The sequence below is a fragment of the Eriocheir sinensis genome, chromosome 41, assembly GCF_024679095.1.
Source record: "Eriocheir sinensis breed Jianghai 21 chromosome 41, ASM2467909v1, whole genome shotgun sequence".
NCBI classification, from domain to species: domain Eukaryota; kingdom Metazoa; phylum Arthropoda; class Malacostraca; order Decapoda; family Varunidae; genus Eriocheir; species Eriocheir sinensis.
Genome location: NC_066549.1, coordinates 8,015,517 through 8,159,695, shown reverse-complemented (window position 1 = coordinate 8,159,695; position 144,179 = coordinate 8,015,517). Strand labels below are relative to the sequence as shown.

Genomic DNA, 144,179 nt, shown 5'->3' with positions numbered 1-144,179 from the left:
CAAGGGCACAAAATAAGGAAACAAATGTGAAAAAAAAGCCCGCTACTCACTGCTCCTAAAAAGAGTTAGAGGAGTGGCCGAAAGATAGGTCAATTTCGGGAGGAGAGGTGTCCTGATACCCTCCCCTCTACATTGCTTCAGCACCCTTGAGGAAAAGCAGCTTTTCATCAGAGGCTGCCTGTGTGTCGAGCTCCAAGGCAACTCTCAGCCACATACTATCAGCAACATATACCTCCCCGACCCGACCCCCGTGCCACCCACCCCACCCACAGCCCACCATCCCTCCTACTGCAGGCTGGGGAACGCGAATACATTACTGAATGTTTACTCCATTAAGATTTTTTTCTCTCTCACTCGCTATCTATCTATCTATCAATCTATCTATCCATCTATCTATCTATCTATCTTTCTCACTTTCCAGGCTTTGCGCACTCCCTTTCACGGCCTAGCGTTCGGCCCATGAACCGGCCCGAAGCGGCACGCAGGTTGCTTGGCTAACTTTTACCGCATTATTAATTCTGGCAGCGGCTGCAGCAAGGTGGCGACCCCCAGCGTGTTTGCCTTCCTCCTTCCCTCTCTCTGGACCTGCGCTGCGGGGAGTTACGAGGCTATGCTCCCGTCTGATGCAAGCCACCTGTACTTGTTTGGCCGTTCATCAGTCTGTTTGCTTGTTTCTGGAGCTGGGTGTTAAGAGCGACTAGTCTGAATCTGCCTATTTGTTAACAGGGGTGTGTGTGTGTGTGTGTGTGTGTGTGTGTGTGTGTGTGTGTGTGTGTGTGTGTGTGTGTGTGTGTTTTCTTTCTACATGTTTGCATTCTTACAAGATTGAGTCAAGCTTGTATATATCCCGCCTACTACCACATCATACTAGATATTTTTCCTTCAACTTATGAGTATATAATTTACAAACACGATTCCATTGGGTAAGATGTGTGGGTAGGTGGTTGAAGTGTGTGTGTGTGTGTGTGTGTGTGTGTGTGCGGGGTCGCGTGGGTGGGCAGGTGGGTGGGTGGGTGAGCCGCTCGGTAAGGGAAGAGCGTCGTATCTCAAAACTCCGCGAGGCAAGTCAGACCGATCCACCTTCCTTCACTACTCTCTCGACCCTCCCTTTGCGCCACGGGACTTTCCATTCATCAGGAGCTTTAAACAACTAATGGACAGTAGAGAGCTTGTCGTCAGAGTCTGTTGGTATGGAAACGTTGGGGATGGGCGGTGCATGACGGGTTGAGGCGAGGTGAAGCGGCGTTCATGCATAGGTGTGTAAATAACCCCGTGTTCTTAAACCTATCGACGGCTCAGTTCACCCGTCTCACAAGCCTCTCGTGGAAACTGCTGGGATTCTCATAGACCGTTTCGTGATCCTAGTGATAGTTTGACACGACCTTTTTTTTAACAACAAAGGAGACAGCTCAAGGACACAAAAAAAGGACACAATAATAAAAAAAAAAAAAAAAGCCCGCTACTCGCTGCTCCTAAAAAGAATCCAAAGAGGAGGCCGAAAGAGAGGTCAATGCATCCTGAACGAGAAAATCACTCATGAGAACCCAGTTAATCATCTCTGTGGCCTTGGGAAAGAGTCGTAATGGAAGCCTGACACGTTTAAATGGACCATAGAGTGAATAGCTTCCTGCATAGACTAAGTAAATACAATAGCGATGAGGGAAGACTGGTAGGGTCGCATTGTAAGACATTTCGGCGCCCAAGAACACATATTTGACAAGGCTTTCGTTGGAGTTGTGGGCATTTCCAAGAGTAGTTGTATGACCCTGGTGGTAGTTTGACCCTTCTTCTGTATCATGAACCTGAAGAAACAATCATTAGAACCCGACTAACCCCCTCTTTGCCCTTTACAAATAGCTGGTATGAGAAGCGAAAGTCTTATAATACCAGCCGAAGTGTGTTTGCCCTATAAGGTTTCACGCACGAAATTGACCCCTCTTTCGGCCACCTCTTTGGATTCTTTTTTAGGAGCAGCGAGTAGCGGGCTTTTTTTTATTGTTTCCTTTTTTTTGTGCCCTTGAGCTGTCTCCTTTGCTGTAAAAAAAAATAGAACTCACATCAGGAAAGAAATCTACCTTGGAAAATTGAAATAGTAAAAGGTTAATAGACAAAAATTAATAGAGGGGAAAGACTGGTAGTTTTACGCACGTTAGGAAAGAAAAATACCCTTGAAAATTTAAATAGTAAAAAAGTATGATAGCAAAAAAGAGAAAATAAAAAGTTAGATTACGATATTCTACAGACAATATTTATTTTTCTACAGGTCTTAATATCCCATGGTGTAGTTTTTTTTTCTGATATGCGTACCAGGTGGGTGAAATTTTGCGTACCTACAAATTGGCGCGCATACCTGAGCTGCATAATTGGATGTTACAAAAGTGGCATATCTAGGCATGATGACAGGTGTGTGTGTGTGTGTGTGTGTGTGTGTGTGTGTGTGTGTGTGTGTGTGTGTGTGTGTGTGTGTGTGTGTGTGTGTTGGGCAAAACCTGTATATAGTGTAATCAACAGAATGAGGTAGGGTAGGCATTAATAAGGGATTGGAGAGGAGGGAAAGGAGGGAGGAGGAGGTTGTTACGACGGGTATTTGAGAGCAGTGGGAGGGTTTGATTCTGTTCGCAGAGATAGACTTTGCAATGGTCTTTTCTATTTTTTCTTATTTTTCTTTCCTTCTTTTCCTTCCTTTCTTCCATTTTCCATATTAGTTATTTTTTCAGATTTTCCCTTCTTTTTTCTCTCTTCCCATCCTTCCATTTTTCTTTCTCCTTCCTTATTTTCTTATAGTTCCCCTTCCTTGTCCCTTCCTTTCCTTCCATTTTCCTTATTACTTCCTTATTTTCCTTATTTTCCCTTCCTTCTCTCCCTTCCCTTCCTTCCATTTTTCTTTCTCCTTCCTTATTTTCTTATAGTTCCCCTTCCTTGTCCTTTCCTTTCCTTCCATTTTCCTTATTACTTCCTTATTTTCCTTATTTTCCCTTCCTTCTCTCCCTTCCCTTCCTTCCATTTTTCTTACTCCTTCCTTGTTTTTTTTTATTTCCCCTTCCTTGTCCTTTCCTTTCCTTCCATTTTCCGTATTACTTCCTTATTTTTTTCAGATTTTCCCTTCTTTTTTCTCCCTTCCCTTCTTTCCATTTTTCTTTCTCCTTCCTTGTTTTTTTTATTTCCCCTTCCTTGTCCCTTCCTTTCCTTCCATTTTCCTTATTACTTCCTTATTTTCCTTATTTTCCCTTCCTTCTCTCCCTTCCCTTCTTTCCATTTTTCTTTCTCCTTATTTTTTTTATATTTCCCCTTCCTTCTCCCTTCCTTTCCTCCCATTTTCCTTATTTTCCCTCCCTCCTGTCCCTTCCCTTCCTTCCACTTTCCTTATTCCATTCTTATCTTTCATATCTTCCATTCTTCTGTGTTGCATTGCCTCTTAATATTTCCTTTCTCATTCTCTTCATAATTCGTATATTACATCGCTTTCACTTCTTTAATATTTCCTTTCCGTATAATACTTTTGCTCACCAGTTTTCTTGGTCTCTAAAACTTATCACACCTGTTTCTTAAGTCTGGGTAAAGTGGGCATCGTGATAACAATGACGAGACGTTCTTTGTTTTAATTCCATAGGTGTGTGAAGCTACGGTAAATGGGAGGGATTAGGGCAGGTGTTACAGGCGGCAGGTGTGAGGCAGCCGGGCAGGTGAGAGGTGAGTGAGGCTGGGGCGTGTGGGAGTGACCCCGCGCGACAGAAAAAAATAAAATGAAGGGAGAAAGAAAAAGTAGACTTGGGCAATCTCTCTGCTTTGCCTTCCGATGTGATAGTAAGAGAGAGAGAGAGAGATAGAAGGAAGAAAGAAAAAGTAGGCTTGGGTAATCTTGCTGTTTTGTCTCTCGATATGATAATGAGAGAAAGAAAAGGAAGAGAGTAAAAGTAGACTTGGGTAATTCCTCTGCTTTGCCTTTAGTTGTGATAGTGAAAGAGAAGAAGAAGAAGAAGAAGAAGAAGAAGAAGAAGAAGAAGAAGAAATAGAAGGCAGACTTGGGTAATCTCTCTGCTTTGTCTCTCGCTGTGATAGTGTAAGAGAAGAAGAGAAAGAAGGTAAGATTCGATGCCGGGTAGAGAGTGTGCTACAGACGGTGTCGCTGCACTAGAGATGGAGTGCTAGAAAGGGTTGAGAATGTACTAGTATATGGGGAGCAAACACGAGAGAGGAAGAAGGGAGGGGAAGGATGATTGATAGATAGGTAAACATAGGTTGATAGATAGTTGGTAGATGGTAGATGAGGAAGCAGATATAGGTAGACGGCAAAAAAAAGATGTAAGATATAAAAAAAATAGAGAGAAATATACAGTTAGAGATACAGAAATACGTAGATAGACAGAATGATAGATGATGATAATGATGATGATGAGGAGGAGGAGGAGAACGAGGACGAGGAAGAGGACGAGGACGAGGACGATTTAAGAAGAATCTGACATTTATTTACATTATAAGACATCTCACATTAATCAGAATATGCTGAAATTTTACACCAATTATCTCATTATTTTCTTCCAGTCTTGGTCCGAGGATATTGAATTACAAACCTCTGCGTCCTCAAAAAATCAAACAGGGATATACGCAGAGATCAACATCGCCGTCACTCGTGCAAATTATGAAGAGTGCAGGTCCAGCACCCACATTTGATAAGGCATTCGTAGAGGTTGTGGGTATTTCTATAGGTAGTTTTATGCGCCTTTTAATTGTCTGACAAGGCTTCTGCACCGTGAATGCGAAAAAAAAACACGCATGAGATCCCGCCTAATCTTCACTGTGGCTTTTGGAAGTATTTGTTAGGAGAACCGAACGCGTCTGAGAAAACGAGCCTTTGCAAGAACAGAGCCTTGAAGGACAACATTTTTATTTTTATTTTTTTATTTTTTATTACAGCAGAGGAGTCACTTTAAGGGCATAACAAAAAAGGAAACAAATGTGAAAACAAATCCCGCTACTCACTGCTCCTAAAAAGAGTTAGAGGAGTGGGCGAAAGATAGGTCAATTTCGGGAGGGTTACTTGTACTTAGACTTAAACGGCACCATTAAAGGCCATCGTCTCCTGTTTTACTCAGGTTTCTTTTTAACAGGAAAGGATGAAGCCCAAGAGCAAGAATAAAGAGGTAACAAAAAAAGACCGCTGACCATTTGTGTGCATTTACCCTCAACACCTAGAGTCGTTTAATTTTGTAAAGCAATTTTAAACAGCGGAACTTTACCAAGCCCTTATGAAAATTCAGAATAACAGGGTTTTGGTTAAGTTTCAAAATAGGAATAGGTCATCAAAAATTAAAAGTCTAAAGGTTTGACACGCAGGATCTCTCGTTTCGGATTCCGTGTTGTGAATATCTTATTAGGGAGCGACTTTCAAGGCAACTTACATATTCATGTCATCAGTTACAGTCTCAGGTCAAACACTGCCATTGGACTAATAGATCTGTCATTACCTGGTGGTTTCGTAACTTTATTTTTAACTGGCCCTCTTTCAACCGGTGAAAAAACTATAGCATTCCAAAGGGACATATGAAAAATAGGTATGTGAGAAAAGTTGTAGAGTTTCGTTTAGTCGGCGCAACATCTGTGGTCATGTGCCGGAGAGGGACAGAAGAGGAAGGAATTATAGGAGAAGAGAACAGATCCCAGGACACGGGACACAACCCCCGATTAATACCTGGTACCCATTCACTGCTGGGTGGACAGGGGCGTAGGGTATAGGGATGTGAGAAGAATGTGCATTTCTCTTTTCCTTTTCTTAAGTAATTTAGGATAACATCTGGTCTTGGCGCGCTCTCAAAACTTCATTGGTAGTTAGTTATTTCAAAGTTGCTCCGGACGGACGGGGTTTTCAATAATAAAAATGTTCTCGTTATTGTTGATGGTAGCAGCAGCCAAAAAGGAGAGAGACAGAGAGAAAAAAAAAATGGAGGGAGGGAAGTAAAAGGGAACCAAGTCTATATACGGCCGAAGAAGGGAAGGAAAACAGGGAAGGCTTCGGCCCCTAAACCAGAGGATATTGATGGTATCGGTTTCAAGTTACCTTTTACAACCCGCAATAAAAAGAAGAACCAATTACCCGCGTCCGATATACTGAGCAACGGTGCGCAAATAAAATGGCTTGAAATAATAACTGGGCGAGACACACACCGCAAATTATTACGGTAGATCATTCAAGGCAAAGGAAAGGAAGGAAGGAAGGAAGGAAGGAAGGAAGGAAGAAAGAAAGAAAGAAAGAAAGAAAGAAAGAAAGAAAGAAAGAAATGAAGGAAGGAAGAAAGAAATGAAGGAAGGAAGAAAGAAAGAAAGAAAGAAAGAAAGGAAGAAAGAGAAACAAGAAAGGAAGAAAGGAGAAAAAGAAAGAAAGAAAGAACGAGCGAAAGATAGAAAGAAGGAAGAAAGGAAGGAGGGAGGTAAGGAGGGAAGGAAGGAGGTAAGGAGGGATGGAAGGAAGGAAGAAATAAGGGAAGGAAAGAATAAAAGAAAGAAAAAAAGAATGAAAGGAAGAAAGGAAAGAAAAGAGAAGGAAAAAGAAAGAAAGAAAATAAACAGAGAAAGGTAGATAGTAAAAAAGGAAAATAAAAGAAAGAGAGAGAGAGAGAGAGAGAGAGAGAGAGAGAGAGAGAGAGAGAGAGAGAGAGAGAGAGAGAGAGAGAGAGAGAGAGAGAGAGAGAGAGAGAGAGAGAGCAATGCGTGCAATTCATACCTTAGATCTATAACGAGGGGCCTGCCACCGACTTCACGACCTGCTATTACCACGTTAGCGATCAGTTGATGAGGAGGAAAGGAGGAAGGGAAGGTCGGGGGGAAGGGGGGAAGAGGGGAAGGGACAGGAGGTTTTTTTTATATATACCCTTTTGTTCATCTCTTAAAACTATTTGCTCTAACCTTTTCTCTTCTCCTTCTCCTCCTTCTATGCCTCCGTGCTTTTCTCCTTCTCCTCGTTTTTTATATATACCCTAGCTTGTTCCTCTCTTTAAACTATTTGCTCTAACCTTTTCTCTTCTCCTTCTCCTCCTTCTATGCCTCCGTGCTTTTCTCCTTCTCCTCCTTTTTTATATATACCCTAGCTTGTTCCTCTCTTTAAACTATTTGCTCTAACCTTTTCTCTTCTCCTTCTCCTTCTCCTACTCCTCCGTCCTTTTCTCCTTCTCCTCCTTTTTTATATATAGCCTTTTGTTCCTCTCTTAAACTAATTGCTCTAACCTTTTCTCCTCTCCTTCTCCTCCTCCTACTCCTCCGCCCTTTTCTCCTTCTCCTCTCCTTCTCCTCCTCTTTCTGTCTTCGTTCTATCATTTATCCTAATTTCTTCAGTATACCTTGTTCATTTTTTTTACTTTTATATCTCTAGTCCTCCTCCTCCTTCTCCTCCTCCTTTTCCGGCTCCTTCCCATAACAGTTTCATACTTTTTTCTTTTCTTTTCCGTTTTTTTTTACCAAAACATGTGTCTTTCTTTAGTTTTTCCTCCTCCTCCTCCTTCTCCTCCTCCTCCTCCATTTCCATACCTGATTCTCTCTTTTCCCTCGTTCTTCACCAAACCATGTCTTTTTTTTATTTTTTCCCCTCCTCCTCCTCCTCCTCCTCCTCCTCCTACTACTACTACTACTACTACTACTACCATTTCCATACCTCGTTCTCTCTTTTTCCTCGTTCTTCACCAAACCATGTCCCTATTTCACTTTTTCCCCTCCTCCTCCTCCTCCTCCTCCTCGGCGGGATCGGGCTAACAACAGACGGGCGAGCGGCGGGTTCTCAAGGAAGGAAGTCTTTACGTGTTTTATCTCATCGTGTTCGTGAGCCTCCCCGCCGCCAACCGACCGTATGGGAGAGTACTATTACCTGCTGCCGTCCCCTCCCCCGCCCCGCCCCCGACCCCGCCCAGACCTCCCCTCACCCTCCCTCCCTAGGCCACGCTTTATACTTGGCCAGGAATTTGTGGGACATCGAAGAGTCTGGTGGACGAACGGACTACACGACGCTTCTTCCCCCATGCCGGCGCCGCTAAAGTATTTCCCTCTGACTACACACACACACACACACACACACACACACACACACACAGGTAGGCAGATGAATAGATAGGTACAGACAGATGGAAATAAATAAATACAATGATTCGTTTCTTGACTACACATTGTAATTTATCTATTTAAAGGTTACAGATGCGAGTAGCAATACATTAACTGTGAGATTATCTAATGATGCAGATATTAACAAGAGCCTTGGTCCATAAAAAAAAATTAGTATATAAATTAGAGTTCACTGGAATAAAGGAAATAACTACAACACTGAGAATATACGAACACACACACACACACACACACACACACACACACACACACACACACACACACACACACACACACACACCTGTCCCTTTTGTTCTAACCTGCTGCCTCCACGCTATACAAAAGTTCATTAAGCTAAATTGTCTCTCTCTCTCTCTCTCTCTCTCTCTCTTCAGACTCCCTTTTTTACATTATTTTTGCCCCTATAGCTATCTGACCTCATGATGGTAGTCTCCGTTGTCTCGTAGCGGCGGCAAAGTTCCCACGCACTCACCCTCCTAACCCTTCCCTTCCATCCCTCCCTCCTTCTCCCGTCCTTCTTGCCTCCACTCGTAAAGGATCGTCCGCCCGCTCGCTCCCTCTCACCTCCTCCCTTGCAATTATCTTATCAACCCGTCTTTATCTGGCCGCGCATCTCCGCCGGCTGACACCCCCGCCCCTTCCATTGTGTGCACTGAAGACACACCAATCAGGCTACTTTATGTACGCTGGGACGCCACTGTATAGCCCTATGGATTAGTGACTAGTGATTTGATGTATCCGATTTATTTACCGATCAGGATATGAAATGGATACGTGTGGAGAGATACGGTTGGTTAGCTCCGTAAATCAAGGCAAGACTATATATTTTTTTTAATCAAAGTCGAGGAGCGAGATGAAATAAACACTTGAGAGGGAAAGAATGACAAGGATAAGTGTGTGTGTGTGTGTGTGTGTGTGTGTGTGTGTGTACTATAGTAGGTATATATTAACGATACCTTATATGAACGAAAAAGATTATAGGTATATGAACAACATCGAGTGAAAGGCAACAGGGATCATAGTTATTAATATGATAAACGCGAACGGCAATTAAAGCACTAAATCATGAACGCGTACACCAACACGCTGCAGGGGCCGAGGGAGAGGGAGGGAGGAGGAGAAAGAGAGAGGCAGATGGAGGTATACACAACACAACACAACCAGCGTACCCGAGACGAATCATCCAAAACAAAACACCAAGATGGAAACAAATGGTGTGGTAATGAGTCTGACGAACACATGCCCAGACAACACGCATTAATACCCGTCCTTTTAGCCACTCAAGTAAACTCTAATTCACTTGCTATATTTATTTAATGGACCATGGCTGTTGCATAATACTTTTGCATCATTAAGTAATACCACTGTTAATTTACTACTACTCGTATGTGTAGTCAAGAAACGAATCAGTGTATATCGATTTATCTTCATCTGTCTGCATCTACCTATCGTGCGTGTCAACAAACTATATAGCAGCTGCGGCAGAGAGGCATCACCATAATTATTAATATCGATGCAAACAAACAACACAGTGACCAACCGCCCCGGCACAAGCACCCTGGCCTTGGGGACGCGTGCCCTCTAGAAGAAGAAGCCCCCTACACCCCCCCCCCCCCACTCTCCCTCCTTCAAGCAGTATGTAAACAAAACTAGAGGAACAATATTGCTTTAAAGTGGCTGTGTCCTAATGTGCACACAAACAAACATACATACATACTCTCTCTCTCTCTCTCTCTCTCTCTCTCTCTCTCTCTCTCTCTCTCTCGCTGGGTGCTGTTTTGCCTCACGATATGACAGCCAGCATGAAAGCAGCGTCTGTCTGTTTAAAAATTGCAAGGTTTCGTAAAAAGGCTCCTCCACTGACGCCTGGGTTAAAGGATGTGATGCGTCCTTCGCTTCCTCGCTGTGCTGCCGCGATGTGCAGTTGTTCGTGTGGCAAGATTGATCAGGTCCGTATTCCTTAACATTTCGGGGCTTACACACTCACACTTGATAAGGCTTCCGTAGAGATTGTATGTAGGTACTTCCGTGTGTACTTTTGTGTATAGGGATAGACCGGATATTTTAACAAGGCTTCTACACCGTGAACTTATGAGAACCCGACTAATCTCTTTGTAGCCTTTGGAAATAGTTGATGTGAGAGCCGAAAGTGTCTGAGAATACGGGGCTATCTCCATCTCATTGGCCCTTGAGCCTGCCTGAGGTGCGGTGTTTATGTGCACAAGTAAATGAATTCATCCATCCTTCACTCTGTCTGTGGTGGCGCGCCTCCCCTGTGTTTGTTTGAGGCGGACGATAGTGCAGACAAAAGAATCCCCGCCAAACAGGACGCCATCAAAGGCTTTACTTCTCACCATCTCCATCCTCGTGTCTGACTCATTACAATCTCTGTCTCCCCACAATGGCGCATCCCTCGCTGTCGTTTACTGTTAGCACTATTGACAAAGGCCTATTGTTGTGCTTACAGAGCCTCAAACAGGTCCACTGCATGTAAGCTTTTTATTATCTCATTTTTATTCTCGCCTAGACTTTTTAAATATAGTGCTAGTCGCTGAGGTTATCTATGAAGTGTGAGGAAGGTTGCCGTCGTGTGGTTCTTTTCGTCTTACCATGATGTGAAAACTCCTCAGCGACGGCGCCTCGTTTACCATCTGATCTATAAAGGACGATTTCTTTCAACGCATTATCGCATTCTTTGGTGAAAAAACATAAAACGATATTTTTCTTTCTTTTTATATCAAGGGACGCGGCTCAAGGGCAACAAAAAGAGTACAAAAAAAAAAAAAGACCGCTACTCGCCGCTCCCACAAAAGTAATAAGTAAAGAGTAGCCAAAAGAGAGGTCAATTTCGGGTGGACAAATTTAAGTCAAACTCCTATAATCTTCAAACTAGAATCGAACAGAACAGAAATTAACTTTGCAATGGCCAAGCTGTCTCTCATTTTCTTTCGTTTCTTGTAATCCACGAAACTTCCCAGAGACTTCTTGCTTTTCGCTCCGTACTTATTATGATGATATTCAAATCCATTTATTACCGAGAAAACAAAAATAACTGCCAAGAGTGACATACGCAAGAATGCCGAGCCACCCACCATGTCACCAGCCAAGAGGGTCACGCACTTGTAAGCTCACCCGAGTATTGTAGTCTCGACAGCACTTGGTCTTGTCCTGCTAAAGTACCCCAATTCGACAAACTGCTGGGGGCTACACAAGAAGTTAAGCTGGAAGGTGCACGTCAGTGCTGTCAACAAAGCAACAGTTTACTATTTATTCATCTTATATATATATAACGATGACTAAAAATACTTGAGATTCCTCAGCCAAAACGGAGTGTATTCAAGACTCATTCTGGGCTACCCGTCCCATGCTCCCAGGCGTCTAACCTCCCTCCCCCTCACACACACACCGATCCTCCCGTGCCTGTTCTGTGACTCATGAAACTGTACCGCGGCGGCTTCGAGAGGGTTCAGCAGGGCACGCCACTTTCATATTCTAGTAAACTTTTCGTTCTGGTTGTTTCCACGCATTTCACAATCACCAGGATCATTGCCTTCATCATTACCACCAAGAATAGTCTCCACATCCCCTACACTAGCGACGCAACATCGCACAGAGAATAAAAAGTAAATGAATGCAGACTACACAGACACTAAACTCACGCGTCTTGCTTATTCTACTCCGCCCGAAAACACACACACACACACACACACACACAGCAGTTGTGTGATCATTTACAATTTCAGAAGATGATCTTTGTCTCAACCTGCTTACGTACAAGTAAGTATATCAGTGCCATGAATAAAACAATTTTTCGATAAACAAACAAATTAGTAATAAAGAAAAAAAGAATATATAATTATAATTATAAACGTACATATATATATATATATATATATATATATATATATATATATATATATATATATATATATATATATATATATATATATATATATTCGAACAAAACGAGCAAAAAGCAAAGGCACGAAACAAGAAAAGTTATGAAAAAAAGTGAGGAGGCAAGAGAAATGCAGAAATCTTATACGCGTGTCCCCGCCGTGGCTTGAGGGGGTCGGACACGGCGGCTTGTGGCGACACGCCGCGCGGGGGTGGCGGAGGGATTGCGGCGGGCGGGAGGAAGTGGCACGGACGAAAAAAAAAAATAGCAAGAAGGGAAGGGAAAGAGAAAAATTCAGAAGAGTTTGAGAGATGAGAGAAAGCCTTTGGCACGCACCAGGTGAAAAAGGAATAGAGAGAATTATGTTACGTGCATTGCAGGTGACGGTGAGAGAGAGAGAGAGAGAGAGAGAGAGAGAGAGAGAGAGAGAGAGAGAGAGAGAGAGAGAGAGAGAGAGAATAAGAAAAAGTAATGAGAACACTGTACACGCTTCCCACCCACCTCACTCCTAATTAAGCGTGAGTGATGTTGCTCCCGGCCCACCCACACAGGGGAAAGGGGACCCGTAGACGGCGGAACGGGCGGCAGGTGGGTGGATGGGTGGCCGGAGAGGTATACGTACGAGGTGCATGTGGTAACTATGACTGCATTTATGCATTCGAGGAGAGGTTTCTGGTCCTCTGTAATTAGAAGAGTAACTTAGTATTATCAGGACTCGACTTTAAGGTCCATAATATTAAATGTATATGTCTCCCTTTCCCATTATTTTCCATGGTCACAGAGAAATTTTTTTTGGAAAGTTTCGTTTAGTCGGCGCAACATCTGTGGTCATATGCCGGAGGGAGACAGAAGGGGAAGGAATTATAGGAGAAGGAAACAGATCCCAGGAGACGGGACACAACCCCCGATTAATACCTGGTACCCATTCACTACTGGGTGGACAGGGGCGTAGGGTATCGGAAAAGCCGCCCAAATTTTTCCACTCCGCCCGGGAATCGAACCCGGGTCTCTCGGTTGTGAGCTGAGTGTGTGCACCACGAAGCCCCCATGGTCCCAGAGAAGATTAACCTGATTTTCATAGGTGAGTCTTCCCGTTCACGCTGCAGAGGTCGGGTAAAACTATCACTAGATCCAAGAAAGTCCATGAAAATCCAAGTAAAACTTCTACCATATTATTTACGCGTCTAGGTCTTCCATTACATCTATTTTCCATGGTCCCAGAGAAGATTAACCTGATTTTCATAGGTGATTCTTCCCGTTCAAGGTGCAGAGGTCGGGTAAAACCATCACTAGATCCACGAGAGTCCATGAAAATCCCAGTAAAACTACCACCATATTAAACGTATAGGTCTTCCATTACATCTATTTTCCAAGGGCCCAGAGAAGATTAACCTGATTTTCAAAGGTGATTCTTCCCGTTCAAGGTGCAGAGATCGGGTAAAACTATCACTAGATCCACGAGAGTCCATGAAAATCCCAGTAAAACTACCACCATATTAAACGTATAGGTCTTCCATTACATCTATTTTCCAAGGCCCCAGAGAAGATTAACCTGATTTTCATAGGTGATTCTTCCCGTTCAAGGTGCAGAGGTCGGGTAAAACTATCACTAGATCCACGAGAGTCCATGAAAATCCCAGTAAAACTACCACCATATTAAACGTATAGGTCTTCCATTACATCTATTTTCCAAGGGCCCAGAGAAGATTAACCTGATTTTCAAAGGTGATTCTTCCCGTTCAAGGTGCAGAGGTCGGGTAAAACTATCACTAGATCCACGAGAGTCCATGAAAATCCCAGTAAAACTACCACCATATTAAACGTATAGGTCTTCCATTACATCTATTTTCCAAGGCCCCAGAGAAGATTAACCTGATTTTCTTGAGTGATTCTTCCCGTTCAAGGTGCAGAGGTCGGGTAAAACCATCACTAGATCCACGAGAGTCCATGAAAATCCCAGTAAAACCTATACCATATTATTTAACCGTATAGGTCTTCCATTACATCTATTTTCCAAGGCCCCAGAGAAGATTAACCTGATTTTCTTGAGTGATTCTTCCCGTTCAAGGTGCAGAGGTCGGGTAAAACCATCACTAGATCCACGGAAGTCCATAAAAATCCCAGTAAAACTTCCACCATATCATTAAACGTATAGGTCTTCCATTACATCTATTTTCCAAGGCCCCAGAGAAGATTAACCTGATTTTCATAGGTGATTCTTCCCGTTCAAGGTGCAGAGGTCGGGTAAAACCATCACTAGATCCACGAGAGTCCATGAAAATCCCAGTAAAACCTATACCATATTATTTAACCGTATAGGTCTTCCATTGCATCTATTTTCCAAGTCCTCAGAGAAGATTAACCTGATTTTCATGATTGATTCTTCCCGTTCAAGGTGCAGAGGTCGGGTAAAACCATCACTAGATCCACGAGAGTCCATGAAAATCCCAGTAAAACCTATACCATATTATTTAACCGTATAGGTCTTCCATTACATCTATTTTCCAAGGCCCCAGAGAAGATTAACCTGATTTTCATAGGTGATTCTTCCCGTTCAAGGTGCAGAGGTCAGGTAAAACCATCACTAGATCCACGAAACTCCAATCAACTTCTACGAGAGGCTTGTCAAATAGATTAACTGACGTGTCGCTAAGTTCATGACTGCGGACTTTAAACCTCTCCAGCCCACCACGTCAGGTTTGGGGTTACTGTTTGTCCTGGGCAGGGTTACAGCAGCACTTAAAAGCCTTGTCTGGCTCGTAATGAAAGTGTGAACGCGGCACCATTAACTAACTACCTCTGCTTGTCACTCACTCGGCGGCCTTGTAGGGAACGCTGTGCTGCTGCCTCATACAAGCTGCTGATGGACGCCGCCACGACACACGACGCCATTAGGAAAGGAAGAGTATGATGATATTAATTAAAGTAAGTAACAGTAACAATATGAAGAAAGAGAAAATGAAGAGAAAGAAGAAAAAAAGAAGAAAAAGGAGGAGGAGGAGAAAGGAGGAAGGAGCAGGAGGAGAAGGAAGAGGAGGAGAAGGAAAAAAGGGCAAGAAAAAGGACAAAAAGAAGAAGAAAAGATGAAGATTAAGAAGACGAAGAGGAAAAATATGAACGAGAACAAGAACAGAAACCAAAAACGACAATACGGACGACGACAACAACAACAACAGCAACAACAAAACCACCACCACCACCACCAACAACAACAACAACAAAACCACCACCACCACCAACAACAACAACAATAACAACAGAAACCAAAAAACGAACAACAACAACGACAACCAGAGAAAAGGACTAAAAGAATCCATTGCCAAAGCCTCATGCACGCAGCACTCCCTAAGGTGGTGTCGACGCTCTCTCTCCCTCTCCCTTCTGTGCATCATACTGGCAGCCCTCGAACCCTTTATCAACGCTTGTCAGGCGGGCGTTGGGTCCCAGGAAATCGGGGCGAGGCGTAAAACAGAAATACTACAGCTGTGTGAAGGAGAAAAAAAAGGCAATGGTGAAATGTACCGAGGCAAATATACACACACACACACACACACATGCTAGAAGGGCTGTGTGTGTGTGTGTGTGTGTGTGTGTGTGTGTGTGTGTGTGTGTGTGTGTGTATTTGCCTCGGTACATTTCACCATTGCCTTTTTTTCTCCTTCACACAGCAGTAGTATTTGTTTTACGCCTCGCCCCGAAGAAGAAGAAGAAGAAGGAGAAGAAAAGAAGAAGAAAAAAAAGAATAAAAGAAAAGAAGTAGGAGAAGAAGAAGAAAAAGAAGAAGAAGAAGAAGGAAAAGAAGAAGAAGAAGAAGAAGAAGAAGAAGAAGAAGAAGAAGAAGAAGAAGAAGAAGAAGAAGAAGAAGAAGAAGAAGAAGAAGAAGAAGAAGAAGAAGAAGAAAGAGAGAGAGAGAGAGAGAGAGAGAGAGAGAGAGAGAGAGAGAGAGAGAGAGAGAGAGAGAGAGAGAACGCAAGACTTGTGTATTTATTTTTGTCAATCTATTTATACACATGTGTGTGTGGGGGGGAGGGGAGAAATAGAACTAGTCAGGAAAAAATACCTATAACATCCATGGCGTTTCATGACACGTGAAAACTTTTATCTCCCCCCCCCGCATAAATGAGTCTTAGGATGTAAGTGCACTAAGAATATTTCAAAAGTTGCAGGTCTTAACTGAGTTTATTTGTATCAGTAACACTGCGCTGTAAACGCGGCCATTGCACTCACCTCCACGGACTTGTCAGAGACTCATTAGCAGACCCAGCTTATCGTTACCTATTGTTCGCCGCACTTGATATATCACCACTCGAAAGTAGGTACTTGAATTTTTTTCAAGTAAACTTATCAAGCATAAGGGTAGACTATTGTGATACTGTAAGTACCTATAAAGTGGTGCTCAAGTACCCAGTGAATGCAACATAAGTCACGTACAATAATGAGGACGAAACTTACAGACAACCTATTGCGAGTGTTTGTAAGGTATCGGTGAGGGCAACCAGGAAGTGGTATATGCATTACTTTACAGATCACTCAAAGAAACGCGAGCTAGAAATAAAACTGTTGTCATTGAAGACTTCAAAACGTGTGCAATATTTTTGTTCACACTTCCTCTGTATAGTCACGCAAATAATAATACACATGAAGGTTTCAGACTTAATCATATCGGTAATTTAGAAGTCTGTCCACTGAAATGGTGAACATAGAATCCAAGGTTCTAGTCCCGACGACAGCCGTCTTGCGTTCAAGACCTGCTGACGGTTGTCTATTTCAACCGTCGCCGAGGAGCGGAAGCTTGCCAATTGAGTATCCATAAACTTTAACTTAATTACTATAGTGAACAATCGGATAACTGGGTATAACATACGTCCCCCAAAAGTGGCGTTTGTACAAATATCTGTCGGCGCCGCCAGAGAGAGGGACTGGCCACCGCCACAATCAGATATAGCTAAGAGCGTGGCCTTCAAGGCTTGGCCGTCCTCAGTCTCCAGGCCAAGCAGCCAACCTCTCTCAATCCTGCGGCAGCATCCTCCAGCTAAGCGTTCTTTTGTTTTTGTTTGTTTTTAAATACCTGCTGCTTCACGCCATGCTATTACATACTATTTCGTATTATTTAGGCAACGTTGCTTAGCAAGAGAAATGTAATTAAGACATCAGATTGCATAAGAAAATGATCAAGTTTGGTACATCAATTAGAGTCAAGTTTATTAAACCTACATAACTACACTAAATTAATTGGATTGCATTTCATGATATAGTATAATTAAAACTACAAGCCATGGAAGAATCTTTAAGCTAACGAAGTATATTTAGGACAATATGGTAGATTGTTTATTTTGATTTTCACTGTTAGTAATATAATATTCGTTTGTTTGTTCCCTCATTATAGCATTTGGTCAAAATCAACATGAATAAAAATACCCAATATATTTTTTCTTCTCTTTGCAGATCACAGAGATAACTGCGGGCACTGGCCGTCGACCCTGTCGTGGGGCGGACGAACAGAGATATATTCAGTTCATTGTAAATGACACAAAGCAACGTCCCATTGTTTAAGAACGTCATGCAAATGATGACAAATGACAAGAGGGAGGCACACAACTCTTGTAGCACAGTCAAGAGGCCCAAAACAGGGTGGTGAGGACATACTTTAAACAAACCAAATATATATGCAGTAAGAAATTTTTGAAGAACACCAAACCCAACTTAATTTAGGCTCATGCACGGCGCTACCCTTGAAGTCATCTGGGCCCCGGGGAATGCAAGAGCTCATTATCGTGTTTATCAAGACGGAAAGATAGTGTTTGCGCAGCCAGACAACAGCGGACGGGAATACAACCCTACTTAACGGGATTACTTGCTTGTGCGGCCCCTCCTGTGCGACCCTGCCCCCCGTATGACTTTTCAACATCATCAGCATTACCTTGACGCTTGTCTTAAAAAGTGACCACCGTCTCCTCTAATTACGCCTCGCTCTACGTATCCTCTTGATTCCCAAAGAGCCAGAAATTATACGCGAAGGTACAAAGAGAGAGAGAGAGAGAGAGAGAGAGAGAGAGAGAGAGAGAGAGAGAGAGAGAGAGAGAGAGAGAGAGAGAGAGAGAGAGAAACACAAACACACACACACACACACACACACACACACACACACACACACACACACACAGTCAAAGAAGGAAAGGCAGACACCATTAATTAAGACCAAAAAGGTGAGTGAACGTAATTACCCCGAGTCACCTTGGGGCATTAGGGGAAGAGGGAGGAGGAGGAGGAGGAGGAGGAGGAGGAGGAGGAGGAGGAGGAGGAGGAGGAGGAGGAGGAGGAGGAGGAGGAGGTGGAGGAGATAGAAGAACAACAACAACAACAACAACAATAGCAACAACAACAAAATAAGTATAAAAGAAATGGAAAGTGAGACGAGATTAGAAACAAACAAAAAACATGGAAAACAGGTAGGGGAGGGAGAAACTGAAACCTATATAATATAAATAGAATATGTTTAGGAAAGATACACACACACACACACACACACACACACACCATAAAAGGAAAGAAAAGACAAAAAGAATGGAGGTGAAAGGGTGTATTTGTCAAGCAAAGGGACAGGAGGGAAGAAAAAGCGTTCGGAGGGGGAGAATAGGAAGAGTGATGAGAGGGCAAGGAGGAGGAAGGGAGAGAAAGCGCGGCACTCACCCTCTCCACCCTCCACACCTCTAATTGACCCCCATCTCCCTCCCCTCACCTTTAATTACCTGCTTCCCTTCTCCTGTAATTTAAACCCTTCCCTCATCAAGGCCATCGGGCCATCTCGACACTGGTCACTCGGGCACCATGACGACCCCGAAGGTACACCCAGCACGCAGCTACTCTCTCTCTCTCTCTCTCTCTCTCTCTCCACCGCTATATTGCCTCCACCCCCTAACCCCCGCCCCATCCCCGTTCCAAGCAGCAGCGGCCCTCCACCGACGTCACGAGGGAACAATCAGTGGAATAATTATCGATGCACATCCATAGTCTCTCTTCCTTCGTGCTTCCCAGAGTCAGGATTATCGGTAGAGTCGACAGGCAATTTTATTTCAGAATGTATACAAACGGTAGATTATTTAATAATGTTGGGCTAACCAAGGGATTATGCCACAGTGCTGCGGCGAGCTCAGGGAATTTGAAGAAAAATAAGTAGCTATACTTGTTGATTACTTATACTTCGTTGATGTTCGATTCCTTTTCCTGTGCTGTCACTGAACTTGCCACCTTTTGAAGCATCTCTGATTTCAAAGCCGCCTCCAATTTTGTGTCCTCACCGCCCATAAGTTTTCTACCGAGTTCAACTCAGGAGTTTTCACTTGTCAAGCTAGTTATGAACAGGGCCGTAATTTCTAGGGGGGCTAGGGGGCTATAGCCCCCATAATATTTTCTATGTCGGCCTCAAAATGTCCCTAAAACTGCAGTTTTTCTAAAAAATTCACCCTACCAGCGCATGCTCGCTTCGCTCGCCTCCCTCCCCCCAAAATTATGAACCTATGATGCCCTCCAGCAGCTCCCCTAAAAAAATCTTCCAAAATTACGGGCCAGATGAGAATCACCCTCAGTCCCTAAATCATTGGTCTTCCGTCTTCAACAGTGTGACGAGAAGTTTAATTCTTCATGAAATGGTCACGCTCGAACTTCTAATACGAATCAGGTAAATTATCAAAAGGAACTAAAAAAAATTTTTTTATTTATTAGGTACGGAAAGGCCCCCCTTGACGCCAAAACAACCCATGCCACATTGTGACGTGACGTCTTAAGGTCTACTGCCTCTGGTAGAAGCGTAACTGCCAGGCCGACAGTAAACGCCTAAACGGTGCTTCCATGGTTGCCCACACTAGAGTCACCTCCTCACTCCACGAGACTGCTCAGTGAAGAAACATCACAGCGCATTTCTTGCAAAAAGCAATAATTCTATTGTCTAGCTGTGAGATCCGAAAACCCTGTTACTTACAGTGCCCCTAGCTATATGTAAATAGTAGATAAGCCTATCAAATGATTTACAAATCAATGTTTCGTTATTTTCAATGTAATCATCAATGCTTACATTTCAATAATAGGAACACATGCAGTAATTAGATAAGCTGGCTAGGCAGGCCCGAAAGTACAACTGTTGCCTGTACAAACACATAATGGTGTGAAAGAAAGAAATCCTGTCACCCCACCTTGGACAAGCCTTCCCTCAAGATGGCCGCCTCCGTGAGCCTGAGGGGAGGCCTCGGCAGCGGCACATTACATAATACAATCGAAATGGCAATTTTCAAATATGAGACACTGATGCTGCACTAAACACTCCAAACGCTTGGGTTCGATCCCCGGGGTGAGGTGACCGGTTTGATGGTGTGTGCCCACGTGACTGTGGTTCACTGTACCTTGGGCAGGAGGGGAAGCTTACTTCTAGTCTTCTACGCTGTCGCCTCCCCGCAGCCTGTCATAACGATATTCCTCATGCAGATGTAGCCGCGATATTCAGACATCAAATACGCGAAGGCACACTGATTGCAGTCTATTTCATCACGCCGAAATACACCAATTATGTACACAGATCACTCGGCGGCCGTGGCTGACGCGAGTGTTTCCAGCTGACCAACGTGCCAGATTATCGTACTCAGATTCTTCTATTTACCAACTTCCGACCCAAATATTGTCTCCTGGGCCCCAATAACTAGATCAATTTATATTCATCGTTAAAATAGTTAATTCCTGATGTTTCTTAGCAATAGTTAGGCGTCAAAAACCGGTAATACTATGATCTGAGTACGACAATCTAGCAACGTTGCAGCTGACTGTTGTGTTCTGCAAGCAGTGTTACCACCTGAACAAGGGAGACAGCTAAAAATATTAAGTTTGAATTTTTTGACTTCTTAAATAAATTTCTATTATATATTATTTTCCTTAAGATTCTTCAAATTCATTATTTCAAACACATATTTTGGGAGTTCCAAATTTCCACTTGTTAGTCCCTGCCAGGCGCACGATGCCGGTCCCAGGTTTGGCAGCCTTGCTCGACATCATCGTCACCATATTGTCCTATTTGCAGTGTCAAATCTCATCCCTCCGTCATTATTCCATCCCATCCTTAACTGTGCATGCTCGGGCTTTGCTATTTTGTCTATTTCATTCACTGCACTGTCTTTCAATAGCTTATAATAACTTACCTTTGATCTTATGCTGGTTTTCATGTAAAAATTGCCAAATCGAGGCTGCCATGAACCCCGTAGCTGACAGTTACTATTGAATGGAGAGTATCCCATAAATCTGAACTTCAGTCCGAAGAAAACTCTAAGGAGATAAAAGGTGAGCTTAGTATAAGTTAGTGTAAGACAGTGCAGTGAATTATATGGACAAAATAGCAAAGCCCGCATATGTGCAGTTCAGGATGGGATGGAATATGACGGGGGGGGGATGAGATATGACGCCACACCGGTCTCTGACGTATAGCTACTGCAAACATCTTCACTTAATGACTTTACCAATAACTTAAGGTTACTATCGTTATTTGTGTGGATACGACAGCTTGAGTCTGAGTAACCGATAAATGAAATGTTTGTGTATTACCATAATCTCATAACGCGGGATGGTAGCTAATAATAATAAAATTTTGTTAGCCGCTCGAGCAATAGCATTTACAGGCATGATCCACCGATCTGCACTATGCATCATGAACAACGTAAAGCAAGATCGAAACCTAAGTAAACTGAATTCATAACTTCGTCAAAATTATAATGAAGGGAAAATAGGAGAAACCATAGATAGTAGTCACTATATTGGATAAGAAAATAGTAAATGGATAAAATAATAAAACAAAAGCAGAGGACAGTTAATTAAAGAAATGGCAATTGTCATGATGTAGGCTATCTGTAGAAGCGAGGACAAGATAGATTAAGAGAATGACAGAATGGGAAAACAATTTATAAATAATCGAGGAAAGTCCGTTGAAGAGATGATGTGACGATATTGAGAACTATATAAGGAAACGCTTACGTCGAGACTGGAAATTAAAGGCACAAGTTCGTTAAGGATAGCAAGTTAGCAACGCATGGGAGAGGCAGCTATACGTTGCTGAATGAGCTTCGTTCAGCATTTAATTAAGTTGCGTCTCACCCATGCATGCAGCACAGTACTAAACATGTGAGGGCAGTATTGATTCATTTGTAAAAAAAAATAAAAAAAATGGTAGTGGTAACATTTCTCTCTCTCTCTCTCTCTCTCTCTCTCTCTCTCTCTCTCTCTCTCTCTCTCTCTCTCTCTCGTGTTGTTGTTAATATTTACTCCTTAGCGGAAGCACGGGCTGTGGGGGAGCCCGTCTGAGAAGGCTTGCTAGATGGATTTTCTTACGGTATCTCTCTCTCTCTCTCTCGACCTTGAGACGGCCCGCGCCAGACACAGCCACTCATCTACACTCGAAGCGTCAACAGGCACTGTACGTATGCGGCCTCGCCTCACCTCGTAGCGTATCCGGATCACCGTTGCCAGATTGTCGTACTCAGAGCCGCGTATTTACCGGTTTCTATAACTTTGCCAAGATGCACCAATAATTAAACATTTAAACTACTACTACTACTACTACTACTACTACTACCACTCGACTCCCCTAGCTACCAACAGTATCCTTCATCCATTCTTTCCCTCCCCTCCTCCGTCTGCCCACAATTTATATTTCTCCCATTTCATCAGCTACCATGTTCCCTTACTCTCCTTCCTTTCTCTCCTTCTCTCTCCCTCTTCTTCCTCATCCCTCTTCTCCTCTTCCTTCTCCCCCCTCCTTGGCGTCAGGTTACACGATTTTCCAGTTAGGCGGTGAGACGGGGGCTGATGGTGGTGGTGGGAGAGCCTTGTGGCGGCCCCCTCCAGCGTGGCTCACACCTCACACCCCACATGATACAACACCTGCCTTGCACGCTTTACCCCTACACCTGTGATGCCTACACGAGACCCTTCAACACCACTATTGCTACACGTATCCTCATGACCTATATGATACTTACTCTTTGGACTTCTACATCTACCATACTAACTGTTATGACACATTTGAAAACGCAATTTGCCTACCAGCACCGATGCCACCCACAGCTATAGCGTATGCTCCCTGAGTAGAATAGATTGAAAACTTAACCATTACAGGCATATCACGGGTTTTTCATTCCCGGATATACGTTTTTTTTACCCACGCCCATTTCGATGTACGTTGCTATAGTAGAAACTGAGACTCGTTCGACGGTCCACACCCACAGCTATAGCGTATGAATCCTGAGTAGAACAGATTGAAAACTTAACCATTACAGGCATATTCCCAGATACATTTTTTTTTTATACCCACGCCCATTTCGATGTAGCTATTAGAAACTGAGACTCGTTCGACGGTTCACACCTCTGTTACGATAGTTGCTCGTCGCCATAACACAGTAGCTGCAAAACTAAGCCCACATTTCTATCACAATGAGGCAGATAAGGTATAGGTAAAGTTGGGGGCATACGCTATCGCTGCGCGTGGCCTCGGCGCTCATCTCCGTCGCATTGGCCAAAGATGGAGAAAAGTATGCACCAGTCCCATAACCGGCCAACCACGATTCCCTTTCCACTATTCTGCACACACACACACACACACACACACACACACACACACACACATACACACCTGTTTCACTTCCCGCTATGAGAGGTTTCAGGTTTTCAGCACAAAAATAGAACTCGCTCTTCAGGTTTTCTAACGCAAAACTAAGCCACTTGTGATGTACGTGTGTGTGGTGTGTATGATCACAACAACACCAAAAAAAATACAACTACTATTACTACTATTACTGATACTACTACTTTTACTACTACTACTACTTCTACTACTACTATTACTTTACAACCTTTACTACTACTATTGCCAATATCAACAACAACAACAACAACAACAACAACAACAATAACAACAACAACAATAATAATAATAATAATAATAATAATAATAATAATAATAATAATAATAATAATAATAATAATAATAATAATAATAATAAAGAAGGAGGAACCAGCCGGAGGAAAGAACGCGGAAGAGAACGAGAAGGAGAAGGAAGACTAAAAAAAAAAAAATCCCGAGTGGAGTTACACACAACACTACAGGCAATACACTTTATGGCCGCCCCGCGATGTTTACTACTCGTCGCTGGCACTGCACAAACACACAAACACACAGGCCCTCGAGCAAGCAAGGCGTTGAGGTCCCACTCGAGGGCCGACACAAGAGGCGTGAGGTGTGATGATGATGATGAAGATGGTGATGATGATGATGGGGGGGAGGGGGCGGCGGCGAAGGACCGTCACCCTAACACAGCACACCATCCCCCTTGGTCCTGGCCTTTTCCTGTGCCATACCTGCCTGCCCAAAGCCACGACGGGAGGGTAGAGGATGCTGACTGGCAGACGAGAGAGAGAGAGAGAGAGAGAGAGAGAGAGAGAGAGAGAGAGAGAGAGAGATGTGGCTGACCACCATCACCCCCTCCTCCCCCTTCCCTCGCACTCCCTTTCTCCTCCCCGCTCGGTAACCTTACTCCTCCAAGATCACTCTTACTGTCCACTTCGAAAACGATAACCTCTTGGTACCCTTATTACCCCGCCTTAACCCCTACACACACACACACACACACACACACACACACACACACACAGATGCATGTTCATGGGTACAAAACTTATCATCGTGGCTCTGAATGAAAGAAAATATCACACATCAGACACACAAACCAATAAACAAACAAACATACATACACACAAACAAACATAGAGAGAATGAATCATTAAAACTTTAGGGCTGTGCCTCCAAATATATATACACACACACACACACACACACACACATACACACACACACACCAACGCTAGATATAATACACCCCTTAAACCCCTTCCCCTCCTCACCCCTGCTTCTCATTCCTGCCTTAAATAACACCTCGCCGTGCCAACCTTCGCCCGTGACTAGGCTCTAATTGACACTCATAAATCAGGCCTGCCAACACTCATCAAGTAGCGGAAGGTGTCCACTCTTAAGCATGTACTCAAGACCCGCCTGGCTGCCCTTACTGACACGCCGCGGGGAGTCAGTCTTTCTTTGGTACAGGTGGCAAGTGAGGAGGGAGAGGAGGAGGGCGAGAAGGGAGGAATGAAAGAGGGAGGGAGGGACTGAAGGAGGGTGAATGAGGGTGGTGAGGGAGAGGGAGAAATGAGGAAAGGAGTGAAGGAAAGATTGAAAGAGGGTGTGACGGAAGGGAGAAGGGAGAGAGAGGGATTGAGGGAGGGAAGAAAGAAGGGAGAGATTGAGAAAATGAGTAAGGGGAAGTGAGAGGAAAAGAAAGGGTGGATTGAAGGAAGAGTGGAAGAAAGAAAGGAAGTGGGGGAAAGGAGAATGAGGGAGTCAGGAAGGGAATAAGGAAGAGATTGGTAAAATGAGGGAGGGAAGAACTGGGAGAGGAAGAAAGGAAAGAAGAAAGGAGGGAAGGAAAGGAAGGAGGGAAGAATAGAATGAGGGAGTGAGGGAACTGAGGAAGTGAGTGAGGAAAGAAATGAGAAAGGGAGAGAAGGAATGAAGGAAGGGAAAGAGAAAGGAAGAAATTAAGGAAGGAAAGAGAGAAATGAAGGAGAGAAGAATAGAATGAGGGAGAGAGGGAACTGAGGAAGTGAGTGAGGAAAGAAATGAGAAAGGGAGAGAAGGAATGAAGGAAGGGAAAGAGAAAGGAAGAAATTAAGGAAGGAAAGAGAGAAATGAAGGAGAGAAGAATAGAATGAGGGAGAGAGGGAACTGAGGAATTGAGTGAGGAAGGGAATGAGAAAGGGAGAGAAGAAACGAAGGAAGGACCGCAAGAGTGAGGGAGGGAAGAAGGGATGAAGGGAAGGAAGGAGGTGTGTGAGCGAGGGGTGAACCCGGTGAACGAGGCTGAGGATGTCATTGATTCATTTAGCTAACGTGAGGAGACTCCTACGACCATTTTCTTATTGTTATTGTTATTGTTGAAGGTGGTGATGGTGATGCTGGTGGTGATGGTAGTGGTGGCGGTAGTGAAATATGAGTTAATTAGTTGCTCTCTCGTTTAGTTTAGTTTTTTTACAGCACAGAAATGAACTGAAGGACAAAAACAATATCAGAATCAGTCCAAAATCCCGCTAACACTCCTCCTATAAAAGAAAATGGAGTAGAAGGGTGGTGAACGAGGAAGGAAAGAAGAAAGGAAGGATGAAAGGAAGGAAGGCAGGCAGGGACGACAGGAAAAAGAAAGGAAAGAAGGATGGATGGACGTACAGTATATATAGAAAAAAAGAAAGGAAGGAAACAAAGACAGAGGGGGAGAGAAGGAAGAAAGCAGAGAAAGGTCAGTTTCCGGATCGTTACAAAGACAGAGGGGGAGAGAAGGAAGAAAGCAGAGAAAGGTCAGTTTGCGGATGGTTACAAAGACAGAGGGGGAGAGAAGGAAGAAAGCAGAGAAAGGTCAGTTTGCGGTTAGTTACGAAGACAGAGGGGGAGAGAAGGAAGAAAGCAGAGAAAGGTCAGTTTGCGGATGGTTACAAAGACAGAGGGGGAGAGAAGGAAGAAAGCAGAGAAAGGTCAGTTTGCGGATCGTTACAAAGACAGACGAGGAGAAGGAAGAACGCAGAGAAAGGTCAGTTTGCGGATGGTTACAAAGACAGACGAGGAGAAGGAAGAAAGCAGAGAAAGGTCAGTTTGCGGATGGTTACAAAGACAGAGGGGGAGAGAAGGAAGAAAGCAGAGAAAGGTCAGTTTGCGGATGGTTACAAAGACAGACGAGGAGAGAAGGAAGAAAGCAGAGAAAGGTCAGTTTGCGGATGGTTACAAAGACAGACGAGGAGAAGGAAGAACGCAGAGAAAGGTCAGTTTGCGGATGGAGAGGTATCTTGTTATGCTTTATTTTCTGTTGATGGTAGGAATAGAAACACTGTTGGGAAGGGAGTGAGGGGACGGTGGTTGGGGGGGGGGGGGGGGGGCTAGTGGTGTGGTGAAAGCAGGGAGAGTGTAGCTAAAATAAGAAGCCTGGCTCAACTATACGGATAGAGGCCGACGTCGAGATGAAAGCTGATGGGGGAAAGGCTGAATATGGTGAGGCGGGGATTAGAAAAGGAGGAGGAAATATGCAAAGATGTGGGGTTAGGTGGTTTTTTTTTTTAGCTTTTCTCTCTTCCTCTCTCTCTCTCTCTCTCTCTCTCTCTCTCTCTCTCTCTCTCTCTCTCTCTCCGTCCGTGTAGAGTATAGGGAGAGATTTGGAGGCTGATAGCAAGGTGGAGGGAGGTAACCTGAGTCGCCTTGCCATGAACTGTTGGTAAGAAGGAAGGAAGGAAGAAAAGAAGGAAGGAAGAAAGGAAGGGAGGAAGAAAAGAAGGAAGGAAGGAAGAGTTAGGAGAGATAAGAAATAAGGGCAGAAGAGAGAAGGAAGCAAAAGTAAGCAAAAGGTAAATGATTAAAGAAGGAAGAAAGAAAGGAAGGAAGGAAGGAAGTATACAAGGAAGGAAAAATAGAAAAAGACAAAGACAGAAGGGAGATGGAAGAAAGCAAAGGTTAGCAAGATGTGAAGAACTAAGAAGGAGAGAAGAAAGAAAGGAAGAAAGAAAGAAAGAAAGCATACAAAGAAATAAAGAAAAGAAAGACAAAGGGGAGAGGGAAGGAAGCAAAAGTTAGCAAGATGTGAAGAACTAAGAAGGAGAGAAGAAAGAAAGGAAGGAAGAAAGAAAGAAAGCATACATAGAAATAAAGAAAACAAAGACAAAGGGGAAAAGAAAGGAAGCAAAGGTTAGCAAAATGTGAAGAACTAAGAAGGAAAGAAGAAAGAAAGGAAGAAAGAAAGAAAGAAAGCATACAAAGAAATAAAGAAAAAGACAAAGAGGAGAGGGAAGGAAGCAAAGGTGGGCAGAAGGTGATGAACGTGGCGATAAGAAATGTAAACTAAGGAGCTTCACGAGTAAAGAAAAAAGGGTCCATGTATATTGGTTGTGCTGACATCTTTATCTGCTGACCAATCACCCTCACGTATATTGGTTCCCGACTGTAACCATAACACACACACACACACACACACACACACACACACACACACACACACACACACATACAAGGGAGGACGAGAGCTTCTAAAGGGCCGCTCCCAAACACAAAATTTCAAAACAAGTAAACACATTCATCGGCGCCGCTGCTCCACAACTATCTGCCGGCGAAGCTTTGATCAGGAAATACCTATATAATTAGTTTTCGCTTTACTTTATAAACGCCGTGAAATTGAAACCTCGATACTGAACGTGTAAAGGAAAACAAACCCCTCCCCGAAGCATATCATGGATCAGTACTGCCGGCTCGTTGTCAGGACGTAATAAATTGAAGTAAAGAAAATTTCTACTTCGTGAAAGGCAAAACAAATAGGCGATTGGGGGGCTCTGATGCGCGGCGCGGGGCTCACCTTGCAGGCTGGAGTGGAGGCCGCGTAGGTAACAGCAGGTAAACAAGGGGTGCAGGCCGTCAGGTTCTTCTGGGGGTTTACGAGGCACGGGATGGAGAGGCGGGAACGAGGGGGCCTGACTGGCGGCTGATGGTTCTGTTGGCACCATGCCTGAAAAAGTACAAAACACCCAGAAAGCAGTTATTTCTGCACTTTTGGAAAAGCGGCACGAATAATATATATATATATATATATATATATATATATATATATATATATATATATATATATATATATATATATATATATATATATATATATATATATATATATATATATATATATATATATATATATATATATATATATATATATATTAGTATTTGGTAATAACATGAAAGAGAAAATAAGGTCTTTTACCTTGCACATAATTTCTATGTCAACGGAAGAGCGAGGCGGTGGCCGAGTGGTTATCGTGCGGGCATGGTGAGCCCAAGGACCTAACGTGGACTAGGTACGAGTCCCCACCGAGACGCTGATTTTCAGGTCATCGCTGAGTGGCAATGTCCGAATCTTAAATTAACCTTAACTTCAGCGACTTCGGTCAAAAAGGAGCCCCGGGGGGCAGCATGGGCCAAGCAAGAGTCATAAACCACGGCAGCACTATAAATAAAATTAGCCTGCACCAAAAACGGGCTGGGACCGTTCGTAAGGCCTCTCAAGAGTCTACTGACTCTACAGGCAGCACAAAAAAATCAAGCAACACTATTTTCTAATGAACTACAGGTCAGCTTACAACAGGGTATCCTATTCTGTGCTCAAATTTAGAATATGAAGACAATCTATTGGCAACTTCTGCATGTGCACCAGCAGCAAGAATTTTGTTTTCGGCAGTGAGGTTTTGCGGAAAAGAGTTTAAGCCAGATCATGGATTGGGTGACTCGTAACCATGGACGGGACACATAAACCCTGGAAACATAAACTCCCGGCCACCCAAAACCCCTCAGTAGCTAAGTGAACATGAATATTGGCGAGCAGGCACTCAGCTTCACCCCTACAGCCACCCACCGCCTCAACCAGCAGCTGCCTGAAGCGAGCATTTGCAGGCCCATTTAGAAGACATTCCTCGGTCTCCGCGCTGACTGTGGATATACCTCTGAACGCATTATCCTTGATGCAAAGTAAACAGGAAGGGAAGCAAAAGGGAAAAGGCGAGGAAAAGTAAACCGGAAGGAGGAGAATGGCGGGTAAACAAAGGGTGGAGAAGGGAGAACGGAGAAGGGAGGAAAGAGGAGGGCGAGGACGATGAGGATAAGAAGGGAGGAGGAGGAGAGGGAAGTGATATCTCTGTTGTGGTTACGGGGAGGAGGTGGACGTCGCGGGGAAGTGATGTGGCGTAAGAAGGGGGAAGATGGAGGGGTGTGACACGTTGGGGAGAGGGTGGTAGGGATGGAATGGGACGGTTGGGGAGGAGGCGAAGCGAGTCAGAGAAAAGAGGGAGCAATGGAAAGTGAGAACAGAGACAGCAGGGTAGAGGAAGGATGAAGGAAATGGAGTGAGTGAATGAGAGAAGGAATGGAAAGGGTGCATAAAACGAGGGAGATTGAAATATGGAGACAATGAAAACAGTAGAAGAAAGAGGAGAGGGTGATGATTAAGACAAAAGTAGAGTGTTAGAGGAAACGGAAGGAGAAGGGAAAGGAAGGTTATATACGTAGGAAATGAGATAAATGGAAACAAGACGATATAGGAAAGGCGGGAGATGAGGGAGTTTAAGTGGATAGCGTATAAGGAAAGTGAAGCACGAGTATATGCTGAAAGATAAGAAAAATGAGTTAAGAGTAGAGAAACTGAATCGGGTAGTTGAACAGGGATATGGACGGGAAGGAGAAAGGAGAGGAAGAATGTAAGAACGGAAACTATGATGATGAAAGAATAGATAAATTATTAAAGTAGAGAAACAGAATAATGAACAGGAAGAAGAAAAAAGAAGAATGTAAGAAAAGGACAAAGGGAGAAGGGGGAGGGAGAGAAACGGGGAGAGGAATGTGAAAATGTGAGGGCGTGAGCGGTAGAAGAAAGAAAAAGGAGATTTACATAGATAGATTTACATAGAAAATCAGACCACACAGACCCCATGGTCCAGACTTGGTGGTCTGTCCTTAAACCTAAGTGATATTACATTAATCAGAAGACTCCAAAACGTTGCATTTCTACTCTAGTTGATATTAAGTTGAAGGAAGTGACGGTCGAGCTTATTTTTGAAGGAGTCAATCGTGTTACACTGGACCACTGACGGTGGAAGCTTATTCCATTCTCGCACTACAACGTTGGTGAAGAAAAATTTGGTGCAGTCTGAATTTACTTGTCTACATCTGAGTTTTACGCCATTGTTCCTCGTGCGCAAAGTGTCATCGATCATAAACAATGTTGATCTGTCTACATTCGTGAAACCATTAAGTATTTTAAAACATTCGATCAGTTTTCCTCGGAGGCGACGTTTCTCAAGAGAGAACATGTTAAGGGTAGAAAGCCTTTCTTCGTAGGATTTGTTGCGCAAGGAAGGGATCATTTTCGTTGCCCGACGCTGAACACCTTCTAATTTAGCAATATCCTTTGCATGGTGGGGAGACCAAAACTGTACCGCATATTCCAAGTGGGGTCTGACTAAACTGTTGTAGAGCGGGAGTATTACATCTTTATTCTTGAATACAAAGTTTCTTTTAATGAAGCCCAACATTCTGTTCGCTTTATTTGCTGCATCGATGCATTGCTGTGAGAATTTGAGGTTTGACGCGATTTTGACCCCCAAGTCTTTGACGCATTGAACGCTTTTGAGTTTAACGCCGCCCATTTCGTATTCGAACTTCTTATTCCTCGTTCCAACTTGAAGGACCTGGCACTTGTCTACGTTAAAGGGCATCTCCCATCTATCCGACCAAGCTGAAATTTTGTGCAAATCCTCTTGGAGTCCCCAATCAATGAGTGGCTTTCAAGGTAATTCACAATTTTGTCTCTAATTATGCCCTCAAGTAGCTTACCTACAACCGAAGTTAGACTAATGGGCCTGTAATTACCTGGTACTTTTTTGTCTCCTTTCTTGAAAATCGGTGTCACGTTAGCCTTTTTCCAATCTGAAGGGACGATGCCTTGTCGCAAGGACATATTGAATACGGTTGTGAGGGAGGAGAGTATTTCGCTCTTTGTTTCTTTCAGCAGAGTTGGATATACTGTGTCAGGTCCAGGACTTTTATTTGTTTTAAGTGAATGGAGAGCTTTAAGGACTTCATCGGTTGTTATTTCAAAATAACTAAAGAGGAGCAAGTACTGTCTGAAAAAAAGGAAGCATGTAAGTGTGTGGTCTGGTTTACTGTGTCGTTTACGAAGAGGTGCTGAACAATTTATATACTCCATGTGTCGTCGAGTTGTTGCTCTCTCTCTCCTCTCCTGTCTCTCCTGTCTTCCGCGCCATTATTTATATTTCGCGGAACTCATTTATCTTATTATCTTTGTTGTATGCATTTTCTTAGCCCTTACCACTCCTTGAACTCTTTTATCTAAGTTAGTAAGACGTTAGTGAGTAAGGGATTCTCAAGTTTGATGACGCTTTTTAAACTGACATCTGCGCACATTTTTGGTAACAGTGCCATGGCGATTGTTTTTGTTTCCTAAATATAGATTCATCTCCATGTTTTCTTTACCGTAAGATAGAAAATAAAACCCGGTATATATATCTACTTAATCTTGAGGGCATTCGTTATACTAATTAAGAAAGCAACGATATATACGAGGAATGGTCTCTAAACACAGCCATCCTTAACGCCTGAAACCATCCGTGGACCCACACAACGAAATGTAGACAAACTCAGCTGATAGAGTCCGGTGCATTGTGGGAAATATATGACATATGTGCAAGGAACCTATAAGACTCACTTCATATGCACTTAAACGCTAAAGACGGCAAAGGCAAAGGGTGGGTTCTTAAGCTCTATTCCTAGCAAGCTTTTGACTTCGAGTACGACCTTGTATCAGACACACAGAGAACCTTTTACTACCTCGATCTCAGCATGACTACGTGAAGAATGAGGTGACGGAGAGAGAGAGAGAGAGAGAGAGAGAGAGACAACCATCCAGACAGACTGACTATTCAGGATTTAATCCCATAACAACACTCTTTGATCCCACCACCTGTTACCACCCCCTCTCTCCCCCACAATCCCGTCCCCCAACCAACTCCCTCTCTCCTCCTCTTCCTCATCCTTTTCCCTCCAATCTCCACTTCTTTTCACTCATCTTTTATCCGTTTACTCAATTTCTTCTCTCCATATCATTTATTTTCCTTATATCTTCCTCTTCCTCTAAGTTCCAACATTTACGTAACTCCGCTCCATATCTTTTCCTTTCCTCTCTTCTTCTTTCCCTCCTTTCCTTCATTTCACTAAACTTTTCCCTCTTACTTTTCGTTTTTTTCCGCTATTGCTTCCTCTCTCCTTTCTCTATCTTCATTCTCCCTTACCCTATTCTTTCTATTTCCGATTTATCATCTCCTTTCCTTCCTCCTTATATTAAAACCAGACTGCGAATAAGTGAAAGGAACACAGGAAGAGCAAAAGAGTACACACACACACACACACACACACATACACAGAGTCGCTCATTGTCCCCCCCAACTCGGTTTACTTCACTCACAAATAAAGGGAGACAGTAATTTGTTCTTATAGTCTAACATTCTCTCTCTCTCTCTCTCTCTCTCTCTCTCTCTCTCTCTCTCTCTCTCTCTCTCTCTCTCTCTCGTTCCTTGGCTCCATAACTCACTTTTTTAATCTAGGGAACGACTCATAACACAGAGGGAGGGACGGAGGAACGGGAAAGGCAGGAGAGCTAACGAGAGGAACGATTGGGGTAAAATAAATGCATGGTTGGGTTTAGTAAGTATAAATAAATGATGGCAATAATGGTGTAGTTAGTCTAGGCTGTCTGTATAAGTCAATGGCAGTAGCAGGAACAGACTAACAGCTAGTGGTAAAGACAGTGATATTTGGAACTTGCAAAGGGAAGGTTAGGTTATTGGGACAAGGAAGAAAACAATAGCCTAGTCCAGTTGGAGAATGTTGACAGTGGAAGAGGCGACAAATATTAACATGGAGCAAGTTAGATAGATAGGGATAGATGGATAGATTATAGTGACAACATGGACAGAAGAGGTGACAACATGGAACAAGGTAGATAGATAGATAAACAGCTAGATAGATAGATAGATGAAAATGGGGGAAAAAAAGACGAATTCTGAAAGGTTTGAGGTAAATGGGATGATGAAATGAGAACGGTGAGTCGAGATACTACAAAGAGAAGACGTGAGGGTGAAATTGGAAAAGAAAAAAAATAAGGCTGTTGGTTGTAGGGTGCATTTAGAAGCGATGTCATGTTCTACTCTCTCTCTCTCTCTCTCTCTCTCTCTCCTACATAGCCAACCCACGTCTGCACCCTACAACACAAACAGACATCAGGGATAAAAGCACACAAACACCTTCAGAGCATAAGAGACGAGTGTTTATTTACCCAGAAAACTCAATAACATTCCTCTGGCTGGTAGACCATTCCCACTAGGCTGACTGTCGGAGTGGTTATACATACTACTACTACTACTACATACGAGAACTGCATAAACACGAGGTAAAGGAATGAGGTAGCCTAGAGAGAGAGAGAGAGAGAGAGAGAGAGAGAGAGAGAGGAGGTGGGGATATTGCAACGTACAGAAGCATGCGTTCATTCTATCAATGCCATGTTTGTGTCTAAGGGGAGAGGTAACCATTTCCCTATCTGTCTATCTCTATCTATATATGCTCTATCTCTATATATTCTATCTTTATCTCTACATATTCTCTATCTCTACCTCTCTATATATGCTTAACAACTTGGCTACACATTACGAAACGCTTTTTTTTACTCTTCTTCATCGTTCCCAAATCCACAGCCACACAGCCACCCCCCACCTGCCCTCAACCACACCACAGCCACCCACACCTTGATCGCGTACTGTCCATATTCAGCGCCTACTAACGACTGCCTCGAGACTCCAGGATGGTTCTGCCAAGCTCTGTCAATCTCGGTGTCCCATCTCTTGAGCCTCCTGCCGTTTCCCTCGTCGGATGAGTGCGGTCTGGTGGTTGGCTTGGGTGACCTGGCGAAGCTCACACAAGCGGAAAGGCGTCCTGGGGTGGTTTTCTCGAACGCTTCCACATCTCACCTCAACTATTTCCAAAGGCCGAAAAGGAGATAAATCGGGTTTTTCAGGAGTATTTTTCCACGTTCACAGTACAGAAGAAGGGTCAAACCACCACTAGGGCTATAAAACTACCTCTGGAAAGGCCCAAAGCTCCTACGTAAGCCCTGTCAAATGTGTGCTGGGGCGCCGGGATGTTGAAGACTACGGGCCCTGACAAGGTGTTTTTTTCATAGGCTTTGGCAGACCGTGAAAATGTGAGATAGGGACACAGGCACAGCAGGCATGTACTATACTACCGAGACAGGCTACTCTGGTTGTCAACATCATATTAACATCGGCAGAATAGAAGTCTAGCATATGATAATCGTGGTTAGAAAGACTAGGTATTGTTTTAAGAGCGACAACTTACAACATGAATAACTTAAATGGATTACTTACAGTCATTAGCCACACGATGAACTTGGAATCAATCGTCACCCTCGTAAAATAATTGTCTAAGTCACTCCATCGATTTTCAGGTGTTTGTCTACATCAATTTTTCATCATGTGACGCCCATTTTTGTATGAGTGCCTTCGTCATTCAAAATTCGAATGTTCTAGAATTGGCCTTTTCATTTCTGCCTAAATCTTAAGCCAAATGAGATATAATGACACTTCTTTTCTGATTTCCTGAAAAGTAGAAAACAGTTACTTCGGCAGTTTCTTTATTAAGGTGACGCAATGCTGTTTCCTTTTTTTTATGGGAAAGGGAGAAGACAATGTGCCGAAAAAAATCCATGTTGTAACTAACGTTCAAAACACAAGATTGCATGACCACTGAACTTCAAGGACAGAGCAAACACGACCAGCCATCTCACTCCACACGCAATGAACACGGCAAGCAAGCAGAATGATCAAACTGTATGTCGACCATTACAGCTCGTATTTTTAGGGCCGCTTTCAGTCACTTCGTTTGTTTTGATCGTTACCAATGGCGACGATCGACTCTATAGTTTTCCACGTGAAACTGGTCTATGGGGTAGTGGCGGCTGCAGAGGAAGGGAGAGGTGTTGAGAGTGTGTGGCAAGGTGCGGGGCTAGGCTAACCCCGCAGCCGCCACTACCCCATCGGCCAGTTTTACGTGGAGGTACTAAAGCGGCGATAACAGCCATTGGTAACGATCAAAACAAACAAAACGACTGTGAAAGAGGCCCTTAAACCTTTCGGAGCCCAAGCACACATATCTAACAAGGCTTTCGTAGGAGTTTTGGGCATTTCCAGGGGTAGTTTTATGACCCGGGGGTATTCTGACCCTTCCTCTGCAACATGAACCTACAGAAACACTCATGAGACACCTTTTTCGTAGGAGTTTTGGGGATTTCAAGGGGTAGTTTTATGACCCGGGGGTATTCTGACCCTTCCTCTGCAACATGAACCTACAGAAACACTCATGAGACACCTTTTTCGTAGGAGTTTTGGGCATTTCAAGGGGTAGTTTTATGACCCAGGTGGTATTCTGACCCTTCCTCTGCAACATGAACCTACAGAAACACTCATGAGACACCTTTTTCGTAGGAGTTTTGGGCATTTCAAGGGGTAGTTTTATGGCCCAGGTGGTGTTCTGACCCTTCCTCTGCAACATGAACCTACAGAAACACTCATGAGACACCTTTTTCGTAGGAGTTTTGGGCATTTCAAGGGGTAGTTTTATGGCCCAGGTGGTGTTCTGACCCTTCCTCTGCAACATGAACCAACAGAAACACTCATGAGACACCTTTTTCGTAGGAGTTTTGGGCATTTGAAGGGGTAGTTTTATGGCCCAGGTGGTGTTCTGACCCTTCCTCTGCAACATGAACCAACAGAAACACTCATGAGACACCTTTTTCGTAGGAGTTTTGGGCATTTCAAGGGGTAGTTTTATGGCCCAGGTGGTATTCTGACCCTTCCTCTGCAACATAAACCTACAGAAACACTCATGAGAACCCGATTCATCTCCTTTTTGGCCTTTGGAAATACTTGATGTGAGAGATGGAAGCGTGTGAAAATACCGACCTATGAATTTTGATCTTTATAACCTTCTTCAAGCTCCCTAGACGCCATCAATAAATAACAAATGTAGCCTACTATGTGAAATATCAGCAGCTTGTGTTCAGGGAGGAGCGTTGGGTAGGAAGTAGTGACCATGAGCAGAATCAAGGCAGAATAAGAGCAAAAGTGGTCAAATTTCCCATCCTTCCTTCTCCGCCTTTTCTCCTCTCCCTCCTCCTCCTCCTCTAACTATACTCATCCTCTTATTAACCCTGCACTCATTCATTCCTTCATCTTCGTAACAGACCCAAAACTATCCACGCGTAGTAAAAAAAAATCCAATTATAAAAACGGTAAGAAAATTAAAGTGACCTTAATATGTTACTTTGCTTTCCGAAAAGACTCTTGGCCAGTCTAATACGTCTTCTTATTTCCGGCTGTAGGAATAATAATTCTTATAAATGCACCTCAACCAACAGGCGTGGGATCTTTTGTTTCCGCAAGTAGCCTGGTAATCGAACACTTCGGATAAGTAGGATCTACTTATGTAACACCTTTTCTTGAGAAAGCAAATATAATCGTTGAAATGTTTTAACAACTGCAATAACACGAGTTCATAATTATAGCCCTTGCAGCCGTGTGTTTGTGTGAGAGAGAGAGAGAGAGAGAGAGAGAGAGAGAGAGAGAGAGAGAGAGAGAGAGAAAGTGCGCGAGCCCTGTTTGTGTTTTAAACACAAGTCAGCAGACACAAGTGTGCACATGAGGACCGCACAAAGAATGTGTATGATGGTTTTACTGTTGTTTACAGTAAGTTACACACACACACACACACACAACCGCCGCCAATGGCATGCATGTTGGGGCCAATGACATTGGTTGGGGCCTTGCGTGCGCGAGTGATGGCGGCACCTTGATATTTGAAGGGTGTTTGTGTAATTCACCATGGTCTGACCACGAGATTGACTCGCGATCGCCAGCCACAATCCTCCGCGACTGAGTTTGCTCACAAGTGACGTATTTCTGGGTATGGCTGAAACCTTGCACCCTAAATTGTAGACTGAGTATTTCATACACTCAATAGACTAAGGTCACACCCACCTTGTGTGTCTTGCAAAGTCCCTCGACTGACACCCGGCACCCATTCATCATTCATTGCTGCATGGGTGTACAGGCGCTGCGGATTGAAGGAAACTGCTCAACCGTCTCCACTCAGCCTGGGAATCAAACCCGGGACCTCTCGGTTGTGAGTCAAGCTTGCCAACCAATGCACTATGGAGATCCCGAGTGTGTGTGTGTGTGTAGGGATGGACGGTGCTTTGGAGGGTTGTGAGAGGATAGGTAGGTATATGAAGAAAAAAAAAGTTATTAACGTAAGACATGTTTACTTATGTCCTTATGAACTCAGGAGGCACCACGGCCCACGGGCCCCTCCTCCCTGGCTTGTTCTCACTCTACACTCGCTGCAGCTGTCAGTCTTCATTCGAAAGCCGCATGAAATAGCAGCGCACGCCTGGCTGCAGGGCTGACAGACTCCCCTCCCTGCCTTGTTCATCCAAGCCTTGTTCGGACTCCCGATATGCATAATGTTTTAAGAGGCATGCAAAGGTAATTATAATGAAGATATGGTATTGGTCAAGACACAATATCATGTCGAAAGGAGGATATGGGCAAAAAAAAGACAGACTGGGAGATAATTGATATACTGGAGGTCAAAGGGGAGTGATTTTGAAAGTTTACAGAATCTTTACATCGAAATTGAAAACCAGGCATGCAAAGAGCAGAAATGAGTGGAACGCTGGGACAGGCCTGTGTCCTGCAGTGGAAATATACAGGCTGCTGATGATGATGATTCTGCTGCTGATGGTGACGATGAAGATGATGATGATGACGATGATGAATGGTGATGGTGGTGATGAATACTATATATAGTGCTGTTGATAAAAAAAATACTGCCATGCTAAACAAGGCTGTGACTTGTGCAGTATTCTACTTTAAGGCCTATTTACTCCTGTTAAAATTATCAACACCGTGGCTAAGATCTGGAGGTGAACGGAGGGCACTAACTTCTACAACTCTATTCATTCCCATCTAGTGCGTGGGCAATGTATTTCTCCGTCCCCACACCTTATTTTCTTATTGTCTAGGGGGAGGCCGGCAGGTGCCGCCCCCCTCCCTTGTTGTGCATTCATATCAACCATTGTATCTTTTTACTTTCATTGTGCTACTTACACATGCATTACTAGTTGTATAATCACATTCTGCCCTGCCTGGAGGTTGGGATGGCATGTTCCTCCCTTCTCCCTTGTTGTTTACCTGCAACAATAAACTATCAATCAATCAATAAAAAAAATAAAAAAACACAACAGTACAACTAAAAAGCTACGGACACAAAAGTACTTAAGTTGCCTACTGCACATCTTTCTTCATGCACTGTGGTTATAATACGAGGTCGAGGGCCCATAGCTGGGCATGATAACAGAAAACCTTATTCCCGATAACCGATAACTGATAATGAAAAACCTTAACGGCGATAACCGATATTCGTTAACTAGAGACACAAATATAGGCGATAACCGATAACCGATACCCAATATAAATCCACAATTCCGATACTAGCTAGCGATAAGTCCGATAGGCGAAAACGATACTATATTGATATTTCAGATAGAACAACATTGATGAATTCAAATTTTCATTATCTGTATTTTAGGAAACTTACAAAATCTTAAAATCACACGTTGACACGTACATGTGGACGGTAATACTAAAAATTCCTGAATCGGTGTTGTGTTATTTGGCGTCCCCACCGTCAAAAATTGTTTACAAACACTGGTCTCTCGTGAACGGTGCATGCTCAGACCAGCAAGCGTAGACCTGTACAGTCTCACAAAGCTTTTAAACCGTAATTAAGAGTTGCTGGAAGGCTGAATCAGACATATAGTACCACTACCACCATCCTCGCTGTTTTTAGAACGACACTCTGTACGAGTTGTATTTATATGTACAGAGTGTACGTCGTTCTAGAAACAGCGAGGATGGTGGTACTGTATGTTTGATTCAGCTTTCCAGCAACTCTTAATGTGTTAAAAAAGCATTGTGAGACTGAACAGGTCTACACTTAATGGTCTGAGCATGCACAGTTCACGAGAGACCAGTGTTTGTAAACAAAAGCGCCAGCTTTTGACGATGGGACACCAAATAACACAACACCGGGTGCCTTCAGTATCATGGCATGGTCACAAACGAATATGGAATATCAAATTTGAGGCAGTGAATAATCATTTTTGGGGCAAAGTTAAATGATTTTTCTCTATGATATATTGATTTTTGAGTAGCATAAAAAAAATAACCAAGTGTTTTAATTTTCATGATCTAAGCATGAAATCTCATCACCGAAGATATTTCATACCCCGAAGTTTTTTCATACAACACCGGGCCACGCATGCGCAATAGGGAGACAACGTTTTTTTCTGAGAGGTGGAAAAAAAGCAGCGATTATCGCTAGTTTGGTTACAAAAGTAACGAAGATACCGATATATATTTAAATAAGTAGCGGATGGTCGATAATCCGATTTTGTTATCAGCGATAAAGTATCGCGATAACTTATCGCGATAACGCCCAGCTATGCGAGGGCCTTCCATGGACAACCCCCGGCGCCTCGCTCCTTCCCCACACCCAGGGTGACCGGCCTTGCAGTTAATAAACACTTACCTGTTTAGAATAAATTACAAAGCCAATCACCTTTATGTGGCACAGCGATACTCAGTACAGTTTGTTAAAACAAATAAGTAAACTCTTTTTTTCATTCAGAAACGAAGTTTAAGACCCATATTATCAACTCTTCGAACCCTTAGTGCGTCTATTTAAAATAGCTCTCGCAAAAGTTGCAGGGATTTCCATGGTTTTTCTTTTTCAGCCTAGCAGTAATTTTGGAAGGCCTCTGCGCCATAAACGGGGAAAAACACTCTTGATGACCCAACTATCTCCTCTGTGGCTTTTATAAACGGTCGTAACAACAAGAGACCCAAACGTTTCATGGGTCTCATGGGTCGTTTGGGGTCCTGGACGAAAGGCATTTTTTCTTTAATTTTATGAGTGCGTTAACCAGACAAGGGTTAGGCCCCGGTCACATATGCGGGTACGGGTGGTCCACGAGTTGAATTTAGAAGCCGTGATGACACGTGGCGTAACTCAGACAACGTCTGCGGGTTGTCTGCGGGTTACCACGGTTATCCACGCGTCATCCACAGGTTAGCGCGGGCGCAGCGCCCGGCCTCTCGCTCCAGAAACATCCAGCTCCAGCTCCAGCACTGCTTCCAGACCACCGGAGGCACCTCCAACGGTGCCTGGAGGCAAGGGGTTCTCGCCACTTTTCTTTTCAAGGGCTGGTGTTAGTCTCTCCACAACTTCGTCGAACATGGCAGGTGGCATTCTCATGAAGTTCTGGAAGGCTCTTGGATCTTCATTGCGGAGCTCCACCATGAGACGATCGTACAGCCAAGCAGAGGTCTCCTGGCAATCCACTCCCATATGTTCCGGACAACCCTCTTCTTGTCTTCTGCTGATGGTACTGCAGGTTCATATGCTGTTGCATCAGCATGCAGACGAGGTCACTACGGTCCATGTTTACGCAACGACGTCTGGAGCAGGAGTGGCAGTAGCCCCCAATATATAGTCCCAGAATAACCAGTTGACAAGACGCGGATAAGACGCGGATAACTCGACCCACGATAAAGCCGGGTCACCACGGCTTATCAGCGCGCGCGTTACACGCATTGTCCGCCTCAAAGTTTTGAACTTTCTCGCGTTATTAGCGCGTGGACCACCCGTACCCGCATATGTGACCGGGGCTTTAGAGGATGAGGTAGTACACACAACAGAATGAACATCGTTGACATTCGTGCATGCCATCACAGAGAAAGGTGGGCTGAAAAAAACTTGCACGTATATTTATTCATGTGATAATGATGTTTGTTGCCTCGGTGCTCAACCCCGTACCTTTGGCTTCAGACGCTGTGGTGGCTGTGAATCCCTCAGCTCGACACACAGCTCGAAATTGGACATCCACAGTTCACCTTCCTCGATATGATGATGAAGAGGAACAAACAAGAACAGGAGTAAGATGATACTAATGATGATACTACTACTACTACTACTACTACTACTACTACTACTACTACTACTACTACTACTACTACGAAGAGGAAGAAAAGAAGAAAAGGAGAAGAAAAAGGAGAAAAAGAGGAAAAAGAAGAAAAAGACTAGGAAGAAAAAAAGAAGTGATGATGACTGCAATAGCGATGATGAGAAGAAAAAGATGAGGAGAAAAAGAATGATGATGATGACTGCAATAGTGAAGATGATACGTGAAGCTGGTGATGAAACAAGGCGTAAACAACAACAAATTCCGCAATAAACAATGAAAGCCTGACTACCACCACCAACACTCCTCGTAGGGGCGCGGCGGTGGTCAGTCCGTCGGGTGGGTTCATCAATTAAGGGAGGGCGAGTGAGCTCAGTGAGGGCCGCTGCAGATGAGAGAGAGCTGGGAGTCGAGGGCAGAGTATCCCATTGGGTGAGCCAGGAACGGACACATCAGCTGATTCGATTGACTGATTTGATTGATGAGTAAGAAAGACAACGGGGGTACAAGGAGACTTATTGGAGAGAGAGAGAGAGAGAGAGAGAGAGAGAGAGAGAGAGAGAGAGAGAGAGAGAGAGAGAGAGAGAGAGAGAGACTGACCATGAATATATTATTCTGTAAAACAACGCTTCGGGTCAAGGATACACGAAAAAAAGTATGGGGAAAACGATACACACACACACACACACACACACACACACACACACACACACACACACACACACCTCATAACCAAGAGGTCCAAGGTTCGATTTCGTGGGGAAGTGGAGACGGATGATCAGTCTCCTAAAATCCGTGCCCCTTGTCCAGTTGTAAAAGACTTTCATCGAATTGAATAATTTCCAGAGTGCTGCCAACGCATTTTACAATAAGGCATTTAGTTTTATTAACCACCTGAAAAGTCTTTGGAAGAAACTAGAAGTCGGATTCCTGATCTGAGACAATTTATGTGACCAGGGTAGTCTGTTCAGTGGGACAACCTGCACTCATCTGTTGAAGCAACCAGGTTTCGCAGGCTCTTATGGAGCGGTGTGTGCTTCTCGACCCAATAAATGCTTCTTTTTTTCCCTTTCATGTAAATTGATTTAATGTGCCCACCTCAATGGATAATTTTAAAACAATTAGCACCACATTCATAATTGTACCACTACTGCTTATTATTTTTTCCACAGCAATACTAGCAATCCTACCCATTTTGATTAGGAATTTGAAAGTTCTAGTTTTTGCTTTTTGAGAGCAATGACTTTTTTTTTTATCTTGAGGTGCTTGCATTGTTGTAGAAAGAAGTAAATGTTTTGTCATTACAAAAACAAGGTTATTTGAAAACTACATTTCAGAAATGTACTGCTTACCACAAGCAGTGGAATGCAGGCATTTGCATTTATATATTCCCCGTGTCCTTATCAAACTTGTATATAATTATGATGTCTTTGGTGGTCATCATCATCATTTCGTTTAACGTCCGTTTTCACTCTTCATGAGCAGTTGGACGGTTTACGGCTCGTAAATCGAGCCATTTTCAGTTTTTGGCGCAAGATTATCCGGGTGCATGCCCTTGCAAACCCAACCACCTATTTTAACCCGTACAGTACCGGCCGATTTAAATATTTTTGGCTTGCCCAGTACCGGCCTTTTTTTTTTAGGCTTAAAAATGTTCCATGTGATGGGAAACGTGGAAAAAATAAGCAAAAAACATGTCATAGACCTACTTTTCGCAGGAGAACTCCATGAAGTGTTACCACGGTGTGGCTGAAAACGGCCCCTGTACGTGATCGATGGTTTATGGAGGATTTGACAAGTGATAGAGGCTAGGTAGCCTATTTTTGTTGCAAAAGGGTGTAGAATGTACTCCAGAGAGCACCATTTCATGGGGTATAAGTGTGGGATTCAAAGGCGGCTCAATATAGCCTATATCCTCCTCATCTGGCACATAATCCTTGTCCGAACCAGAGTCTGAGAGTGCTCCCACGTCTTCAGATGAGGAAACCTCAAACTCAGTCTATCGCCACATGGCAAATGGAATGTTCTGCCGCGACATTGTTTACACTTGGTCTTGATCTTGATCTTGATGTCACAGGTGGCTTGAGATTCCTCCCCAGCTTGGGTAGTGTTGCCAATGCTACAAACGCACTCGCGCAGTGTTGCCACTGTACGCAGCAGTCTCTGTAGCAAAAATAAACCCGCTACATCGACTGTAAGTGTTTAGCAAGCCCGACGTGTATACGCGTCGCTAGTATTTCCTGAAACCATAGGCGCTGACGCGGGTCTTTCCGGTTATACGAACTATCGACTTTTTTTTTTTTTTTTTTTTGCATTTTTCCAATGTATTTTTTTACGTAGAATCCGAAAATAACATTGGTTTTTTGGAGAAATGGATAGATAAAAAGTTATTCAACTTTAAAGTTATTTATTTCCTATGCATTACTGAAGAAATGCAAACTTTTATTTTTCCTTTCTTTTATCAAATGTAAGACATACATTCTTTGATGTTTTCAATCTTTTATCAAATAAAGAACTCTTTTCCTTTCTTTTATCAAATGTAAGACATACATTCTTTGATGTTTTCAATCTTTTATCAAATAAAGAACTCTTTTCCTTCAAAATAATTACTTTACGAGGCAGCAGGGGGCTATGAGGTTTACCACCCGCTATTTCACCCATAGCTGGGACTGGATGGCCATTGACTCTGATAAACATGAGTTCATCTGCCCTTAGAATGGTCTTGTTTTGAATCCACCTGGGGTCCAGCACACCCTCCTCACTGGTCCAAAACAAAACCAGTGGGGTTGCCGGTTTAGTCGCCGACTACCCGACCATGCGGCTGGTTGTACTTGGTTACACGTTACCAGTAGCAGAGCGCTACCTTAACTGCCCTGACCAGACAGGTCATCATAATAAAAATAAAATGAAATAAAAAGTTGAAAAAATTATACTGCCCTAGTGAATCCTAGGTGCCAATACTGATTTAAATAATTTTGGCAAAAACCTTGGTTAAGGGAGCGACGCACTGAAATGTACGATAATTTCTGAAATTTGACGAAAATTAGTTATGTGTTTCTATAATAATTATTATGATGGCAACAGTCTCTCAAAGTTTCGTTGTAAAATCTGGTTTCTAAAGTGTTTTTAATTAGCAAAATAGATAAAAGTATTGTGACCGTAGGCATCCCCAATACATGACTTTAAAAGGCGCACTCAGCTACGCCTCAAACTTTAAATGCTCTATATCTCAAAACTGTTTTTTTGCCAATCAGAAGGACATAACTCTGTTATGCCTCAACCGATTTGAGTGATCATTTTTTTATCACAAAGAAACCTTTCTATTTCTTATGTGGAGTGATATAAATATATTTCGTTTCACACATTTTCCATTGTTCCTTTCCCCTCAAATTCTTTTTTTTTTTTTTTAGTACTTAAAAGTAAAATATTATATGGACAGATGCAGACTAGTAAGTGAAAAGGAATCCACAATAAATGTTCTACAATAGTTACTCCTTCAAAAGAGACAATGAGCAAACCTTTCTCAAAGTACAGCTGTGTCACGGGTCAAGTAAAGTGATGCTTCAATTTTTGGCGAACTTTTGCGCTATTATTAAAGGGATTTACTTGTTTTACTCAGGCAGCACAGGAATGATACTTCATTACAAAAGGATTGTTGCATAAATAAACCAAAGTATGGATTGAATTTTGATGTTCTCAAACAAGAGTAAAGTATGCTACGCTCCCTTAACCAAAACCCATCATTTGAGTTCCATATAATTATTATTATAACTATTATCAATTTTATTTCAAGCATTTAATGAAAAAATATTAGCTTACTAGTATTGCTGCTCTAAAAAAGGCTGAAATACTTAAATATTACATAAACAGTTTAAACACATTAGATGGTATTGGGACCATTCAAAAATTAGGTAATGCCTAAGGGGGGAGGGGGTATGATGAGGTGTTGAGGGTGGTGTGAGGGGGGAGGGGGGGCAGCCATGTGTTGCAAGACATTTTCAGATTTTTTTCCTGTTTTCTTGAGATGTAGAAATCAAGTAAACAGCAAGAGAACATTTTCATTATGAATTTATCTGGGATTCTTTAATACCACAAGAGGTATGAAGCTACTTATATTATTGTATTTGAAGAAAAGAATGGAAACCTTTTAAATTAAGGAGGGTACTAACTGATATTACATTTTTTTATGAGGGGATCTGGATATGTTACAAGGCATAAGAAATATAAAGGGGGAAGGGAAAGGTAAAAAATGACAAAAAAAAAATAATTATAAACAAAAAAAAACAAAAAATTGAATAGCCCCATTGAATTTAGTAAAAATAAAAATGCAATGCATTTAAATTGCTTTCTTTGCATGTATTTACAATCATACCAATTGCAATTTTGAGAAAATAAATGCTTTAGTAAATGTAAAACAATTTAGTATTGCATCACAAGTGGTTATCCTCATGGGATTTGCATTGCTATACATTGTTCAGTAAAACATGACAATTAATCTCAGACTGCAAACAGAGGCTAACCTTGAGGTATAATGGCATTACATCCCAGAAACAAAAATAATTTCTTTTAATAAAGCCAAGGCTTTATAACATGAAAGATGTCTTCCTGGGCTTACATATAAAAACTACAATCAGTCAAAAACAGATTTATAAAACACTCACTCATTTATGCATTTAAAACAATACACAAAGAGCCAACATTAAAAATGTACTAAAGAATTTTTGAGAAGTACTACATGCATATTTTTACTAAGAACATCAAATCTGGTCATGTCCAGCTTGAAGTATCCTCAGATGCCCACTAAGGCTGGTCAATAGCAACCATCTTTTCCTCACCTAAGCCTGTCAGATGTGTGTATCAGATTTTGAATTAAATTAAATACTTCTGTCCATCAATCTGTCAATAATAGCTCAATAATAGCTCTAAAACCCTATTCCCTTCGTATCCTTTGAAGGAGGTGGACATAAACCCATAAATTGTGTCAGCAGGTATTTTGTGTATAAATAGAAGCTCCTCATCTATCTCAATGTAAAATATGGATTAAGGAGTAGTTGGTGGAAATCAGCAGCCTCATTAACATGGAGATCTATGAATGACCACCAAAAAGTAATGGAAGGGAAGGAAAGATAAGGAGAGAGATCCACTTTCAAATAAGATTGAGGTTAGCTAAGGAAAAGAAATCAGGTGCTGAGAGCACAGAGCCAAGGAATTATCTCAATTATATTCATACTTCCTTCTTCCTCTTTGAGCAAAGACCTTTCCACCAAAATGGCTGTCCTCCCCTTAGAGCTAACCCTTCTACCTAAAATAACTCTATCCATCTTTCCCCAAAGTTCATAGCCTCACTTCATATCAATATTATTACAAACAGGTGACTGCATCATAGTCTGCATGAATGGCTTTATGTGATAGGTGGAGGTGTTACACAAGTGTATGAATAGAGGAGAGAACTGCATCAACAATTTATTTCCTATTAAGTCTCTTTTTCCTTGCCTAAAATTCAATATTAGTTCCTCCCCTGTTGCATTCCTTACTAAATGAGTCACCTTTAACTAAGCTCAGACCAAACGTGCTGAAGAAACATGGTGTACATATTGTTCTTGGCTCCTCTGCTGATTGGGTGACTCCTGTGTCTATTTCTCATGATGGATGACAGGAAGCCAACTAAACCTGACTTAGAAAGGTGTATCATAGACACTAAGCATAGCTACAAATGTATAAAGTTGCTGTATATATACATAAACCTATGTACAAAATATGTAAACCCAAGTGAGCATACAGAAAACTATATTTTACTGGCTTGACCATATGGCTGAGCCTGACCCATGGAAATAGGATGGGCCATATTCCATTTACAGTTTGATTTAGTAGTTGTCTAGGCAAACATCAATTTCCAACTCATGACAGTTGTCTAGGCAAACATCAATTTCCAACTCATGACAGTTACTTTGAAGTAAATAAAAAGCCTGGTAAGAAATTATAATTATGAATATCCATGGATATTGTCTCTGCACGAGCTAACAAGTAAATACTTTCCTAGATGACACAAGTCAAAATTATCAGCTAGTACAGATGTTCTAGTTTATATTTCCAGGACAAAAGGGTATCTTAATAATATTTAATTTTGTATTTGCAAGGTAGAATTAGACATTTAATACAAATAATCAAATAATACTATGAAGGAATAATAATATTTATTATTTAAATTATTATTTGCATAATGGTTGGTGCAAATGCCAAGCAACTGAAAGTTTGGATTACACAGCAAATAAGGTGTTAAAATCTCACTATTGTATAAAAAAAATTCACATCATGAATTATCATCATTACAGGGTTTGCCTGTAAATGATTATATGATCATGAGTCAAAAAAACAAGTGGTACATATATTTTCACATGATTTTTGGGTCAAGTTGATGTGTTAGGAAAATACTTTTGTTTGTCTAATATGTGCATATGTCCATAGGACTGACATCGCATCAGGCATTGAAAATTGTCCTCAGTAAATCTGTATACAAATACACATATACATCATATGAGTAATAAAAAATAACCCTATACATTCAACGACATTTGGAAAAAAATAAATAAATAAAATAACATCATACCAGGGTACACTCCAATCACTCTAAAAATGATTCCTGTACTTCTTTGACCATGAGGGCACGATGCAGCATCTTAGAAAGGCTGGCCGGCTGCACTGGTTGACTTGAAAACCAAGTTGGAGAATCTGGCACACAACAACGTTCAGGATAAAGATAGTAGATGCCTTGTTGATATCGAAGGGACTCAGGACTGGAAGTGAATAAAAAATATATATATAATGATATAGTAGATATTTGCAGTAAAAAATTAACATTTAAAGAGAAAATCACCTGATTTCAAAATCTCCTCCACTGGACCCTTGCCACTACTACTGCCTTGCAAAAACACAAATCAAGAAATAGTATTACAAACATTCATAGTAATCTTATAAGTGTCATTGTTGGAGCAAATATATAAAAATTACATTTACTCCTTGTAAGTGATATCCGAATATGGTGAGGCTGAAAGAATATAAAACATGAAAAATAAAGAGGATCAGAAATGAGGTGTGTTGGGTTTCATTTCAAGGAGTGCAAGCAAAGGAAGTGCTGAAGTCATACTCAAACTATATTTAACATAAGTTAGACCTTGTCTCAAGTGCTGGGTCAAAGTCTGATCTCCTTCCTAGAAAATGGACAGTATTATGTTTGAGTCTGTGAAGAGTAGGATGACAAAAATTACTCAAGAAATTAGAAATGCCAAGCAAACAGGGATTCTTTTCTTTTCTAAGTTGGTTCTACTACCCAACCTCAACGTGCACCTTTTTTTGTCATTGCTGAAGGGTTAACGCTTACCTTGTTTTTCAAGATTGTTACTATTAATGAGCACCCTCTCCATGATGTGTCATGGGCTCAGTTACAACCTACTTGCCATACAAGCCATAGTTTACAATCCAATGAATGTGCTCTTCAAACTAATTTTTGCACAACTAACCAATTTTTCCATTCATTTATCCCCAATTTGATTAAAATGTGGAATGTGCTTCCTGATGAAATTGTTTCTCTTGTTGACATTGATAAGTTCAATACAAAAGTCAACACCCACTTGTTAACTCATTAGCTATTATTTTTGTCCCCCTTATATCTTTTTTATTCTCCTTACTTTACTCTCATATTATCACACATTTTTCATTTCCGTGCCTGCTCATCTTGGGGACTCTATTTCAATCAATATCAATTCTTTATTTTCCCTTGCTGCCATTTCATGGATCTCAATAATAACAACAACAACAACAACAACAACAATAATAATAATAAAATAATAATAATAATAATAATAATAATAATAATAATAATAATAATAATAATAATAATAATAATAATAATAATAATAATAATAATAATAATATGCACACAACTTTTTGAGACCATACTCACCATTTTGAGAGGTAGAATTCATAGAGCTTCACAGGACATCTTAGTGGATCATCTCTGTTTTCATGCATTTCATGCACTGTTCTCACTGTTCCATCTATCAAAGAAAATCCAGCATTATATCCTGGCTCTTAAAATTATGCTAGTAAAATATGTTCATATTGGAAAGTTAATGATAATGATAAGATACTTAAATGAAAATATGCCCAATATGCAGACTCTCATTTGAAATAACTAAATACAGAATCTGGTGCTGTCCTGCCCTGCCCTGTGCCATGTTGCATGGCGTGTTGAGCAGTACACTTCCTTAGCCTTGTTTCCTTTTTCTGATTGGCTAGGGAAAGTTGATTATTATGGGAGATGATTTTAGAACTGTGGAAATTCTTTTTCTTGCAGATAGCCTTGAAAAGAGAGGTGTCTTCTACACTCAAATTTATGGTACATGGCTAGTGTTTATCTGATAATTTATGTGTTTAAATCTAAAAGTGATAAAGAGTTCATATAACTAATAGTCTTGATCTTGGTCTTGTCTGGCTGCTCCTAGCTCTGATGGTCCACGTCCAGGCAGAGAGGCACTCATGCATGCTGTAACTACATCAAGACTGTCCCACAAAGTCAAATTGAGCAGTTATAGCCTGCAGCTCAGCACATTTTGCCCACTGAAATTTGAAAATTGTAGCTTTCAAATACATTCAAGTTACTGAACATACAAACCTTTTTTGGGGGTGAAGTACTTGAGGAGGGTTGTCCTCATGGTAGCGCCGTCTGGATCATGAGCAGTTGGCTTCCGCTGTTTGACAATTTGAACAAATGACAAACCCTGATGATCCTCCACTGTCTGAAAAAGAGCATATAAAGTTTGCAATATTATAATGCAACTAAAAGTAGCTCCTATGAAATAGAAAGCTGAGGTTAAGGACTAAGAACCCCTCTCAATTATCTTTTGCCAGACACTTGTTGGAAGGGTCACATGGCTTATTTGACTCCCCATCCTACCTTTTTGAGAAATGACATTATGATATATACAAAGATCAAACGTTCTTTATTCAACAGAATATGTCAAAAATCTTGTCAGCTATGCAGATCCATGTGATTTCAGGCACCTAGTCAAAAAACTCTCGCATTTTACCACTACACTTTTTTTCCATCTCTCCCATACCATGGTAGTTCTTGAGCTATTATTTTTATATCTAAAGCTGAACTTTTCACTGAAATTTTTGATGAAAGCTCAACTCTGGACAATTTAGGGCATATTCCTCCCATCGATCATCCACAGTATAAAAGTTAGAGGTAATGAAAGTATCTCACCGGTAATGAACACAATTACAAGTAGCTGATCAACAGTCAAATGTAAACAAAGAATATATAGTGTAGCCAGCGATAAGAAGCCACAATTACTTTCGTTTTCAAATCTCCAGGCATTCAACATATCACACTACTGTAAACCAAGTCATGGCTCCCTCTACTAAACCTGGGTAATGAAAACATCAAACAGTTAATGAACCCATATAAGCAGCTGGTCAGCTGGTATTAGTAAACAAATATATATGTAGGAAATTTATGGTGTTGTGAAGATGCCTTCAAGTCAGGAAACTGACTATTAAACTATTTCTAAATGTTTAGACTGAAAAAATTATAAATAGTTTTTTCTTCTTTTTTCTGGGAGTTGTATGGAAAGTCAAAGTTGCTCTGACATGTCCTATTTTACCATCTTGTCTAGGAATTGCCCTCCAAAAATTAAAGTCACACTTTTCAAAACAATAAATGCCAAAATGTTATCAAAGTTGGATCCTGGATAGACTGAAAAAAAAAAAGTTGGACAACCTCAGAGCCCCAAGGTATCTTGATTTATCAAAGGTCTACTATACTGATAGTTTAATCAGAATATTTGACTACAAGAGGTTTGTCATCAACTACTCACTTTAAGTTTGAAGACCTTGGTGTTGAAGTAGAAGAGTGTGTTGAGAAGAACCTGTGGCGTGTGGGCTCCCAGCTGTCTGCACTCCCACAGCATGGTCTCTGTTATTCTCGTAACTCCTACCTCAGGGGAGCCTGTAAATATTGAAATTCTTTGGTAACACAGATATGATAATGTGCTCCATATACACGGTCACATGATAAATACATACAATTAAACATAGCTGGGCGTTATCGTGATAAGTTATCGCGATACTTTATCTCTGATAACAAAATCGGATTATCGATCTATCCGCTATTTAATATATTATATATCGGCATTCGTTTTTGTAACCAAAAACTATATATGAGCATTTTTTTTTTTTCCAAAAAAAAAAAAAAAAAAAAACCTTATGCGCGTATGCGTGTTCGGCGTTGTTGTTAACTGAAAAAAAGGAAATATTTCGGTGATTGAGATTCATACTTAGCTTAAAAATCATATCATTTTTTTATTTTTTTTTTATGCTACTCAAAAATCAAATCAATATAGAGAAAAGAAAAATCAAATATATTTAAATGATTATTTGATTATTCATATTCTATTCCATATTATTGTTTGAGCATTATGCAGCATGTTTGATTGGTGTAGGCATGGTGTGTTATTTGGCCATCGCTGTAAACAAAGTTCACTGTATAAAAGAGGATATCAATCAGGAATCAGGACAAAGAGTTGATCCATGTAGACCTGTACAGTAGAGTTATGTTTTTTAACACATTAAGAGTTGCTGAATCTAATTGTAAACATACAGTACCACCATGTTGTAGTAATAATGGCTGACACTCAAGAAGAACCATATAAATACAATGTTGCAAGTAGCCGTTCAAAATGTGTTGTGGCTTGGTAGTAAATAATTGATGATCAGGTTCAGGTTTGAGCAATACAATATTCACGCCATTGAGTGTGAGATAACTAATCAGCATTTAATAGTAGTAAAATAAATGCACGTAACACAAAAATGTTTAAAACAATTTTGTGTTTTATAAAATTCAGGTATAAATTTTAAGGTAACCGTGTTTTTTAAGGGTTTGTAAGTTGCCAATATCGTCATATAGTTTTAATTTCAAAATGTCAATCCATCAATACTAATAATATAGTATTGTTATCGCTCGATCGCGTTATAATCATCATCAATCGGAGTATCGGAATATTAGTTATCGTTATCGCTTATATCGCGGGTTTTATATATTATATCGTCCCATGTTTATTTTTTACGTTATATTTATTTTTTCAGGAATAAATATGGTTATTATCCATAAGGTTTACAATTAAATACACCTATATTAAATCAATGTTCTACTGTATATTTAAATGAATAAAAACATGAAATCAATCTGTGCTTATCAGAATTGTACAGCTGTGAGTCCTTTTTTCACTTGCCTTTTTCTGCATAGTCAGAAGACATCCCAAATGAAAGCATTGAAAAAAAAAATGTTAGCAGTTTTGTTCTGATTTCGCATCATGTAAATAAAAAATTCCAAAGGGAGGAGTTCACAAACCCCTGCCTTTGGCCCTTGACCATTTTAAACGCCTTTTACAATAGGAAAGGAATACAAAGACTTATTCTTGCTAGTAAATACTGATGCAATTTTTTTTTTGGGGGGGGGAGTGAAGTTTATAACTTTGAAGTGGGTACTACTTTTCTGGGCACATGAATTTATTGCTCAGCTGAACATATTGCCACCCTGACTGAGGCACAATGGACATACAAATCAATGAACCCCTGCGATGCACATTTACCATAAAATTTGTCTTCTCTCTCTTATGCCATTAGTCTCTCTGCCACAGCATCACAAGCTCAATCTTTTGTGTGCATACTCCTGTGCTAGTCAATATCATTACTTCTGTACCATCCTTCCTCAAAATGTTATATCCAAACCAGCCCAGTCCTCTTGTATTAATATCACCACCACTATATATAAAAAAATAATAATAATAAACTTTTCTCCTATGTTCTAATAACATTCTTCTTAGTTTCATCTCGTAGATAACTGCTAGAGTTCTTGCCTCTCCTCTACCTTTAAATCTTCGTTTACCATGATGTTTTTTTTATATTTCTTGGTCATTTAACCCTTTCATTGCTAGACGCTCGCAGCGAGCATTAGGCATATTTGCTGGCGGTGCTAAACGCTCGCTGCGAGCTCCACCTACACTCAAATCTCCCGCGTATGAGAGTGTTCCAACACTAATTCTCACAACACAGGATTGCCAATTGAGTGGGTTCTTCACAAAATTTGGTGGAAAATCATATCAGCCCAGCGCGGCAAATCTACGGACAAGTAACTGGTGGATGCTCTTGCCCAATATAGCGGCATTTTTGCATAGCTTCACCTATCACCTGACTGATTCTTTGACCAAATAGTTGTAAATATTGCAGTTGGCAATACTCCCTTGCCAGAATCTGAAGGAGAGATGTCCACAGTTCTCTCAATATGGCTGATCATCCCGCCCGCGCCGACGTAAGTGTTAACATTCAACACTCCCTGAACGTGCATGTACGTTCATAAGAGAGGCATACATAACAGACTCCTATAGATCTGGAACTTCTCTTTCCATTGATGTTTTTGGTTTTTAGCTGTGCTGAATAGTTTTTGAGATACAGAGGTTAAAAGAGACCCCCCCATTGGGCTGCCTGACTGCGCCTGAGGGGATAGTCGCGTCCCGTCCCGCGCGCAAGGAAAGGGTTAATCTCCATGTTGCATGTATGACCTCAGCAGCTGTGGTTATTGTCGCAGGCAATGCCAAGGCACCAAACACTGTGTTCTGTTTGTGGCTTGGTGCTGTGTGACCATCCATAGATATGCTTACTGAATGTGAGCAGACCATTCCATGTTTTGTAAACTTATCTATACTGACATGAGTGTTAATGTTAGATTTTTGTTCATCTATTTATTTATTAATCTAATTATATTTATTTATTCATTTATTCTTTTCATTTTATTCTATTCTCTATTTTATTCATTTGTGTATTATTTCATTTTATTTACCTATCTATTTTTTATGTATTTCTATTTTTCATTTTATTTCATATTTGTTTCATGGGAAATAATTTTAAGTTGTGGCTTATAGGTTTTCAAATAATGTTTTTTTCTGTAATTTTACAGATGGCATACCAAAATGTATTGAAAGACACTCTTTTCATGTTTACATATTTTGGGCTATCTTTGTCATGGAATTTTGCATTGAGCTCCAACAATGACTCAGTAATCCTCCAAACCACCCAGCAGGAAGCAGCAAAAACTCTTCCTTAGACAATCTCAGCTTCATCCTTCCCATGTTTTCTTGTCCTTAGAGGGCCCTTGACCCATCCTTCCCATGTTTATATCCATCCTTCACATGTTTATATATGTAAATAAATGTATAGGCTAATACTTATTATATATTTTTTTCAGGTATCAAACAAGTAATTCCATTGATATAATACTTCCATTTTGTGCAAAACTGATCATTTAGAACTTTCTTTGAAATCTATCTTGCATTTAAAATGACATCCTATTGTACATGACAAAACAATTAGGCAATAATGATTGTTTTTTGGGGAGTGGAGTAAATTTAAAGCATGTTTGTCATAAAAAATAAGACAAATGAACATGACAGGGGAACCAAATAAACTTACACTAATTATGTGCTGACTCAGTGTTATTCAATGAAAGTTATTAGTTTGATACTCGAGAGAATACTTATCAATAAATATATTGTTACTGACATAATAACAAGTGGAAAGTGTGGAGGTGTTATGTATTCTTTGAAGTAAGCCATTTCATCCATCTTTGGAAGAGATTTGGAAACACACACAAAAAAAAATTAATTAAAGTGGAATGGAACAATTGTGAGAAGCTAATGGGGATAAGAGTGAGTAAGAGAAGGCTGGCAGAGACCATAAACAAAATGGATGTGTGTGTGTGTGGAAAGAAATAGGAAAAAAATAAAAAATAAAGACAAGTGGACATAGCTTGAAAAGACAGCTTACTTAAATATCTTACACACATCAAAAAAATTATCTTCTTGTTATTTCAAAAGTCTGAATTCCTTGTTTTAAGAAGTATTAAATTTAGACTGACAGTGATTACAATAATAATTTGAAGAAAGGAATGAGAGTTGAACTTGCGAGAAATTACATGATGATTGATTATAATTACTGGGGCGTTCTTTGTTGGCGCCGCAACTAATTACATGATGAAGTTATGGATGAACTTACTTGGTGGGACAGGTACACTCAGAAAAGTTTTCGTTATTTCATCAAAACTGTTGGTGAGTTTCTCAAATCCAAAGTCCATGAATATGCAGTCAGTTCTCCCACTATCAAAAAGATGTTGCTGAATCCCTGTAAAGAACATGAAACTCTTGAATCATATAAAGTAAATGATTGGTAAGTTTCACAAACATCAACATTTTTTATTTGTATTTTTTTGTAATTTACAGAATCCTTTTCATTATTCATGACTACCTCCGCTGAAAAATTTTGACACTGCATGTAACTTCAACAATGACCCTCAACACTTACCAAGAAGTAGATAGAAGACTGTATCCGGCTGATATAATTCTCCATTGGGTTTTGTAATATCTTTCAAGAAGAGACAGAGAGCATAATTAAGCTCCTCACAATTCATGGCCAGCAAGTTTTCCGGCATCAGTTTCATGTTCCGGGAGGATGACACACCCGACAGCTCTTCATTCTTTGTGGTCACCCACCTCTTCCATGCAGCCAGGCCATACATTTTCTGAATTTAGAAAAGTCTATGAGAACATTTTCAACAAAATTCTGATAAAAAATTTAAATAGCTCAATGGCTCAACTATATGCTGAAAGCAAATATTACCTCTTATTACTTACACATGTTCAAGCTGAACTTACAATTAGTGTATGCAAAACTATTACATTTGAGGTGCCTGCTACTATTGTTTGTTTCATTATAAAATTACAGGCAGTCACACTTATTCGTTTTCTGTTTGATTGGCCAAGTGGCAGCCAATCCCCACGCTGGAAACCATTAGCTTGATTCAGCCTTTGCTCGGGAAACACTCTCCAGCACAGTGTTCTTAGTTCTCTATTAATCTCTGGAATACTACAAGGCCTACCTATGTTTTCTTAGCAAAATTGCCATCCTTAGGTCACTACATTAGAAATATTTTTCAGGCTATTTATGTAATGGTAATGGAAAATGGCCTGAAAAAAATAATAAAAATTAATAAAGAGGGTTTAAAGTATAACCCTAATGCAAAACAGTAGGTGAGACCATTCCACTGCTGCCAATATAATACAAAAATTGTTTCTAGATCATGAGAAAAATGTGTATTTGAACATCAGTTATTCCCATAAAGCAGTAGACATTCCCATGGTCTAGTGCCCCATTTCCCAACCCTGAGGTCGCCAAGCATTTTTCCTGGGGTCACCAAGACCTCAAAATATCAAAAAAGGTGTTATTATATTATAACAACACATATACAACTAAACTAGTGGGGTCGCGGTCATATCTAGAGGTGCATGATTGGGGTCGCCTGAAAAAAAAAAAAAAAAAAAAAAAAGTTGGGAACCACTGGTCTAGTGGTTAGCACACCCAGCAAGGAATCCTCAAGCTTGGGTTTGAATCCCAGTCTGGGCAGTTAGCATGCAGCTCACCCAGCTGTTCATTCTCCCTTTCTGGCTCATCAATAAATGGGTACCCATGGAAACCTCAGGAAGGTAAACAGTGGTAACTCAGGTGTTGCACTTGCCCTGTGTCCCAGGGAATGGATTCTTTGCTACCACCAGCTTATGGGCCAATGAGACAGAGATGAGCACTAAGGCCAAGCACAGATATGGCATATGCTCCCCACTTTTTCTTCCAGCAGTGGAATTCACATTTATTCCCTTTACCTACTAGGAATATAGTAAATGTTATATATATTAGACTAATTGGGGGGAAACCTCATCCAAAATAGCTGAAAATCTGAAATATCCAAAGTTTAAGTTTGTGCATACCCAAGTAAAGCTGTTACTAAGTTTACCCATGATTCTGATTAATACTTGCATAAAAGTTTAAGACACCATAGGGAGCTGGAGTAGAGCAGTCACATTAATATAAATTTATTTGGCCCTGGAGCAATTCTGCGCAACATGGCGGTGGTGTTTGTAAAGCTGCAAATAAAGAAAAGTCTGAGACGTGCTATGTGTGATGCATATCAGGAAAGCTGGTTTTCCGTGAATGAATTATGAGCTGCATCTATATTAGTGTTGAATTTGAAAATTCATAAAATATTGCCTGTGTGTGTCAATATCATCAAAAAATAAAATCAACCAATGAGCAGGCACATTCCTCTTACCCTATGCCAATTAGGGTTCAGGAGGGACAGCACGTGAGAGGCTGACAGCCTTTGTTTCAAAAAGATGCTGTCCAAACTCACCCATTCCTTGCTATACAATAGATCTTCATCTGACTTACAACATCCATCCCAATGTTGTCCAAACACATGCCACATATCTAAGATTTTTGTCTGATTTATGGCTACGAGCCAAGAGCCCTGAAAGAACCCAATTTATCCGATATCCAGATTATAAAGGTCCGATTTATAGAGGGTTTACCGACTAGAATTTTAATTTTCTTGAATAGGATATTTCTTTATATCATTAATATATATCAGCAATTTTCCACTCATGGAGCATTCTTGGTTATATTCAACTCTTTCCTATTAAATTACTTTTAAAATAAAATACACAGCATCTTCATAAAATATTATTTATATTTGGTGCAAATATTTCAATATTAAAGTTTCTTAAAAAATTACAACAACAATCCATAAACAGGAGATGCTCCAGGTTTGACAGAACCAAAAAAGGGTGATGGACACTCCTCATAGTTTGCTTGATCACACCGCTGTCATCTTGCTCAGTGATTTACATATAAAGTAAAGAAAAAATGTACACACACAACTCAAAATAAAAATCCAAGGGAGTGCATGAAGAAATATAAGATTTGTGTGGCTCTCAACTACCATCTTTAGATATTCACTCCTTAATATGATATACATGATTTTCTGGGCTTCCAAGTACCAACATTTATTCTAGATAGTTTTGCTAAAAGATGAAGCTGATACAGTCAATGCACGTACTTACGTAAATCACTAGAATGATCCCACATCACTAGAAGCCTGATTTCATCCACCTTTGCATCATACTAATAAACAGACAGCAAAAAGAACTGGGTCCTGCTAGGTTTGCAAGAAATAAGCAAGAGGAACAATGCTCTGCTATATTTTCATACAAATTATTTGAATTCATTGAAATAAATATTACTTTACTCCCTTCACTGACCCTTTATAGATGCAAATGAGAGGTGCTGCGTTTCCAACTCCTACGTGGCAAGGGACCAAAATAAATAAGAAAATGGAAGAATGGGTGAAAGTCCTGGGATGGTGGCACCAATAAACCATTTATAAATGGATTTGAATGCCACTCAAACAATGTTTTTGCTAACAATGGAGTTTCACAGGCATCAGTTAAACGTTACTGGCAATATCCTACTGTACAGAAACCACCCATTATTCAATTGTTCATTGTTTGACATATCGCTCTCTCTGCATTTCAAAATACCTGCCCTTTTCCAGTGTTTCAACATGCAATCCCCACCATTTCAGTCTTTACCAGCTAGTGCTGAAGGTAGCTAGTTGATTAGGAGGTTCTCCCCCACACTCACTCTTTCCGTCCTGCTGATTTGTCTACGAAGGCCATTACTATTGTGACTCAGAACAAGATCCCTACACTACTACTATCAAGAACTGGAAGTTATGTGAAGACATGAAGCTGATAACGGCCACGCCAAAATAGCAAGATTTATGGATGACGAGGTCAACTGTGGCAGTAATTTTGAAGCAGTAGGACAAGTACAAGCAGTTGGCCTCCACTAGCATGAGCCCAAGAAGCATTTTACTGCTTATCAGAACAAGAGACTCAAGGGTAGTTAAGATGGAAAATATTTTGAAGGCATGCACTCAGAACAAGGCACAGCCAAATAAGAAGGTTGTGTAAACTCATTTCAACAGATACCACAGTGTTAATAACAGATGTATATAAATTTCAAACTTCGTGCCAGACATCCTTTCACCAGCCAGACATCCGCCCACCCGCCTGCTGGTATTGTTGGCAGACAGTTGAGCGGATGGTTCAACTTCACACGTACACTCTTAGCCATGCTTATTTTACCATGAGCACCACTATTACTCTGGCTTCACCCAAGAACCCTGGAAGTAATTTTTTTATTATTATTATTATTATTTTTTTTTTTTTCCCTCAAATCAAAGAGGTGGTCTGGAACCTAACCCTCACCCCTATTTACATGTGTCACTCCTCCCTTTCCTTCTTTCCTATCTTTTCTCCAAATGTTGTACTTGCTCTTTCCCTCCAGCACAAGTTCCAGTTCTTTTGCAAATTTTGCTTCAACTAGTATACATATAATATCCAGATCACTCTCCCTTAAATAATCAGTTAGTTCAATTTTCTTTGATACAAGACCATTTATGTTTGTGTACGCAATCTTTAAACCTTTCTTCCCTTCTCCCTTTTTTTCCCCTCTTTCTATCGACACCCTTACTCCCTCCTTTCGCCTCCTATCCACAACTTCATCAGTTTTTCGTTCTTCATTCTCAAAAAAAAAAAAAAAAATCATCTTTTCTTCTGATCTTTCACCATTTATTTTTTTCATTTCATTTCCTTTACTTTCATTCTTTCATCCTCTGACATATTTCTCCTCACATAGATTTGGTATATTATTCAGAGTTTAGTTTCCATGACCTATTTAGTATGGTTTCTGTTGTCATTTGGGACCTTAGCTTTATCTTTAATGGTCTGTTTTTTCCTTCCTCATATCTTTCCAATTTAGTTATTTCATCTACTTCTTCCTCAAACTTTTCCTCCTCTTCAGTATTCATATTTCTCAATATACTTTTCACCTTACTCCTCTCATAACTCTCTCTCTGAGTCTTCACTGTTTTTTTCCTCTTTGACACCAAACACTATGACATTTTTTTCTTTTCTGCCATGTCCCTCACCATTGTTTCTCTATTTTTTAGTACATTCACGACTTCCTTTTCTATGTCCTGCCTCTGTTCCTGTTGCTATTGTTCTAGGATCTACCTAAAGCTTGTTTTTCCTTTGTCTTTTTCACTTCTTCACTCCTTCAATTCATCAGACCACATACTCAATTTTTTCCTCTACCTTTACACCCACACTCTGCTGACATTTCCTATCTTCTTTGCTACCTCTCTTTTTATCATTTCTTCCATCTTCTTCACCATGTCTTCATTTGTCCCCATCACACTAACATCTCCATTTTCAAAATTTGTATCTCATGGTCTTTTATTAATTTTTTCATCTTCAGTTGCACTATTTCTTTTTGTCTTTCCACCAAATATGGTGGAGAACCCACTCAATTGGCAATCCTAGGTTGTGAGAAATAGTGTTGGAACACTCTCATACGCGGGAGATTTGAGTGCGGCTGAAGCTCGCAGCGAGCGTTTAGCACCACCAGCAAATGCGCCTATCACTCGCTGCGAGCGTTTAGCAGTTAAAGGGTTAACTCTTCATTTTCTTGAATTAGTTTTTTTTTTCCCCGTCTTCTAAATTGCATACTCTTGACCAAAGATCACTTTGTAGTTTCTTACCTTGTGTGTCCTCCTCCTCCCAAAACTCCCAAAACCAGAGAAACTAGCCTCGTAACATTCGTCTTCACTCTCGTCACTGACCCACACATCTGTCTTTTGTACCTTCCTTCGTGCTCCATTTCCTCCTCTTCTTGGTTTTATCCACTCCATATTATCATCCCTCCCACTCATCCTACAACAACTCAAATAGGAGACGGGCCCAACCCAGAAACATCGCCCAGACCCCGCAAAAACACAACACAGGCAGCTGACAAAACAGCTGATGATTCAGCACAGGTAGTTGGGGGAGCTCCGCTCGCACGTCCTCCTCGGTCGGTGGTCTCTTTTGTGTGTGTTTGTGTTTGTGTGTGTGTGTGTGTGTGTGTATTTACCTAGTTGTGAAATACAGGGAAAGAGCCGTACTAGGCTTGTGCTGTCCCATCTCCATAACGCTTATTATCCAGTTTAGCTTTAAAGTCATGAATCGTTTTTGCACACACAGTCTCCTCGTCAAGTCCATTCCATGTTGTAATACTTCTGTATGGAAAACTGTATTTCTTAATGTCTCTCCTACAGTCGCTCTTCTTCAATTTCTTACCATTGCCTCTTGTCACAATTCTGTCACGTACCACTAGGTCTTCCCTGTCCAATTTCTCCAATCCCTCTTGTATCCTATTAGGTCCCCTTTCTCTCTTCTTCTCTCCAGTGTTGTTAATCCTAATTTCTCCAGTCTTTCTTCAAAAGTACGTTCTCTCACAGTTTCCGGTAATTTAGTCGCTGCTCTTTGTATTCTTTCCAACTTTCTAATTTCTTTCTTCAATCTAGGTGACCACACTAATACTGCATATTCCAGTCTTGGACGTATCATCGATGTTATTAGTTTCTTCACCATTTCTTCATCTAAATGTGTGTGTGTGTGTGTGTATTTCCCTTGTTATAGTGTCCAGGGCCTGACCAAAGCTCATAGTATCCTCTCTCCATATCTACATTTGTCGAGGCTTTTTATTTGTGAATGCTTCAATGCAACCACTTTTTCCATTAATTCATCCTCAGCGTCTATGCTCCTGCGCATAAGAGCTCTACTCATGCATCTAGTCTTCCTCAGTATCTTTTTGTGGCCCCTTTAGTTTTCTGATCCTCTTTCTGACTAAAAAATCATGTCTCTTCTATATTTCCATGTGAGCTTCATGAAGATAAACATACCCACAGGAAAAAAAAAATCAAACCACAATATTGTTTTGTCTCTGTTTTTCTTTCACTTGCTGCCTTAATTACATTACATATTCATTCTTCAATCAGCATGGCACAGCCTCACCCATTATTCAAGTTTACAGATAACTGGATTTTCTTGGATTAAGTAACAAATAGTTTTAAACTAAATGCTTGTTACATTTTCTATACTTATTTTCTGCTAGTGTACCCAGATATCTTTCTTTTGTAAAAGCAACCCAATATCCACAGGATGCAACACTCAATAGCATACCCTTTCCAGAAACAGGAAATTCTATTTTAATTTAATGACTGCTACCTCCTGTGATAACTGAGCTGTAAACATACAATAAACCCTCACTTTAACAAACCAACTGGGGGGAACAGGTGACATTATATCTGTTAATCCGGTTATATCCAAGGAACCCAAACTTTTCCCATATAATAAACCTTGTTCATTATATTAGGTGAAATGTTCGGTACGTATGATAATTTCCGATTACATTAGATGTATTAGATGAAAAGTAAGGCATGGAAGGACAAGATAGGAAGTGATTACAGTCGGGAGGACAAAGGACACACACTGCCTAGTCAGCTCTGTTAAACCGCCACCAATCACATGTGTGTACGTATTCGGCCAGCCTACCAACAAACCAAACCCCACACTTACTGAGCTTGTTCACCAAATCCCCACATGCCACACTTGCCAAAAAAGTTTGTTAAAGCCAAAATTTGTTATATTGAGGTCTGTAAAAGCAAGGGTTTACTGTAATATACTATGCTTTCTTCTCACTGCTATGAATTAGTTATTAATTTGAACATAATTCACAGAAGCTGAGCTGCAGTACCAATGTATCACTTGGTAGAGGGTAAAAACCCAAAACTCTTAAAATTAATATATATACATTGAACTGGAAAAATTAATATTTTAGCAGTATCTCATTACTGTCTTATGCACATAAAAAAGTATAAGAATCTTCCTCCTCTTCAATCAGTATAGTCAAAATGCAAGATAACAATTTTAATAAGATAAAATATCAGTACCTTATAATGAAAATGACTCACAAAAAATACCACCATACCATATGTATCACAAAAAGTCTACTTTTCAAAGAAATAAGACCTGTGACAACTGTTTCTTGTCTACTTGATTTATAAGGAGAATGTAGAGAAGCACTTGGGGTGGAGTCAAGAGGAACTTGTTCTTGTACTTATAGTTGTTAATGTTCCTGATCCACAATCTGGAAATTGGTTCAGGTGCCAATATGATGTGTACAGAGCAAATTAGATTTCAATTTTTGTGATTAAAAGCATATATTTTTATGAATTAAAATTGTTCAATATTACTGCATTAGTATTTTTAAGCAAATTTGTATGCATAATAGGTATGAATTAAATGAAAATTGTGGAATGTGCCTATGTGCAATGGATTTCTGATCTATAGAGGGAAGTGATTTTGTGGTTCACTATGAGCCTGCACCTTCAATGTAGCTCATCACTATGAACCCTCAATGGTACATTATTTCTCTTTCGTTCCCATACTATAAACCTCTTAGGCAAAGACAAGTTTTAAATTTCTTCACATAAGTACAGCTGTAAATATCCATGGCCAAACTCATGTACTGAGCTATATAAATTAATTAATAAATAAATAAATATGTAAATGTGTGAGTGCATATGCTTGTGTGGGGTGGGTGGGGGGGGTGTATGTACCTAGTTGTGACATATGGGAAAGAAGCTACGCTTGTGCTGTCCCGGTTCTATGTCTACTATAATCCTACTTGGTCTTTAATTCATGAATCATCTTTGTGTGGACCACATCTATTTCCAGGCCTCCACTACTTCTGTCTGTGCATGCGTGCGTGTGTGTGTTATTTTTACTGTTACCTTCATTTAATGCAATGGACATTTTCACACAACCAATAATGCTAATGTGTGTTAACCACCTCATAAAAATGGGCACCATGCTTAATTTAATCAAATATTTTAGCTATGTGCAAAAACAGTTTAAATACATAACTTGTGTATAATTTAAATGACAGGCTTCATTTCACTGTATACGTACCAGCATGCAACTGCATTGAAAGCCATTGATAGGTATCATGTGCAATAGGCAGTGTGATGTAGTGCATCACAATGTGCCTGCTAAGTTCCTAGGTAAGGTCCAGACCTTACCTAAACATTTAATCTGACAGCAACTGAGTACACCCACTGCGACACACAACATCGCACTACTTATGATACGATACCCATAAGTGGCTTAATGTGATGAAAGCATTAGTTACCCATGCTTTGCAGCAACTGAAAGTGGCTACTTTCGTTGCTTCATCTACACAGAATCATGATACATTAAAACTCTGAGTACAATATTCCATCTGAATTTTCACCTACACGTAAATGCATCAGCGAACAGCATCAGTAAACGAACATAAGAAACCAAATATCTCATAAAGAAGTGCAAATATATGAAAATAGGAGCTAAATGAAATAAGAGTTGGCAGAACTTACAGAACTTATCAATAACAAAGTCAGTGATATATGTAAATTTATCTATCATCAGCAAGATCAAAGAAACTCGAAAGCACAAAAACAGCCAAGAAAAAGCTTGGCATTGGCAGAGTAAGCTCTTTACTCTGAAAGATGCAAATGGCAGTCTCAATGAGAGATTCTGAGGAAAACTAACAGAGAACTCAGAGTCTGAAAGTAGGATTGAAGATGAAGATGAAGAAACAAAGGTAATGTTAAGTAATCAGTTTCCAGGACAATACACAAATAATTGGAAATCAAGCACTTAGGGGAGAATACAAAGACCTAGAACAATTACTGGTACCCCACTCTATGAAAAAAAAGTCAGAAAGCAAACAGGAATGGGATGGAATGCTTTTGGTAAACAGTAAAGTTTTGCATTTGACATGTTCTGCTTTGGCAACTTCACATTTGATGACTAATCAATCGTTACCCTAATTCTCAGTAAGCGACAATGTTCTCCCATTTGCCAATTATTTCGCCCACCCCAGCAAACACTAAGTCATATTTGGCAACCATAGTCTATCATTTGACAGATGCTTCCCCTTGGAAACACTTGCTAGCTGCTATTGCTGTCTCTCCTTGCTAAAAGATTATCAGTGCTATCTATACATTTACGATCCCAGTTTTCAGCAACTCGGCCACCAAGGTGATGACCAAAGCTAGCTGATGAAAGTTATGATTTAATCTGCCGTATTTTTTTTTTTTTACAACAAAGGAGGCAGCTCAAGGGCACACACACACACACACACACACACACACACACACACAAAAAAAAAAAAAAAAAAAAAAACATGTGATAACTAGTGCACCACCTCTCATTCCTGCCAGTGTAGGCCATTGCTGTCTACTGAGTGTGATATTGCATCAAAGGCCTCTACAAATGCTGGAAGGAGGAATGGAGGGAATGAGGACAAAGACAAACCTCAAAGCGGAAGAAAAAAGGAGCCAAAACACGAGTATCGTGTGGGAAAAAAATTCGGTAAACTTTCGGCATAGGCCATCCTCCTATTTTGAATTCTGAACTTCTTCAATCTTCAGCCCCATCCAGCATGGTGCCAGGAGAGGCGAGTGTCAGCAGCCAAGTGGCACTCCCACCTCTGCCTCTGCCCTGCTGCACATCCTCCTCCACCAATGCCCCTTCCTCTACGCCCACAAAAAACAAAAAATCAAGCTCATTCACCTTGCTGACCACATCCTCTCCTGCCTCATCATCATTGCTGGACACCGTCAGACACACAAGATGAATGGTGGTGACCCACACTGAAGACTTACCCCAAAACCAATGATCTCTGCAAGACAGGTGGTGCAAATCAACAGCAAGCAAGTTGAAATTCACCAGAAATAAAAGTTCCGTCTTCACAACACGCAGAAATGAGAAAAAACTAGCACCTGAGCCTCCACAGGACAACAAGGGCAGCAGATGTGGTGGCAGTCCACTATCCCAGCCATTCAGTGGGGGCTCAAGTGTTCATTCCCTCTCCACCTCCATGCATCATGAGGACAAAATTCTCACCCCTGGTGAGCCCTGGTTTGCTTGCTCCTAAGTTCTGCCATATGTCTCACTGAAGTCATTGGTATTGGGGGAAAACTCTCAGCACTGGTCATCACCATTCGTCACATGTCCGACAGTATTGATGGTAACGCTAAGGTGGCAGAGTGTGTTATTGATGCGACCAGCAAGGTGAATAAGCCTGACCTGCTGTTCATGGGAGAGGTGAGAGGGGCGATGGTGGGGAGTTAGACCGGCACACAGTGGGGCTGGAGTGCCACCCTGCCAGTGCTTGCCTCTCCATTGCACCACACCTAACAAAGGATGAAGATTAAAGTTTTTATTTTTTCAATCTCATCTATTTATTATCTCTTGGTATTTAATAATGAATGATAGAAAAATTGTGGTTTAAAAAAAAAAAAAAAAAATGTTGATGCACATAATGATATTGGTTGAAGCCATGTCAATCTGCTGAAAATCTAGAATTTGTGGTAGGTGTCTACAGTACCCTCCTGAGTTTCACGCTTGCTTCATTCTGCAGGTATACCGCTAAACTCGCGGATCGCGAAACTCGGGGTATTGAAAACACTGAAAAAGCGCTTACCGTATTTTATGGCTTACAAGACGCACTTTTTTTCCTAAAAAATACCATGAAAAATACTTGTGTGTCTTCCAAGACGAATGTTGTATTGTGGCAGAAACGTCCAGGCTCAAGTGAGCTTGGACGGTCACGGTATTGGCTCGACCGATAGGGACGTGGATTTGTATGTTGTCATTACATTATGAGGTTAACTTAAGTAACTATTTAATTCAGCCTTTTACATGATATAACCTCAGTACTTACTTGTTACAAGTATTTCCAATACCATAAACCTTCCTGGAGCCAAGCCACAAGGCCAAACGTGACCCAAACATCTGTTGTTTATTGTGCGGCTGGTAGCGGTGGGAGCCATTCCGCTCTTGATCTTGATGGTACAGGTGGCTTATTTCCATAGACCAGCAAGCCTTTGGATCGGCTGCGTTTGAATCTGCTGTGTTGATGTGTTGTCTCCTATGCACTTTTATGGAAATAAAACCACCCTTGGACAATGAAAGATGTATAGTATATTTACTAACCACCAACTAGTATGTCATCGCCATACGGACAAAATCGGACGAGTGATGAATGTAAACAAACCAATAGCCTACATGCCGCCATGTTTATGTCGGGGACCCACTGTTTCAGTGTGTGTGTATTTACCAATAGTAGTTGAAATTGCCTAGTTGTACATTTGTGGTGAGTGCTCCAGCAAACTTGTGGTGAGTACCAAGACAATAGATAGTTTTAAGAAAAGGTTACATAAATTCATGGATATGGTGAAGCTGTTCTTGTGTGAGAATGACAATTTTTTTTTTCTCAAAATTTCTCTCCAATATCAGGGTGCGTCTTCCAAGATGCAGCGTCTTGTAAGCCGTAAAATACGGTATTGGTTCCGGCCCGTGGAGATGCTGACTTTTTTTTCCACTTTACTCCCTTGTTATCTCAAAATATGTACTGTGTAAAAAGGAAGAAAATGTGAAGAGAGAACGGGTCGTTTTGAAACCTCAGCTGAAAGCACTGGTTGCCTTACGATTGGCTGACAGTTCTAAAAACACGCTTGTGATTCGCCGAGTCCGATGACGTCATCAACGGCGCTCATCCAATCAGCGGCCTCTAACTTTGACGAAACGAAAGCTTTGTGAATCTGAAGTCAACGTTGATAGTTAAATCATTAGTTTGAAGCTTTCACCATGGGCCATTATCGCGCATCTGTGAATCCCGCCCCAGCACATGTGAACACCGCTAGTTTCTTGAGAATTTTGTACAGAGATTCAAAGTCGGCTGCATTTCATGGGAAACTCATCAAAATAGAAACTCAGTCACCAGCATGTCGATTATTTTCTCGTAAGGTCGGTAAGTTGTGGTCACAAGAAGAAGAAGAGCGTATCAGCTGTTCGGTCCAGTAGCTATCCGCGTGTTTATTCCAGTACCACAATGAGTTCCACGAAGCTTGATAAGCCTGGAGTAATCGGGTTGAGGTCTTGGACTTGAGTCTTGTCCAAGTGTAGCCACTGCCTCATCGTGTCTGGGCCCTCACTGTTGCGTTCTCGTAGCATTTAACAGTAGCAAGCTGTGACACACTCTTCCTTTGTCTCCGAGGTAACCACTCACGAACCAACAAATGTTTTCTTTTCATTTTTTACCTTTTTCTTCAACAAACACCACAAAGCAAACTCTGCAATGTCAGGATCCATTGTTTGTTTTGCTTTTCAGCTGATATATCCCAGAATGCAACAGTCCTCTGTGTGACCAAGCTTGAGGATAAATTTCTCAGATAATTCTCGGGATATCTGCGGTGGAAAATTTCCGAGAAATTAGTTTGTGTGACCGCGCCTTTAACCCGGTAGCAGCGGGGATCATGTTTCTTAATGGTCCCTCTAAGCGAGAAAAATGAGAAAAAATCATCACACACAAACCATTTCATAACATATATCAAAGCGTTTGTGATCAGTTTATGTATCATCTATTTTGGGGGGTTTATATCACGGCACAAATTTGGCCCGTCACTGCTACCGGGTTAAGGCTGTTGGCGTTACACTGGGCCTCTTTCCTCTAACTGCGTTGGCGATAGGGGCGACCAGCAACTCCAACTTTTCCGGGTGGGTGTCACACACGGCCAAGGTCGGTTGTCCGTATTCACAACGTAAACAAAGCAGTCACCCTGTATTGATTAAATAGTAAACAAAGCAGCTCTGCCAGTATACTTTACAAGTTTTTTGGTTGGCCATTTTCCACTGCTTCTCACTCCTCAGCCAATGCCGTTGTCTGTTTGTTTACATACAGCCGCGTGGTTGCTCGTACACCCAACCGTTTTACATCCGCACGGATAACTGACAACTCTCTCCCAGTTATGCGCACGGAGAACTGCGGTTGCCAATAGCCCCAACGGTTGAAGGAAAACAACCAGTGTGACACCACCTTAAGGAATTACACGTGACGCCAACGCTAGGTAGACGTGACCCATACATGTCAAAGCAGCGCAAAACTCGGGGCGATAATGTGCAAGTCAGAATGGTAAGAATTTAGGACCGAGTGCAAAACTCGAGGATCGAGAAACTCGGATAGCGCGAAACTCAGGAGGGTACTGCAGTGGCAAGAAAGCAGCAGTCCAGATTTATGACAGACAGCTGACCCTACATTGCCTCACCTGTTGAATTCTGTCTCCTAAGAAAACTGTGAGTCCTCCCACATGCCTGTGCCACACACAATCTCATTGTTTTTGTAAGGCTCCAACCATAATGAACAAAAACTAAATCTATTATAACAAAACATTACCAGCTTAGTCTAATCTGAAAGTCTATTTACCATAACAAACTGCTCAGCAAAACACTTGTGCACAGCTTCTTCATCATTTGTCACTTCATGTGTTTACTGGCTTTTACATAGCTTGAATCCACATCAGATTTCACTGTAAAACCCACTTATTTCTCCTCAGCTTCCTTTATACAGGTTAGCTACATTATATCTAAATTCATTCAGTGAACCATTGCTTCTATAATTTTGTGGCTTCAACAGCCTTTCTTGATACATATCCCAAATTTCTGTTTAATGAGTATCTTCAGCCAATACTAGCCCACTGCAAGACAAAGGCCTTTCTCAATGTTTTCTACTTCTTCACCTGGTCCTCGGTCATCCCTGACCTAGAACTTTCTGGGTCGCCACTTTGTTATTTTCGTTGCCTGTCTGTTATCAGCTATAAACATGACATGATGTAAGAAACTAGAAGTCCCTCAGTTTCAGCACGACGGAGATATGATATTGGAAAGTACAAATTTTGGCGGGACAGCGGATGACAGGAAATTCCGCACCCCGCCTTTCTCTGACCGAGCGGGAATTCCCGCCACTTGTCCTTTAAAGGTTAAAAATGCCAAAGTTCACCCAAGCACTGTCTTAGAAGGGCAAGGGCAAGCTCAAAATGAGTGGAAAACAGGGAGAGGTTGTTGTTGAGAAGTCAGAAATAATTGAAGAATATAATTATAACTACACTCCAGCATCAAGAGAAAGAACCCTAAAACCCCAAAGAAAGTGAATAGATTACTATTTAAAGTTTCTGATAACAGCAGTGCTGGTGAAAGTGACAACAATTATTACCCAGTAGAAAGCGTGGCAAGTGACAACAGTGATGAGCGCCCATCCAAGTGCCCTGCTTCCCGTAGTTTTGTGAGTGACGAATATCCCAAACCCTCTGCTTCTCATGATGAATGTGCTGAACATGATCATGATGCTGATACTGCATGATGGTTAAAAATATTTGCAATGTTGAATATTTTTTGAAGGGGCAGATTTTTTTTATTAATGTGTAAAAGTTTTACATGTTGGCTAAATTCAACTCACATTTTTTACATTATACTTTGTAGATTTTTCACATTTGGCTATTGCAAAAAATATAGCACAATTACTCAACTTTGAAATGATACCTAAATGAGCTTTCTATAATGAAAAGTAACTTTGCTGTGAGCATTAGAAGTAAAACATCTCTATGCAACTGATTGAAATTCCCACCAGTGTGGGTCACGAGAAAAGTGCGAGTTTCACAGATGTCCCTGATGGGAAGGTTAAGACTGAGATAAGTAAAACGATCACATAAATCATTAAATCGGGGGAAACACGCACGAAACTATCATAAAATTCGCATATGTATGAATTATGTGGGATATTTATGAGGATGGAGAGAATTGAACTGACAAGTCTTACAACACTAACTAAAATTGCAGCCATACTAGCCAGCCACTCATATCCCTGGCCCAGTCCAATGGCTGTTTTTGTTTGTCTAGCTCCTTGGCTTGTTCAGTACAGCCTCCATTTATTCCATTTCTTTTTAAGGTTTCCCTATAATACGAGACATAAATTTACGACACATTTTCCATACAGTTAACCCTCACTTTTAAACCTTGATATAATGACATACCAAAAAAGTTCAGTACGCGCAGGATTAGGTTTGGTGGTGGACCAGCCAAATATGTATACACATGTTGGTCAGCACTGTAGTGTCCAGTATGTAAGTATTGTTTTCATTTCCTGCATGCATGTAGTATTTTTGTGATTGCTGCATGTGCATCGAGTATATTAACTTTCATCTAATATAACAAACATGGCAATGGTCAGAAACAGCGAACTTATGGCTCATACAGCAATCATTAAATGTGAAAAGTTCAGATCCCTCAGATATAATGGATTTTCGGATATAACATCACCTATCTCCCAATTGGTTCATTAAAGCGAGGGTTTACTATGACAGTTACCCTCCATATCAAGCAAATCAAATGGTCAGATAGTCAAATAAAAGACAGATAAACAAGCAATAAAAATTTAGAATAATCACAATAACACTTGGAAAGTCAGTGACAGGCATTCATCAGGTGAGAGACTGAGTCCCTCCTGATCCCTTCTTGCCGTACAGTAAGTGGAAAGTAGCCACGGTTGATTTAACTTTTCAATCACATACACACATACAGAGAATGGTTAACTTTCAAATTCAACAACAGTTTAGGTTTGTGTGTACTAGATGCAAGTTGTAGCTTATTCACCCATGACTAGCCATCCTGATTTGCATGGCATGCCTAATACTTTTCCGTGCAGTGCTTTGTTTACATACACCACTGCCCTCACCATCTCACCTTGCTCTACCCACCCCACTGCACAAGACTAACTCCAAAGACGTATAAACTTAAATTTGTATGGCTCTACTCTGCTCCAGCTCCACTATGGCATCTTATTAATTTATGCAAAACTTAATCAGAACCACAAGTAAACTCTGGAACAGCCTTGCTTCACCCATATCACCTCCATACTACAACATGAACACTTTCAGGAAGGGAATATCTAGACATAACTGAAACTAACATTCCCTTTTGGCTACTTTTACTTTCTTCTGCTTGCAGGAACAGTACTAAAGCAGTATATTTTGTATCTCTTTTACCCGTGCAGTGTTTATAGTCGGTTCACCCAAGTCTGAGGTGTGCATTACTGAACACTGGCAACCTGCTGCCCCACGGCACGTCCAATTGTGTGGATAATATATGATAGCCTACGCATAGGAAACAGTCATCATTATCAGTAATATGCAGAAAAAAGTAACAAATACCATCAATTTTAGTTGATTTTAAGGTAAAATTTATTACTACTGATGCAAACAGTTGTATTGTTAATTTACAAGATTGCTGATTGCCTTGACGTTGTCTGCCACCGAGAAAATTAGCAGGCTTTATATTAACAAAACACCTGTTTGTGACATTACAAATAATTTTTAACTCAAAATCGACTATAATTGACGGTATTTGTTATTGTCGTCTGCATATCACTGATAATGACGACTGTTTCCTAAGCAGAGGCTATCATATATTATCCACGCAACAGGACGTGCCGTGGGGCAGCAGGTTGTCAGTGCTTAGTAATGCACACCTCAGAATCAGGTGAATTAAGGAAGATTTGGGGAAGTCATAAATGCATTGTTTTACACTTATTACATGGCTATAGAGCAAATTCATGTAGGTGAAATATTTTTGTAAGATTAGAAGTATATTTTGTGGGTGTTTTATGCCTGTATCTACTAAAGTGGTTTTAATACTTGAAAATAAAATCAGTAAAGCATACGAATATAGATATTGGACTTTGAAACATATCATACAACCCCAAATGACATATCACAGCATGTTCTATGAAAATCGGCTCATAAAAATATCATATGAGTAATAAAAACTGGAACATAAATACAGTAGAACCTCGTTTATCCAGTACAAACGGGGGGAGGCTCGTGCCAGATAAACCGTTTTGCCGTTGTTATGAGACTTACTCCTATATAATTACCAAAACTTTTTTTTTTTTTTTACGTCCACCCCCATGGCACTGGTAGACTTTCTTGGTTGGGCCTGGTGGTCGGCCCAAGCCTGTCATGGCACAGGCAAGTGTTTATAGTGGCACCATCTACTCCTGGCTGGTAGTGGCGGATTCAAACACACATCATCCAGGACGTGGTAAAACACGAGACCAGCAAGCTAACCACTCATCCCAATAGAATAGAACTCCTATAGAATTGCTAATAAAGTAAATACGTACACCCTATCCTACTGAATAACAGGCCCAATGGTCCAGGGGCTGTACACACAAAACATGCCTTGCCAACAGGCGCCAGCTGACAAAAGGTGCCGTTTGAAACGATGCACCAACAGCGCCTTTTGTTTCAGCTGGATTCCAATACACGAACATTTTCAATGGCACCATTGGCGTGCCGAATTGTTGAAAGGCGGGATTTCCCTCACAGGCACCTTTTCACGAGTTAACCAATCACTGTGGTTTTAGGTGCGAGTCAATCACGCAGCACGGTCATCAGCTGACAGCCACGGCACCAAGGAGTGAAGAGAACATTCTAGAATCCTCACACAGCGCAGAGGGAGAAAACGTACAGATACAAATGAGGGTGAGAAGTATATCCGTTGAGAAGCAATAAATACAATACGTAGCCTAACACTCGGCAGTAGCCACATTCCCGTGAGTCCCTATCAATATTAACACCATCGATTGTTCTATCTACTGAAGTGATGTAACTCTATTTACTAGCCTATTATAGTGTTACATGGGGTCCACCTCTTAGTGAGTGGATAAAACAGCATTATATAACTGTTCATGTAGCACAACTTAAAATCCTGAGAAATCATTCACAACCCCTAATTTGATTAGGTAATACAAGTTTGCTACAGTGATGCCACCCAGTAATTACTCTTGAAATGATGTATTTCACTCAAAACCAAATTCTGAGATTGTATTTCATGTAATTGTGAGCTAGGAGACAGGCATTCTCCTCCACTGACATGCCACAAGGAGTCTTTGCCTCCTCAACGGCAGCTCCGACCCTACCTTTCCGCTTTTGTTTATGCACCTTTCGAGGAACGACGGTGCGGAAAGGCGCCGTTGCCACGAAAGGCGCCTTTGAATGTTTTGAGTATGTGGCCCCAGAAATAACAGTGAAAGGCAGCAGGTCTTGATACGATGCCAGCGGCACAACACACATTCTCTTGTTTACAAACAAGAAAAGACTATCGCCTTGCACTGATGATAAACGTCGCCTTTATAATTATAAACACTACCTTACAATGCCCATATTTCTTGACTAGATCACCATTTAATATTAATAAAGTACTATTACTATATATTAAGTTACTGAAGTGCTCAACTTCAAGTGAAAATTAAGATTTAGTGGAACTCTGGGGTGGCAGTGGGTGAGTGGTTAGTGGGCGGGAGTGGTGAGCCTGAGGACCTAGCGCGGACTAGGTTCCAGCCCTCACTGAAACACGCTGATTTTTCATGTCATCGCTGAGTGGCAGAAGATCACCCACATGCTGTCCGGATTTTCAATTAACCCTAACTTCAGCGACTTCGGTCAAGAGAAGCACTGGGGAGCAGCACGGGCCCAGCAAGTCATACATCACAGTGGCCACTATAAAATTAGTCTGTGCCACTAACGGGCTGGGGCCATCCATAAGGCCCCTCAAGAAAGCCTACAGGTATTGCAGGCAGCACGTAAAAAAAGAAAAAAAAAAGGGGGGGAGGGCTTTTTCTTGGATATTTGGGCCCCAGATATTTGCTGTTGTTTTGAGGGTGCCGGTTTTGAATGCCGGATAAACGAGGTACTACTGTGCATGCAGTTGGTCGGCATGTACAGTAAGGATGTGGGGTTGGCAGTAGTGACACATCGTATCCCATTAACTTTTTAATATTTTCAGTGGTGAAACGCATCATACCACTGAATTATTTACTAATGCATGTTTCTTTCCATAAAAATCAGATAATGAATATACCAAACACATAATGAAAACTAGAACAAAACATGTCTATTGCAGGGCTTTTATTACTATTACTTTTAACACAGTTGTATCATGTAACCATTAACAGTATTATTGCCATCAATTATTACTTCTATTACTATTACTTGTTCATGCAAAAACCAGTAATCTCAGTAGAAATCTGTTTGAATCATTTGTCATTACCAAACCTCAAATTTGCATCAAAAATATTGTTGAAGGTAAACAGTAATTCGGTACTTAATCGTATTAAGACAACAAAGGTCTTGAGTTTGTAAAAAAATAAATATAAATCTATTATAGTCTGTTTCATTCCATCTGTCCACTCACGAACATAAATGTGGCACCTGTGCATTGTTACTTCATGATTGCATGAAGATCAACTTTCTATTTTTGGTTCTATATTGGAATGTTTGTGTATACAAAGAACCCTCAAACCCTCTTATATAAACTGCAAACATACTGATTTGCATCTACAATCTACCATACAAGCACATGAAAAAACAATCTTGTATCAAACAGTATATTCAGGTCATACTCGAACGATCTATGGCCTTTCAAATTATTGATCTCTGTTATATTAGAGATCAGTGTTTCAATACCTATAATTAATCTCATTGCAGGTACATAAAATGACATCTGCTTCTGCGAGTGCCTATACAAAAGGAATTTTGATAATCTGTTGCATGTAAATAACGTGGGTAATATTCGAAATAGCCTAGCATTAACAGTTATTATTTACTATTTCATGTTCTTTCGAATATTAATCCTTATTTACATGCAGTAGTATGTTATTAACCTCTTCAGTACCATGACGCAGTATACGAGTTATTTCATCTCTCGAACCATATCCTAGAGACGCTGTATGTGCGTCATGGTCATTGGACTATTCTACGTAGTCTGTAAAACCAGGATATGGCATGGAGGTTATGTTTTGTCTGCTTGTATTGAAGGGGTTAATATTCTATTTGCACTTGCAAAGTGCAGAGATGTCTTCTAATATAACTGAAATTAGATAAATTATATGAATTTGAAAACCATAGATCGTTCGAGTATGATGTGACTATGTTGTTTGATACAAGCTTGTCTTTTCGTGTTCTTGTATGTTAGGTTATCGATGCAAATGACTTGAGTTGTTTTTGGTATATATAAACATTCAAATATATTATTGGATAAAAAGCTTGAATGTCTATCACAACAGTTGATTTTCACGTATTCACAAACTAGAAATGCGCAGGTGCCAAATCTGTCAAAATTCCTGCTTTGTTGGTGGACAGATGAAATTAAAGACAACAGTTTGTCTTCTATGATTATTACAGTTGAAAGACTAGAAATTCAATATTTCAATTATTTTAAAAACCCTGTAATAGTCAATTACTATTATCATGTATTTAATATATATTATCTACTTTAAAAGTTATCCTATAATTTTCTAAGCATGCACTTCTTAGCATATTCCATCTATTTAACTGAGGTTTACTTGCCTATACTTACATTAAGGAAAGGACCTGGATACTCCTCCACTAGTGCCTCATCTGGTAAAGCAGAGGAGGTGGGCACTGGCTCCATGGCTCCAGTGTCACACACAGAGTTGTGGCCTCCACTGGAACATAATCGCTTCCTTGGGCCACCTCCGTCATTCTCAACTTTCCGCTTCCTTTTGTTCTGTTCATTTTCATCTGAATCCCCAGCATCAGATGCTGGGTTACTATCAAAGATCTCAGCATCCTCTGCTGAAAAGATATATAAATCTATTATTAATCCCTCCATCAATTAATTTTTATTAATAATGAATAAGAACTGACACTGAGGTGTCCTTTTGCTTTATTTATTCATCTTCTATGACCAAGGCTCTTTTTGAAGGGATTTTCATGGAAAGTACATCCTCTTTTCATGGGAAGTAAATCCTCCTTCTATATCACTAGATCTAGGATAGATTTGGGTATAATTTGTAAGTGATCCTCAAAATGTCTCTCACTGTCTAAAGCTGAAATAACCCTTTCCAAATCAATTGCTGGACCCTGTGTCATGTTTCTCCGCGTCCTCCTATTTCTGGCTGTCCGTTTTGTTTAAAACCAAAAGGCAGATTGCTATTAACATGTTCGGATTCATGTACGCAGCTGGTTGGGTGTACATGGCTGTCCCCCCAGTGATTTCAAGCACGAGACAATAAGTCTCCTTAACTAAGACAATACTGAGACCCCTCTAAACCTGATAGCTACTCCATGTATGAGACACACAAAGGTTTTCTCAATGCTCAGGCTAAAGACAGGACCGGATACCTCTAGAATGTTTCATTTTCAGCACAGAGGCGAGGAGAGAGGCTGGCTACCTTCTACGTAATGCCGTCAGTTTGTACCACTGAGTGCTAACAAGAAAGCAATGAGTCTAAGTGTCATGGAACTTTCTTAAGTACTAGAACTTATTTCCTTTAAATATTATAAAAAAATATATATATATATATATATATATATATATATATATATATATATATATATATATATATATATATATATATATATATATATATATATATATATATATATATCTTGAAAGAAATGTTATGCACAAAACAATCAACACCAATTCAACAATAAATCAGAACAATGGTTATACAAAAACTCCCATGACATAAAAAGTCACTTCTTGTTTTGAGCCTCAATGCTGCCCCTCAATTTCTCTGTTTATTTGTGGTAAAATTGAAGGCTTCACAGGGAGGAGTTGCAGGCCCCATCCCATCCAACTCAGGTCAAGGGTTGGACTGACTGCTAGCTGAGGGGAGGGCACAGAACCCCTGAAACGATGAATCTTCGCGATAACTTGAAAAGGACATGTACTTTGTGAAGACAAGCAGCAATCAAGGTATTGATGGTGGAAGCAGGATCATCCATGGACAGTTTGAATGATTCATAGTGCAGTGTGATTACTTCCTATGACCAGGCAAGGCTGGCCTCCAGCTCAGGGACATGAGTGACTAATGTGACCATAGCTTAACACAGCTACTATACTGCACGTTCATGGGCCTAATCTGGCTGAAAAGACACCTAGGTCAGTTATGCATGACTCTAAGTATGTCTGGAAGTGTTGGTCATAAATTTCCTTCCCCATAATTCAGCTATCTTAATGGAAAATCATAATCAACGTAACATATCAAAGGAGCAGAGAGTGAAGTAGAAAAGGAGTGTGAAAGGTAGCTAAAACACTTACAATGGAGGACAAAAAGAAGATGCGTGATCTAATCAAGTTTCCAATAAAAAAAAGAAAGGGTAAAGGGTGGGTAAAAAGAGGACATTCTGGTGAGGGAATACTCGAGGGCACTCAAGGAGCAATGTTCACAACCATAGTAATTTCTTATCCCAAGCCCTTTGTTTCCTGACAGAACAGCTCAACTGCAGCTGCCTTGTGACTGGCTGGCAAAGTACACTGAGTAAGCGAATGTGATTCGCTGGCAAGAATGATGATACCATGAAGAGCACCACCCACTTGACTGCCTTTCAGATGATACATCTCCCCTCAACCTTCACAAGCTTCTTCTCTGAATTAAGTTGTTGAGTAGGTTGTCCAAAGGTTGCTAGCAGCAACATTGTAAAGAGTCACAGCCTTGGACTTACAACATGCCTTCTGAATCTGGCCACAGATTAATAGAACTATGCACATATGCAACATTACTGCAACTATACCTAAAGGTTTTAGAGGATATCTTGGAACATCTTCTTCCACTGTGTCAAGGCAGGATACATCTAAGTCTTTCAGGTCATCAATGTCAGCAATATGACTATCAAAACCTGTAAGTGAGACAAAGAATAGCAGTTAAATTATTGAAATTAGCAAAAGGAAAGAAGACTAACAGGGAAAAAAAAAATCATTTTGTGTCAGGATGTGTTAGAATAATTTCTTAAACTTCAGGAAAAACTTTCATGTAATAATAAAAATATAAAAACTTGCAATACAATGGGATCTCATTACATGAACACTCAGCTCAAGCTAACTCCATTATAAAAGAAGGTTGCATTACAGGAAAGCAGAACATGGTCAGAAAAGGTTCCATTGGCCTGAATATCCCAATTTTCTTCCTTGGTGTGAGATTTTTACCATTCTACATAATAAAGTGGAGTAAAGATTTAAAATTGATATATTTACCCTCACAACCAATGTTTCCCTATATTTTCAATGGAGCCATTGCCCTCAGTTAGCTACTGCCATGTAATAATAAGTACAGCATAACATCAATCTACACAAATTAATTTATAATTACAGATTTAACACAAGACCCTGAATTAAGGACACATTAACCAGTTCTACATGAATCTTATCTAGTGTGAATTAAATTTGATATGTAATAATGAGCAATGTAATGTAATAATTAGCAATGTAGTGTAGTTATGATGAGGCAAGTCAATCAAGCAAAAAAATTGAGGTAAAAAAAGTAAAATATGCACAATAACATGTAGAATGACACCAACAAGGTAGGAGAAACAAGGCAGGAGACAAAAGTTCCTCCTAACTCCTGACTGGGTGAGGGAGAGAGCACCATAGCTGCAGACTGACTGAATTAGCCTCTGGGTGACTCAGTCTTCCCTGTCACTGATTGGCTGAAGACAAGAGTAGTGTGGCAGTTGATCAACAGTACTACCCCCTCTCCCTGAGAAGCTGCCATAGACTGAGATCAAACTAACAACCTTTCAGCCACAATTTGAGCAGCATACCCACAGCCACCCGGACCCCAATAGTATAGTAACCCTGCCAATTTTGGTAAGCAGGACTAGAAAAACTCAATGAAAATGGAAAATACCAATTATCTTTAATGCTTCAGGGAGGCTCCTGGCAGGTGCCTTGTCAGAGTTAGCCACTTCATCTTGTAGACCTATGTTAGGCAGCCAAGCCCAACCCAAAAATCGGTCAAGCAAGGTGGACAGGGGTAATCACACTAACATGACCTTTTGAAGTGAATAAAAGCCACAATGGTAGAGATGATGACAGAGATAAATATAAAACCTACAACAAGGGATGGTCTAACGGCTTACTATACCAACAGTCGAAGTCTCAGGAACAAGATAGATCTACTGAGGGGGAAAGCATGTGTCAAGAAATTCGACATCATAGCAATCTCGGAAACATGGTTGGATACTGCAAACAAAAACTTCATATCGTAATTGGAAATATATGGTTATCATATGTTTCGCGAGGACAGAAAGGGAAGAAGGGGAGGGGGGAGGCTCTATATGTTAAGCTGAACGTCATGCCAGTGATAAAGTCCATCTCTGACACTGTGACAAGGATGAAATGAGAGTTGCAGTTACTAGATGTCTATCAGATGTTAATGGCAACAATCTCTTATTATACAGAAAAGTATTGAAATGACCTTTTGTCAATGTACAGTAAAACCTCACCATTTGCGCGCTCACTATTTGCATCCTCGCCATTTGCGCGGCCTTAATTTGCAGCCATCATCCCACCATTTGCGCAGGTGGTCTTGCCATTTGCCCACCTCGCCTCTATGGTAATGGTGTCTCACTGGCAGCAAAATGGCATCCGCTGATCTTCTGAGGACGTTTACTAGCTGTTTTGGCAGCAAAATGGTGTCCGTTGATCTGAGGACGTTTACTAGCTGTTCTGGCAGCAAAATGGCATCCGCTGATCTTCTGAGGACGTTTACTAGCTGTTCTGGCAGCAAAATGGCGTCCGCTGATCTTGTAAGGATGTTTACTAGCTGTTCTGGCAGCAAAATGGCGTCCGCTGATCTTGAGAACGTTTACCAGCTGTTCTGGCAGCAAATTGGTGTCCACTGATCTTGAGGATGTTTACTAGCTGTTCTGGCAGCAAAATGGCGTCCACTGATCTTCTGAGGATGTTTACTAGCTGTTCTGGCAGCAAAATGGCGTCCACTGATCTTCTGAGGATGTTTACTAGCTGTTCTGGCAGCAAAATGGCGTCCGTTGATCTTCTGAGGACGTTTACTAGCTGTTCTAGCAGCAAAATGGCGTCCGTTGATCTTCTGAGGATGTTTACTAACTGTTCTGGCAGCAAAATGGCATCCGCTGGCGAGCTACAGCTGTCTACCACCCGCGCGCCCTCTGCCGCCAGTGAAGAACACTGCCATAACCCGATCGCCTCTCCTCGTCTCGTGGTGGCTGCGATTATTCGATATTTTCTGCCTCACCTTTGCACCACCAGCATGCTGCACGCAGCGTCATCAAAGCCTAAACCCCGGAAGAACCTGATGATGACCACAGCACAGGTGGAAGTGATTAAGAAGGTGGACAGTGAAAGAAAGAAGTGAGAGACTGGCTGTGAGTATGACGTGTTTCCTGCCACCAGACCATTTTTTTTTGGGGGGGGGCATGACCGCCCATATGTATTTTTCCACATAAGTTATTAAGTTCGCCATTTGTGCATTCACCATTTGCGCATCTTCACACCGTCCATATGTGCGCAAATGGTGAGGTTTTACTGTACTGATATTAATGTTTTTCTAAGATTTGTATTTTTCTAGTAGAGTTCATTGCAATTATTCTGAAAAAAAAAAACTGATTATGATTAAAAGTTGACAGGACTAAGTGGCAGCAACTGTGTTTCTAATAATGAACTGAGTGTAAGTGTCACAAGTAGGAGATGCTAAAAGCACAAAGAAAAAGTAACAACCTTAAACATGATCAGACAGACCAAAGAAATTCATATTACTAAAACTTGTGAGAGAGGAACATAAGGCTTGATGTACCTGTTATGGGGATGCGGAACATTTACATGGCATAAGGAGAAAGTCAGAGATGAGAGACGAAAAAATAATTTGGTAAGGAGCATGTTATGCACAGAAAATAAACAAAACAAAAAATTAAAGTATTCACCGTTTGTGGAAGCAAATTCAAAGCCTTTCTCTGTTTTGTGAAATGGCTCAATTTCCCTCAGAAAAGAAATAAATAAGTTATACTTTTCCTCTTAGTGCAGTATTAAAATATTTAACAGAAATTTGACGCTGCTGTCTTACCATCTGGCAGCGAGTTATTTTCCTGTATTGCTGCTTCTCTGGTTTCTCCTTGTGCACTTTCACTAGACGCTCGAGCCAAGAGTAACATTTCTGCTTCATATGGATCTTCAGGCATTTCCTCTCGAATATTCTGTGGGAAGATATAAAAGTAAATTATGATCTATTAAGTATCTATGGCTTCTGAGACATAATATATATATATATATATATATATATATATATATATATATATATATATATATATATATATATATATATATATATATATATATACAGTAAAACCCCGATTATCCGAAATGGAAGGGAAGCCTCTTCGGATAAGCCGATTTTCGGATAATCCAGATTTATGGCCGCCATTTTGATCGCCACGACTGACGATGTAAACAATGAAACCAAACAAACACACGCTTCGCTAAACAAAGTAGTACGCTTAAAACATGTGATGTAAATGTTTTATTGTATGTTTGTCTGTGTGTCTCCTTGTCTGGACCAGTGTATGTTGATACTTGTGAGCGTTGCAGATCTGAATTGTGAATGTTGCAGAGTGCGATTGTGAATGGTTGTGCAAGCTTGCAAGTGTGACCTTGATGCATCGTGCAGGTGGAGACACAGTATGATGACTCATATTATCGCCTAACTTCGTATGTTGGAAGGGAATGTGGCATGGAGTGGAGAGGGAGTCGTGTTTGTGTCGTTGTCTTGAGAATGCGGTGTGAGAGTAGTCGTGCAGTAGTTTGTTCGTTCGCTGCACCTACGTCCTTGCTGGGGCGAAGGTGGACGTGGTGTTGTTGAGAGTTTGTTTAATGTTTTTGTCTAATACATTGATCTATTCGTTACAAGCTATTTCGGCAATACGTATTACAAAGCATATTCATTTTAACTGTTCTTATCAATTTTAAATGTGTTAATATAGTACATATGTAGTTACTTTTATTTATTTTTGATGTTTTATAACGTTTTAGTATAGAAAAAAAAATTTAATTGCATTATCCAGATCAATTTCGGATAATCCGGTTTTTCGGATAATCCGCTTTCGGATAATCGGGGTTTTACTGTATATATATATATATATATATATATATATATATATATATATATATATATAGATATATATATATATATATATACACACACACACACACACACACACACACACACACACAGTTGTACTTCGTGATTCGAACTTAATTGGTTAATTTGGGCTGTTCGAATTGAGAATGTTCGAATTAGGAAGCAATTTATCCCATTGAAATTAATGAAGAAAGAAATAATCCGTTCCAGGCCCCAAAATCCTCATATTTGTTTTAACATTTTTATGGGTTTATATTGTGCCCTGTGGCCAGATCACTCAAATATTGTCAACCTGACATATATTGTCAACTAAATATTGCCAACACATGTAAATGCATTTTGTGAGGGGAAATGGAGGACAGGGAAGGGAAGGACACAGACATAAGATCATGAAAAATATCCCACTGATTCACCGGCGCTACGCACAGATTTCCTGGAGTAAAATGTTGAAAGGCCGTCCTCCTGGAGATGGGCCTTGTGTGTGTGTGTGTGTGTGTGTGCGTGTGAGAGAGAGAGAGAGAGAGAGAGAGCAGCCTCTCTCTCTCTCTCTCTCTCTCTCTCTCTCTCTCCGAGATACAAGGAGGGGGAGATAAGCACTTTGGTCACGGTGCCAGCTGAGTCAACCTGTAATTTGTTGATCTCTCTCTCTCTCTCTCTCTCTCTCTCTCTCTCTCTCTCATACACACACACACACACACACACATAAACACACACACTCACTGCAGGGAGGAGGTAGGAAAGAAGAAAGGAAACCGAGATAGTGAGATAGGTGTGATGGGGAGGCAGAGAGGGGAGGTCGCAGCTCCCCAGGTCCACGTTCTTCCCTCGCAATTGGGCTATTTTTCAAGGGAGAGTGGGAAAAAAATGGCAGTCGCGGGTTGGCAGTTTATGAGGCTGGAGTCCACGGTATCACATTCACCAACCTGGCTACACTGGTGGCTTTGTCTGCAGCTGATTGTTTGTGTTCGAATTGCAACGCACATTCATATTGGAGGACAAAATTTGTTTGATAAATGTGTTCGAATTGGGAATTGTTCTAATTGAAAGGCCTTCGAATCACAAGGTACCACTGTATATATATTTGGCGAAAAACTTACTTTCATCTGTTTTGCAATATCCTCTGTAGTTTTGGCTGTAGTAGGAATGAAGATTGGAACAGGAAGAGGTATGGGAACAAACACTGGCACTGGATATGGCATGTTGTACATCATCATGGGTGACGGCACATATACGGGAATAGGCACTGGTATGATGGGCGGTGGTTTCTCGGTGTAGAGACTGCAGTTGATATCTGATGAAGCTGAGAGAAGAAGCTTGTTAACATCTCACACTGACTTTACACCTCTAGCTCAATGCATATGATTGAGTTAATTAATGAATATATGTAATTACAGATCAATTAAACTTTTGCTATCATTGTTATGGATACTCAGGAATATATGCCCATAGCATCATTAAAAACTATAATTGTGATGGTAACTGTTTGAACTTATGTTTTCCATACTGGTGATAATATATATAATGATACATGGATATCATATGCTTTCAATAGTACCTGTTTGTGTCTGCCTGTGCCAAGGATAAGGTTTACAAAACACCCCTTTAGTGAGAGTGCTCGGTCGACAGGAAGTCATCTTGTTTACCATGGTTGGTGGTGTGAGAAGTCTTAGTAACTCTGCTGTCACCTGTTGATATTAACATGTTTTTGAATAAATATTTTCATGAAATAATTTTCCTTACATAAACTCACAAAAGCTTCTGAACACTGATAAGAATAGCAAAAAAAAATCAAGTAATGATGAACTGGTTAGCAGCATTTTTGACAGGAATATATTAATATCCATCTCCAAAGTAAATCCCAGCACTCTTTCATGATGACATCAAATATCTTTGTTTTCTTGTCAAATAATTATGATTTTATATAATTTGGGGGACATTAGTTAATAAATTCACCTTAAGAAGGGAATTTTGAGAGGAATCATTATTGTAGTAGTGGCCTAGCTAATCATATAAAGAAGGTGCAACATACAACAGCATAACATGACTAATTTTGTGTGACTTCTTCTAAACTTGACTTGTTCTCCTCCTGGGGGCTCCCCACCACACCCTCTGTTCAGGCATAGGCTCCACTGTTCTTTTGCAAGACCTTATCCCAGGTCTTCTTTGGTCTACCTCTACAAACTCTATCCTTAACTAGCACCTCTTTCACCCTCCTCATCCCCTACCTCCTTTAATCCATCCTATCCACACTCACTGCACCTTAGTTAAATGTTAAGAACATATCATATTTCAAATTCAATAAATATTCCCCACCAAATATTAACAAAACTCACAGAGCTGATCTCCTCCGCAGGGTCAATCCCATTTTTTTTCTTTGTTTTGGATGTGTTCTCTTTGTCTTCTGATTGATTGGCAGGTGCTTCCTGAGAAGCTACTTCTCCTGAAAAACAAAACAGAAAAATGGTAAACAAAATGTATATAAATTAGAATGCAACAGCCACTTTCCCACACAAATGACAGGTCCAGTAATAGCACAAATTCAGTATTGCTGGCTTGTTTTGTTAACTTTGGAAAGCCTACATACATGCTTGCATACTCCAGCCTCATTCACCTAATGGTAGCTTTCAACCCTGCTCAATTTTTTCCAGCAGCCTTTCTATCTACCTAGTGTGGATCTGTGGGATTCCTGCAAGGATTATTGACCTGATGACTGGCCTCTACTATGGAGCTGAGAGTGCTGTGAAATGTGGTGTAGACATTTCTGGCTTCCCTGTTAATTCAAGAGTGAGGCAGAGAGGTGTTCTTGATCCAAGAGTTGTTGATCAAAGTAAGTTATTACCAGCCATTTGTTTTCCTTTTTTTTTTCTCAGCACAAAGAGCAACTCAAGGAGGAAAAAAAAAAAAAAAAAAAAAAAAGCCCACTAACTGTTGCTCTCATATAGCGATAAGTAGAATGGCCAAAAGAGAGGTCAATTTTGGATGGAGAGGTGTCCTGATACACTCTTCTTGAAAGAGGTCAAGTCATAGGCAGGAGGAAATACAGATGAAGGAAGGCTGTTTCAGAGTTGGCAAGAATCAATCTTCTTGCAGGTGACATATGAGTGGTTGAGGCCTTCTACAAGGACTGAGAACAAAAGGTGAAGGAAAGAGTTATATGATATCAAACCTGTAACTGTAACTTGCATTTTACAGTTACTTTATCGCTAGCAAAAGTAATAAATAAATGCCAACCAATAAACACATGAAGGATACATAAAAGTACATGAAAGACAACTTACTTATAACTGGAAGTGAGTTCTGTGTACTGTCTGCATTCTGGATTCCATTAACCTGGTACCCAAAAGTATTCTTGTATTTTGTAGCACAAGCATAGCGGCAAAAGCTCCTGAGGGTGTTGTCAGACATGACCATATGATATTGGGCCTTAGCCTTGGCATTGCACATGTTGCAATCAGTCACTGGTGGGTCTGAGCTGGAGGAAGAAGTCACAGAGCCCTTTGCTGCAGAGGATGAGGTAACTCCATTTTTAGTCTTCTTCCTGAAAAAAAAAACCATGAAAGTACAATTTTTACAATTTGATTTTGAAACTGCTTAGTGGTGTAGTTATTAGTTTAACCAACAAGGTGTACAGGACTCACAAAAATCTGTACAGGAATAACTGACACAGCCCAGCCAATTGTTATCTTCATTTGTAAGGTAGTCAATTAACACCCAAGGAGCCAAAGTGAATAAAATGAAGTAACTGGTTCAGTAGCTCATGTCATAGAAGCAAAAATAAGTATATTGTGCTAGTTCAGATATAAATAAATAGATAGATAAAAATAACTTTTGACAGAGTGCTCTTCAAAGACTTCTACGGAAACTATGGCCTGTATAAATAGACATGAAGGTTGAAGACAATTTCTCTGATAGGGCATAGCAATATTAAAAGCCAGGGTATTACAGCCTGAAATACTGGAATGAGGTTGACGGTCAAACACAAGGGTAGGTGATGTGATTTTCAGTACATTTTTGGAGTCATGCAGTTGTGTGTAGAAATGCTGGAGGCTTGGATGCAATGACCTAATCAATGAAGTAAGTGAAAACTAAGGACAGTTCACAGCCACCTCACGTACACAATAGTCTTTTAATTCAGTATCAATTGCAGCCAATACAAAAATGCACAATGGAGTTATTTGAATTGCTTATAATCATTATTTATTTCGATACTGCTTATCACCATTATAACCTAATACTCACCCTGAACTTTGCTCTTTAGTGCATAAACAACTCAGGGAACAATAGAAGTAGTCTCTGAAATCTTCATCAACTTGCCGGTGGATCATATCAAAATTGTATTTTTTGACCTGAAATAAACACACAAATTAATCAAGATGAAGTCTTGCAATATGAGGTGCAAGTTTAATGTAAAAACAACTGTGAAGAACAACATTAATTGATAAAATTTCAGTATGCCTACTGATACCAACCTTACAGATTTCACAGACGACAATTTTGCGGGCAGAGAGAATGAAAACATTGACACATGAGTCTGAACAAAAGACTCTCAACTGGTGGCCCCCATGGTAGAGATAGTGTGCCACGTCCTCAGCATTCATAATCCGAAAACAGAGGCAACACGTAACTGTGAAAAAAAGATACTCACCATCAATTCCTATTTTTAGATACTGTGTGTGTGTGTGTGTGTATGTGACAAACAGAGAGGGGTGGGGGGGGAAGACAGGTGACAACCAGTTGTTAGGGGGGGGGGAGGGGGGGGGGGGTTATTGAAGGAGGAAGAGGGCCAATCAGAGGAAACTATAGTCGTTCCAGGAGAATCTGGCGGGTATTTACACAAAATCTTCGTTATTATCCTAAAAACGAAACAGTCTTAACACTATATGACCTTATTGGATCATCCAGTTATTTAATTAAATTCATTTAAAGGTAGTAAATAGCTGACATATGAGAGGAAGCGAAAAGTATTGAGTGTGTGTGGCAGGTGCAGGGCTTAGCTGATCCCGCACCAGCTACCCCCCCCCGCCCACCAGATTCTCCTGGAACGACTATCCAAGTCACAAGGCAGGCTGTGGCCTGCTGAGTGAAGCAAATGACTACAATGGGAAAGTAAAAAACACAGGTAGTGAACAGTATAATGTGACTGTACATTACTATATCAACTCTAGAAAAGAAAAGAAAGTGAAATGTTAGACGAATTTGACTTCAGACTGCAAAAAACTCACCTGCTTTGACTTTGTTTGCATATTTGTAAACATTGAGGCAGGGGTCAGAACAAAGTTGAAAAGATTCTTGATTTGACACAAATTCATATCGGTTGAGGTTACTATTTTGACACACTGTACAGGCCAAATGATCACTATAATTCTGTTGACCAATATCTCTGCGCTGGGCCCTCTTGAGACATTTTGTACTGCAGTACTCCTAAAAGAAAAAACAAAGTAAGCAAAAGTTTGATATTTTATGCATACAACACATAACCAGTGCTTCTGTTATGAGATGACTGGCAGGAATATGTATAGGACATAATCAAAAAAACAAAATGTAAGTGATTACAGTAAAAGTCCATCAAACAGGATAGCACTGGCACAAGTACCCCTTTACCCATATGTGTTATCTCCTTGAAAAAGTGATTGTGAAGCGAAAGGAAAGTTGTGTAGTGAATTTCTCGCCCAATGGCTAGATCAGCTTCTCATGTTATTCAGAGCGAGCACAAACTTGAATTTGAGTGGTGACATAGCAGTGGTATCTTGCATAGGCTCAACTAATCATCCCTGGACTACAGTGATAGGCTACATTTTCCACAGAGGAGTTAACAGTCAACTTAGGAAAGCTTTGAAACAATAGAAACTGATCTACAATGGGATGAAAAGCTGTATAGTGGAGTGACTCAACAAAGAAAATCCCCCCACATTCCCTCACCTGGCAGGAATGATGGATTGTGGCTTGATTAATTTCTTGTGTTTTTAAACTGAGCAGCTTGCATTAGAATTAGTGTTGCAATGGGGGATATTCTTGCAACAGGCAGCACCAATAAAACCTTTGTACATGTATTCGATTGACATAATTTTAATTTTTACTGATAATGTTTATTTCTGGCATCAATTAAATGTTAATGGCAGAAGCACCCTTTTTCATCCTTCTCATTTATTTGTCAATTACAACCACCCAGAATTTACTTTATTTCCAGCCAAAATTTTACAGCTGTATTTTCTTCAGGTTATAAATTCATGCCTTTAAGAATATGAAATGTTGAATATGGGGAGGTTGATAAGTTGCCGCCTTCAAAATCTAGACTATTGGGATTTTCGGATCAGTGGCACTGAAATGAACAAACGTACTGTTATGTATAAAAAAAAAAAAAAAAAAAAAAAAAAAAAGCCAAAATGTATAGTCTATTAAACTCTTCTTGACATACCACTAAACCACAACCACAGACTGACTTTTCTTAATAATTCTAGATATAAACCAAATTCTGACCATTTTTTTTTCAAGATGACTAAGGTAAAAATGTGTAAAAGGAAACTTATACTTTGTTTCTACTGGAAATTACTTGCAACATCACAGCACCTACTTGTAAACTACTTACTTTATTTGAGACAGAAGTAACTTTGTCAACTTTGTCTAGGTTTTTCTGGCAGTAGCAGCATACTTTTATCTTGGTTTTATAGTGCTCAAGGCAAGTGTTGGAGCAAAACTGGTGTATATCAGAACCAAAGCGGACACAATACTTCCCGATGAACACTGAGCGCACCGTTTGTCTACACGTGTGACACTTCCCCGCTACTTCAGTCATGTGGGTAGCTGTTGAATAAAAATGTTTGGGTGAGGAAAAAGATCATATTTTTTGTAAATACTGATAAACTATCAAAATACATATATTTACATGAATCTGAAGTAGTGAAGCACTGCAAAAAAAGCTAAACTGTTTTCCATCTTTGAAATGTAGATAAATAAGATAAACTATATAATGTCATATCAAAGACTAAGATGTCAGATCAAAAACTCCAGAATAGTACACTTCAATTTCCTTCAATCAGAAATAAGACTTATTTTCACATTACTAATATTCATAACAAAACCATCTTCAGACAAAGAAAATATATAACAGGCATACAGCATTCTTCAGAAGGGAATATAGTTTTGAAATGCTTCAAGATACAAAGTCAAGAGGCATGGCCCAGGGGAAATATGACTCATCAATGGAACTACCCAATAATGTGTTATGGAGGGTAGGCTTGGGGGAAAATGGGGAGTTGTAATGGTAGTGTGTGAACTAAGGCAGGAAAGTTAGTACAGGAATCGCTATGATTCAACACTTCCATTCCATAGTAAGTAGTCAAATAACAAAATTGTAGTACAACAGACAAATTTTTCACATAGATTACATAGATACAGGAGGGATTAGATTCCTGATACCTTCTTGAAACAAGAAAAAATAATAACGGAAAAATACCAGGCTGAAGAGGGTTTCAAAAGGCTGCATGATTTTGACAGTATTAATGAGTGGAGCCAGCAGTATTAAATTAAATACATGCATAAAAAATACAAGGTACTGGAAGTGGGTTTCAGTTGTAAAACCAATCAAGTAGACAAAAAGATCAAAATAGCAAAGGAAGAGAAGGGCCTAGGTGTGCTCGTCCAGAAGGACTTGTGACCTGAAAACACATCATCCAGATTATCTAAGAGACTTATTAGCTGTTGACAAACATAAGAGTGGCATTTCACTACATGAATAAAGAGATGACGAATTTGAGCATGGTTCCCATCCATCCTAGATGGAAATATATGGCAGCAGAATTGTCTTCACACACAAAGAAAAAAAAAAAATATATATATATATATATATATATATATATATATATATATATATATATATATATATATATATATATATATATGTATATATGTATATATATATATATATATATATATATATATATATATATATATATATATATATATATATATATATATATATATATATATATATATATATATATATATATATATATATATATATATATATATATATATATATATATATATATATATATATATATATATATATATATATATATAGAACAGCAAACAAGTTGGTCCCCACCCTGACAGACTTGACATATCTAGAAAGATTGGTAAGGTTGAGGCTGCCAATCTTAAACAAAAAAGGAAAATACAGAGGTGGCATGCATGCATTATTCAGGCAATCAAGGATATTTGACGAAACTGAATAAGAGGATCTATTTGTACTGGACAGCAGAGAAACTAGAGGACATGGATGGAAATAAAAAAATAAACAAGATTTTAAAAAGATATCAAGAAGCACAACTTTCCTAAGAGATGCAAAGGTCATTGAAACAGCCTGGACAAAAAAATGGTCAGAAACAAAAACTTCAATGAGTTTGACCCTTTCCATACGGTGACGCAGACATCGGCGTCACAGTATAGAAAGGGTTAAAAGGAAATGGAAGAGGATTAATCCTCTTCTAAACCTCTTAATTCTCTTCTAAACCTCTTAATCCTCTTCCATTTCCTCTTAAGAGGTTTAGAAGAGGATTAAGAGGAAATGGAAGAGGATTAACCCTTTCAATACGTGACGCAGACGTCGGCGTCACCTAATTGAAGGGGTTAAAAGCCAAGTTGAATGGTCATGCTTACATTAAAGAGCACTCTATTAAGCACCTACATGTCTAAACTATCTTCTACTTCCTTCACTTTAACAAAGCCTCTTATAAGCTGATCTGACTGAGTTTTCCATCCATCCACAAAAACCAGAACTTACTTAGACAATTCTTTGAGCAGAATTCCCTTGTCTCCCAGGAGTACTGCCCATCACGAGTCAAGTTCGCAAGGTCTGACCCACACATGCCACACAGCTTCTCAAAGATTAGACGGGGCTTTTCCAATACATGGTTGGACGCTAAAGAAGTAGTCCACTGTGAGCGGCAGAATGGAGAACAAAGAAAGCCCCAAGGTCCACTTACACCCTTCTTCACAATCCGGAACTCGCACTGGACAGTCTGTGAAAAATACCCAATGAGATCATTACTATTACAAAATACCAGTAGCAGGAAATTCACATGGAATGAAATATCAGTTGAGAAAAGATGAGAAAGGATGGTGCAAGAGTAATGGGTAAAAGCTGAAAAAAAGGAACAGCAACACATGAACATAAAATATTAAGGGGAGTGTTACTTAGTGTGTGACGCTTATTTTTCCCCGATCCACACAATTTCTGGTGTTTTGTACTTTAGTACCTAAAACATCACAGGTATCTACATTTCAATGAGATACACTCATTAGTTTATGAGAAAAAATAAAATATGCACTGTAAATTTCCAAAAATGGCACCGGTATTATTTGAAATTTCTTAATTATTTCCAAACTGATTGTTTTGAAAACCAGTTTACAAAGTCTATATACATATAGTTTTCTTTTCCCAAAAATAGATTTTTGATAAAACAATTCATATAAGAATAAGACTGAATACATATGGATAACAATTTATTTATTGAGAAAAAGTTCTACCGAGATATGAACAATTGTTTTTTTTTTTTTTTTTAATCTGTCTTTGGCAAAAAAAAAAAAAAAAATGTCATGTTGCAGGAAGAGGCCAGGGTGGTGGAGGCGTACAGCGTGAGGCAAAATTGAGAGGCAAGGCCGAGCGAGGTGATGACAACATGCAATGGTGACTCCTTTGACTCATCTTCATGGCTCTTTCTCTTCTCCTCCATCTTCTTTGCTGCTTTTCACAGTACAAGCACCTTCTTTGAATGGTGACCCATTGCTTTCAAACTTTCAGAAGGGCAGAAAAAGACAAGAAAATGTGACTGAATGGTGGGCAGCTGAACAAACATCCACCTCCTGTGACGTCTCAGGAGACACTGACTCAATGAGGAATGAGGATTGAGGCTCTGCCTGTCTCTCTGAGTAGTGTTACCATATGAACATCTATAAAAATGCCAAAAAATACCAAACGTGATTTTGGAAGTTTTTTTACTTACTAGTAAAAAAACTGTTCCAAAATCACGATTCTAAAACGCAAGTGGCCTAGCGCCCTTTAAATGTTTGCTAGCAAAAGCTATTTTAAGTATTAAGGAATAATGGTATCAACTTCCCATTTTCATAGAATACACCAGACATTTTAAGGGTAACAGAAGTGTTAATAACTGGAAATCAATCAAGAGAAAATAATGAGAATAAATAGTTAAATCAGTATGCAGGCACTGTGTCCTAGATTCAAGTCTTGCCTGCCACTACAAGCTGACAATATTCAATTATCGCTGAGTGGCCTATATGACAACCCACTTGCTGCCCTGGTGACAACCTAGCAACCCAGACTCTAGCAAAACTCTCTCTAGACTCTAGAGAATCAAGTGGAGCTCTGGGGGCCAGCATGAGCCGAGCAAGAATGGTGCTACAGGTAACTCTCGATTTACGCGAGTTTGGTTTACGCGTTTTTGAAATAACGCGGGGTCCTAAATCCAAATAAATGTTTAATTTAGGCGTTTTTTTCACTTATACGCGATATTTTATGGCGTGGCCACCAGATGTCTCACGCAACTGGACTCACACGGCCACACAGCTGAGCTCAGTCCTTCCCACGCGCCACTTGAACAACAATACAGTACCTACGCTGCCACGCTACTCAACAATAGGGGTGGGCAGGTACCGGTACCAGTACCGGTACTAACGGTACCAGCAATACGGTACGGTACTGGTACCAGACTGCTCGGTACCGGTACCAATACTAGCCAACCCCTCATGGTGTCCCTCATTTCTTCCTCACACGAGAGGGGCTGAGAATGAGTGCCCGAGTGGATATCTCGGTTCTGGTGGCACGCGGCATGCAGCTGTTTGTTGTGTGGGTGTGGTTGTGTGGTTTGTAAATAATGCAAATGGCGGCCGGGCTGGGATTGCGTGAAATAACTCCTTGTACAAGACTCATGATGTACAGTTTTTGATATCATATTCACCCCATTATTCTCACTAATATTAATAATTAATAATGAACACATGGACATTTTTTTCTAACATGATTTTTTATGTAGCTTGTACTGCTCCTTAGTCATACAATCTTAAGCCACCTGTGACATCAAGATCAAGATCATACAAATGGCGCCCCACGGAAAAACGGGATAACAGCAAGGCATGGACGATCTTCCACCGATTTAGTCTTTGTATAGTAGTTATTAGATCGCCCTGTATTATATGGTAACATATTATAGGACAGCTACGGACAATGAAGGATTATAAACAATAATAAAGGTAAGTTTGCCGTTGTTATTGGATAAGACGAAAAACGGACCCTTAAAAACAAACCCAAAGAAGAAAAAAATAATTAAAAATTTGTACATTCAGCGTATAACGCGCAGGGCTAAACTTTCAGGCATTTTTTATGCGAAAAAAATGCGCGCTATACGCCGAAAATTACGGTATTTATTTTTCGACAGAGACCTACCTCTTGTTTGATTTACATTGTTTTTGAATTACGCGACCTCTTCAAGAACGCAACACTCGCGTAAATCGAGAGTTATCTGTACTATAAAACTGTTGACTGCATCACTAAAGAGTTGAGGAAGACCAACTGGCCCCATCATAAAAGCCTAGCAGCACTAAATGGTAACACCTCACAAAAAAATAATAAAAAAATAAATAAATAAATAAAAATCATACATTTTCAAGTCACTCAGCTGCCAGACAGCTAACTTTACCTCTGATTACTGACATCTGTGCGGCATGCAGGCTGGTGGCAGTCCAAGAAGAGGCTAAAACTAGTGTCCATACTGGTCTATAATCTGATGGTTCTTCTTTACTTCAACCTTTTTAAATTACAATTTTTAGAACATTCATTAATTTATTTATTTAGTTATTTTCTATTTTTTTACATTTTGGCCAATGGCAGCAGTAGGCTTTCTAGATGGGTTCTTATGGTTGGCCCCAGCCCGTTGTGGCGTAAGCAAGTGTTTCTAGCGGTGCAATCTTGCTTGGCTCATGCTGCCCCCCAAGAGCTCATCATTGACCCTCTCTTTTAGAGAAAGAATCTAGAGTCCAGGTTGATATGTGGTCTTCTGGACAGTATGTGGGTAGTCTTTGGCCACTAGGCGGTGACTGAAAAATCCCAGCTTGTGGCACCGGATGACGCAAACCCACATCCTCCTGGACGCGGCGTCATCATGCAAACCACTCAGCAACCACCTCCCCAAATATTATATATTGGTTCGATCAGTTGATGGCTATGCTCTGTTAGGCAGTCCTGAAACCCCATCCGGGCCAGTTGGCTTTCTTTCCTTCAGAGTCCTAATATCTCCTATATCTCTTCTCCATTCACTTTCATTTCACCTGTCCCTGCTCTGTTTCTTCCTCTTTGTGGACTTCTAATATCTGATTCCTTCATAAACAGTTTTTGGAAGTTTTCACTCTATATCACACTCATTTCTTTCAACTCTTTACATACTATATTATTCATTTTTAAATGGGTTACTATTTTTTTATCTATAATATGCTAGTGTTAGTGTGTGCATGAGTGTCTTAAATCAATTCAGTACAAGCTTCTTTGGTACCTCTCTCATGTTAAGTAACATCCTACTGTACCATTAAAGCATTGATCAACAAACCTAAACCATTACTGTTGAGATGCTAGTTAAAACAAGTACTATAAAACCTGTTAGTGAAAACCTACCTTAAAACAAAAGTGACATTCTCTCTTCATAGTCAAAATGCTTCGTAAGATATGATATATGTGACGAGGAGGGCCACACTCTTTGCCCTTTGCAGTCTGCTGTAAAAGAGAAACAAATTTAAACATCGGGGTTAAATATAAACCACACTAGATGAAGCAATTATCTAAACAATTATGGGTGCAGCAGGATGTTTTTTGATGAGACACAAATTAAGACTGCAGGACTCTTAAATGCTGTAGGACACTGAAGATAAAGTTAGCTAAATATGAATTTCTGTCAACATATTCTACAGTAAATTAGGAGTTAAGAAAATGTGACAAGAAAATTTTGTTAAAATCTAACTGAAAGTTCAACAGCATTTAGCCCCTAAAGGACAGGTGAAGGAATTTTCCAATCTACCTTTCCCAAGCTTTATAAGTTGTTGCAAGGATTTATTTGTCAACATGCCTCCCAGGTCTATAGTATTTCCACGTGAAACTGGGCAATGGGGTAGTGGTGGTTGCACCCCTGCTCCGCACACGCACCTTGCCACACACTCTCAACACCTCTCGCTTCCTCTCATATGTCAGCTATTTACTACCTTTAAATGAATTTAATTAAGTAATTGGATAATCCAATAAGGTCATATAGCGTTAAGATTGTTTCGTTTTTAGGACGATAAAGATTTTGGAGAGAGAGAGAGAGAGAGAGAGAGAGAGAGAGAGAGAGAGAGAGAGAGAGAGAGAGAGAGAGAGAGAGACAAAGAAAATCATGATTACAGTCACACAACTCACCTCCTTTAAGACACATCAGCGGATTGAAGAGGTTAAGGGTAGCAAGGGAGAAATGAAGAGAATTAATAATGTAAATGTGAGGTTTGAAAAATGGTGGCTCATTTAGCAACTGTAATGCCTAAACCTGAACTTGAAAACATGAAGTGAGGGAATGTGGAAGAGGAAAAGCAGTGCAAAAGGAGGAAATATAGGATGGCAAATTTAGGTAAACTCAATAGATGTATGTGGCATGGCATCACATTGACCCTTAAGCCCATAGCAGGTAACAACCCATTACCCTAGAACATTATGCCGGTGTAACATTCTGGTTAACACAGCTTACCCTCCCCAGGTTTCTCAAGGTATCCATCTATCAACCAGCCCAAAAGAGAGGATAAACAGCTGGGTGGGCGGGTGGGCTGTGTGTCAGCTGCCCAGACCGGGAGTTTAACCCAGGGCCATAGATTCATAGCTGGGCATGCTAACCCCTCCACCACAGTTATTATAATAGATCTTCAATTTTGTGGAATATTAGGGAGGAGAGGTTGTCCAAAAAAACTGCAAGTCCAAGCCTCCCACATGAAATTAGAAAATTCATGTCTAAGTATTAGCAAGATATTTATGAAACTGATGCCACTACTACCATACCTACCTACCCCAACTTGCCAGTGTAATGCCTGTTTAAATGGTGAGGACCCTTGCCTGTCTTTTTGTCTTTTTATCTAACTTCCTTCCAAAATTTTAATTGGCTTTTCCTTTGCATTACTAGGAAAAATACACCCAGCAAATAATATGACAAATTTCTACAACATACAAGAAAAGATCTTACTAACCAAGATCTGTGTCTTCTCTGAGGAAATACTAATACTGTGTTTTGTCCATATAACATATGCAAAGAAAAATCTTGAAGTACTCACAGAAATAGCACCGCTATGTTGTATCTTTGGGCTTGCTGATTCATTACTTTCAGAGTCCTTTTCCTCTGATGGCTTGTCCCTCTCCTCTGATGGCTTGTCCCTTTCCTCTGATGGCTTGCCATCTTTTCCAGATGTACTTTTTCCATCACCCTTAGAGGACACCACCACACAATTCATATCACCATCAGCCACTTCTGGTTTACTATTCTGAGCCTCAGTGGTGGACTCTGAGGTCTTACCCTCACCCTCAGCTGCACGAGCCTTGACACTTGGCTCTCCACTGCTTTCCCCTTCTTGACTATTTTCACTTTTTTCATTGACCTTGTTGGGGTCTTCAGGACTCATGGGCTCAATAAGTGTGGTTACTGAAGAGATCTGAATACTAGAAAAAGAGTCACGGTCTTCATCAACAGTGAGCCCAGTGATGCAATCCTCACCCCCTACCACATTTGAGATTCTCAACTGAAGGCCATCCATTTCATCTGACCCAATTATTACACCATGCTCCACAATTTCTCCTATTGCTGGAATGTCTGGGTGTGATGTGGATACAACAGGATTTGCAGGTGGATCTTCCCCACCACTAATGTCTACAAGTGAAGCCAATGATCTCAACTTAATTCTCTTGCCATCACTGTTGGTTGCATTATCATCAACCAAATTTGATACATTGTCATCAGTTTGGTATGGGCTCCCTCCTTGACTTTCCCCAACAACTTCATCTTCATTTTCCAAGTCAACAAGCATAGCTGGTTGCTTCTGAACTGGAAGTTCAACGATATCTTCACCCTCATCTGGCTTACTCTTACTACTCTCAACTACAACCTCTGCAATAGAAACTACCTCTGAAGCAGTGCCATCCTCTAAATGTTCAGAGGAATTTGGTTTCTTACTCTTTTTCTCTTGTCTATTGGCTTGCTCTAATGTCTTAGATTTGTTCAAATTAGTTTCTGAAGAGCTACTGTCTTCATTTGTCTTCGATGAGGTGCAAATCTCTTCACTGTCAGATTCTTCCAGGCTATTCATCTCCACAGCTACTGCTTCCAATGCATTAGATTCAGATTCCTTGTTTGTCTTCTCTTGTTCACTTGAGTTAGCAAGAGGATTTACAGAATCTTCTTTTTCAAATTCATGACTTTCACTACTTGTTGGATCACTTGTTTCCTTATCTAATACATTACTTTCATTGTTTGAATTTTCAGAATGGGAAGGGAACTCTTCATCCATTATCACTACAGCCATATTTGCTGCTTCACATTCTTCACTACTGTCAACACTACTTGAACATAGTTTATCTCCATTAGTTTCTTTGTGCACCTCACTGGTATCTCCTGCAAGTGCATCCCATTCCATCACATCAGACTCTTCCAAAGTATCTTGAGTGAGCAATGTTGGAACATCAACAATATCTTCTTCCACTGCTTCCACTGGCTTCTCTTGTGATTTAGAATTCATGTCCCCAGCCTCTTCCATAGTTTGTGGTTGTTCCTCATCAGGCATTGAAATAAATTCTTCAGGCTGGGAATTACTTCCTTCTGGATTAGATGTGCCTTCATCATCTGCCTTTGAGTTGATGTCTTGCGTTGAGTCAACCTCTACACTCCCTGCTTGGTCCATATTGGCAAGGCGATCTGTCAAAAAAAATAAAGATATAGTTGAATCATATCAGGTGCTTTATTGATGATGACATTACTTACTGCATATCAACACTTTAATACTATGACAGTTTCATCACAATTCCTACATATTCAAAATGTGACAGTCCAGTGAAGTAAGGGGCAGACATCCGACATTTATGATGATGTGCAGTGTGTTGTTTAAACCCCTGATACTTGCTTTGATCACACTTACTGATGCCACACGATGTCTCACAACCCTTAAAAGGCTTGATGTGACCAAAGGAATTCAAGTTAGAAATGGATGCAATGAATCATCCATTCTCCCATAAAACTAGTATGTGTCCAAAATAACAAAACCTCGTCCAATGGATAAAACTATTTTTTGTGTAATCTTCAGGAGTCTTTAATCTGCCTGACAATAATTTCCATTAGCATTCCACATTTTTCTTATATTCAGAACCCTCCAAATCAACCTTATCTTAAAGTCTTAAACTAAATAACTCGCCAATAACTACATCTGCTTGGGGGAGAAGAAGCCAATTTGTGGTAAAACTTAAAAACTGAGAATTTAAACCAAGAAAGCCTCTGAAACTGAGTGTTTACCTGATGGCTCAACCAGTTACCCTTTATTGTCTTACTCTTTTCTTGTTTACTAGAGCAATCATGCCAAGCTGAATGGGAACTAAAAACCGAGCATTCACACCTACATGCCCACCAGGAAAGCCTCTGGAACCAAGTTTACATGCTGGGTCAACCAGTTGTTACCCTTTCCCATGTTACTGTTGTACTAAGTAATTAAATATCTTATTGTGGTAAACTTCCAGTGTTACACTAACTTCACTAAGAGTTGCCAGTTCCTGCCAATCACACCTGCGGCACGCTACCACATGTCGCCACTACACATGACGAAACAGGTTACAATTAAATATAAAAATCTAAGAAATCAAATGAAAACTAACCCCTAATATGAGGGGCTATGTCCCATATGACCCCCCCACCTGCTACAGGGGGCTTTGTCCCATCAACCCCCTTATATTTTAATTAACAAAAGAGAAGTCAGAAACAGGTAATTTGCAATAGAAATGGTATCAAGAAATGTTGAAGAGCACATCGAGATCTATGAGAAAAAACAATTAATCACATGAGTGAAGGACTGGAGTAATACCCTTATTGTTGCCTTGAACAAGCAGGCCAAGCTAAAAGGTAAAATCTAAACGCCTATACAACCTAGATGACAAACAAGAACCTAAGTGTAGTGCCTCAACCAGTTAACTTCAACAGTCTTCATCTTACTATCTCATTGTTTGTTACAAGCACACCAAGCTGAATGAGAAAACTTAAAAGTTGACCAATTCAACCTACATGATAACAAGGAAAGTCTCCAGAGTCAAGTGTTCATATAATGGATCAAACAGGTACCCTTTACTGTCTTACTACCATGCAAGTCAAAATGAATGGGATAATTTAAAAGCCAAGAATTTATACCTACGCGACCACCATAAAAGAACTCAAGATTCAAGTGTTAAAATAATGGCTCAATCAGTTAACCCTTACTGTCTTCCTATCTTAGTGTTTACTAAAAGCCAAACACTTAAATTTTTTTTTTTTTTTTTTTTTTTTTACAGCAAAGGAAACTGCTCAATGAAACAATAATGAAGAAAAAGCCTGCTAATCACTTCTCCTATTAAAAGCGTTCAGAGGAGTGGCTGAAAGATACCATAGGTCAATTTCGGGAGGAGAGGTGTTCTGACACCCTCCCCTTAAAAGAGTTCAAGTCGTAGGCAGGAGGAAATACAGATGAAGGAAGATTGTTCCAGTTTACCTGCGTGAGAGATGAAAGAGTGAAGATGATGGTTAACTCGTGCGTATGGGATTTGGACAGTAAAGAGATGAGCTTGAGTAGAAAGTCGTGTGCAGCGAGGCCGCAGGAGGGGGGGAGGCATGCAGTTAGCAAGTTCAGAAGAGCAGTCAGCGTGAAAATATCGATGGAAGATAGAGAGGCAACATGGCGGCGGAATTTACAGAGATAGAAGACTATCAGTAAGAGGAGGAGAGCTGACGAGACGAAGAGCTTTAGACTCCACTCTGTCCAAGAGAGCTGTGTGAGTGGAGCCCCCCCACATGTGAGATGCATACTCCATACGAGGGCGGACAAGGCCCCTGTATATGGATAGCAACTGTGCAGGGGAGAAGAACTGGCGGAGACGATACAGAACCCCTAACCTTGAGGAAGCTGATTTAGTGAGGAAAGAGATGTGAAGTTTCCATTTAAGATTTTGAGTTAAGGATAGACCAAGGATGTTTAGTGTTGAAGAAGGTGACAGCTGAGTGTTGTTGAAGAATAGGGGATAAGTGTTTGAAAGATTGTGTTGAGTTGATAGCTGGAGAAATTGGGTTTTTGAGGCACTGAAGGACACAAGGTTCCTTTAACCCCAATCAAAAATGATAGCAAAAACTGAGGTTAAGCGTTCTGCAGCCTCCAGTCTGGAATCTTGTAGTTCCTACCTTGGCCTTTACATGCTGTCATTGTTTACTAACTCAAGCAAGCAAAGCTGAATGATAAAATTTAAAAGCACAGAATTTCAACCAACATGACCACCAGGAAACCCTCTGGAACCGAATGTTTAGATAATGGTTCAAACAGCTGCCCTTCCCCTTTGATGACACACTGTCTGTGTGGTTTCACTTTGGAATACTCTTCCTACTCATTTGGCAGAAGAACCCAACCTTGGTGCTTGCAAAAGTGGACTTAGGGATTTCCTGGGTGCTGCTTTATTTGACTACTGTTAATTGGTTGCCAATCTTGTCATCTTATAACTTTGTACTTAGGCTCATAGCACACTTTCCAGTCTTTTTTTTATATAAACAATGTTTCTGGCAGTGGTTTCTAAAGACTGGTGTGCTAGCCTTATGGGGTTCCCCCAGGGGGAGCCCAACCATGTAAGAACCCACCAGTGATAATAACTAATAATGATATGTGATGCTGGAGACTCCTCTTGACTCACCACCTCCCTCAGAAGCGGAGTGTTTAGATACTGGCTCAACCAGTTACCCTTTGCTGTCTTCCTCTCCTATTGTTTACTAGTCAGGCAACCCAAGATGAATGGAAAATTTAAAAGCCGAGCACGTACACCTACATGACCACCAGGAAACCCTCTGGAACCGAATGTTTATATAATGGCTCAACCAGTTACCCTTCACCCTTGATGACACGCTACCCACCAGCGATCCGGAGGCGAGGAGTAACTAATAATGCTGAAAACTTATGCTGGAGACTACTCTCGACTCACCGCCTCCCTCCCGCCTCCAGCAAACCCCACCGCGGCGCCCAAACATATACATATACATACACATTTCTAGTAGTTAAAGGCATTTCCAGATATAGTTTTATAATCCTCGTGCTAGTTTATCAAAGCCTCTGTATCTCAAGTGTAAATAAAGACTCTGGAGGTCGCGTTTTACCTCGTTTTTTGGCCTTTAGAAATTAATGATGTGTGAAGCACCATCAGCGTTTGTATGAGTGCCGATCATGGTCAAAGGGCCGCCAAATTCAAACCTTTGTGTAATTCCTTGATTGTATGCACCAGATCACGTGTATACCTTCACTACATTAAACTTACTAACATGTCACGGCGGAGGAGTGGTAATAAAGTGATGATAGAGCAATATTTTCCCTCCGAGGCGGCGATTCACGGGGCGCGTGGGGACCGCAGTCACTGTGGTGCGGCAGTGATGCCAACCCAGTGCTGACCCTTCAAGACCAAGGACAGGAAAAAGACAAGATTTTCCATATATATCTCTTTCAGGAGTCTTGTTTCTTGTTTTATTCTTCCTTATTGATACCCCCCTTACGTTCTTCCCATTTCTCTTTCTCTCTCTCCATCCAAAGACAAGAAACTGACAGAACTCCCTCCCGTTATATTCTCTCTATCTCAAACCATGGACAATAAAAAGATAAGATTTCTCCTATATATCTCTTTCAGGAATCTTGTTTCTTGTTTTATTCATTCTTATTGATCCCTTCCTTACGTTCTTCCCATTCCCGGCCTCTTTCTATCCCTCTCCATCCATGCAAAGACAAGAAACTGATAGAACTTATAATTCCTCCTGTTATACCTATTCTCTCTATCTCAAACCATAGACAGACAAGATTTCTCCTATATATCTCTTTCAGGAGTCTTGTTTCTTGTTTTATTCTTCCTTATATTGATACCCCCCTTACGTTCTTCCCATTTCTCTTTCTCTCCATCCAAAGACAAGAAACTGAAAGAACTTCCTCCCGTTACATTCTCTCTATATCTGAAACCATGGACAATGAAAAGACAGGATTTCTCTTATATATCTCTTTCAGGAGTCTTCTTTCTTGTTTTATTCTTCCTTAATTATTGATACCCCCCTTATGTACGTTCTTCCCATTTCTCTTTCGCTCTCCATTCAAAGACAATTAAGAAACTGACAGAACTTCCTCCCGGTACATTCTCTCTATCTCAAACCAAAAAGACAAGATTTCTCCTATATATCTCTTTCAGGAGTCTTGTTTCTTGTTTTATTCTTCCTTAAATTGATCCCTAATTCCTTACGTTCTTCCCATTCCTTTTCTCTCTCTATCCATCCAAAGACAAGAAACTGACAGAACTTCCTCCCGTTATATTTTCTCTATCCACCTCGATTTCCAACCAAGAACAAGAAAATGACAAGATTTTCCATATATATCTCTTTCAGGAGCCTTGTTTCTTGTTCTTATTTTTCCTTATTGATCCTTAATTCCCTCACGTTCTTCACAGTCCTTTTTCTCCAACCAAAGACAAGAAATTTCAAAACAGACTTCCCAGAATATATCTTTTCCAGCAGCCTTTTTTTTTTCTTGTTCTAGTTTTCCAAATTGTTAAATCCTTCCTTTTGTTCTTCCTATTCCTTTCTTCCAATGACCTGTGCAAGAAAGTCGATCTCTACAACCAATGACAAGAAAAAGACAGCTATATAATAGGCTATATATAGCTTCCGAGGATCTCTTATAATATAATCATTGATTCTTCACAGGAGACTTGTTTTCAGTTTCTTCCATTGCATCCTTTTAACTCTTTCTCCCGCCAGCAAGTTTTTAAGCAGTATTTTCCGCCAAAGTATTCATTTTGGTCTTTGATATGTGCTTGTAAATGTGATAATTTGATATGAAAATTAACCTGATACGAGTTTTCCGTTGATTAATAAGTAACGTGTTCCATATATTAATTATCACCCGAGAGAAGAAAGATAAGAGAAGATAAAATAAGACCACAAATTCCTACCAAGAGCATTATATATATACAACCAATAAAAAAAGAACTCGGCAATAAAAAAAGGAGTAGCATAAAAAGAAAAGTGTAACAGTGGAAAACAAACAAAAGGACAGAAAAGGTAAATGGAAAAGGAAAAGACGAAAGTAGAATAATGGAAGCAAAAGCCTACAGAAAAAAAACAGATTGATTGATTGATTGATTGAGTAGTGAAATATTTAAATACAAAGAAATACCAAGGAGAACCTATAAAAAGCGATACAGAGCAAAACAGCCCAAAAGAAGAGAAATGTGAGATATATGAGCCGTTACAAAGGCAGAGGCACTCCCACGCCCACTCTGGACTGGTAACATTGGCACTGGTGGAAGCACTGACGGAAGAGTGGAGGTCCCGCTTGTGTGTGGCGCTGCCTCGTCCACCTCCACCCCGTCATCATGGCTATGTCCAAATCCACCAACACTTACAACCGGCAAAACTGGGAGGACTCGGTAAGTATCTCCAACCAGACCAGTGCTAATATATGACCACTTGACCTCACCACCGCTGTGACCATGATATTTACCTTTATTTATTGGCAATGATTTATTTTTCCTTTTACTAACCAAAAGCACCACCTAATCAGTCCCCACCACCGATGCCAATATATCACCACCCGACCCCATCCTCACCACCACCACCAAACCCAGTCCCCACCACCACCGATCCCAGTATATCACCACCAGACCCCATCCTCACCACCACCACCACCAAACCCAGGCCCCACCACCAATGTCAGTATATCACCACCCGACCCCATCCTCACCACCACCACCAAACCAAGTCCCCCACCACTGCGGTGGTGGTGCGCCACGGTGCCCGGCCGTTCGTGAAAGAGCAAATTTCCGGATTATATCAGTGCCACGAGAGTTTAAACCCATTTCTACATATACAAAACAACACAAGAAGGCTCACAGATTGTGATAGAAGGCAAGATGAGTCGCCAACAAGTGAGAGGAGTGAGAGGGAAAGGTGAAAAGAGTGATGCCGACTGCGAAGAGGTAAACAAAAACAAGACCGGTGGAAACAGAGGAGCTACAGCGGCTGGGGGCGATATTTCTGTAAAACCGGTGAAGTATGATTGTGGTATTTGTAATACAGAGGTAGCTATTGATGCACTAGCTGTTGAATGTGATCTGTGCAAGATATGGTGCCACATAGCTTGTGACAATATGCCCATAGAGATGTACAACTACATGGTGAAATCGAATCAACAGGTAACCTGGTACTGTATTAATTGTAAAAGAGGTGGGGCCAAACTCCACAAAGCTCTTAAAGAGTTAAGGGAAAGAAACAAGGAGGTGATTGATCGGCAGACTGTTCTTGAAGGCAAGTTTGGAGACGTAGTAGATTATGTTAATGAGCAACGGAATACACTGAAAACTATGGAGACCAGACTGGGTACTGTAGAGGCTCAAGCACTAACTTTGGTAGAGAAAGTGGAAATAAACACTAAGGACTGTGGTAACCTGGAGGGTAGGCTAGGCAATCTCGAGACTAAGGTCGTAATAGTGGAAGACAACTTAAACAAGTGTCTTGACAAAAAAACTAGGGACAACGAATCTGGGACAAATGAACAAGGACCATCACTTCGGGATATAATGAATGAAGAAATGCAACAGTTTCAGAAAAAAATGGAGGAAAAGGAGAAAAAGTTGAGGGAAGAGGTTAAAGCAAACCAAGATTAAAAAATCAGAGAACTTAAGGATGAGGAAGCCAGGAGGAACAACATTGTAATATATGGTGCTCCAGAGAGTAAGGAGAAGGAAGGATCAAAAAGATGGGATGATGACCATCGATTCATAGTGACGTTGTTCCAGGACACAATGGAATTAGATATGAGAAGCATTGGTCCAAAGAGAATGTTTAGGATGGGCAAATTAGATGAAAATGCTGAGAGACCTAGACCTCTTCTGTTGGAGTGTGATACCTTGGTAGCCAAAAATGAAGTGTTCCAGAATACAGGAAAGCTTTCAGCTAAGGATGAGTACAAGGGCATATACCTGAAACACGATCTTACATGGACCCAGAGGAATAGATTCAAAGAGCTCGTGGATGAAGCTAAGAAAATGGAATCAGAAGATGAGTCAGGAAATTTTATATTCAGAGTGAGAGGTCCACCAGAGAAAATGGTAGTGAAAAAAATAAGGAAATTAAGGTGATTGTCAGAGCTAAAGGTAATAGAAACTTAAAGGAAAATAGGAGTATACTGAAGTCAAATAGGGGAAAACAATTCTCATGTTGGTACACTAATGCGGATATATTGACAAATAAAATGGAAGAACTACGGGTGAGGGTTGGACAAGAAGTGCATACACCAGATTTTATAATGATTAATGAAGTAAAGCCTAAGAACTTTAGATATATTGTAACAGAGGCAGAACTTAAAATAAGAGGGTACAATATATTCACTAACTTATCTTGCAATGATGGAAGAGGGATTATAATGTATATTAAAACGGGTATGACAGCAAGAGAAGTGATATTTCGGACAAACTTTCGGGAGTCACTATGGGTTGAGTTACAGCTTGAAAAAGAAGATGTGCTTCTCATAGGATGTGTCTACAGAAGTCCTATTAGTGACCAATTAAACAACGGTAATTTAAACGAACTTTTAAGAAATGTCTCGGAGTATAAGGCAACTCATACTCTTATTACAAGGGATTTTAACTATCCTAAAATAAATTGGGACAACTGGACAACAACTGGTGAGGAACATAGTGAGGAATTCAGATTCGTGGAAACCCTCAGAGACACATATTTGTTCCAACATGTTACAGGACCTACAAGAGCAAGAGGGAGTGATTGTCCAAAACTATTGGATCTTGTCCTTTCCAATGAGGAAGGAATGGTAGAAGACATGAAGGTATCTTCCCCACTAGGAAAAAGTGACCATAGCATCCTAGAATATCAGTACAATGCCTAGGTACACAACTAATAGCACCACACTCCGAAAAATCTTCTTATATGACAAGGGTGATTACAATGGTATGAAAGAGGAAATAACTCAAGACTGGAAGAACTCAATTCTATCTTTGAGAGGAACTGAAGAGAAATGGTGCTTATTCAGAGACAAGCTTAAAAATCTGGAAAGTAAGTTTGTACCAGTGAAAATGTTGAAAGAGGACAATGACAGAAAGGAAAGACATACCCCTCTAGACCGTGAAACTCAAGAAGCTATAAGGAAAAAACACAGATGTTGGCAAAGATATTTGGAGACACGGGAAACGGATAAATACCAAATTTTTGCTCACCAAAGGAATAAAGTAAAGAAACTAGTTAAAAGATCACAGAGGATCAAGGAGCAAAGAATCACCAGGGAAGTAAAATCAAACCCTAAGAAATTTTGGAGATATGTCAAAGATAAATTAAAAACGAAGACGGGAATAGGAGAATTGAGGGAAGAGGTAAGCGGGGAAACACAGTATGCCAGATCAGATATTGACAAGGCACGAGTGCTCTCCGAATTCTTTGATAAAGTTTATACTGTGGAGCCTGACATAGGAGACAATCAGGACCTACAGCTTATGGACACAACAATGATCAGACAAATACCTGACAGCACAATTCACATAGATGAGGTGAGAAAACAACTACAGAAACTCAAAACTGACAAGTCCCCGGGTCCCGATTGTATCCACTTAAGAATCCTGACCGAGTTGAAAGATGAGCTGGAAGGTGTAATATTGGATATTTTTAACTCGTCACTGCATGAAAGTAAATTACCAAGTGACTGGAAGACTGCCAATGTTAGCGCAATATTTAAGAAAGGTGACAAGACTGAGCCAAGTAACTATCGACCAGTAAGCCTGACTTGTGTGGTGTGTAAGATTATGGAGGCAATTGTGAGAGAGAAAGTAATGAAACATTTGATGGAGCAAAAGTTACTATCATACAAACAGTTTGGTTTTATCCCAGGACGATCCACGGTTCTACAAATGCTTCATGTGATGGATGAGTGGACAAAAATTTTAGATGAAGGAGGTGAGGTGGACGCAATTTATATGGACTTCCAGAAGGCCTTTGATAAAGTGCCTCATCAACGTCTCTTGAAGAAGGTAGCAAACTATGGGATAACAGGAAGCATATACCAATGGATATCAGGTTTTCTAAAAGAGAGAAAGCAGAGAGTTCACTTAAAGGGAGTATATTCTAAATGGAGTAAAGTAGTAAGTGGAGTTCCACAAGGCAGTGTGCTGGGACCAATCCTTTTTGCCCTATATATTAATGACCTGCCAACGACCGTTAAATCAAGTCTTTATCTATTTGCGGATGACACAAAAGTGTACAGGAGGATCGCATCACTACAGGACCAGTGCTTACTGCAGGAAGACCTAGAACACCTCATGAAGTGGTCGGAAGATAATCTGCTGCCTTTTCATCCGGAGAAGTGCATACACCTTAAAATACACAGCAGGCATTGAGCTACAAGGGACACATCATACTATCTCGGAGGGGAAGGGCCAGGTAGACGAGAGGTTAAGAAGGTTGCGAGAGAGAAAGACCTGGGAATTACTACTGACGAACTTTTGTCATTTGAAGGTCACATGTCCGAAAAAGTCAACAGAGCCAATCAGGTAATGGGGCTAATACGACGTACATTTGCTGCTCTGGATGTTACTACTTTTAGATGTCTCTTCAAGTCCATGGTAAGACCTCATCTGGAATATGCACAATCTGTTTGGTCTCCCTACAAGAAGAAGGACATCTGCACAGTTGAAAATGTTTTGAGGAGAGCCTCTAAGTTGGTACCAGGGATGAAAAATCTTTCGTATGAAGATCGTCTGAAACAGTTAGATATACCAACAATGGCATACAGACGAGCAAGGGGGGATATGATTGAGGTATATAAAATCCTCAATGGAAAATATGATGAGGAGGTAACCATACATTTGGAGAGGCACACAGGACCAACACGAGGAAACAACTTGAAACTTAGTAAGACTAGATCTAGGACTCAGAAGAGGCAAATGTTTTTCAGCTGCAGAGTTGTGGATGCCTGGAATAGTCTTCCTAATGATGTCATAGAGGCAGTGAGCATAGCATCCTTTGAAAAGCGATTGGACAAGTTTTGGGCGGATCAACCAATCAAGTACAATTGGGAGGATAACCACCAGTGCCCACCACCGTAGTATAAGTTTAAACAGTGACGACACAGAGGATCTGGATATAGAGGCCTAGTAGGCCTGCGTCCAGTATTTCCGTAAGGTTCCGTAAGGTAAGGTAAGGTTGATGCCAATATATCACCACCCAACCCCATCCTCACCACCACCACCAAACTCAGTCCCCACCACCAATACCACCACCGATGCCAATATATCACCACCCAACCCCATCATCACCACCACCACTACCACCAAACCCAGTCTCCACCATCAATACTGTAGTGCGGCGACTATTCCTGATGAACGAGCCTCCCATAACCCACTTAGCCAGTGGGGTACCTCTTTGGCCGACTCGGTAAGGAGTGGCTCTCCCATCACGTTGGTCGTAGGTTCAATCCCAGGCAGCCAGCGAATATCCTCACCTTGTCTTGATTTATTTCTCGTGTGTTTCGATACACGCAGAAGACGTGTAGGGAAAATAGAAAATGTGAAAATAAACTCCCGGGGCATGACAGTGGTGGCATAGTGGTGGGCATCCTATCCTGCAGTTCTGTTGAGTTTCCCCGAAGGGGTAACAGGCAGGATGGCCCATGCTCCGAGGGTAATAGAAAATGGGAAGTGTAGGAGGTATGTCTCTACGGGGACATTGTGAAATATTACACCAAAATTGGTCACAGTCTAAGGTCTCAACACACAAAAATTAATCTACATAGAGGAGAAAGTCGTGTAGTGCGGCGACTGTGCCTGATGAACGAGCCTCCCATAACCCACTTAGCCAGTGGGGGTACCTCTTTGGCCGACTTGGTAAGGAGTGGCTCTCCCATCACGTTGGTCGCGGGTTCAATCCCAGGCAGCCGGCGAATACCCTCTCCTGGTCTTGATTAATTTCTCATGTGTTTCGATACACGCAGAGGATGTGTTGGATAATAGAAAAAGAGAAAATACAGCTCCTGGGGCATGGCAATACCACCACCAATGCCAATATGAATATATGAATGTAAGAGGTTTGCAAAAAGCCCACTGGCCTATACTTGGCAGCCCTTGTCTGTCTACCGCGAGTGGCAGTGTAGCGCCTATCATCCGCCTCCCCAAGCCTATCTAATCTCTTGAATGCAGTAATCTTGCCACATCCAGCTATTACACAGCCACCCAGCCTATTCCACTCGTCAACTACCCTGTATCCCACCTACTACTTCCTACCAAATCTTTTCATTCATAAACTTATCTAAACTTTTTTTGAACACATTTAAACTACTGCTGTATACTACCTCCCCTGGCAATGCATTCCAGAAATCTACCATCCTATGGCTAAAGAAATATTTTTGTAAATCCAACCTACACCCTTGTTTCCTAATTTTCCAATCATGACCCCTAGTCCTGTTTCCCTCCTCTAGTGTAAAGAAACTATCCACATCTAAGTAATCACAATCTGAAAACATTTTATATAGCTCTATCATATCCTCCCTTAGACATCTCTCAAATGAAAACATATTTAACTCTTTTAACCTCTCCCAATACTCCAGGTGCCTCATTGCTGGTATCATCCTAGTTGCTCTTCTCTGAACTGCTTCTAACAGATTAACATCCTGCCTATAATGTGGTGACCAAGCTTGTATACAATATTCTAAATGAGGTCTAACATGTGCATTATATAAACTACGTATGACCTCCTTGCTTTTTTAACTAACATTTCTATTTATAAACCCTAGGATCCTATTTGCCCTATTTCTCACTTGTAAACACTGCTCTGAGAATTTCATAGTCTTATCTATCACTTCACCCAAATCCTTCTCATTCTCAACTGCCTCTAACCAAACTCCTTTCATCTCATACCTAAAATTCATATTGTCTTTACCTATATGCACAACCTTAAACTTCTGGGAGTTAAACTCCATCTGCCACCTATCTGCCCATACTACCATCCATAGACTATATACCATCCTTTCCAAGTCCCTTTGCATCCTATAATTATCCTGAGCAACCTGTACTGTACTAGCTATCTTGGTATTATCTGCAAACTTTGATATTTTACTACTAATCCCTATATCTAAATCATTAATATATACCAAGAACAAAAGTGGCCCTAGCACTGATCCCTGAGGTACCCCACTAACCACTTCCTTCCAGCCAGACTTGGCACCATTTAATTCTACTCTCTGTTGGGGGCTGATATACAAGATGGGCACCATACCATACCATAATATATACGTATATATATATATATATATATATATATATATATATATATATATATATATATATATATATATATATATATATATATATATATATATATATATCAGAGCTGGGCGCGTTACTGGATATCGGGTAGTCCGGTACCGCTCCTCCGCACCTCGAAACACATATAGTCCGTACCTGTACTTCCGCGCCTAAATTTTTTTCACTCGTTCCGGTACCGCACCTCCGCACCTCCGGTACCGTACCCAAAACTATTAAAGCGCGCCTGAAAAATCTAGTCCGTACCTTAAAAAAAAGAAATACAAGGCAATACTGCAGCAGCATTATTATTATCATTATTATTATTATTATTATTATTACCATTATTTTTGTTATCATTATTGTCATTTTAACGCATAGAATCTCCACCACCTGAAGTAAAGTAACTACTTTTACACTCATCATAATTATCATACCTCAGTACACATGCAACACCGGGCCGTAAATCTGAATGAGTGACGTCACTCAAGTGGCGGGAAAACATGCCCTGCAGCACAGACCGCGTAAACGACCGGAAGTATTACTGCAGAGCGCGGACTGTTTGTCGTTTTCATTTTTTTTATCCTTGAAAACCTCAGGTGCGGAGGTACGGACTTAAAATACTGCCGTTCCGGACATGTTATTTCCGCACTTTTGAAAAACTTTCCGCACTTCGGACCTCCGCACCTCGTTTAAAGGTCCGCAGGTCCGGAGGAGCGGAGGTGCGGACAGAGGTACGGAAGTGCCCAGCTCTGATATATATATATATATATATATACATACACACAGTACAGTACAGTACAGTAGCCAAAATGTATATATACAGTACAGTACAGTAGCCAAATCCGCTTGGCGCGTTTTTTTTTTTTTTTTTTTTTTACAAATTCAAATACAATAATGTTCGCAATTTCTTTTATTTGTTTTGTACGTTTATTATTTATTTTATTATTATTATTATTATTAGTAGTAGTAGTAGTAGTAATAGTATTGTTATTATTATCATTATAATTAGTAGGCTAGCAGTAGTGTTCACAGGAATGATACCCCCCCCAGATCTCAATGTATTTTTGAAAGGGCACAATTTAGGTCCTGGGGGGTGGGGGGGGATTCATTCCTTCTTATATTCAATCTTTCAAATGTCTTCCATTCCAACATGTCAGTCATCATGTTTTACTAACTAAGTCTTACTTTTCAGGACTTTCCAATATTGTGCCAGACATGCCTAGGAGACAATCCATATGTTCGCATGATGCGTGATCGGTATGGAAAAGAATGCAAGATTTGTACTCGGCCATTCACTGTCTTCAGATGGTGAGTAAATCAACCGTATTACCAAAAGTTTTTGATAAAATTTCTTCTTCTGTATGTCACTTTCATCATTGCTAATTTTTTTTCAACCACGAGTATATGTACTAATCAAATATTAAGGTACTTAAAGATTGAATATTTTTCAGTAATAAAAAAAAAACTTTTTGTTAAATTGCTGCACATACTTTTTAACACATAACATGTTCAGTACTGGCCGATTTATATATTTTTGGCTCCCCCAGTACCCCCCCCCCCCCTTTTTTTTTACCCTTTCCTTGCGCGCAGTCTGGACACGACTATCCCCTCAGGCGCAGTCGAGGAGCCCAATGGGGGGGTTCTTTTAACCTCTGTATCTCAAAAACTATTCATCACAGCTAAAAACCAAAAACACCACTGGAAAGAGGAGGTCCAGATCTATAGGAGTCGGTTATGTATGCCTCTCTTGTGAACGTACATGCACGTTCAGGGAGTGTTGAATGTTAACACTTACGTCGGTGCGTGTGGGATGATCAGCCATATTGAGGTAACTGCGGACATCTCTTTTTCAGACTCTGGCAAGGGAGTATTGCCAACTGCAATATTTACAACTATTTGGTCAAAGAATCAGTCAGGTGATAGGTGAAGCTATGCAAAAATGCCGCTATATTGGGCAAGAACATCCACCAGTTACTCGTCCGTAGATTTGCCGCACTGGGCTGATATGATTTTCCACCAAATTTAGTGAAAAACCCACTCAATTGGCAATCCTGTGTTGTGAGAATTAGTGTTGGAACACTCTCATACGCGGGAGATTTGAGTGCAGCTGGAGCTCGCAGTGAGCGTTTAGCGCCGCCAGCAAATACGCCTAACGCCAGCTGCAAGCGTTTAGCAATGAAAGGGTTAAAAATGTTCCATGTCATGGAAAATGTGGAAATAATAAGAAAACATGTCATGGACCTATTTTTCGCAAAACTCTATGCAGTGTTACCACGGTGTGGCTGGAAACTGCCCCTGTGATGGTTTATGGAGGATTTGACAAGTGATAGAGGCCAGGTACCCCATTCTTGTTGCACACAGGTGTAGATTACTCCAGAGAGCACGATTTCATGGGGTATAAGTGTGGGATTTTCAGAATTTTAGCTCACTCGTACACATATAATACCTTACACAAATGGTATTTTCTACAATAAAAAATTTCCAGTCTGAGAGTGCTTCCACGTCTTCTTCAGATGAGGAAACCTCAAACTCACTGTCTATCGCCATAGCCGTGGCTGTGGCTAGGAATGGGCTGCTGCGACATTGTTTACACTTGGTCTTGATCCTGATCTTAATGTCACAGGTGGCTTGGGATTCCTCCCCAGCTTGGGTAGTGTTGCCAATGCTACAAATGCACTCGTGCAGTGTGGACATTGTCTACAGCAGTCTCTGTAGCAAAAATAACCCCGCTACATCGACTGTACCAGTGTTTAGTAAGCACGACGTGCATACGCATCGCCAGTATTTCCTGCATCCATAGATGCTGACGTGTATATGTGTTGCCAGTACGGTACGGGTTAAGTCGTGCAGTTAATAAGAAAAATATATAACATACCTAGTTTTGTTTTTTATATGGTTGAAATTATATGTAAGGTAGACCACATTATGTTTTCCACTTGCATTCCTTGAACTGATTACTGATGAGCATTTGATAATAAAATTAATGTAATAATCATATAAAATCATGGATGTCATCAAAACTATTCTGCCTCCATTAGGTTCATACTCAAGAGTCTGAAATATGATGCTTTCATGAACTCATGACTGACTGCAACATATGAGGCCTTGCACGTTAGATGGGCCACACACCAAAATGATAAATGTGAACAAACACGCTCAGAATCCAGCAAAATTCTGACAATCATCCTTTTTTTTTTTTTTTTTTTTATGCTAAGGCAATAAACTTAATCTTAAAATGACCAGAAGACATTCAGGATCATGGTGGTGCTTATTAGAGTTTGATATGACATTCAGTGTAGTTTAGTTATATGTTACAGATTTGTAATTTACACCAAATTTTAAGTGCGCCTTCAGTGAATACTTCTTATAACAGTGATGTTTCATGATTAGTTGATCATAAAAACACAAAATAAACAATACTTTTAATAATATAAATTGAAAAAATGGTGGGGAAAGTTTGCAACGGCATAAGGGTTGCTTGTCCAACTATACTCATACCATCCCACCACTAGCCACTGGAGCACTTCTAACACTCACCACAAACATTATTGTTATTAGTATTATCATTATTATTATTATTATTTTAATTAGTAGTCATATTGTCTATTCCACCTCAAGTGACAACAAATATGAAGAAACTGTAGTAAAATAAGGAAGCACTGTTGAGTGCCCACTCTTCAACAGGTTTTGCCCAACTCCCATCAGTTTAGCTGTAACCAATTATCAACAACAGTGCTCTTCCTACATTGTCTATAGGCAAGGTCTTCTTGCCTGAATCATTGCCACCTGAGGTGGAATAGACTATAGTAGTTGTAGTAGTAGCAGCAAGCAAAATGGCGCCACTATAAACACTGGCCTGTGCCATAATGGGCTGGGGCTGACCACCAGGCCCACCAAGAAAGCCTACCAGCGATATAGGTGAAACGAAAAAAAAAAATATCGGTATCAGTAGTAGTGGTGGTGGTAGTAATAGTAGAAGTAGTAGTAGTAGTAGTAGTAGCAATAGTAGTAGTAGTAGTGGTGGTAGTAGTAGTAGTAAGGGTAGTATGATTATTATTATTAGTAGTAGTAGTAGTGATAGTAGTAATAATAATAATAGCAGCAGTAGTTGTAATATTAGTCATAGTAATAGTAGTACATAGTAGTAATGTTATTATCATTATTATTATTATTAGAATTAGTAGTAGTAGCAGTAAGAACATGAGAAAGTAAGTAGTATGCAAGAGGCCAGTAAGCCTGTACAAGGCAGCTCCTGTGAACCTAGCCCCACCTAGCATCACTATCCATGACTTTTTCTAGTTTATTTTTTAATGTGACTGTCGTACTGGCACTCACAATATGACTGCTAAGCCTGGTCGACTCATCCACCGCTCAGTTGGTAAACAGTTTTTGCCTATGTCCTTGTTGAATCTGAATTTATCCAGTTTAAACTCATTACAACATCTGCCTGGTTCTCTTACCATCCGAACTTTATTAATATCCCCCGTATTAACCCATAGATCAGGGGTTCCAACCTTTTTGTTCCCCTGTACCCCTTGGGCATTTTTATAGGTTCCCTTTTACCCCTAAAAATTTAGGATAAAAAACACATTACATAGACACATTACATAGACTGGATGGGCAGCCCTTTTACAGTGAAATATTTCTGTCAGCAGTGCGTTATGTCTGCATCGATTTTACTTTTACCTTTTAATAGACTTTCGACACTACCTACAGTGTTCAAGGGGATGCTCATCCTCTCCCAAGCGAAAGTTAAAACTGTAATAGAGCACTATACTTCATATCTCGGTTTTGGCCAGGGTAGCACAAGCGGCCCTTCTAACACAGAGGGCCTTATATGTCGTGTTTTATAGATGTTCTTGCTCCCAAATATTGATGAACTATGTTAGTAGGATCTCTGCTTTGGCTGTATTTAATTTGAATATTGATTATCATAAATATGGTGATTATTCATAAATATGATACTAACATTAATGATAGTAATAATAACTTTCCATGCTAAGTAGATTATAAAACAAAGCCATATGGATTTTCAAAAGACATGCTTATTTGGTAGATTAGTAGGCTAGTGGGCTTCACGATGCCAACATAGGTGACACTATATATTCTACAGGTGGTTGCAACTTACGACCTATGCAACTTACAACTCATTGACTTTATGACCGCTAGTACGACAGTTTCAGCCCCAGCTCCTGGCGCTACAGGGAGCTGGAGCCACTCACATTCCGCAGCTCAGTTAGAAACAGCCGTGGGTAGAGCACACTTCTTCTGAGTCTGTTTTTGTCTTTTGTCTTTGATTTTTTCTTCAACTCCCCCTCCCCCTCCCCCCCTCCCCAAATTAAAAATGTACCCCCCCCCCTCAAAACACATACACAGACCTTCAAAAGCACACACAGGCAGAAAAACCACCCACACTCAAAAAAACTCTGAAATCTCACTACTTCCTCCAGCCCTCCCCTGCCCTACACTGCCTTGGCCGGCTACAATGCCGCAACATGCATCACCCATTTTCTATGTGTTTTCTTGGTCTTCGGCAGTCTTTAGTGGTGTCTCAGAACATAGAGACCATTCATCATGCCATACTAGGCCTCAGACACCTCTGGAAGGCTTTAGAATGGCAGAAAGTGGCAAAATAAAGGTTGTGTTTGGTTTGCTGGATAGGTGCGGCGGCCATCTTGTCTAAGTTGTCAGTCTCTTCTTCTTTGTGTTGTAATTATTTTGGTTTTTATTTGTTTTGATGACCGAAAATACATGATAAAAATATGAATAATGTTTTCATGGGTTCAAGTTATGTTTGGTAAGTGCAAAACACTTCCCAAACATAACTTTTTTATGTTTTGGGGGCTGTTTGATAATCTGCCATTCATTAAACCTTCGTTTTCAATTGACAATTTTCAATGACTGAAAATGCTGAATAGTAACATAGGCTAATTTACGACCAGTCGGTCGTAACTAATCGAGGTCGTAAGTTAACAACCACCTGTACTGGGGTTCATAATGCCAACATCAGCATCACTGTACTGAAGAGGTTATTAACAGATAGGGTAAATCTTAGCCTCTGCTGACATTATCAGATTTTTATTCTCATGACTTTCCTTGTTTACTTTTACTTGGTTTATACTACCAAATGGTTCCCTTCAATAAAGTTAATATTAAAAAAAATAGCTGTTGGCAGAACTTGAACCCAGAGTATACTGTCCCACTTACTAGTGCTTATATCACATTACTAAGACAGTTATTCCAACAATTACACTAATTTTAATATCTTTTAGTTTTCTAATCCTCAAGATTAGGTGAGTCATCTTGAAATATGCAATATTTCCTATTTACAGGTGTCCAGGGGCAAGAATGAGATTTAAGAAGACTGAGGTATGCCAGACTTGTGCAAAAATTAAGAATGTATGTCAGACATGCCTTCTGGATCTTGAATATGGCCTTCCAACTCAAGTAAGTTTCATTTTCACTTTAGGAAATATGGAAAACATTTTAACTGAACTGCTTTATGTATTTGCTCTGCCATGTTATAAAAAGAGAAGAATGGCATTGAGACTGGCAGTACTTTCTAAGTACTGGTTGGTACTGCTAGGGGTACCACCACTACTTTTTCAGCCATTTTCTTAGTGGTAGTGATAGGCAATACTTTTTGGTGATAATGTGCAGCAACAACAAAGAAGTGTCAACAAAAATGTCTTGCTTTTCCACAGTTATGTAGATTTGTGTTTGTGTGTGTGTGCGCACACTATATATGCTTTGGTGTTTAATGCACTTCTATTTTCAAGGTTATCTTCAGGGGAAGAAAAGTTTTTATTTATTTATTTAATTTTGGGGGTCAAACATTTGCATATTAATCTCTTTATTTTTCCCTAGCATACTTCATAATCAAAATAATGACTCCCAATAAGAGTAAGGCACAGCACTCATTGTGAAGCAGCACATGATTCTTTATCTAGTTATTGCCAATGAGATTGAATTATTAAAAAAATATGCTAAAATTATAAGTGTGCCCCATGCTACCTTAAATTCACAGTCCTCTGTCAACAAGGGTTTGATAACAGCTTGTAGGGTACAGATACCTTATTATCTTGTTTGGAATAAAAGGAGTATTGAAGCTGGTCCAACACGGTAGCCTACGTTGGTTCACTAAATATTTGTAATTCTTTACTCAGTTCATTTGTTACACAGGTTAGGGAGATTTTGTTGGCATCATTGGACTGAGCAGTAATTTTACAACTATAGCACTATTTTCAAAACTTGATCAGGTTAAAAGATAAAGTAGTAATCATGGTGAATTTAAGTCAGAGAATAACATCTAATGTATATACCACATTTTTTAAAATCCTCCCTTGTCTCTTCTTATATCACACTTTACATAAAATCTGAAAGTGTCATTGTATTTAAGAACATTTTGTGCACAAGAACAAATATTTTGTTCTAAAATTGATTCAATAATGGCTGCAAATATCAAAATAAGCAGAAAGTTATGTTTTTCTCTGACTTTTATCGACTTACTGACAGGAGATACTGTTTGTGCTCCATTTCATTTAACCCTTATTTTTGTATATTTTTGCTTACTTTAGTTATATATTTATTCCAATGCAATGCAGAATTTCCTCAGGAAGATAATACTGACCTCAGTCTTTCTTCATGTCAAATGTAGTGTCAGGAAATCAGGTTGGGGTGAAGTGTGTTCAGTCATTGGCTTGGAGTGGTGGTGGCACCAAGGCCTTGTATCCCGAAGCCAGCCTAAGATTCACTCTAGTCTATAACTCAAACTCTTTGCTTTGACAGTTCACTGAGTGGCCACATGTGGCACTGCCTGTATAGCCAACATGGTCCATTAAAAACTGCTGTCTGCAACAAGGTTAATAATATGAAACTATAAGTCAACTAAAATTGATGGCATTCATCATTGTTGGTGCAAATTGTTGATACAAGCAACTGTTTCCTTCTGCTAGGTTATTATGTATTGTCCATTAACCCCTTCTTTACTGAATGTGTGTTTTGATATACAAGCATGCATCACATGAAAACGGCCACGCCACACCGGAACTGCTGGTGATGTACGCTCATACACCACGTAATGAATGGTAGAATTTGGGCCTCAGGGGAGGCCGGTAACTCTGTTTCTGTGGTCTTCTTGATGGCAACTCCTCTGTGTTTTGCCAACAAAGCAGTGAGCAATGTGTGACGTTGTAATACGTCATAACACTACCGCCAATGGCTTGCTCCCTATCTATGACGTAACCTCTTTTACACCAATCATTATTCTTTATTATTACTTCAAATATATAGCATGACAATCTCCAAAGACATATGGCAATAATTACATGCCTTGAGGCGTCAGCTGCCTTTGGTTGTCTGAGAGGAAGAGCCCAGGCTATTATCCTCTCCATCATGGCGTCGCCTGCAGAGTCTTACCATGCGGACTATTTCATTCCTCATGACGCTGATTTAGAAATGTCAGACGATGGTGAGACATTGCCTGATATATCAGTGGATGACAGTGACACTGATTACGACCCTGGGAAATATAGTGACCTTGACGGCGCTGACATGAGTGATGACAGAGAGGCAGAGGGGGTGGATAGCGAGGCTACGCTTTCAGCAAGTGGTTCTCGCTCGCCATCCCCGTCACAAGCTTCCACACGTTTCCAGCTGCTGTCGGATCCATTTGCTGATGCTCGCCCAAGCGTTTTGGCTAGTGTGGAAGAGGATTTTGTTGATGTGCATCGAGGAATTGTTGTATAATAATTACCTGGGTAATAGTACATTAGCATAACACATGAAAACATATATATAGTTATTTTACTTTTTTTTGTTAACCCCTTCACTACGGCCGGCCCAAACCAGCGCCCCGCGCCGTATCCGGGATCGCCACGCGCACCAAATTTCAAATGTCGCTATTGAATATAACAATTTTTCAGCCATAAACTCAGCATAATCATCATGTATTATATATGAAAACATGCAGAATTAAATGGTGCACATAAAAACATAAATTAATTGATAATTTTGAGATGTTAGCATAAATATAGAGATAAAATAACTCGTACATTGGCTAAGGTGAGCCAGGATGCAGTATGTGCGTCCTCGGATATGGTACGGGGCATGCAAGGACGCAGTATACGTGTCCTCGTGTTGAAGGGGTTAATAGCATCACCACATGAGGTTTATGTGTTGAGCAGAATACAAAAAGATTGTAAGGAGCAAATAGTTTGGTCGCTACAATAAAAAATACACAACTCCCCGCACCGTGGGAAGTGTAGCTGTCAGGTCGGTATGTCGGGGGAATGCAATGTTTACATACACGGCGGCGCTCGGTAAAGAAGGGGTTAAATCAGACACGTCGGGTGACAGAGTTTGATAATGCACACCTCAGACTCAGGTGCTGCGACCATAGCGACAATGATCCTAAAAACTTAGAAACTCAGTCTGTGCAAAGCTTTATTAATGGTTGATTTCGGTAGGAACATACTTTTACCTCTGCCAGTAATGTAAGAAAATAGCCATTACATGTTATAAAAAGTTCATTCACTAATGTTGTCTATATTTTTCCACAGGTTCGGGACTCTGCACTAAGCTTGACAGATGAAATGCCGAAAAGTGAAGTTAATAAGGAATTCTACATTCAGAATATGGAAAAGCAGATGGCAGCAACATCTGATGGCACCACAGCAGGAGGTGCATTAGGCAAGGCTAAGAGTCATTCAGAAATGCTTCTTAGGCTGGCTCGTACTACACCATATTATAAACGCAACAGGCCACACATCTGTTCCTTTTGGGTAAAAGGTGAATGTAAGAGGGGAGAAGAATGCCCTTACCGCCATGAGAAACCAACTGACCCGGATGATCCACTAGCAGACCAGAACATAAAGGACCGTTACTATGGTGTCAATGACCCTGTAGCTGACAAGCTACTCAAGCGAGCTGCAGCCATGCCAAGACTAGAGCCTCCTGAAGACAAGTCCATTACCACTCTTTATGTTGGAAACTTAGGTGACAGAATTGGAGAAAAGGAATTGAGAGATCACTTTTATCAGTATGGGGAGCTACGAAGTGTTAATGTAGTAGCCAAGCAACAGTATGCCTTTGTCCAATTTACATCCCGCACAGCAGCTGAATTGGCTGCAGAACGCACTTTTAATAAGCTCATTATTCAGGGTCGAAGACTAAACATCAAATGGGGTCGGTCACAGGCCAGACAAGGTGGTCTCGGCCTTGGGGGTATTGAGGATTTAGAAGGCGAAGATATCGTTCCTCAAGCATTGGAACCTGTCCCTGGCTTGCCAACACTTCCTCCCCCACCAGAAGAACTCCACAACAACTTTTTCAACTTACCCTCAACAGCTGCAAGCATACCTCTTCCCCCTGGCCAGGCCCCTGCAGTGGCTGGTACTCCCACCATTCGGCCTCCCATGCCCCCTGGCCAGACTCCTCCAAGGCCTCCTGCACCCCCCCCTGGCAGCCTCCCTGGTGGCCCCCCTCCTCTTGGTGGACCACTTGGCCCTCGTCCTCCAGGTGTACCTCCAGCTCCACCAGGCCACCTTCCTCCCTTACAGCCTCCTCCATTTTTCCCTCCACACCTCCGTGCACCTCTTCGTCCCCCACCAGGAGTTCGTCCTCCAAGTTACTTCCCACAGCCACCTCCTATCCCTGGAGTTGGTCCTCCTCCTCCCCTGACTCATGGAATCATACACTACCCTTCACAAGATCCTACACAAATGGGGGCTAATCCTGACAAGAAGTGATGAAGATCTTATGTATTGTCATTAATATTGGATGGCTCAATCAGACATTGGCTTTATAGTTTAATTTAATACAGTGAGTCAAAATACTTCTATGTCAGTAAATGAGAGCCCCATGGTGTTAGTACTTGAAGAATGTAAATTTTTTACAATACTAATTCATCTATAAATTTCTTTTTATTTTCCAATGAACAATATTATCTTCGTTGTTAAAGCTGCCGAATCTCCATTACAATCCTCAACAGTAAAAACATACTTATAAATTCAACAATAAATACATGCTTATAAATTAAAATTATAACATGCTGATCAATTAACCCTTTCCTTGTTAAGCGCTCGCAATGAGACTATCCCCTCAGGCACGCTCGGGCACCCCAGTCGGGGAAGGGGATCGTTTTTAACTGCTGTATCTCAAAAACTATTCATCACAGCTACAAAACAAAAACACCATTGGAAAGAGGAGGCCAAGATCTATTAGATTCGGTTATGTAAGCCTCTCCTGCAAACATGCAGGCACGTTCAAGGGGTGTTTTTTTTCCGTGAGTGCGACTGGTGCTCGCAGTGAGCTTTTAGCACCACCAGCAAGTGACACTAGTGCTCGCTCTTTTAACCTCTGTATCTCAATAACTATTCATCACGGCTAAAAACAAAAACACCATTGGAAAGAGGAGGCCAAGATCTATAAGATTTGGTAAAGTAAGCCTCTCCTGTGAACGTACAGGCACGTTCAGGGGGTGTTGCCTGTGAAGACATACATTTACACATGCGTGACGGTCAGCCATAAGGCAACTACTGACATCTCTTGATGATGGGGTGCTGGCAGGGCAGTATTGCCAACTGCAAAATTTACACCTATTTGGTCAAAATATGTCATGTGATAGGTGAAGCTATGCAAAAATGCCGCTATATTGGACAACAACATCACCAGTTGCTCGTCCGTAGATTTTCCGCGCTAGGCTGATATGATTTTCCACCAAATTTTGTGGAAAACCCACTGAATTGGCAATGCTGTGGTGTGAAAAATAGTGTTGGAACACTCATACGCGGGAAATTTGAGTGCGACTGGAGCTCGCAGCAAGCGTTTAGCACCACCGGCAAGTTACGCTAGTGCTCACTGCGAGCATTTAGCAACAAAACGGTTAATATTCATAACCTATTCAAAATTGGTATAAACATTCATAGGTAGGTAGTCATAGGTGCTCCTACAACCAACAGCGGTGGGGGACCAACACAAAAAAACAACATAATAAAAAAATGGCAAAATAGTAAATAGTTTGGAATTATTAACTTGGAAAGATAGACCTACTGGAAGCTGAAAAGGAAAGGATCAGGGTGTGATCAGAAGCAACCACTAATACCAGATGATCGTATCACACTATATACTTGGTTTCATGGACGAAATACAGGTTGTGTGAAAAACCTGTAATCTGAATTTTCAGTATTTTTTTTCCATTATATATATATATATATATATATATATATATATATATATATATATATATATATATATATATATATATATATATATATATATATATATATAATATACCTGTGATTTTTCACTCACCGTCAAAAGGCCTAAGACTACCCACTTGCTGTCCTGAAGACCACCCATCAACCCAGACTTTAGAAGAAGCTGTACAGCACAAGTGAAATCAAGAATGAGCTCCAGGGGTCAGCATGAGCCAATAATAATGGCGCCACTAAAAACAACTGCCTGCGCTATGACGGGCTTGGGCTGGCCATCAGGCCTCTATGCATTAGCATACCGGTGGTATAGGCCACATTTAAAAAATTAAAAAAAACTTCCAAAGCTTTGCTTTCTTGTCTCTAAAGCTTAACAAACCATCTTTAACAGGAAAGTTTTTAACCCCTTCAGCATGGTATCACCTGTTTTATTTGTTCCGGAATTTTGCTCACCAACCAACACTCGTAAACCAAAACAAATTTCTGCATTTATATTAATGTGTATCCCATTAATGCATCCCTTATGTCAAAAAATATTAAGAAAAAAATCATTTTTCATATTTTATACAGAATAAAAGTAATTTTACTAACAAATAGCAATGATAAAAATATAAATAATATTGTATAATATATAAATGATATAGTAATAATGTAGTGCTGACAACACAAAGATCGCACACTAGAGCACATACGTAAGCGGACACAAGAGCTCGGGTGCTACTTCTGCGAGTGTACAACGCGACCTGAAGACTGTCACACTGGACATTTCCCTCCAACCATTAGAGCTAGGACCAACCGCAGTTTCCTGTATGCCCAACCAGGAGAGAGTTGTTGGTTTGGGTAAACATTCCTGTCTAACCTTCTTTGAAGCCATGATCATACTCACAATCGCTTTTACCTTATATTTAACTGAACAAAGAAGTCCATAATTTGAGAAACAGCACCACAAACCACAGCAGCCCTTACTGTTGTAACCCAAACACTGGCGCCATGTAGATACAGGACGAATGGTTTGTTTGTGTCGTTGATACAGGCAACCGACTTTTGTCGTGTGTGATGCACACCCAGAAAAGTTGGGGTTGCCAGTTGTACATACTGCAAAGGCAGTAGGAGGAAAAAAGACCAGTGTAACAGCAGCTTCAGATCCCATTCCTAATGTTTTCCGCTCTTGAGTGCTCTCGTCTTACGGCGAGCAAAGGGAACCCACGCTCCTGTCTTTGACTTGTACAGGCAGGATGCTCATACACCAAGTCACCGCTTGTAAATCAAGGCATTTTTAATGATTTTTCATTGCTCGTAAATCAAAACACTCGTAAATTAAGGCACTCATAAGCCGAGGTATTACTGTACTTGTGTCTATAAGGTTTGTCAGTGTTATTATACATATTTTTAAATTTCTGCAACTTGTAACAGACTTTCAGCATTAACCCTTTCGTTGCTAAACGTTCACAGTGAGCACTAGCGTAACTTGCCGGTGGTGCCAAATTGCTGTGTGCTCCAGTTACACACAAATTTCCTGCGCACGAGTGTTCCAACACTATTTCTCACCCCACTAAATTAGGTGGAAAATCATATCAGCCAAGAGCGGAAAAGCACGGAAAATCTACTGCGAGTAACTGGTGGCTGTTGTTGTCCAATATAGCGGCATTTTTGCATAGCTTCACCTATCACCTGACTAATATTTTGACCAAATAGTTGTAAATTTTGCAGTTGGCAATACTACCCTGCCAGCAGCCCATCAAGAGATCTACTAAGTATTTGCCTCACTATAGCTGACCGTCGTGCATGAATAAATGTACGTCTTCACAGGCAACTCCCCCTGAACGTGCCTGTGCATTCGCAGGAGAGGCTTACATAACCGAATCTTATAGATCTTGGCCTCTTCTTTCCAATGGTGTTTTGTTTTGTAGCTGCGATGAATAGTTTTTGAGATACAGTGGTTAACCCATACAGCATCAGATACGTACGACATACATATTATTTTTTAATACCATTGAGCATCAGATACGTACATCGTACGTATTTAATGTATTATTTTTTCCCGTTGCTGGAGTGTGTCAAGGGTGATTTTTGTGTTGGTGCCCTAGTAGACTGATCCTTTGGGAATACTGACCACCCAATATATTTAATTTATTGCCATAACTGGCAAGCCTGGCAGCCATTATTCTGGGTACAATTTTTTTATTTGCTTGGATGTTGGAGGTGGTTTTGGAGATCGTGATGTGGAAACTGAAGGGGTTGGTGGTTGGAAAGTGGTATGACAGTGTTGTGGGTGAGGTATAGTTGGTATACCGACGTCCAGAACCAGCAATTTTGTACCGCCATTTTTGCATGAGCGAACACTCTTGTGGGCGACTGTACATTGAACTATCAAAACGCTCAAAATGAGTTACTCTCTAACAATATATATAAGTCTGTGCTAAATATGTCGAGAGAAAACGATTTTCTCTGATACGCACATACAATCCAAGAAAGTCTACTGCAATCAATACGACCATTTTGCCTCACAAATCGACAAAAAATGGCCCAAAACATCAACTTCTAGGCGATGGTAAGCCAAAAGACGTTACATCTCTTCATTTTTCATGGATTTCAGCTGTTTTATGGAAAAAATAAATAAATAAATAAATAAATAAATAAATTTACTCCGACACTAGGGTGGGGAGGAAATTACAAAATACCAAAATGCTGTACGGGTTATAAGCGATCCCCCTCCCCCTGCTGGGCTGTCCGAGCGCACTGGGGGGGATAGTCTCGTTGCGAGTGCTTAGCAAGGAAAGGGTTAAGCCTGTGATGGGTAAGAACTCTTTACCCCGAATATAAAGCAGCTGTGTGGCCCACACATTCATAGCTGGATGTACTATTCATGTGTTACATCACACCACACACTGGTGATAAAAATAGGTTCCTCACATATACATGAATTTGCATATGCTGAACACAGACATCAAGAATCTGGCATATAATTAATTCAAGTGTTTAAAAGCATAAATTATAACATCGCACTTTTTGTGCTGTCACCATTTTAAAACCACACCAAACTGTCATAAGATGATAGGTATGACACACACAAATAGTTCTGTATCACATCAAATATTTACAACATTACTATACCTATTTAAGTTACTTCACTGGTAAAAAGCACTAAATAATCTCCATTCATTCATCTATAATCATTCACTAATATAGTAATATAATATCTGATGTTACTTATCAGAATTCCTCTGGAAAGGAAGGAAATACATCAGGAAAGTACTACCTACTGAGTATTAGAACTATGGAAGTAGTAGCTACAAGGTGCAAGGCTTCCATCCCTTCATAGGAGAACATGCATGTGATGGGACACACCAAATCTGAAAGAAAGAGAGATAGTAACAGAAAGGGTCGGATTAAATAAATCATTGATGAAAGAAATATAGATTTTTTTAGTAACCCTAATTACCTCCACTATATTACTGATGGCATCACCTTTTGCATCATCTAGAGAATACAACTTATGTTTACCAATGTCTAGTCTTATATTTTTTGTTATTTTACGGTAAAGTAGCCAGCTCAAGGGCAAAAAAAATAAAATAACAAAAAGTCCACTAATGTTGCACCTGTATATAGAGGACTCCTTAGTGACAATAGCAGTCAGAATTGGTAGGAGAGGTGTCTTGAAGAGGAAATACTGATGAAGGAAGCTATTCCTGGGTTTACCAGCAAAAGGGATAAAACACTAAAGACTGGGCATTAGCAAACATCCGTTGTTTGCTCTAAAAGTCATAAAGAACAATGCCACATATAATCTGGAGGTAATGAGGGCTACAGAATAATTCAACATGATCAAGGTAGGCAGGAGGTTGGTGATGAAGAGAATGATTAATTGATCTCATAATTTTCCAGCATAACCATGAATGAAGTAAAGAAACTTTTGAAATGAATAAGTCGGGAGAAAGCAGATATCCCAACTAGAGCCAAATCAAAGATTAAAGAAATTTTATATATAAAAAATAGCTCTCATGTACCATGACCAGCAGTGCATTTCTGGTCTCTAATACCAAGAACCTGAAACTCAATCATGCAGATCTTGAAAACTCACAAAGAAAGCTTTAAAGTCACTTTAGACAATGAGTGACCTCGAATTTCACACATCTTGGTCAAAGAAAAAAAGTGATTTCCAATGTGTGCACAACCTTACTTGCACTGTACATTCATCAATGGGAATAACCTCAATAAAGAATAACTGCAATTGGCTGGAGCTACCTATAGCTCTCTCTGAATTGAGTAACATTGTTCAAGCTGGAGCATGAGAATGAGAATTCAGAATCATAATTTTGTGAAAAAGCTGCATGAGAGTGAAATAGGAACAGTGAGGCCACCAGTGAAGTGGATTGACAAGACTGGAAAACACATCAAGGAGGAGGAGGTGGGATGGACAAGTGACTGTCACACCAATTACATTTATAAACAAGAATGGAGGCTTCTGCCATGGATATCCCTTTGAGGGAAGTTCTCAGAGGAAATGGGGAATAAAAAATAAACACAGATTTGTAGACAAGATTTTACTATGCCACTGCAAGAACTTGCTTGATACCTCACCTTAGGTGTCCCATTCCACAACCGCATGGAATCTCTTCTCTAGTTTTTCCAGTTCATTCATTTGTTCATCAGTTAGATCATTAGTGCTTCCAACTTTGTACTTTTCACGTACCACATCACGTAGCTCTTCCATTATACATTTTACTGTAGGAAATGAGAGGATACTTTTTTCCAAGATGAGTTTAAAACACCCGTGCCTGAAAATCAAGAAATAGTATAAATATCTAATACCATTAAAAAAATATATGTAATTGCTCGTATATACACCTGTCACATCACCATATTTGCTTGCTCCCTATTCGTGGATTCACACATTTGCAGATTTTCCCCAAATCACACAAAGGCAGCCACAGAGGAATTTTCGCAGCACCACTCCAAATATTCACGTTCCACCCACAGGTGATTTAGCTGTTTGCAATGAAAGGACAATACACTGGGATTATCACAATGACATGATCTTGATGTGAATAAAACCCACACTTGCAGACCAAAGATGTAATTTTACCAGACAGTTTCAGTGGACACTGCCATCATCTTCAGTGGTAAGAAGCAGGACAGGAAGTGAGGGACGTCAGTACGGATCTCATTATATACAAATATGAACGAGTAAACAGAGAGGGTGGGGCAAGGAGGGGTGGGCAACCCTTAGCTGGTAGGTCACATAGTAGGAGTCAGGTCATCTCCCCTCCCCCATGCTGTGATGGACAGACGAGGAGGGTTAGAGGGGTGGAAAGAGACCTCTCAATCAGTGGCCTCATTGCTGGACCCAACTTGCAAATACCTTCATTTATATAAAAATTGTTGTTTCTTGATGCATACTGCTCAGTTAAATTAACCCTCTCGCACACAGTAAGTTTCCAATAAGTTTCTCTTCCACTCACCATGCATTTCACAGGCCCGACCGGCCCTTTTTTTGCCGCCGTGATACTCTACAGTACCCTCTCGAGTTTCGCGCTCACTTCGTTCCGAAGGTATAGCACTAAACACGAGGATTGCAAAACTCGAGGTATTGAAAACACTGAAAAAGCGCTTATCTGTTCCAACCCGTGGAGGTTTTTTTTTTTTTTTCTTTTTTAAGTCGGCTATGGCACCGATAGACTATCCATCTGGGTCTGATGGTCGGCCTCGAGCCCACCATGGCGCAGGCAACTGTTTATAGTTGCGCCATTTTAATTAGCTCATGCTGCCCGCCCCGGAGCTCAATTTTTTCCTCCTTTACTCCCTTGCTATCTCAAAAACGTACCTTGGAAAAAGGAAGAAAACAGGAAGAGAGAACAGGTCGTTTTAAAGCCACATATGAAGCCTTACAATTGGCTGAGCTCTGAAAACACGATTGTGATTCGCTGGGAGTCCGATGACGTCATCGCCGGCACTCACCTGGTCAGCGGCCTCGCTGCAACGCCCGTGCACCCATCCAGGAGCGAGATGTCGGTTCACCATAACCTGGTTCACAATGGCCCTTTTCTTCCCACCGTGTTGGCGGCGGCTTGGGCAACCAGCAAATCCAAATTTTCCGGGTGTGTGTCACACACGGTCAAGGTCAGTTCCCCGTTTCCACATCCACAACGTAAACAACACACTTGCCCTGTATCAACATGGCGTCGTCTGGTAAAGTAAGGGCACACGCGGCTGGTGCCGTCATTACCCAAGTTATGGACTTGTTGCTGCTGTTAAATGGAAGGAAGCAGCTGTTGTGGGTGTGGCGTGTCTGTGGTTCCTCTGTGCCAGTACTCCACTCCAACCTACCCACCTAGACTCCAATCGAGTAACAAGAAACACACACACACACACACACACACACACACGCACACACCAGACTCATCATGAACCATGGCAGATGTTTCTCACAAACAAAAATGGCTTTGGCATTTCCTAGTGTTAGAACTAGAGAGTAGTTCATACAAACCAAACATACCCAATGGCAAGAAGAGAGCAGTGTTAAAGACGACTGCTCTCTTCTTGCCAAGAGCTAGGTTTGGTTCATGTGAGCCACTCACCAAATACGTTCTAACACACTCAAGAAATGGTGAAGTCGTTTCTGTTTGTCAGAAACATCTGCAATGGTTCCTGATGAGTCTGGTGTGTGTGTGTGTGTGTGTGTTGTTATTCGATCCATGTGTTTATGTGGTTGAGTCAAGATGGGTGGGTTGGCCGCACACGCGCAGTGGTGACAATGAGAACTGGCATGCAGGAACCACAGGCATGCCACACCCACAACTGTTTCTTCCTTCCATTTAACTGCAGCAACAAGTCCACAACTTGGGTAATGGCAGCACAAGCCACGACAGCCCTTACTTTAGCAGACGACGCCATGTTGATACAGGGCAAGTGCTTTGTTTACGTTGTGGATGTGGATACGGGCAACCAACCTTGGCCGTGTGTGACGCACACCCGGAAAAGTTGGAGTTGCTGGTTGCCCTAGCTGGCGCCAACTCAGTGAGAAGAAAAAAGCCCTGTGTGACACCAGCTTACGGATAACTGTGATCTCACTCCCAGTTGGGAGTATGGGCGTTGCCCGTACGCCCAATGGTTGGACGAAAACGGCCATTGTGACACCGCCTTAAGGCAGCGAAGCTGCTGATAGGGTGAGCGTCGGCGATGGCGTCATCGGACTCCCAGCAAATCATAAGCGTGTTTTCAGAACTGTCAGCCAATCGTAAGGCAGCCGCCTTCAACTGCGGCTTCAAAACGACCCGTTCTCTCTCTCTCTCTCCATAGCCACAATGTTTGGAGGAATACGTCCAGTGTGATACTACCTTTAAAAGTAGCCTGCGTGACGCCGATGGTAAGTAGACGTGACCCGTATGTGTCAAAGCAGCGCGAAACTCGGGGTGATAATGCGCGAAAGTCGGGATGGTAAGAATTTAGGACTAACCGCGAAACTCGTGAGGGTACTGTACATTCCCAGACCTATTTTACCGTCACAGATGTATCGTACCCCAATAAAGTTGGTATCAATGGCTTCATAAAGACTTGTACTAAAACATGAACAAATAAAAATAGAGAATATATATATATATAATATATATATATATATATATATATATATATATATATATATATATATATATATATATATATATATATATATATATATATATATATATATATATAAAAAAACAATAGAAACTTGTTTCAAGTCTCCGTATAGAGTATTGTAGACAATAAATCCTAATCCTAATCGCTATCTCGAAATTTTGTGGGCCAACTTTTTTAGCCGAATATATGTTTCAAAACAGAATTTAGTGAGGATTATTATGGTATCCTCAAAATTCTCATACGCCTATTAGTTCCTGAGTTACACCAAGAAAACTTTATTGTTTTCCTCTCCCGTCAGAGTAGGCTAACAACTAAAAATTGCTCCACACTCCTCATCTACGCTCCTTAGAAAGGTTGCCAAATGTTACCATTAAGAAACTTATCCCAACAAATGACGCTCCAAATTTGACGCACTTCCACCGAAAACTTAATTTTTAATCAATTTTTTAAACTTTTACGACGCGTTTCGCGTCATTGTGCGGCAGGACCTTTTGATGACGCAAAACGCATCATCGTGCACAAGAGGGTTAAAAAATTTTATGTAACGTTACGTTAGCCATCTTCCAATTCGAAGGAAAAAGACTCCTAGTAGCCCCTCTTTTTGTGTTTGGGGCAGTCATGGTTGTGCAGATGCAGTACCTGAGGGCTAACCATTGGAGGGCTCTGCCTTTGGACTCCTGGAACATCATCAACTGCCAACCTATAAAATGAGCCCAGAAGGCTCAAGGTGGATATAACAGGATTCTCTGAGACAAGGCAGCCAGGTTGTAGTGTGGTCAGTGATGGGGGGTACACTTGTAATGGCCCAAAATGTACTACAAGTGTAATAGTATTTTTCCCCTACGGCACAACACACTACAAGGCTGGCATGAGCAATTGTACCCATCTTAGAGGAGTATCTAGTTGATGGGTGTATAATGTGAGTGAAGCTTAAGTATACATTTTGCTTCAAGTCTTTTATTTTACTGGAATGTATGCACATACTGAGATGTGTGAAACTGAAGAGGTGTTCTATGCCAAACTTGATTCAACATTAGAACAGTAGCCCCCTCAGGATAAACTTATTGGGTAACTTTAATATCAATACTAGCACTGTGAGAGCTAACTACAAATTATGTTTGGTCCCCATGGTTCTAGTACCAGGATCACTAACAGCTCTTACCTGAATTTAACAAAATCCAGGATGTTGAGAATTGAAGGGTTTTCAAATCAAAGACCAGAGCTGCACCTCTGGACTTGGTAGAGCAATGCAGGAAAGGTAACTAAGGAGATTAACCACATCCTTGTAAGCAATTGTTGGAAGATGCTTTAGAACTGTAGTTTTCTGGAGTAGCAAGTTCTTTGCAACTGATCATAGGATTATTGTTGCAACACTCAAGCTTTCTGTTAGGTTCAGAAAAAACTCAAGATGTAACCATACTGTTTCATTTTGAGGAACTGAAGGACTTAGTGCATGCCCACAAATAGGCAGTAACATTCTCAAATTGGTACAATGTGATCAGCACCATTGAAGACAACATTGTAGAATTGTAGGTTACTGTCAAATATGAAACTCTCCATGCTGCAAAGGAGTGCAGTGGAGAATGCAGAGGTGTGGAGTCAGAGTTAAAAATTTCCAACTCTGACTCCGGGTAATTTCAAAGTTGCGACTCCGACTCTGACTTCAACTCCGACACCGGCCCCCACCCCCCCCCCCCCCCCCCCCTTTTTTTTAGGTGCCGCCTGACTCTCTTGCGGTCCTCTTGGACGGTCCCAGCCAGATAATAGTTTTTGAACCAACCGCACCTGGTCACTGCATTAGCTAGCCATCTCGTTCTCCTCCCTTTATATGATCCCCCATCCCTCAGTTACATTAGTTCAAACAATGGTTGGCAATTTTGTTAAGTCTGTACTTTCTGTCTCAACTACATTTGGTATGTCGTTTTTAGGCTACTTGTTGAAATTTTTTCATCCTTGTAGTTCCCATTCAAGTGAAGGACGTACTACTTTCACCACAAGAAAGTCTTACCTATCATTCCAGGAATTAAGTGTAATGGAAAATAGCAGTGTCTGTGAGTGTCAGTAGTGTTTAGAATAATGCATCACGATATTTAGGAAACTTGGGGCGGCCACCCGCACACCAGTACTCTAAGTTTTAAAATGGTGCCTCTTCCACACACACACACACACACACACACACACACACACACACACACACACACACAGTAGCTCAGTGGTTAGAGCATCTGCCTCACAACCAAAAGGACCAGGGTTCGATTCCCCGATTGGGTGAAGATAAGTTGGGTTTATCTTCTTTCACGTGTAGCCCCTGTTCACCTAGCAGTGAGAAGGTACGCAAAGTAAGGCGAGGAGTTGTGACTTCGTTGTCGCGGTGTGTTGTGTGTGAGTGGTCTCAGTCCTCCCCAAAGATTGGTCACTGAGCTCTGAGCTCCTTCCATAGGGGAACGGCTGGCTGTCTCAAGAGAGATCCGCAGCAGACCAAGAGGTGAATTACACACACACACACACACACGTCACACCATCACCAAAATTCGAAGCACTCTGGTATCATATAAGTATGTACGTTATGAATTATTAGTTAATGTTTTTTTTTCTTCCAAATTTAACAAGAGTATATGATTCTAAGTTGTTCAGGTATTCTCTTTTATTATTTTTGTCGTGGATTTTGAAACGGACGAACTTTTGGGGAGCGCACAGGATCGGTCAGGCAACATTGCATCACTCGAGGTGCAGTACCCATCTTTCAATATTTTTAAATGTATTTCCATCCAAATTACATGTACACTATATAGACAACGTCCAGACAACCTATACAATATAAACAATAAACTTATGTTTGTTAGGTTCGTCGCTATTATTATATATATTTTTAAATTTCTGACTGTACTAACAGACTTTTGGCATCTTGGGAGTAAGATGCCCCAATTAGCCCGTAAAACCTAACGTTCACAACCAAGTCCTGCCCTAACACTGTTTCGTTTAAATGTTTCGTTACAACGTTTTTGATAAAAAATGTAAAATAATAAGAAATGATAATACGTAACATAAGATAATCATACTCCAAACTTATGACAATAAACAATTCCTTAAGAAAGCACTTAATTACTAGTGTATGTTTGTGTATGTGTGTGTGTGTGTGTGTGTGTGTGTACACGAGTTCTCTCGACGGCAGTGTGTGTGTGTGTGTGTATTTACCTACCTAGTTGCCTAGTTGTGACATACGGGAAAAGAGCTACGTTCGCAGTGTCCTGTCTCCATAGCCGCTCTTATCCAACTTTTCCTCAAAATCATGAATGTTTCTTGCACAAACCACCTCCTCCTCAAGTCCATTCCACAGCTCAATGCTTCTGTTTGGGAAGCTAAACTTTTTTTCACATCTCGCCTACATATAAGTGTGTGTGTGTGTGTGTACGAGTTCTCTCGACGGCAGTGTGTGTGTGTGTGTGTGTGTGTGTGTGTGTGTGTGTGTGTGTGTGTTCTCTCGACGGCAGTGTGTGTGTGTGTGTGTGTGTGTGTGTGTGTGTGTGTTCTCTCGACGGCAGTGTGTGTGTGTGTGTGTGTGTGTGTGTGTGTGTGTGTGTGTGTGTGTGTACGAGTTCTCTCGACGGCAGTGTTTGTGTGTGTGTGTGTGTGTGTGTGTGTGTGTGTGTGTGTGTGTGTGTGTGTGTACGAGTTCTCTCGACAGCAGTGTGTGTGTGTGTGTGTGTGTGTGTGTAAGAGTTCTCTCGACGGCAGTGTGTGTGTGTGTGTGTGTGTGTGTGTGTGTGTGTACGAGTTCTCTCGACAGCAGTGTGTGTGTATTTACCTAGTTGTATTTACCTAGTTGTGACATACGGGAAAAGAGCTACGCTCGCGCTGTCCCATCTCCATATCCTCTCTTATCCAACTTTTCCTTGAAATCATGAATGTTTCTTGCACAAACCACCTCCTCCTCCAGTCCATTACACAGCTCAATGCTTCTGTTTGGGAAGCTAAACTTTTTCACATCTCGCCTACACGTGGTCGCCCTCAACTTCTTTCCATGTCCTCTCATTTCTCTCTCGCTCCACACACACACGTCCTCTCTGTCCAGATTCTCCACCCCGCTCGCCACCCTGTACACTGCTATCAGGTCTCCTCTTTCTCTTCTTCTCTCCAGAGTTGTGAGCCCCATGCTATTGAGTCTCTCCTCATAAGTCCGATCCCTAAGTTCCGGTACCATCTTAGTTGCCACTCTCTGTACTCTTTCCAGCTTTCTTATGTTCTTCTTTTTGTGAGGAGACCAGACCACTGCTGCATACTCCAACCTTGGCCTTATCATTGTAACTATTATTTTCTTCATCATCTCTTCGTCCAAATACACAAATGCCGTCCTTATGTTCTTCAGCAAATTCATAGTTTGTCCCGTTATCCTGTTGATGTGTTTGTCCGGTGACACGTTCTCTGAGATAGTCACTCCCAAATCTTTTTCTTCCATTCCTCTGCATATTATCTCACTTCCCATCTTATAATCATATTCACATCTTCTACCACTCCTACCAAACTCTATTTTTTTACATTTCCCAAGGTTGAATTCCATCTGCCATGTACCACTCCACTCCCATATTTTGTCCAGGTCCCTCTGCAATGCTCACAGTCTTTCACATCATTGACTCGTCTCAATAGCTTTGCATAATCTGCAAAGAAACTCACATAGCTGGTCACTCTGTCCACCATATCATTTATATAAACAGCAAACATTATTGGTGCCAGCACTGAACCTTGTGGGACCCCACTCCTCACTGGGCACCAGTTGGAAACCTTGTCCTTGATAATTGTCCTCATTTCCCTGTTAGTTAGGAAGTCCTCCAGCCACTTAATACGTCCATCACCCACTCCACCCCTATTTTAAATTTTCCAAATTAGTCTTCTGTGCGGTACTTTGTCGAATGGTTTTTTCAAATCCAGGTACACTCCATCCCCCCAGCCTTCTCTCTCTTGTATTAAATCTGTCACCCTTGAGTAATAACATAACAAGTTGGTGACACAAGATCTCCCTCTCCTGAATCCAAACTGGCAACCCGAGATAATTCTCTGTACGAGTTCTCTCGATGACAGTGTGTGTGTGTGTGTGTGTGTGTGTGTGTGTGTGTTTTCTCTCGACGGCAGTGTGTGTGTGTGTGTGTGTGTGTGTTTTCTCTCGACGGCAGTGTGTGTGTGTGTGTGTTCTCTCAATGGCAGTGTGTGTGTGTGTGTAAAAACTGTCTCGACGGAAGTTTTTTGTGTGTGTGTGTACGAGTTGTCTCGACGACAGTGTGTGTATGTTGTGTGTGTGTGTGTTCTGTCTTCTTGGTCTCGACGGCAGTGTGTGTGTGTGTGTGTGTGTGTGTGTGTGTGTGTGTCATTTCGATCAGCTAACTGCTACAATCACGGAATCTTACCTATGTAAATTAATAAAATAGTGGCAGTCAATGACGTGGTCTATATCAGCTGAGCGTTTCTTGTGAACTGCTGAACAGCCTCGATCAGGCTGAGACTTGAGGGTGGAGACGCGTATGAGTACAACAGGAATCAGACATGTTTGGTACAGGATGTTTCATGTCTTGTTGGGTATGTTTTCTCCGACATCGTCTAGTAATTTATCTCAGTGATCTACATAATTATTTAATCAGGCGAAATATAAGAAAACATAACATTTTTACACAAAAAAAGTCCACGTTAAAAGAATATTCCTGCCATAACAACCTATAATGCTTGCCTGAAATGTCCGCCCTCAAGAGCTCCCGCAAAAGGCGATTTCTCCCAAAATTTGTGGGAATTCCCCACAAAGCAGCAAAACTAGCCTGAGTCATGTACCACGGCAGTGACGGGCTGGGACCGCCAAAGAGGCCGTTCAAGAAAGCCTACAGGCGCTACAGGCAGCACCAAAAAATAAATAAATAAATAAATAAATAAATAAATTAATAAATAAAATTAATAAAAAAAGCTTCACAACTACAGTACAGGATAAATTATTACATAAAGGAGTCGGAGTCGGAGGTATTTTTACCGACTCCGACTCTGGCCAAAAGTAGCCGACTCTACCGACTCCGACTCCATACCCCTGGGAGAATGCCCAAGGTTAAGGAGTATTTTTGCCTCAAAGGAGACACTGAAGAATAAGGTCCAATACAGGGCACTGACATCTATGACTAAAGTTCTCCTGAGAAAACAAAAAGAGGTTTATCATGAGTCCCGCTGAGGACCTTGAGGACCATTTCAAAGCAAATGACCAACCTGCCTACTGAGCCTGGAAGCTACATTCTATGGCTGCGTCTCATGTGGGTGCTAACCAAACACCAGATGGATGCCTTGTACAGTACATGCCCTACTCACAACCAGACTTTCTCCCTCCAGGCAGCGTCCTCCATCATGGGTCTCACTGCACTGCTACATGGAGACAGACACTGATGGGCCAGAAAAACTGCTGAATCATCCTAAGATTGGGTAGGATACTTCCCATCCACTTTACAGCCTATGGTGGCAACTCATGCAGGAAATAAATGCTTAAAAGTTATGCACAGTGCTCCATTGACTAGCATGAAAATGTGTAAATTTTATGCACATGGTGCTGTGTACACTGGCACCGGTACTGTTAACTGCATATTTTGTGAATGCCAACTCTGGCTATGGGCATATGACATCTATCTATAAGTCAACCCTGTTCACTGGGGTTATTTCTGTTAGAGATAATCTTGAGTGGACATGGCCACAGGGACATTCATAAAGCTCATGGCTTGAGCAAGATTGAAGGTCCCATCATCATGAAGTGCTCAGGAAGGAAAAGAGGCCTGCATGGAAACTTACTCGTAAGAATCTACAGGGTAGGCGTCGCAGGGTGGGAGAGGCGATACACCCGCAGCGTACGACACTATTCATTGACTGACTGAACACTTATTGCTTCTGTGAGATAATAGTTCATTTTCTCAATAGCTGCAATAAGTTCATGATAAGTTTAGTATCAGAGATGATTCCTGAACAATACTAATTAGTGATGGCAAATGTTGAACATAACTAATTACTAATAAATATATTTTCATACACATACCACACACCTCTCCTATTCATTTGTACTTTACTTACCTCCCACTGACTTTCTTCACCACTTGTACTATCCAGTTCTTGTGTTTATCCTCTGTGTGTTGCAGAGTCAGTTCTAATTTTCCTTGGAATGCATCACATGTAAGGCAGTCAAGGGTCTCAGGGTTGCATTCTTCAGGATCCAAGTCCAAAATCACACGCACCTGCCTCAACCCTCCCTTACTAATTTTTGCAAGGCTCTTGGAAAGGCTAATCTGTGCATCTCTTGTTTCAACTCGTACTCTCAAATTCTTGAGCTTGAAACAGAAATTCAGCATAAACTGATCATCGTATTCTCCAACACTTCCAGCAAAGTCTTTTAAATGTCCCCATGGATTTAGTGTCTGAAGCAGATCATTAGACGGTCTCTTGCACCTTGTTTCATAATGCTGCCAGAAAAATAACTCTACAAGAAGAGGTCTTTTCTTGTGATATCGGTCACGCAATTTCTCCCCGAGTGACTGCATAATAATAAAAAAATCCCTTATATCATATGGATCTTCACCATTTTGTATTTCAATGATAAGATCCTTTATTTGTGCTGGAGTATGAATAAGCAACTCAAGTCCAGGCACAGCAGTAGCACTGGAGAGCTTCCACGTTTCCTTTTTCAATTTGTTTTTGATAATTTCACATGAAAGTTTTTCACTGGGTTCACCATCAATTTGTGATTCTGTCAGTAACCTCCACCAAAAATCAAAATCATCATCTTCAACCTGAATCTTGGCAAGTAATGCAAAAACCTCTTTCATTTTTTTGTCCAACATTTTCTTTAAAGTGAAATGGCCAACAAGGAATATGATAATTTGATGAAAATGAGAGGAAATTTCTCCAACAACGTCATTCAAGTTTTTCTTCTCAGCTTCTTTGGCCAAAAAATAGGCAGAGAGATATTCCTTCTGAGTTCTATGCATAAAGGAATAGTCATATCTGCTCTCATCAGAATTGGGATCAACATCATACATGAGAAAGGCAGACAGCAGCTCTTCCTTGGGGACCTTTCTTTTTCTACACTCTTCATCTATTTCTTTTACATCTTCGTTTGACAATAAATCTTCATCATTTTGCAAAAGTTGCCATCCTTTCTTTCCAAGAAGAATTAATAAATTTTTAAGATCATCTAATTTACACTCTCTAAGGCGAGTCTTTATTTTCTCCTGGCACAACTTATAAAGCTCATAATACAGAGATGTGCATGTGGTGACTTTGTTGAGGACCTCTTCACAGTCAATCCACATGTATATCATGAGTGCTAGGGTCAGTGGTAGCTCCAGGTGCTTCTCTAAAATCTTGCCTCGTCCTTGTATATAGTGAAGGAATTCAGATGAATTTATTTCCCTACTGGTTTTGGCTTGTGTTTCCAAGTAATAGTCGGACTGCTTTACTGCATCAAATACCTTCTCAGTAAAACTCTTAACTCTGGACTCATCAAACCCACAAATTTTCAAATACGTACAGGTAACTCTAGTAGACATGTATTTTACTTCTTCTCGGAGCTCTGTTCGTGTGGTCACCAAAGTGAGCTGATTAGGGAATTTTGAACATATATCCCTTACAATTCTCTTAGAGCCTTCCTTGGCTTCATCATAGCCATCAACTATGAAGAGTACATTCAAATCATTTAACTGTTGCACTAAGTCCTCTTCATTAATACAATCTGTTGAGTTTTTCATTCTCTGTTCCTTCAGGTATTTTTCAATGGTATTTGACTTTACAGCTCGGAGCTCCACATAAATGACTAGGCAGTAATCTTTCAATGTTTCAATTTTATCTGTATCCTCTGTCCAATGATGAAGATAGTGGAGACAAAGAGATGTCTTCCCTGAACCTGCAAGGCCATAGAGAATCACAATTTTGCTTTTACAAACTTCCCTCGCAATTAACAAATTCTCTGTGGAAATTTCTGCTCTAGAAGCCCCAATTTTAAGAGGAGTATATATTTTTTCAATGTGAAAATTTTTTACAGATAATTTTTCACGTTGGTCCATACCAATCCATGGGCAAGGGTTTGCAATTTTCAAACGTCTATATTGGTTCTTCAGTTCTTCTCGACCCTTAGTGATCAACTTATGCATGGGGTCATCTTTAAATAGACCAATTTCTCTGTCATAAGTGGCTTGATCATACTGTTGCACCTTAGCTTTGCTGATATCTGTTAGGTTTTTATTCACCATGCTCTTGCAATCTGTAAAGTCTTTTTTAAAAACACTGCTCACATTTTCCAATATATCATTTAGAATTACTCTCAGCTTTTCAATTTCAGTGACAACATATATTTCTTTTTTCTTTTCATCAATGGAGCCTTGAATTTCCTCCATTTTTACAGCGGCAAGAAGTCCATCTTTCTTTTCCTCCAATTTTGTAATATCATTTACTAGAATAACATATTCTGAATTTTTCTCAAACAAATTATTCAGTTCTTTATTATGTGCCTTAAAATCATAAAGAACAAGAGGGTATTTCTTCTGGCTCAGTGAGTTCCTCAGCTCTTTGAGAGAGCGGATCTGTGCCTGACAATGCCTTGACAAGTTTTTATATTCATCATGCAATATTTCTTGCAGAAGGCCAATTCCACAATTTATATCAAACTCAGCATTGCATGGTTTTTCTTTCAGTATCTTTTTACATCTGGTATGGATGCTTTTAGGCTTGCCACCGAGATTCTCTTCATTCAGAATCTGACCCAAGGTACAGGCTGAACACTTTTCTGGGATCTTCTGATGAAACAAAGTTTTTACAACCTTATCTATAGTCCGATTACCTTCTTCATTGACACTCTTGAACAATTTACTAAACAAAAAATCATCTACATTGAAGCCATTTGGAGAAGATACTTTTGCCAGAGTCAGGGAGGGTTTTGTAGGACTGGAAACTGCAGACTGTCCTCGGTGTCCATCTGTAAAACAAGAAACCCTTTAATAGGTTAATTATGCATTGGAAGTGGTATGATAATCTATTGTCCTCAAAAACTGAGCTTCTGTGCTGACATCCTGACTGGTTAAGCTTTTTCATCTCTGCCTTTCAACATCTACCTTTCCTTCATGCTAAAAATATGCCTACATACAGCCTGTGCCCAAGAGAGGTGACTGCTCTAATCCTTTAAACTACAGTCATATAGCTTTACTGTCTTGTCTTTCTAAAGCTTTTGAAACAATCCCTAACAGAAAGTTTTAAGCATCTATCAACTTCTGACCTTTTTTTCTGAATATCAGTATGAGTTCCGCAAGGGGCGTTCTACTGGTGATCTTGTCTTCCTAACTGACTCTTGGTCATCCGCGTTTAGCCATTTCGGTGAAACTTTTGCTGTTGCCTTAAACACCTTGAAAGCTTTTGACAGTCTGAAACAAATCTTTGCATTTTAAACTACCCTCCTACGGATACTATCCCTGTACTTTTATCTCCAGTTTCCTTTCTGGCCGATCTATCTCTGCTGTGGTAGAAGGTCATTGTTCTTTCCCTAAACCTGTCAACAGTGGTGTCTTGCAGGGATCTGTTCTATCTCCCATTCTCTTTCTGTTGTTCATTAATGATCTTTCCAAAACAAACTGTCCTATCTCATATGCCAATGACTTGACTCTGCATTACTCAACAGCTTTTGACAGACTCTTCCAACAGAAATTACAAGACTCTAGGCTGGAAGCTGCAGAATGCGACCTCGTTATAATTTCTGATGGGATAGGAGGAACGTGTTCTTCAATGCCTCATAAACTCAACTTCTCCATCTGTCAACACAATTCTCCAAACACCTAACCCTAATCCTTGACAACACTCAGCTGTTATCTTCTACACTAAACATCCTCGGTCCATCCTTTATTCAAAATCTTAACTGGAAACCTCATATCTCCTCTCTTACTAAATTAACTTCCTTGAGTTTGGGCTTTCTGTATTATCTCCAGTTTTTTCCCCCTCACAGATGTTGTCCATATACGAGGGCCATGCCTGCCTTCCTATGGAGTATGCATCTCATGTTTGGGGTGGCTCCATACACACAGCCCTTTTAGACAGAGTGGAGTCAAAAGGCCCTTCGTCTCATCACTTGCCCTCCTCTTACTGACTGTACTGACTGCACTCGACTTTCTACTCTAGCTCATCCCTATACTGTCCAAATCCCTTATGCAAGAGTTAACCAGCATCTTCATTCTGTCATCCCTTTCACTGGTAAATTCCGGAACAGGCTTCCTTCATCTGTATTTACTCCTGCCTACGACTTGACCTCTTTGAAGAAGAGTATCAAGACATCCCTCCATCTGAAATTGACCTCTCTTTTGGCCACTCTTCTCTACTTCATTTTACATGAGCAGTGCTTAGTGGGCCTTTTGTTTTTATCTATTTTTGGTCTTTGAGCTGCTCCCTTTACTGTAAAAAAATAATAATCCAAAATTATACTATACAAAATATAAAAGGAATTCTAAAAATAATATATGAAGAGATGTATACCAATGAATTTCTTCATAACCTGAGACCACCACACAATATTGATATATATATTGAGGACACTCCATATATTCAGCTTTTCTCATGTTATATTATCAAAAAGCTCCTCAACAGTTTATCATACTTGGCATCAATACAAAATTCATTATGACGACCAATCTGTACTAAAAAAATAATAAAAGGACCTCTAAAAGGTGGTAAATAATGAAATGCATAATGTGTTTCTTCATTGCTTACAATATTGACATTAATAGACTTTGCTTCCCAACATTCATCTTATTCTCACTCTACATTAAGTTCTTAAAGTTTGGGGAGGCAGTGGCTGAGTGGTTAGTGTGTGGGCGCGGCATCCAGGACACAGGTTCCTGTCTCGCCTGCTGCTACAAACAAGCTGGCAAATTTTCAGTCATTGCCAAGTGGCCTAAGACTACCCACATGCTGTCCTGAAGACCACCTATTAATCTGGACTCTAGATTCGCTCTAAAAGAGGACCAAAGATGAGCTCCAGGGGGCAGCATGCGCAAAGCAAAATGGAACCACTAAAAACACTTGGCTGAGCCATAACAAGCTGTGACCAGCCATCAGGTCCCACCAAGAAAGCCTACCAGCACCATAGACAGAAAAAAGTTCATCATACTTTGTCATAAATAGATAATGATTTATCATATGTCAAAATCATACTCAACAGCATCCATCATGTAAGGAGCTCTAAGAGGTAG

At 40.6% G+C, this 144,179-nt stretch overlaps 3 protein-coding genes across 11 annotated transcripts; 1 reads left to right on the top strand and 2 right to left on the bottom strand.

The window, feature by feature from the left end:
- Nucleotides 1-45,213: 45,213 nt before the first annotated feature.
- On the bottom strand, nucleotides 45,214-103,214 carry LOC127009615 (zinc finger MYM-type protein 4-like). 8 transcript variants are annotated; one of them, XM_050882840.1, is made up of 21 exons: nucleotides 103,100-103,214; nucleotides 97,861-99,491; nucleotides 96,191-96,289; nucleotides 92,291-92,528; nucleotides 90,095-90,309; nucleotides 88,731-88,929; nucleotides 87,978-88,132; nucleotides 87,748-87,854; nucleotides 86,787-87,046; nucleotides 85,842-85,948; nucleotides 85,064-85,193; nucleotides 84,606-84,808; nucleotides 82,438-82,567; nucleotides 79,133-79,237; nucleotides 76,947-77,185; nucleotides 56,239-56,455; nucleotides 55,933-56,058; nucleotides 51,702-51,832; nucleotides 50,495-50,618; nucleotides 49,784-49,877; nucleotides 45,214-48,617 (listed from the first exon to the last, which is right to left on the bottom strand). In XM_050882840.1, the coding sequence occupies exons 2-21, from the start codon at nucleotides 99,475-99,477 to the stop codon at nucleotides 48,446-48,448; spliced, it is 4,668 nt and encodes a 1,555-aa protein (XP_050738797.1). In that variant the 5' UTR covers nucleotides 99,478-99,491; nucleotides 103,100-103,214; the 3' UTR covers nucleotides 45,214-48,445. The 8 variants fall into 8 exon arrangements, with proteins under 8 accessions (XP_050738797.1, XP_050738798.1, XP_050738794.1 ...); XM_050882841.1 differs by having other exon boundaries at nucleotides 103,104-103,208; XM_050882837.1 differs by lacking the exon at nucleotides 103,100-103,214 and adding an exon at nucleotides 102,770-102,830.
- A 1,863-nt stretch (nucleotides 103,215-105,077) lies between these two features.
- LOC127009614 (pre-mRNA-splicing factor RBM22-like) lies at nucleotides 105,078-124,401 on the top strand. The gene is made up of 4 exons (XM_050882836.1): nucleotides 105,078-105,244; nucleotides 113,310-113,425; nucleotides 118,450-118,564; nucleotides 121,678-124,401. The coding sequence occupies exons 1-4, from the start codon at nucleotides 105,191-105,193 to the stop codon at nucleotides 122,863-122,865; spliced, it is 1,473 nt and encodes a 490-aa protein (XP_050738793.1). The 5' UTR covers nucleotides 105,078-105,190; the 3' UTR covers nucleotides 122,866-124,401.
- On the bottom strand, nucleotides 123,025-143,463 carry LOC127009613 (uncharacterized). 2 transcript variants are annotated; one of them, XR_007762112.1, is made up of 4 exons: nucleotides 139,030-143,463; nucleotides 128,911-129,107; nucleotides 125,073-127,682; nucleotides 123,025-124,812 (listed from the first exon to the last, which is right to left on the bottom strand). XR_007762112.1 is itself a non-coding variant. In XM_050882834.1 (3 exons), the coding sequence occupies exons 1-2, from the start codon at nucleotides 141,342-141,344 to the stop codon at nucleotides 128,912-128,914; spliced, it is 2,511 nt and encodes an 836-aa protein (XP_050738791.1). In that variant the 5' UTR covers nucleotides 141,345-143,463; the 3' UTR covers nucleotides 123,025-127,682; nucleotide 128,911. The 2 variants fall into 2 exon arrangements, 1 of the variants encoding a protein (XP_050738791.1); XM_050882834.1 differs by having other exon boundaries at nucleotides 123,025-127,682.
- Nucleotides 143,464-144,179: the final 716 nt, after the last annotated feature.

Coding starts and splice junctions, on each gene's coding strand:
- LOC127009613 (XM_050882834.1), bottom strand. CDS start 141,344: ATGGAGGAAATTCAAGGCTCCATTGATGAAAAGAAAAAAGAAATATAT. Junction 129,108..139,029: donor GTGAAGAAAGTCAGTGGGAG/GTAAGTAAAGTA, acceptor CTTGATTTTCAG/GCACGGGTGTTTTAAACTCA.
- LOC127009615 (XM_050882837.1), bottom strand. CDS start 102,827: ATGTATATGTATATGTTTGGGCGCCGCGGTGGGGTTTGCTGGAGGCGG. Junction 87,047..87,747: donor ACTAAAGAGCAAAGTTCAGG/GTGAGTATTAGG, acceptor TTTTTTTTTCAG/GAAGAAGACTAAAAATGGAG. Junction 56,059..56,238: donor AGTCTTCTATCTACTTCTTG/GTAAGTGTTGAG, acceptor TGTTCTTTACAG/GGATTCAGCAACATCTTTTT.
- LOC127009614 (XM_050882836.1), top strand. CDS start 105,191: ATGGCTATGTCCAAATCCACCAACACTTACAACCGGCAAAACTGGGAG. Junction 105,245..113,309: donor GGCAAAACTGGGAGGACTCG/GTAAGTATCTCC, acceptor CTTACTTTTCAG/GACTTTCCAATATTGTGCCA. Junction 113,426..118,449: donor CCATTCACTGTCTTCAGATG/GTGAGTAAATCA, acceptor TCCTATTTACAG/GTGTCCAGGGGCAAGAATGA.